At 57.4% G+C, this 121,896-nt stretch overlaps 2 protein-coding genes and 1 long non-coding RNA gene across 11 annotated transcripts; 1 reads left to right on the plus strand and 2 right to left on the minus strand.

The window, feature by feature from the left end:
- Positions 1-28,381: 28,381 nt before the first annotated feature.
- BRD1 (bromodomain containing 1) lies at positions 28,382-71,829 on the minus strand. Of its 8 annotated transcripts, none has more exons than XM_045463869.1 (13): positions 71,702-71,829; positions 67,103-68,483; positions 53,963-54,119; positions 48,227-48,358; positions 47,868-47,996; positions 47,125-47,437; positions 45,174-45,377; positions 38,841-38,945; positions 32,157-32,292; positions 31,714-31,841; positions 31,159-31,268; positions 30,717-30,871; positions 28,382-29,568 (listed from the first exon to the last, which is right to left on the minus strand). In XM_045463869.1, the coding sequence occupies exons 2-13, from the start codon at positions 68,467-68,469 to the stop codon at positions 29,385-29,387; spliced, it is 3,120 nt and encodes a 1,039-aa protein (XP_045319825.1). In that variant the 5' UTR covers positions 68,470-68,483; positions 71,702-71,829; the 3' UTR covers positions 28,382-29,384. The 8 variants fall into 8 exon arrangements, 7 of the variants coding, with proteins under 7 accessions (XP_045319825.1, XP_045319823.1, XP_045319824.1 ...); XM_045463867.1 differs by having other exon boundaries at positions 38,841-39,338; XM_045463868.1 differs by having other exon boundaries at positions 45,117-45,377.
- A 10,104-nt stretch (positions 71,830-81,933) lies between these two features.
- On the minus strand, positions 81,934-101,983 carry LOC123590588. The gene is made up of 3 exons (XR_006708857.1): positions 101,944-101,983; positions 94,623-94,628; positions 81,934-83,653 (listed from the first exon to the last, which is right to left on the minus strand). It is a non-coding gene; the product is annotated as an uncharacterized LOC123590588 (long non-coding RNA).
- ZBED4 (zinc finger BED-type containing 4) lies at positions 86,249-114,997 on the plus strand. 2 transcript variants are annotated; one of them, XM_045463873.1, is made up of 3 exons: positions 86,249-86,437; positions 95,211-95,309; positions 109,843-114,997. In XM_045463873.1, the coding sequence occupies exon 3, from the start codon at positions 110,190-110,192 to the stop codon at positions 113,691-113,693; it is 3,504 nt and encodes a 1,167-aa protein (XP_045319829.1). In that variant the 5' UTR covers positions 86,249-86,437; positions 95,211-95,309; positions 109,843-110,189; the 3' UTR covers positions 113,694-114,997. The 2 variants fall into 2 exon arrangements, with proteins under 2 accessions (XP_045319829.1, XP_045319828.1); XM_045463872.1 differs by lacking the exon at positions 95,211-95,309.
- Positions 114,998-121,896: the final 6,899 nt, after the last annotated feature.

Below are 121,896 nucleotides of genomic sequence, written 5' to 3' on the forward strand. Positions count from 1 at the left end.
ATCTCACACCCCCTGCTCTGCTCTGCTGACCCCGGAGCGGCCGCCCCAGCGGCCATCCTCAAGTGCTCGGCTTGGGGCCCAGGTGGGCATCTGCCCATTTTCCGTGCATCCGAAGCTATGTTTGCGTTTGAAAGACCCGGCCTCATTCCTGAGGAAGGTCAGATGAGGTGTCCCGTGGGGACGAGGGGAGACCAGACCTGTGACAAACGTGAACAGACGCTGACGTGGAGGGAGGGGCGGCCATGGCGGGGTCCGGGGAGGGCGCCGACAGGTGAGGGTTAGGGCGGAGCCACGCCCACGGCAGGCCTGGCTCCCGTCTGGGATGCAGTTTTCCTTCCCCCAGGGAAACTGAGGTCTGGCCGTCCACCCCTGAGCCCCACTGCAGCGAGATTCACTGTCCTGTAGGACTCGACCCCTGCCCGCCCTCGGCTGGTGACCTCATTGCACAGAATAAATCCGGGTGATTTGCTGAGGGAGCCGAGTGTCTGCGCCAGGGACCCAGAGAAGGAGGTGTCCAGCCCTGAGGGCCTCGCGGGAGAGCAGGGCGGACAGAGGCCCCAGCCCGGCATTCTGGCTCCCAGAGCGGGAGGGGCGCTGTCTGAGTCCCCGACCAGCGCCGGGTCCGTCAGCCAAGCACTCGGGGAGAGGGGGTTGCTGCCCGCAGGAAAAAGGGGTTCTTCTGCAAGGACAGAGGTGGGGACGACGGGGCTCCTGCACAGACCCGGGCTCTCAGGGGCCGGAGGGGCCGGAAGGGGTGTAGGAACTGCGGGGGCTGTCCCTGCCCACCGCCACCAACCCCCAGCCAACCCCCCGGGCTCCTGGCTCCTTCTCACCCAGGCTGGGCACCCACGAGGCTCGAGCCAGCCCAAACAGAGCACCAGCCGGGGGAGCGGAAGAACAAGCAGGACGTCCTTGAGCACGGGACGGTGGCCCCGGGGGCAAGGGGAGGAGGAAGCTAAGCATGCTGGGCTTCGGTTCAACGGAAGACAGCGTCTTCCGGAACGCAGAATTGCTCAGAAACGGACCGGTGTTGGCGCGAAGGGGTGAGCGCCCCGAGCGGGCAGATGCAGCCACGTCGGATCACAGAGGAGTGTGGGTTTCTGCCTGCAGAACCACACAGACCTTGCGGGGCCCTGCCGGGCGGCCTCGGAGCCCTGCCCGGCCACCGCGTCCTCAGCCCAAAGTCACGCTATGTCCTGAGCAGGTCCTGCCGCCTGGGGGCTGAGTTCCGGCCGCCGTGGCGAGAGCAGCGAGCAGCTGTGTGTCCTACTGGCCCAGCTGCTTACTCATATCCCTTCCCAGACGGAAATATAAGGAAACGTGTTAGCAATTTTGACTTTATTTCATACAACACAGGATGAGGCTGAATGGGAAGCGGTTTCCGAACGAGTGTGGATTACAGACCTGAAAACCCGAGTTCACGTCCAGCTGCAAATACCATTCAGAGGAAATCTCTTGTTTTGTAAAAAGAAGCTGCATGTTGACAAATTCCTTTGCCTGAGATTCTGGAGGGGGTCTAAAGCCCCCAGAGTCTGTGTTCTGCCTGCAAGGAGGAGGTCGCAGCCACCAGGGACAGCCCCGCCCCCCCCCCCACCAGGCTGCTGAGGCCCCCGCCCCCCCCGGGCCGCGGCTGCAGAGCGCGGAGGTCCCGGGGTCCCCACAGCCGGGCAAGCCGCGCCTCCGCCGCTCCCCCCACGCCACCAGCTCAGCCCCCAGCCCCCCTGTCCGGGTCGCCTTTGGCAGGGGGGTGCGGGGGGACCTGCCTGCAGGTGGGTTGCCCGTCGTCAGGTCGCCCACCTGTTGCCTCCCCCACCCAGAGCCCCTCCTTGCAGACCCGTCGCCTGGTGCCCTTCTCCTGCTCCTCTGCCTCCTCCTTCCCAGTGGTCCCCTCACACGCCGCCTCCTAGGAGCCTTCCCTGGCAGTCCTGGGCACCGCCACACCCGATCGCACCCGTTCACCCGCCAGCCCCAACCAGGCATGCTTCCCGTCCGGGGATTGCTGTTATACGTGTCTGCCTCTCCCTCTGCACACGCAGGACAGGGGCCAGCAGAGCCCCAAGAGGACGCTAACCTGGGAAGGCTTCCCGGAGGTGCAGGCCTCAGCATGGAAGCATAAAGATGACACTCACAGTCTGAACTCGGGCTCACACGAGTCAGGGGGGTCAGACTCAGTGGCCTGCTGGGCCTGTGGGCACACGGGTGGACCGTCCTCCCCACTGGACAGAAGATACTCTGAGGCTCAGTGGGCAATGGGGGCAGTCAGCGGCCAGAACAGATGAGGCGCTGACGCCTGAGAAGAGGAGGGGCTCCCTGCGTCCTGCCTTTCAGCCGACTGAATCAGAGCCCGGGAGCCCCAGGATCTCCCCACTTACACCCTAGCGAACAGCTGACCCGACTCCTGTGTCAGCGGTGCTGTCCTCAGAACACGTCACTGTATGCCCCTAAGTGGAATCGTTTTGAGCATCCCTGTGGAGATCAGGGCTCAGTCACCACTTTCCTGACAACTGAGACAGGAGCACCTTCTCACCAGGAGACCAGACCTCACAGGAGGATGCTCAGCATTGAGGCTTCAGCTACAGCTACCTAGCAGGTGCGGGCTGGAGCTCATCTGCCGTCTCTGAGTTGTCCAAAGACAGGAAAACTCAGTTTCCCCACATTCTAAAGATCAAGGGAACATGAGTTTCCAGTGGAGGATAGGGGGAGGCAGGGCAGGGGGTGGCAGGGCTGGGGGGCAAAGCCAGGGCGTCAGCGCGGGGGAGACAGGGCCAGAGGGCCCAGCTCCCTTCTCCCCACCCCCACCCCAGGGCCTGTAACCACCCTCCCGCCCCCAAACACACTAGACAGGCCTCCACATCCCTGGCTTCTGTCCTCCAAGTCAAGACATCCACCCCTCCCCAACCCCTCCATCAGAGCCAGGCAGGCCTGAATCCCCACCTTGGCCACCTCCAATCCCAGAGGCATCACTGTGGTCAGACACCTGCGGGTCACATCTCTCCTCACTCAGTCCTGGAAGAGTCGCTGGGTAAAACACCACCATGGGAGTGTCATACAGGAGAAAACCACCCAGACAGGGGCCCAAATCCCCCTCTTGCCCCAGTGGCCCTTAGTAATGTGGCATGGATGGATGGATGGATGGATGGATTGGTAGGTGGGTGGATAAATGAATAGATGGATGGATGGATGGATGGATGGACAAATGGATGGATGGGTGGATGGGTGGATGGATGGATGGATGGATGGATGAAGGGATGATGGATGGTCAGATGGATGGATTGGTGGCTGGCTGGGTGGATGGATGGATGGATGCACAGATGGGCAAATGGGTGGATGAATGGATGAGTGGATAGATGGATGGATGGACAGATGGATGGATAGACAGATGGATGGATGGACAGATGGATGGATGAATTGGTGGATGGATGGATGGTCGGTCAGATGGATGGATGGATAGATGGTTGGATGAATGGTTGGGTGGCTGGCTGGGTGGATGGATGGATGGATGGATGCACAGATGGGCAAATGGGTGGATGAATGGATGAGTGGATGGATAGATGGATGGATGGATGGATGGATGAAAGGATGATGGATGGATGGATGGATGGATGGATTGGTGGGTGAGTGGATAAATGAATAGATGGATGGATGATGGATGGATGCACAGATGGGCAAGTGGGTGGATGAATGGATGAGTGGATAGATGGATGGATGGACAGATGGATGGATGAATTGGTGGATGGATGGATGGTCGGTCAGATGGATGGATGGATAGATGGTTGGATGAATGGTTGGGTGGCTGGCTGGGTGGATGGATGGATGGATGGATGGATGCACATATGGGCAAATGGGTGGATGAATGGATGAGTGGATGGATAGATGGATGGATGGATGGATGGATGGATGGATGGATGGTTTGGTGTGTGGGTAGGTGGGTAGGTGGGTGGATGGATGGATGGATGGATTGATGAAAGGATGATGGATGGATGGATGGATGGATGGATTGGTGGGTGGGTGGATAAATGAATGGATGGATGGATGAATGGATGGATAGATGGATGGGTGAATGGATGGATGGATGGATGATGGATGGATGGGTGAATCAAAGAGACAACATTTCACACCAAGGTCTCCTAGGGAATCAGCCACCCTCTTAGTTTCAGGGAACAAGGCCAAAGGAGTTTAGTCCTAACATGTGGCCAGAACTGGACACAGGCAGGCCTGTGCCATGGCCAGGGAAGGGCAGGTGGCAGAAGAACTTGGCAGGGATTCAGCAAACTTGGATCCTCCTCCTACCTCGGCCAATTCTTCATGACATCCCTTGGCCCCATCTGGCACCAGTTTCCCTGGTTCATGGGCTGGACTGAACCCATCCATCCAGTCATAGCACCCTCGAAGGAGATGTCCCCTGGCTGAGAGGCAAGGGGGCGTAGATCGCCTGAAGCCCAGACGCCTCTACAGCAGTGGAAATGCAGACACCTGGATCCTTCTCCAAACAGCCCTGCGTGGCCTGGTGTGGGTCTGATTTTGTCTTAGGCTCTGGGGTAGGAGGTCAGCATCCCTGCCAAGAGAAAAGAGAACATTCAGTTCATGCATATGCATAACCTCATCGCCAGGCTAATGAAAAGTCCATACACATGTGCACGAGTCAGAGAGACGTGCACCAAGTCTCAGCTTGTGCCCTTCTGTCTTTAAAATTATGGTTAGTAATTAGCAGAGAATTTTGACTTAAAAGAAACAAGAGTCATAAGACATTTAATGGTTTCCAAACTAATTACAAATATGGCCATAAGTGGAAAAGCAACTCCATAAAAATGATAAGTTGGCTCGGGCCCCAGAAAGACCACGTGGCATGGACATGGCCTTCATCTTTGGGACCCAAAAGCTGAATGTCTTCGGATTCGTGCCCTCCTGCCCCCGCCTCCCAGTGGGGTGGATGCAGGAGCTCTTACTATGGTTAATGGTTTCAGTCTGTCATGCTATTTAACTGCTTTATTGTGATATAATTCACGTCCCGTACAACTCGCCCATCTAAAGTGCACGATCTTAGTGCATCCGCTGAGCTGTGCACCCGTTACCACAACCGATCGGAGGTGGACATTTTTATCACCCCAAGAAGAAGAAAGAAATCCTGCTCCCTTCGCCCTCACCCCAGCCCTCCACCTGCCCCCAGCCCCGGGCAATCACAAATTCACGCCCATATCCACAGATCTGTCCGTTCTGGCAATTTCCTGTCCATTGAGCCACACACCGCATGGCCCTTTGTGACCGACATCTGTCACTCACGTTTGCAAGGTTCACCAGGCTGTCCTGTGGGTCAGTGCTCCAACCCTTTTTATGGCTGAATAATATTCTATTGTTTGGATACATCATGTTTCTTACACCTGGCAGACATCTGATTTTTGGGCTTTTTTGGCCAGGGTGAATCACACTGCTATGAACATTAATGTGCAAGATTTTGTGTGAGGACATGTTGTCATTTGTCTCCGTAAATACCTAGCAGTGGAATTACCATGCCATCCGATCGGTCTACGTTTAACCAGCGGAACTGCTAGACTTTTTTCCAAAGTGGGTTCCCCACATGCCATTCTGACCAGCAAGGGGGGAGGCTTCTGATGGCTTCACAGCCTTGGCCAGCACTTTTTATCACCTGTCCTTCACACGGCAGTCATCCTGGTGGGTATGAAACGGTACCTCTTTGTGCTTTTTTTTTTTTAAGATTTTTTTTTTTTTTTAATTTTTTTTTATGTTTATCTATTTTGGGGACAGACAGAAACAGAGCGTGATCAGGGGAGGGGCAGAGCGAGACGGAGACACAGAATCCGAAGCAGGCTCCGGGCTCTGAGCCATCAGCACAGAGCCCGACGTGGGGCTCGAACCCACAGACCACAAGATCATGACCTGAGCCGAAGTCGGACGCTCAACTGACTGAGCCCCCCAGGCGCTCACTTCTTTGTGCTTTTGATGTGCGTGTCCCTGATGGCTAATGACGTCGAGTGTCTTTTCCTGCACTTGTTGGCCATTTACGTATCTTCGGTGGAGAAATGTCTGTTCAGATCCTGCGCTCATTTTTAAATTCATTTACCTTTTTATTACTGAGTTGTAATTGCACGCTCTATAATTTATATGTCCTAGATACAAATTGTGATCAGATGTATGATTGGCAAATATTTTTTCTCATTCTCTGGGCTATTTTTTCATTTTTCTTGATAGTTCCTTTGATGCACAAAAGTTTTTACTTTTGACGAAATCTAACTTACCTATTTTTTCCTTTGCTGCTTATGCTTTTGATGTCATGTTTAAGAAACCATTCACCTAATCCAAGGTCACAAAGATTTATACCTACGTTTCCTCTTAAAAGTTTTATAGTTTGGGGACACCCAGCTGGGTCAATAGGGGGAGCATGTGACTCTTGATCTTGGGGTCACGAGTTCAAGCCCCACTTTGGGTGTAGAGATAACTTCCAAATAAAATTTTTAGATAAAACAAAAGTTTTATAGTTTTGGCTCTTACAATTGGGTCCCCAATTCATTTTGACTCACTTTTTGTATTTGGTGTGAGGTTGGGATCCGAACTTATTCCTTTGAATGTGGAGCTCAAACGTGAGGTTTTGGTCCTGGGTCTCTTTACTCTCTCCCCCTGACCAGCCGTCCGTCCTGTGTCAGCACCAGACTGTCTTCACCTTTGCAGCTTCCATAGTAAGTTCTGAGACCAGGAAGTGTGAGTCATCCAACTTTATTCTTCTTTTTCAAGATTGTTTTAGCTATTTAGGGCCCCTTATGTGACCATACAAAGTTTGGGATGCATTTTTCTATGCACACAAAGAGGTCAGCTTAGATTTCCATCACGTTGGATCTGTAGATCACTGCGGGAAGTATTACCACATTTAACAGTATTAAATCTCCGGGCCCATACACATGACTGTCTTTCCATTTATTTAAGATCCAACTCCGGGGCGCCTGGGTGGCGCAGTCGGTTAAGCGTCCGACTTCAGCCAGGTCACGATCTCGCGGTCCGTGAGTTCGAGCCCCGCGTCAGGCTCTGGGCTGATGGCTCAGAGCCTAGAGCCTGTTTCCGATTCTGTGTCTCCCTCTCTCTCTGCCCCTCCCCCGTTCATGCTCTGTCTCTCTCTGTCCCAAAAAAATAAACGTTGAAAAAAAAATTAAAAAAAAAAAAAGATCCAATTTAGGTTGTGTGGATATTTACTTAGATAATTTGGATTATTATTTAGATCTATCTTTAGACTTATTTAGATTCAATTCCTTTCAACAATGTTTTATAGTTTTCAGAGTGTAAGTGTGCACGTCTGTGGTTAAACTTATTCCCAATTCCTTACTTATTTGTTTTGATGCTCTTGTAGATGGGATTGTTGTCCTTATTTTAGTTGGCTCATTGCGACTAAACAGAAAAACGATTTATTTTGCATGCTGATCTTGTAACTGGCAACTTGCTTAACTATTTATTAGCTCCACCAGGGTTGAGGGGATCCCTTGGGTTTCACATACACAAGACCATGTCATCTGCAAACAGAGACAGTCTTACCTCTTCCTTTCCAACACGGATGCCTTGTGTTTCCTTTCCTCACCTAACCCCCCAGGGACCCTCCAGTGCACAGTGGACGTTCTGTCACTCCTGATCTTAGGGGGAGAGCGGTCAGTCTCCAAGCTTTCAGTGCCCTGCACATTTTTCACAGATGCCCTTGGTCGGGTCGAAGGACTTCCCTTTGGTTCCTTGTTTGTTAAGTGCATTTATCACGAAGGGGTTTGAATTTCGTCAACTGTTCTTTCCGCGTCCACAGAGACGATCGTGTGTTTTTTCGTCCCTTATTCTACTGATGGTGCAGATTACATTAATGGATTTTCAGATTGTTTTGTTGTCTGTCTGTCCATTTGTGGTCTTGGCCGGGTAGCTTGGGACGTCCACTTTGGTGTCACACCCAGAGGCTCAGCCTCGGGCTTGGGCAGTCACCCTTGTGAGGATTAGCAGGGCTCCCCTGACCCCTCCGCTCCGCTGCCCGCCTCGCCTCCAGTGCCATCGCCTGCCAGGCTCCGCTCATCAGCAGCCGGCTGCTCCACTGTGCTGGGCGGGAATTGCCCGGGAATAACCCCAGCACACTCAGGCAAGGCTGGGTTTTGAGGACTCGGAGGACTGTTCTAACCCAGGGGGTCTCAGAGGTGTCTCCTGCTTGGGTCCCGGCCAGGGCGCTCGTTGGCCCAGTGCTTAGCAAGTTGCTGTGGGCCAAGAAGGGCAACTTGGGCTTGAACTTCCTCACTCTGTTTCAAATGAAGTCAGTTCCTCTGGAGACATTTTGGTGCGCTGTCTTCCTGCTGACGGCCTCTGCCGGGTCTGCGTTTCTAAGCCGCTCCTCTGGGCACCGGGCGGGACGGTAGCCTCTGGTCTTCACGGTCAGTTCTCCCGGCGTGGACTCTGTCCTATGAAGCAGCTGGGGCAAGAGTGGTCACGGCCCAGGCTGGCCAGCCCACCACAGCGGGTACAGCCTCCATATGACGGAGGGACAGGGGGACGCGCGGGGGCGGGGGGACACCCTCCACTGGAGTTGGGAGGGCGAGGGCGCTGGCGGGCGGCCCCCGCTGACACACCCTGACCTGTGGCTGGGAGCTGAAAGCGAGCGCCCCCCCCCCTCGGCCACATCTGCCCAGAGCAGAACTTCGTCACGCTGGTCGGTGGCCGCGAGGAAGGGAGAGGATCTCGACAAGTTTCAGTGAGTTTTCTTGAGTACATGTTTCCTCATTTGCTGCATATCCTTCGGACGATTTCCGGAGACTGTAAATGGGCCTTTCTTTGTTTTTATAACTTTGGCAAACTTCGCTTGTTTGCTGGCGGGCACGCTGCGACCCTTGCGCTGACAGCCCAGAAGTGGGATTCTTACTTGTCTCATTTCCTAAAATTCCCCTCTCTAGCCCAGACCACCCACCTAGCTGTACATGCGGCGGCCTCCGGGGGGCCCACTGCTGTCCCCGGGAATGAGCCCGTGACAGCCCCTGACGTAACCCTCTGCCCAAGCTCCCTGTCCTTGGGGGCTCCTCCGTCCGCCAACTGACCACCTCCTCGGCCCTCAGGCCCGTCCCCAGCCTCTCCTGTCCACCCTTCCCTGCATCCCCCCTGCCCCATGCCAGACCCTCACCACCTCCCCCCTGCCCTATGGTCACCTCTGCCCAGACCCTCTCCACCTCTCCCCTGCCTTGTGGTCACTTCTGTCCAGACTCTCTCCACCTCCCCCCTGCCCTGCGGTCACCTCTGCCCAGACACTCACCACCTCCCCCCCTGCCTTATGGCCATCTCTGCCCAGACCCTCTCCACCTCCCCCCTGCCCTGCAGTCACCTCTGTCCAGACCCTCACCACCTCCCCCCTGCCCTATGGTCACCTCTGCCCAGACCTTCTCCACCTCTCCCCTGCCCTGTGGTCACTTCTGTCCAGACCCTCTCCACCTCTCCCCTGCCCTGCGGTCACCTCTGCCCAGACACTCACCACCTCCCCCCCTGCCTTATGGTCATCTCTGCCCAGACCCTCTCCACCTCCCCCCTGCCCTGCAGTCACCTCTGTCCAGACCCTCACCACCTCCCCCCTGCCCTATGGTCACCTCTGCCCAGACCTTCTCCACCTCTCCCCTGCCCTGTGGTCACCTCTGCCCAGACGCTCACCACCTCCTCCCCTCCCCTATGGTCATCTCTGCCCAGACCCTCTCCACCTCTCCCCTGCCCTGCAGTCACCTCTGTCCAGACCCTCTCCACCTCCCCCAACCCTGTGGGTCACCTCTGCCCAGACCCTCTCCACCTCCCCCCTGCCCTGAGGTCACCTCTCTCCAACAACCTAACCGTATGCACTCATCGAGGCCACGCTCCCACCCCAGCTGCTCCAAGAGGCCCAGGCAGAGGTGGGGATGCCCGTGCTGATGCCCATGCTGTCCCACGTTGGCCTCTGACCTCTAGGAATGGACCGATCCCATCAAATGGCAGTTAGCACGTCGTACCTCTGCCCCCTTCTCAGAGCCCCTGGAATCTGTGGGTCTGGATGAACAAGTCAGAACCGCTTTCACACTGGAGGGTCAATGGAGGAGTCCCCATGCCGGCAAGAGGGTAGAGGGTGCCCAGAAAATGCCTCGTCCACCTCCAGGCTCGAGTTCCTGGAAACGCTGGATGCGTGTCACACGCCCTGAAGAGCGGAGCCCTGAGGACGAGCCTCCTGGCTCCGTCAGCCAGGGCGGCCGAGACCGGGGCTTTCAGCTCCCCTCAGTAGGTGAGGCGGTGATTCTCATGCCGTAAAATAACACGCTCGTTACCCTGAATGAACACCGAAACAGCATGCTGGGTGGGAAAAAAAAAAGGTGAGAAAGGAATCACGCGGTGTGATCCCACTTATGCAAATTTGTGTATCACACAAACAACGCTGTATCATCGAGGGTCGCCCCACGGAGGACGAGCAGCGTGGGAGGGACTCACCGCTCCAGAAGGTGTTCCCACGAGGAGGCAGAGACCGGCCTCTGACGCCCGACTCCCTGCAGAGAAGCGGCAAACCCGCTCACAGGCGTGGCGGGCATGTGAGTTTCTTTCACATTTTCTCTAATCTGTATAACTGAAATATTTCATTAGCCTTTTTAAGTAAATATAAGATCAGGAGCGCCTGGTGGCTCAGTCGGTTGAGCATCTGACTTCAGCTCAGATCATGATCTCACAGTTCACAAGTTCAAATGCCCCCTCGGGCTGTGTGCTGACAGCTCAGAGCCTGGAGCCTGCTTCGGGTTCTGTGTCTCCCTCTCTTTCTGCCCCTCCCCTGCTCATGCTCTGTCTCTATCATTCTCAAAAATGAAAACTTTTAAACATTAAAAAAGTATATTGAAAAATAAAAGAAGGAAAAAAATGTAAGATTATTAGTGATAAATTCACACTATGGTGTAAATGACTGCCATCTTTTCCTTGCTACTAGAAGCATTTTGGTTGCAGGGAGAGAGAACACATGAAGCATCCAGAACCCCTGGAAGCATCGGGATCTGTGCTCACCCCCCTCCCCAAGGCTCACCCCTCCCTCCCCAGGGCTCACATCCCCTCCCCAGGGCTCACACCCCCTCCCCAGGGTTTACTTCCCCCTCCCCAGGGCTCACCCCTCCCTCCCAAGGGCTCACATCCCCTCCCCAGGGTTTACTTCCCCCTCCCCAGGGCTCACCCCTCCCTCCCCAGGGCTCACACCCCCTCCCCAGGGCTCACTTCCCCCTCCCCAGGGCTCACCCCCCCTCCTCAGGGCTCACATCCCCTCCCCAGGGCTCACACCCCCTCCCCAGGATTCACTTCCCCCTCCCCAGGGCTCACCCCTCTCCTCAGGGCTCACTTCCCCCTCCCCAGGGCTCACCACCCCCAGGACTCACTGTAGTATTTCACAGACATGCCAGACTCCCCTCAACCAAGCTGACATCAGCGGGCACGTGGGCCCCCACCCCACCTCTGAGGGCACCCCGCTGCAGTGGGGAGACACGAGTGGCCTGGGGCTGCTATGTGGATGGCAGGGGTCCTCTGGGGTCGAAGGGAGAAAGCCTTCACTGCGAACGGCCACTCACTAAAGACCCACAGGCTCCCGGCTCCGAGCAGGTGGAACCAGACCGGGTCCAGCCCCCTGGGAGCTCCGAGGCCACAGACAAGGGGGCCACCCCGACGGGCTCCGCGCAGGGAGACCAGTGAGCGGAGCCGGGGTGAACTCTGAGAGGCAGCCTGCGTGGGAAGCAGCTGGCCCCGCAAAGAGCCTGAGGAACCGTCCTGGGGGCGGGAGGCCCCAGCAGGAGCAAACACACGAAGGAGACCAGTGGGGCCCACGTGAAGGACAGCAGCAAGGGGACAGAGAGGTGGCGGGCAGGCCCGAGGGCGGCCTCGGGGGCTCGGACGTCAGGGCCACAGGGTCAGGGCGCTGGCCGCGAAGTCTCATTGGGTCCAAGCGGAGGGGAGGGTTGGCGCGGCCCCTTGGGCGGCCTGCGGAGGTGGCCTGCAGGGACGGGACAAACGCAGAGAGGCGCCACGTGTGCGGGAGAAGGGTGGCCCCGGCGGAGGAGACAGGCAGGAGCCGTGTCTGGACGGTGCAGGCGGGGACGCGTGGGGGTCGGCCAAGAAGACCCCGGGTGTCCGGCCTGAGCAGCTGGACAGGTGGGGCAGGTCGCAGGAGGAAGAGAGCCCCCGACACAACCCAAAGCAAGGTCGGCTGAGGCACGGAGCCCGGGCGAGGGCACGGGGAAGGCGGTGGCAAGAGGAGGCGGGTTTGTGTGCGTGGACCCGCTCGTGGACACGCTCGCATTACCTGTTGTGCGCCGTGGCTACGACCAGGCTCGGGCTGCAGGAGGCTGCCCGGGGTCTGAGCCTGCAGAGGGCACACGCGCCCTGCCCGGAGGGCAGCTCAGGCCCCGGAGGGGAGCGCTGTCCGGTGGAGAGGAGGGGACAGGGGGCCCGCCCTCACCCTGGAGGGGCCCGTGCAAAGCTGGGCCAGAGACCGCCGTGGCCCCCAGGGGGCTCCGAGGTCAGAGGTCAGGTCCTGCCCTTTGCCGGGTGCTCCCCCCCGCAGAGGCGGGACGCAGCCAGGGGGCCCCTAATTCCCAGCAGGCCCTGGACACACCCAAAGTCACACCTCGGCGAGGGACTCCTGTTGGAGGCCTCCCTGATGAGCTCGGCCAATTTCCCCTGGTCTCCGGGCGCGTGAGCAAGGGTGTGTGACTGGTGCTGGGAGCGGCACAGAGGGTTGAGGGCACAGGGTCACGGTGAGCTCACAGCGCGGCCAAGACGCCTTCCCTGTCCCTCATTCACACGCTCGGATTCCTCCATTAACCTGCCGGGAAGCGAGCCCCTCCCAGACCCTGGCCGCACAGAATCCTGACAGCCGAAGGGGCCCAGGGTCGGCGCGGGAGGTCCCCAGGTGGGGCAGCTGCGCAGAACGGGAGCCTCTCTAGCAAACGGCCCCGCCAGCAATGAGTCACCTTCCTGTGTATCCTGAGGAAGCAGGACAAACTGGGGGGCAGGTGTGCGGCATGGGATGGGGACGGAGCAGGGACGGGGCTGGGGGTGGAGGGGGGACCAGAGAGCCTGAGGGTTACCAGTGTGGGGGGGAGAGGACCAGAGGGGGTGGCGGGGGGACCGGAGCGGGGGACCAGAGAGGTGGAGGGGGGACCAGAAGGGGTGGAGAGGGGAACCCGGGCCGGGGTGGTGGGGGGACCGAGGTAGGCTGATTGCAGCCTCCGGGGTCCCCGTGACCCCACCAGGAATTCCTGGGTCGCTCCTGACTCCCAGGCTCGCTCCTCAGCCACGGTCCCCGGACAGAGCTTCTCGGGGGGCCACCGTGTGGGCGTGTCCACAGCACCTGGGAGGCATGGGGACCCCCCCACGCTCTTAGCTGTGTTCACTGCACACATTCTGTGTCCCAGGCCTTGTGCCGGGCGTGCAGAGGGGGCTTCACCGCGCGGCCTCGCCCGGGAGGCCGCAGTCTGGGGGGAACAAAGGACACGAATCAGCCACCCAAATAGTGACGCCCTCCCCTGATGTGGGCCCCAAGGGCGGGCTTCCTGGGGTGAATGAGGATGAGAAGGATCCCGTCCGGTCAGCTCCCCCTCTGGGGACGGGTGCGGGGCAGAGAGGCCGCGAGTGCCCCCAGCCTTGCATCACCCCTCCTCAGGCCCCCCACTCCAGGCTCTGCAGAGACGGGGTCCTCGCCCTCCCAGCCTCACACCCTCCGCAGAAGGAGTTTCCCTGACCCTGTGATTGACCAGGCCGACCCACCCCCTGCGCCCCCCAACCTGGGTCAAGCCCTGTCGCTGGCTGGGGAGTGTCCCCTGGGTCTGCAGCACCCTACTCGCCCTGGGGGCCTAGCACAGAACACCCCCAATGTGGGTGTGAAAAGCCCCCGGGGCCCGTGAGACTCAAAAGAGGCAGGAAGAGCGGGGGGCGCCCCCACACCCCCACCTGCTCCCCCAGGCCAGAGTCCAAGACCCCTCAGGTTTGCTGCCCTGTCCTTCCCCAAACGGTTAGTCAATAATCAGCATCATTTCAAAGTCCAAGGCCACGTTTCAATTCTGCCCAAGTTATTTAGCCTTTTCCTGTTAAACATCTTACACTCCCCACCCCGAACTTGGGATCCGCGGAATCACTTGGTGGGAGGTTTGGGCAAAGCAGCCGAGCAGGGCCGGCGAAGAGCACTCCTGCCACCTGCTGGCCGTGCAGAAGCCGCTGCCGGGCCAGGGGCGCAGCAGACCCTGCAGACCCGGGGGAGGTGGGGGCGTCCCCAGGGCGGGGGCGGGGGGGGGGGGCAAGCTCGAAGAACCCACACCCAGCTTCTCAGACACCGCAGTAAACGCCCACTGCTCGTGACACTCCCCGGGGGCCTGGGGGACCCCAGCCGGCCGCCCACCCCACCCTGGGCCTCTTCCCACGACGCCTGAGCCTGGGGGGCACCGAGCCAATCGGGGAGAGCAGGCCGTCGGGACAGGGTGTGCGAGACAAAGCCCCGGGGAGCCTGGGGGGCGTCAGGCAAAGGGGCCGGAAGGAGAGGGTCTTGGAGCCGCGGCACCTCTGTCCCTGAAGCCGGCCCTGAATGCCTACGGGGGGGGCAGTCTGTGGGCCCCCGAGAGGCCGGGCCCACCCCTGAGGGCCCAAGTGAGGAGGGGATCACGTGATCCCCGCTCGGAGCCACCACGTGAGCAACGCAGGGGGGCCCCCAGCGGTGGGGGGTCTGCCCAGAGCCCAGCCCAGGCACCCGCTCCGGGCCGGAGAGCTGCCCCCCAGCCCCGGAAAACCCAGTCCCTCCCCACAGAACTCACCCTGACTCTCTTCTCTTCTCTGGTTCGTGTTTAGATCAGCTGCTTCACATAAATTCAAGATTCTGAACATCTTCGATATATTTTCGTACTTTTAAGCAAAACGTATTTTTATTAACAAAAATCAGTGCATGTCCACATAGCAATTAAGGAGCTTCTTTAAATAGACTTTAAACAGACCTGAGCAACTTCGCAACTTTTCCCACAAAGCACACATCTGACGATAAACAGCCCAACCGCGTTTGTGACAGTGACATTTTCAGGGTTCAGGGAGGCCTGTGCAGGGAGGCCCTGTCCTGTCCACACAGCACCCAGTGGGCACATGACACGTCCGCAGGTGCAGAAAACGACGCAACACCAGTGACCTCGGAGAGCCTGTCCTCGCGGAGTCCGGGGCTGCCCTGGCGCCCTGGCTGCAGCTGGGGCCACGGGGCCTGCCTGGGGGAGGACATCTGGGAGTGGACAGTTGTCTCGGGGTGGTGGCTTCTGAAGGCCACAAAGACCACACACAGAGCAGGATCCCGTTGTCCCCGAGGGAGGGAGCCCCTGATGCTCCCCAGCTGGCTGCAAACTTTCCAGAGAGCCAGAGGCTCCTCTCGGTTTTGGAGGGCACCGCCCCCCACAGTCCCCCCCCACCGCCCGATGTCCCTCACAGCGCCCTGAGGGATCTGAGGAGGCCCCCGCCCCCACAAGCCCCTGCTGACCAGCGAGCACACACTCAGTGCCTTCTGCCTCCCTGCAGCCACCGCACTCCAACAGGATAACTTGGAAAGCAATAGTATATTTGAAGGTGGCGACTTACGATCCCACAGAGAAGGAGAGCTGGAACATCCTTATTCACCCGTGATCACTGCACGGGGACTGAGAGATTGAAATAACTATTTGTCTACAAGGCTGGAAGCGGACCACTAATTAGGATTTGATTTGTAATCGAGGCAGACACACTGTTTTTAAAATCTCTTCAAAGTGTTTTCTCGGAGACAGCAGCGGGCGGGCTGTAGGGTGGGTGTCCCCGTAGTCCCAGGGCCACCTGCTAAGTCTGCACCTGCTGAGTGTTGAGGCCTGACAGGTGTGAACTTGCAGAGGAGCAAATTTCACCACATCCTCGGAGATCAAGATAAGCAAATTAAGCGAAGATCTGGGAGGAGCCGAGAGCTGGGGTCTTATTAGACTTTCTAAACCGTGAACGTTGCACATTTTGGCGTTTGGCCTGACCCGACAGGCAGCATTTGTTTCCGAAGGGTGACGTTGATGTCAGGTGGTGATCGGAGCTGCAGGAGGAAAGGGTCCAAATGCCGATGCCCCCGGGAGCCAAGCCGGATGTGGCCCCATCTCACACTCCAGGCTGTGTGTGCCCCACGTGTGCTGGGGACAAGCAAACAGACCCTGTGGCCGACTTGGCAGGACTCCCGGAGGAACAGACAGGATTCAAACACCCTCAGCTTGCTCCAAAGCTCACCTGGGTGCATTTCCCACTGAGAACAAGAATCAAGACCAAAGCCTCAGATGAAACTACAGCTTCTAAGCCTGAAAGGGCTCCTGCTGGGGTGAGGAGGGGTGGGGAGGGGTGGGGAGGGGTGGGGAGGGGTGAGAAGGGGTTGGGGAGCAGTAGGGAAGGATGTGGAGGGGGTGAATATGGGATGCGGGTGGGTGGAGAGGGGTGAGGAGGGGTGGGGAGGGGTTGGGGAGGGATGGGAAGGGATGGGGAGGGGTGAATATGGGGTGGAGGTGGGTGGGGAGGGGTCGGGAGGGGTGGGGAGGGCTGAAGAGGGTGGGGAGGGGTGGGGAGGTGGGAATATGGGTGAGGGTGGGTGGGGAGGGATGAGGAGGGGTGGGGAGGGGTTGGGGAAGAGTGGGAAGGGATGGGGAGGGGTGGGGAGGGGTTGGGGAGGGGTGGGAAGGGATGGGGAGGTGGTGAATATGGGGTGGGGGTGGGTGGGGAGGTGTCGGGAGGGGTGGGGAGGGTTTGGGGAAGGGTAGGAAGGGATGGGGAGGGGGTGAATATGGGATGGGGTGGATGGGGAGGGTTGGGGAGGGGTGGGGAGGGGTTGGGGAGGGGTGGGGAGGGGTGGGGAGGGGTTTGGGAATGGTAGGGAGGGATGGGGAGGGGTTGAATAAGGGATGGAGGTGGGTGGAGAGGGGTGAGGAGGGGTGGGGCGGGGTGAGTGGGGAGGGGTGGGGTTGGGGTGAGGAGGGTTGGGGAGGGGGTGAATATGGGTGGGTGTGGGTGGGGAAGGGTGAGGAGGGGTGGAGATGGGTGGGTTGGGGTGAGGAGGGGTGGGGATGTTGTGAAGCCTGTGTGGGGAGGGGTGGGGGTGGGTGGGGAGGGGTGGGGAGGGGTGAGGAGGGGTGGGGAGGTGGGAATATGGGGTGGTGGTGGGTGGGGAGGCGTCGGGAGGGGAGGGGAGGGTTTGGGGAAGGGTAGGAAGGGATGGGGAGGGAGTGAATACGGGATGGGGTGGATGGGGAGTGTTGGGGAGGGGTTGGGGAGGGGTGGGGAGGGGTTGGGGAGGGGTGGGGAGGGGTGGGGAGGGGTGAGGATGGGTGGGAAGGGGTGGGAGGGTTGGGGAGGGGTGAGGAGGGGTGGGGAGGGGTTGGGGAGCGGTAGGGAGGGATGGGGAGGGGTTGAATATGGGATGGGGGTGGGTGGAGAGGGGTGAGGAGGGGTGGGGCGGGGTGAGTGGGGAGGGTTGGGGTGGGGTGAGGAGGGCTGGGGAGGGGTGAATAATGGTGGGTGTGGGTGGGGAAGGGTAGGAGGGGTGGAGATGGGTGGGTTGGGGTGAGGAGGGGTGGGGAGGGGTGAGGAGGGATGGGGATGTTGTGAAGCCCGTGTGGGGAGGGGTGGGGGGGGTGGGGAGGGGCCTCCACCTGATCCCAGGAGGCACAAGCACTGAACTGTGCGGGTGGGCAGGGGGGCGGCTGGGCCTGGAACGAGGTTCGAACCACCAGCCGTCTGGACTCCGGGGGGCAGACGGCTGGATACTCACAAGAGGAGCAGGGTGGACAGCGATGTAACGGGACACAACTGAGAGCCCGCAGCCAGCAAGCCTGGTGTCCCCAACAGGAGGAGACCAAGTTGGGTGCTGTGGGACCTTCCAGTGTCGGGGTGCGGGTCAGGGAACGGACCGTCTCGGGGTCCCTGGCTCCCCCAAGAAAGGTCGTCTTTCTGGTTATCCGGGCTCTGTGTATTGGCGTCCATGCCTCAGGAGGGCGGCCACGGGCCAGTGTCCCCCACAGCCGGACACTGAGACCCAGGTCGGAGCCGCGGCAGCCGCAAAATGAGCAGACAGCCTCGTGGCCACGTTGTGTGTCCTAGAGACGAATTCTTTAGGTCTCATATGTCTACAAAGTCTTTATTTCGCCTGCAATTTTGAGAAATATTTTGACAGGATAGAGTCCTAGGTTGGCAGCATTTGTCTTGCCGCATTTTAATAATGTGGCGCCACTGTCTTCTGGCTTGCGTTGTTTCTGATGACAAATCGCCTGTCGTTTTTACCTGCGTCCCTCTGCCCGCCTCTGGGATTTTCTCTTTAGCATTTGTTTTAAGCAGTGCACCTTGACATGTGCTTTTCTTCATGTGCTTGGAGTTTATTGAGATTTTTAAATGTGTGGTTTTGTAGTTTTCATCAAATTGGGGAAACTTTCCACCATTATTTCTCTAAAAAATTGAAAATACCAAATGCTGGCAAGGAAGCGAAGCTGCTAGAAGTCTCTTCCATCCTTGGCAGGAACGTAAAATGAGGCAGCCAGTTTGGAAAACAGATTGGCGGTTTTTCATGAAGTCAAACATACACTTGCCATATCAGCCACCAGTTCCTGGGTGTTGACCCAAGAGAAAGGAACACACACACCCTCCACGTGATCTGTACGTGCACATGGCAAGTGCCGGAAACAACCCAAAGCTAATGAGAAAATAATCCCAGGTGTCCATACGGTGGAATCCAGCAGAATGAACTTCCGAGGCAAACAGGAAAGTGGATGCGTCTCCGAGGCGTCGTGCTGAAAGAGAGAAGCCAGACTCAAAAGGCAACGCGCTGTATAAATCCCTTTACGCTGCGTTCTGACACCGGTCAATAAACGTCTAAACTTTGCCCCTCACCCAGATTTGGCTCCTCCTTCCAAAAACTCTTTGCCTGGACTGCCCTGCAGAACTGACCTCATTCCTCTGGGGTGGCGTCACCCCTCCTTCAGCACCCATTTGCTGCACAGAGTCCCCCGCCAGGGTCAGGGACGGCGAGCCCACCATCAAAGAGCTCACAGCCTAGAGCAGCAGCAGACATACGGATGACAAGTCGCTGTGGACCCCAGACGAGAGGCCCCTCACTCGAGGGAGAGGGAGAGGGTGTCCACAGCCTTCCTGGAGGTGGTGACTCTGCACTGAGCCCTCAAACACAAGTGGGAAAGCGTCTAGTCTCTCAGCATCACGGATGACGCTCCCTGTGGGTTTTTTGTCCGAGTTGGGGAGGATCGCTCCTATTCCTGTTTTGCTGAGAGCTGTTGTCATAAGTGGGTGTTGGATTCTGTCAAATATTTTTTCTGCATCTACAAGTATGATCGTGTGGTCTTTCTTCTCTAGCCTGACGATGTGATGCCGTACATTTATTGATTATCGAATGTTGGTCTAGCCTCGCATGTCTATGAGTTGGGTTTGATTTGCTCATATTTTGTTAATATTTTGCATCTATGTTGGTAAGAAATATCGGTCTGAGTTTTCTTTTCTTGTAATGACTGTCTTGGTAGTAGGGTAATGTGACCTCATAGAACGTGTTATAAAGTGTTCTCTCTGCTTCTATTTTCTGGAACAGATTGTAGAAAACTGATAAAGTTTCTTCCTTAAATGTTTGCTAGAATCTACCAGTGAAGTCATCTCGAGCTGGTGCTCTCTGTTTTGGAAACTTATAGGTTATTGATTTAATTTCTTTAATAGATATAAGCCTATTCAGATCGTCTCTCTCTCCTGTGTGCCTTTTTGTAGATCCCATCCTTCAAGGGATTAGTTTATTTCATCAAAGTTCTCAAACTTGTGGCATAGAGTTCTTCATTAACATTTCTTTATTATCCTTTTAATGTCTATGGGATCTGTAGTGATGAACCATCTTTCTGATATTAGTAACTTGTGTATTCTCTCTTTTTCTTAGTTGGCCTGCCTAAAGGCTTATCAATTCTATTAATCTTTTCCAAGAACCAACTTTGAGTTTCACTAATCTTCTCTTTATTTTTCTATTTCTAATTTAATTAACTTCTCTGTTTTTTGTTTTTTTTTAAGATTTTATTTTTAAGTAGTCTCTACACCCAACACAGGGCTCAAACTCACAACCCTGAGATCAAGAGTCACATGCTCCACCGACTGAGCCAGCCAGGAGCCCCTCTGCTCTGTTTTTTATTGTTTGTTTTCTTCTACTTACTTTGGATTTAATTTGCTCTCCTGTTTTCTTCTACTTATTTTGGATTTAATTTGCTCTCCTTTTTCTAGGTTCCTGAGGTGAAAGCTTAATTATTGATTTTAGATCTTCTTTCTTATCTAACATGTGCTTTCTTCTATAAAAGTCCCTCTAAATACTGCTTTTGCTGTATCCTACCGATTCTGATAACTTGTATTTCCATTGTCATTTAAATTTTTAAATTTCTCTTGAGACTTTTCCTTGACCTATGTGTTGTTTATTCCCCGACTATTTGGGGACTTTCCAGCTATCTTTCTCTTACTGATTTCTAGTTTAATTTCATGGTGGTCTAAGAACAAGCTTTGTGTGATTTCTAGGCTTTTAAGAATGTTGGTCAATCTTGGTGAATGTTCCATGTGACCTTGAGACAAATGTGTGTTCTGCTGTTGTTGGATGAAGTTGTCTACAGATGTCAACTGTATCCAGTTGATTGATGGTGTTGTTGAGTTCCACCATACCCTTACAACTTTCTGCTCACTGGTTCCGTCCACTTCTGGTAGAGGCTGTGGCCATCTCCAACTCTAACAGCAGACTGGTCCATTTCTCCTTGCAGTGTTGTCAGGGTTTGCTTTATATATTTTGACCCTCTGTTGTTAGGCGCATACATGTCTACATTTGCTGACAGGTAGGGCAGTCAAGGAGGGGAAGGCATTATAGGGAGAGACACCAGGCCCAGAAAGTGAGGCAGGGCAGAAAGTGAAGCAGGGAGAAGGAGCTGGGCAGGGAGCGAGGTGAGGTTCAGGCCAGTTTGGCAAACCTAGCAAGGGGTGCCATGGCCTTTCCATCCCCAGGAGGCATATGGAGCTGTGCAGGGGGCTCCAACCACTGGGTGGTAAGCCTCGCCTGAAGGAGCCTGGCAGACAAGCACCCGACCCTCACATCCTGGTGTCTATGCCTTTGTGTGGCTCCCTCCCCTTGAGTGTGGGTGGGACCCGTGACTTGCTTCTAACCAAGAAAATATGGTAAGAGTGATGGGGGTACACGGATTTGTGCACGTGGTCACATTATGTTGGACTGCAACCCCATCTTCCTGGATTGCTCTCTCCTCGGCTGAGGGAGGCAGCCTCACTGGGAGCACCACATGCTGGGACCAAGGAACAGTCTCTGGCCAACAGCTGGCAAGAAACCAGAGCCACCGCCCTACAACAGAAAGGAACTGAACGGGGCCAGCATCTTGAGTGAGCATGGAGCCCGTCCTCCCCAGCCAAGCTCCCAACAAGATGGCAGCCGCGCGAGTCCTGTGCAGGGGACCCAGCCTGTGTGCCCGGCCGCCCACCCGCAGACACCCTGAGACGGTAAGCGAGCATTGCCCGAGCTGCTGCCTCTGTGGCTGTTTGATTTCATAGCAAAGGACAGTGAGCACCACCACTCATGCAGCTGGTGTCTAGGTCCAAGGCTCCAATGGCCTTTGAGAAACCTCAGTGGAGTCGAGGACAGCCTGGCCAATGCCACGGGGCACCTCGACGCTACTCGACACTCACAGCACCAAGAGCCATCGCGGACTGCGGCTGGGCTGGCTTCTGAGACCTTACGGGAGGGAAGTGGGAGAGATAACGGGTCCGGGCCATCCCCGTGAGTGGAATGACGCACGTGGGGTCAGCAGGGTTGGTGGGGGTCCCACGAGGCCGCGGCGCCTGGCCCCCCATCCCCAGCCACCCGCGGCCCCACCTCCCAGCTCCCAGAACCACGTCCTGGAACAGTCACTGTAAGCATGACAGCAAACGCCACCCCCGACATGACTTAACGAAGGCATAGCGACCATGAGATGGAGAAGTGCGCCGTGTGGGGGTGCCGGGCTCTGGCGGCCAAGGCGTCAGCATCGCTCCACGTTCGCAACACGAAGGCGTCACGTTGCACATCGTTTGGGGAATTACGGTCGCTTTCAAACGCCTTCAAGCGTGTTCTCCACCCACGTCTCTGCATTGGCTCTGGCCCCACTGCTGACCAGCTCCAGTTAAATCTCCTTTTCTCATCAGAAGAAAAGATCGTGCGTTTTGTTTTCAGTTGATTGTGGGAATCTATCAGGAGGACTTCCGGTGCGCCCCAATTTCTCACACTGCCTGGAGTCGAGAAGGGGGGCCCCACCGGGCCTGCCCTTGCACCAGCCGGGCACACACCTGTCTCCAGGCTGGGGGGAGCCATGTGTGTGCGCAGGAGAGCGGGGGAGGGCCCATCACCGCCTCTAACCCCGCCCCCTGCTCTGCCTCCCGGCCCGTCCCCTCTCCAAGGCAACCCGAGGACCCCCTACCCCGCCGCCCCCAGGCGCTCCTGAGCCCCTGCCCTCCGGAGCCATCTCTTCGTGGCCACGAGGCCCCCACGGAACTCAGATGGTGTCACCCTGCTCGGGCCCCGGCAGGTGACTTCCCGGCCTCACCCCACCAGCCCCTCTCCCTCTCCGCCTGCCCCACGGCCCCCTCGCTGAGTGCTCCGAACACAGTCCCGCCTGGGGTCTCTGCACCTGCCTGCCTTCGCCCCAAGACTGGCCACGTGACCTGCAGGTGCAAAATGAAAAGGTCCCTGGCTCAAAAGTTATTAAGAATTTCAAGATGCCTACCCTCACAGCCCCAGCTGGCTGGCTCCTCCCGCCCTCATGTGGTTCCTCTGCTGCGTTGCCCGAGCCCCTCTGCCTCGCGACCCTGTGGGGGCAGGACTGTGCCCACTGCTGTGGCCGGCCTGGTGCCCCACCCGCCTATCTGGGGGCCTGACGGCCTTCTCCGAGGGGCTCCTGCCACCCAGTCTCCCTCTGTCCTCCTCAGACCGGTCCACTTGCCTCAGGCCGTCCGCCCAGGAGCAGCCCTGGCCTGCACGTGCTGTAAGACGCCTCCTCCAGGCAGCCTGCCCTGCACGCTGGCAATTCCTTCATTTCTCAGCTCTTCTCTGGGAGGGGACAGAGGACGCTCACCCTTTGCCCATCTGCTGTCCTGACGCAGAGCCTGGCACACAGTAGGCCACAGGAAACACCTGTGCACCCGCATGGATGCGTGAAAGGAGTCAGCGAGGGAGTCTCGGGATGTAGGAGACTCGAGAAGGAGCCAGAGGTGGAGGTCAAAGGGAGAAGACAAAGGGAGAAGACAGAGACAGAGCCACCCAGGATGTGGGCCTTACACAAAGCCCAGGACAGACAGGCATGGAGGGTGGGCAGGGTCGGGAGGGAGCTGGGGCCGGTGGCCAGCAGGGACAGTGTCGCTCAGCCCCCCAGGAGGAGGAGAGACAAAGCCTGGGACCTGGCCGGCAGGTCTGGGGAACAGTGACTGGTGTCCCTGGTGCCCCCAAGCCAGACGTGGGCTCCCTCCCGGGTGACCAGCGTCCCCCCCCACCCCCCAGCCCTCGTCCCGCCCGTCCACACGGCTCGGCTGAGGCCAGTCCCGGCCCCTCCCGACCGTGAGCTCGCTTGTCGCACACACAAGGGGAGGTCCCCGACAGGGGAGGCCCGCTCAGGACGAGGGCACACTGACCGACCCTCGGGGGGCACGACCTACGGGCGTTGGCCACCGAGAGGTCAAGACGTGAGGGGACGTGGCAGCGGAAGACCGGCCAAAGCGATGGGACAAGAAAAAAAAGCCAAAGAAGTACAGATTTGGAAGAAAAGACAGACCCGTCATCACACACAGCAAGTGGCAGGTTGACACGGAAAACCAACAGGACCAATGAACCGTCAGAACAAAGAGCTTGGGGGCTTCTAAACGCAACACCGACCTGAGAAACGAGCCCGTGCTTCTCTACGTCTGGAAGATGTCACTGAGAGGATGTGGGGAGCGACCCACACGGGCCCGAGGGCTCTCGGGGGCCGCGCTGAGCTCGGCTTAGAAGGCAGGGGTCAAAAAAATAAAAATAAATAAATAAAAAGAAGGCAGGGGTCAGCACGCGCGCGGCCGTGGGAGCCCTCGGGCTCGGGCTCGGGCTCGGCCCCCGCGGGGCCGGGCCTGGAGGCTCGCTTCCTACAAAGAGAATACGGCCAAGTGACGTGATGTCACTCCCACAGTGAGCTCACTGGACACCGAGGTCCCCCCACACCCCTGAGCACGTAACCTCACCCCGCCGGCCCCCCGTTTCTCATTTGGAACACGGGGGTGATAACACCAGGGCCGCGATGGTCAAGGCCTTAGAGGAAATGAAATGACCTGTGTGGCGGGCTCCCGCCCTGGCCCCCGCCCCCAGCCCCTCCCCCACAGCTCAGGCCGGCCTCGTCCGAAAGCAGGCGGAGGCGGGCGGCCTCTGGCACCGGGCTCAGGCAGCGAGGGGCTGAGTCCCCATCGCCGGCGCCCGCCACCGTTCCGGCTCGTACCCCAGCCCTCTGAGCCCCAGGGCCCCCAGACGGCCCAGCCCGCTGCCAGGGCCCGCACGAGCCTCTTCCGGGTGCCCTGCCCAGCGGCCTCGCCGGGCCGGGCAGGCCGTGGCGGGGCTGGTCAGCAGTCTGTCGATGGCCTCCTGCCCGCTTCCCAAGCCCGGCTCCCCTCTGCGGCTCCTAACCTGCACCGCCCCGATGCCCCGGAGCGGGGGGGTGGGCAGTGGGGCCAGGCGGGAGGGGGTGTCCGGGGCAAAGACGCTGAAGGGACCACCCTTGGAGGCAGCGGGAGGCCTGTGGGCGGCCGGGGGCCCCTGGCTTGTGTCTGAGCGGGGCACGGGGTGTGCTGCTGTGTGGGGGCAGGGGCCAGGGGTGGGACCGCGACGGGGGGCAGTAGATGTACCCAAAGGGCCGAGTGGGAGCATCTTCAGAAGCAGAGTCCGTAGGTCCTGGGGACGGTACAGCCCAGGGGGCTGAGGGGCCCCAGGAGGCCAAGGTGAAGCATTTTCTTTGATGTTTGGGGCCATGTTAAATACTTTTCTGTGGAATGAGTCCATAGTTGCCCTTTTTTTTCTATCCTTTGAACACGATTTGTAAACTTCTATACGTTAAGGAAAGCCCTTTTCCAGTGGTTTGAATTGCAAACACTCTTTCTAATTGTCTTTTGACATTGTAAAAGATTTTTGGAGGGCCATGCCTGCACAAATTTTTTGATTTTACCTTGCTAAATATATTTCTATTTTCTTTTACAGTTTCTGGAGGTGCGGTCATATTTTAGAAGATCGTCCCCCCTCCACGGTTACAGACACTGCATGATTTTCTTCTGGAATTTTAATGATTTCATTTTGACCCATTTGAAGTTTACCTGCTGTAAAGAAAAATAATTGCGGCCTTCAAGGGGTATACATGTACGTTTCTATCACAAAAAGGAAAAAAAAAAAGTCTCAGGACCGGTAGGAAAGCTCTGAGTGCCTCCCGAAGACCCAGGCTCTGCCATTCTCCATGGCCCAAAACAGCGGCTCCAGCGCCATCCACCACGTCCACATTCCAGCCAGTAGAAAAGAAAAACCAGTAGGGAGGAGTACTCCTCCTCCTGCAGAGGGCATTTCTCTGAGGTGACGGTGACACTTCCTTGGCCTCACCTGCTACAAGGGAGCCTAGGGGGATCTAGGCATTATTCCAAAAAGCTTCACTAGAGAGAGAATGGGGGGGGGGGGGGGGCGGGGCGGGGAGGATCAGTTGGGATCTGGGCCACAAGCATTGCTGTGGTGTTGTGGGAAGGAGAGCTTGCTCCCACCGAGGGGGAGACCCCAGAAAGGACGGACCGGGGGGTGGGGGGTTCCCAGAGAGGGCACGACCAGGGGGAGAGGAGACACAGGGATCCCCGTCTGCCATGGGGGGCTGGGGAAGGGGCCTGACCAGGGCAGAGGGGACGCGGGAGCCCTAAGCCGCACAGTGAGCATCGCCCACACCACCGCGACACGAGGGGCTGGGCCGTGGTTCTGCTCCTTCGCGCTCGGAGCAGAGCCTCACCACCCGGCGAGGAGAAGCTGAGTGGGTCCAGGCGTGACTCCAGATGCCCCCGTGTTCAGCCAGTGTCCGCTGAGACCGCAGGACCCCGCACCGGGTTAACAGGAGAGCAGGCCAGCAGGGCTCCCAGGGGAGGTTGGTGCCTGCATTTACCCACCCCGGGCTGCCCAGGCCCCTGCCTTCCAGGGCTCCCAACGCGTCTGCTGGGCCCTTGCACACCAACACACCTAGTCGCCCCGGGGGACTCCCCTGCCCGCTCACCCAGAGGTCCTCCAGCTCTGGCCAGGCCCCCAGCAGCAGCTCCCAGCAACCCACCCCCAACCGCCCCTGCCCAGGCGGGGCCTGTCTCCACCGGCCAAGGGTGCAGGGCGGACCCGGGACCCTGGGGCCAGGGAGTGGGCCCGACAGGGGCTTGAATGCCTGGACACCAACCCCCTTGACCCTGAGCCAAAGGAGACCCCGACACGGGTGTCCTTGCCTTAATCACCCTGCAAGAGATAGAAATCCAAGAAATGCCTCAAATCAGCTTGAAAAGTGGGTCAGAGATAAAACACACACACACACACCCTTGTGGAAAAGAGCAAGAACCCATGGAAAGTGCCACTGCCCCCCACCCCCGGGGACGCCTGCAGAGGGACCAAGGAGCCTGACACCCGCACACGGGTGAGCACGATCTCACGGCACCTGCTTTTGCGTTTGTATCATTCCACTTTGGGATTCATGTTTGAAATAGTAACAAGGTAATGAGCAGCTGAAGAGCGGACACCACGATCCCATTTTCATAAACTCCAGGAGGGGGAGAAGGAACAGACACATCGTACCTGTCTTGTAAAACAGCTCAAGAAAGGAAAAGAGAAAAAAAAAGAAGCCACAAGAGCCCAGGGCCCCTTGGTGCTTCACCGAAGCAGGCAGTGGGGTCCCAGAGGTCCCAAACGGTGCCCTCTGCCCTGGGCAGCTGGTCACCACCAGCCCTACCCAGCCCCAGGTTTGGGCCAAGGCACAGCCACACCCCGCTACCGGCCCTCCGGGAGGCTTCCAAGGAGACGCCCCAAAAGGTCAAAAGAGCCCAGGCAGGAGAGTGCTGCCTGCTGGGGGTCCCAGGTGTGGAGGGACCAACCGCCCGAATGACCTGGGACTGAGGAGGCTCCCAGGATGTGGTGCTGATGCCCAAGTCCCGGGCAAGCAGGGCAGATGGTCCCCCTTCCGGTGGGTGCAGAGCAGGCTGCTCCCAGGAGGTGGCCCGGCGGAGCCCCAAGGAGATGGCAGGTGCCAGCTCCAGCAGGGGGCAGGCAGGAGGAGCCTCCTCACCTCCCTCAGCCCTGTCCCTGACCCCTGCCCTGAGCGTGGCCCAGGGAAGGGCCCCGGGGGCCAGGCTGGTTTCTAATGAAACCTTCAGAGCAGCACCCAGGGTGGGGGTGGGGGTGGGGGTGGGGGTGTCTGGGGCACGGCCTCACGGGGGAACCATCTGCCCTCCTCCCTGACACCCCTGCAGCCTGTCCCAGGTGACCGGCCAGGCGCCAGGAGGCAAGAGTCCCTCCAGGTGATGCCACTAACAAAAAGCTCCCTCTGCTCAGACTCAGGGACCTCCAGCATGACTGGGACCAGGACCAGGACCGGAACCAGGACCGGAACCAGGGACTGGAATCAGGACCAGAACCGGAACCGGGACCAGAACCAGGACCAAGATCAGGACTGGAACAAGGACCAGAACCGGGACCGGAACCAGGACCAGGATCGGGACCAGCGGGCCTGGGCGGGGGGGGGGGAAGTAGTACAGAGCAGTCACTCCAGGCCACCAGCCACCATCACCAGCAACCTCGCAGGGCCGCTGCTCCGGGCTCAGGTGGGAGTTCTGGGGGCAAACCCCAGCTCCTAACTCGACAGCAGACCCGGCCCTTCCCTGACCGCAGCCTGGGCCTTGTCCACAGCGACAACCGACCCCCCCCCACCCCCCGACAGGCTCTCCACAAGGGCCGGTGGTCCTGGGGGAGCCGCTGCTGGTAGAAAGCGTCTGTCAGACACAGGACAAGACGATCAAAGGAAGACATTTTATTTTTTTCAAGTTTCTATGGAGATGTTACAAACAATGGAGACTGAAGGGGGGCGAGGCGGAGGGAAGACATTTAAAAATTTTAAACTACCAGTTTAAAATAAAAATATGATTAGATAAAATAATAAATAATGCCATCCATGACAATTTTAAGATGAAGGCATGTCACGTGCCTCAATGAGGTGGCCGGGGACAGGCTGCTGGGACCCTGACCCTCACCTGGCCTCCGGGCTGCAAGCCCGCCCCGACATCCTAGCGATGGAGGAATGAAATGGCCACACCGTCCAAATCTTGACTTTATTTTTTAATATAAAAACCGCATTTTTGGAAACCCACCCTACCTTTTCCCCTAACATAATGCTTTACCTCTTAAAAATAAAAATAAAGTACTAATTCTATATACATCACATGTACCATACAAAAATGTATCCAAAGTTTCTATTGCTACCAAAGTGTTCTAAATTAAAACAAGTTACAGAAAGCCCCTCATTGTAAACAAAAGATTACAAGTTACAAAATCAAAGAACACACGGCCAGAGTCATTTACACAACAACCAACACATCCTGCTCCCAAAGCAAGTCGAGTCTGTATGTGCCTGTATAAAAATGCATATCAATATACTTTTGCAAATTTATTTTTCATTATAAAGCAAATGAATACACTTTCTACAATAAATACCCGCTGGAGGCACACCCGTGGAAAGCTGGGGCAGACGGGCGGAGGAGGCGGACGAGGACGGTGAGGACAGCGACAGGGGGGAGGGGCGGGGGGGGGGTAAGCGCCTGCCCCAGCCCCCACAGGGGGGGCGGAGTGTTTTTGGTGATTTGCAAGTGATGTACACAGCATAAATCTATTCTCCACCTCTTTCCACAAAGTACCATTCAAAATAATGTCATTTTCTTTCTTAAAATACACATTTGTCATTGTAAATTTACATCCCGTCTTATTAAATAGTGGTACTCCGTGTAAAGAGTATGATTTACAAAATTATTAAACATTCAAAAGTCTTTAAAAAAAAGCTACAGATCAAAGAAAGTGACGCAGGTGCAGCCTCCGGCGTGACCCGTGCGGGGCACGGGAGGAGCTCAGCAGACGCGCCCGCGCCATTCACAGAGCGCCCAGACGGGGACGGTTTCACAGAGAACTTGGAAATAAAACCTGCCCTCCCCGGGGAGGGGGAATTAAAGAACCAGGCCTAGAGATCAGAATAAGTTAAGTCTGGAACAATATACACACATATACAGCTTATCCACACTATGGACAAGGCCACGGGAAGGCGGGCAGGTCAGTCGATGTCGCTGAGGTCGCTGGTGGGCTCCCCGTGCACACGGCTCAGGTGGCTCATCGCGCGGTCGAAGGCGACCCTCACGGCCTTCCTGATGCTGGAGTTTCTCCCCTCCATCATTTTCAGTTTGTCTATGGTCTCGTCCATGCCGAGGGGGACCATTTTGGACTTGGGGAGCCATTGCCTTTGGAAAAGAGAAAAGCCGGAGTGGTCGGAGCCGTCCACACAGCTACTCGGACGCACTTGACACGATGCCCTGGCGGCTCTGAGCCCCCAGTGGGGAAGAGCAGCCGACGTCAGGCGCTCAGCGGCCAAGGGAGGGAAGAGAGGCTCGCGCCCTGGAAGCAGCGCCCCGCCCCCCCAGGGCGCGGCCCCATCGGCCAGCCCTCACGGGCCGCAGGACAGGGGCACGGCCCAACCCTCCTGCCAACCCCGGGAGAGTCCGGGGGACTCGGGGAAGGCGTGAAAGTCAAGTCGTCCCCACCTCTCATCCACAACACTCCCCACAGGGCCACTGGATCCTGGAGGCTGGCGGGAGACAGGCGTCACCCAGCAGCCTTCCACGCCTTCCCTGAGTGGCCGAGGGTCACGCGCAGGAACGCTGACGCACGCACACGCTGCAGGTGCACGCACGGAGTGGGGGTGGGCACGGGGCCCGGGCATGGGGCAGCCGACGGGCCTCGGACCAGACAAGGCAGGCACAGGCCTCCACGGGGTCTGATCGGGAGCGCGGCACGGGGCAGAGAGACACGGGGCACGGAGCGCTGGTGGCCACGCGTGGCCGCACACACCCGACCCAGCCATACTCGCCAGCGCCGGGGGTGCCCGGGGCGCTGGGAGGGCCCGCGCCCTGCAGCCGGGCCCCCACGGCCACCCACACCGGGTAGCCCTGCTTCGGGCACAGCAGGGGCCGCGGTCCTGGAGGCAGAGAGCCTACGCCGGGGTCACCGGGGGCCCCTCATCAGCACAGCAAGCTTTCAGACCAAGAAACGGGGACACCGGCCACGCGCACCTCGTGAGCGCTCGGGGGGCAGCACCGGAACCCAGGACCGTCGGGGTCTGAAGCAGGGAGGGCCTCCAGGCAGGGCGCTGGGGTCCAGAGCCCACACCCCAGAGCAGCGTGGGGACCCACACACACAAGAGGCGAAGAGACCGGGCCGGGCCGGTGGCAGAACCCCACGGGCCCGGCTATTCGCACACGGCTCCGTGAGAGGCTCAGAGGCGGAAGGGGACGGGCCCCCCGTGGCCTCCGCATGGATGCCCTCGGCCCACGCACACCACGCGCGCCCCACGGCCTCTGAGCCAGCTCGGCACCCGGGCACCCGCACTCACCAGCTTCTCTTGTTGTCAAAAAAGAGAACGAGGAACAGCCTCTCGTCAGCCTTGGTCTGCATGTGCTCGCCGACCTTCAGCACGTCCAGCGGTGGGGCCGGGATGGTGACCCCGTTGTGGTGGCCAGGCACGCGCGGCATCTTGGGGTCGATGATCTGCCAAGGGAGGACACGTGTGGGTCACGTTTGAGAGCCCCCCACCGTGCCCCCGGAGCTCTCTCCCCAGGCTCCAACTTGAGGTGGGTTCTGAAGCAGCTCTCCCGACACCGACGCCCTGTGCGGGCGGCTCTCGGCGGGCGCTCACGGGACACCTGTCCCACAAGGGCGGCGGGACAGCCCCGGACCTGGGACAGAGGCCACACCGCTCGGTGCCCTGGCTGCCCAGAGGGCGGCCCCACGGACCCCCACGCCCCCACCCCACGCCCCGCAACCCCGAGGCTCACCAGGGCCGGATACGAGGGGTAGCCGCTGCACTTGGCCCACACGACTTTCAGAGGCTCGAGAACAGAGGCCGCGGCGTCGGAGGAAATCCACATGCTCTTCTGACCGACCTCTGGGCAGAGAGAACGGGCGCCGTGAGGGACCAGCCGGCCCGACCACGACCCGGGGCCGCCTCCTGCAGTGAGAGCTCCCCCGCCCACTGACAAGCCAGCACCAGCCTGTCCTTGGTGCTCCTCTAGGTGCTGGAATTGGGGGAGCCCCCCCCCCACCCTCCACGGCCCCACATCCGGCTGCCAATGACAGACGAGCCTCACGTCGGCTGCGGGTGGCCTGCACAGAGGAATGGAGCATTCAGCACAAAAAATGACAAACCGCAGGATAAAACTTTCACTGTCCCCCTGTGACCGCTGTCCCCGTCGGGGGCGGGGGAAGGGGAGACTCGCACAGACACCCCAGGATGGAGGCCCAGGGAGTGGGGAGCCGGAGCCCTCCCGGCAGCACGGCCCACGCCACGGCCACCTCGCGGAGACGCGGACACGGAGGGCAGGCGGGCTCACCTGCGGCGATCCTGGCCGCCTTGGCGTAGTTCCCATTCTCGATGCAGGAGATCAGCTCGCTGCGGTCCTCCAGCGTGTGTCTGCGCACCAGAGCGGGCTTGCCCCGGCCGCACTTGGGTGCGCTAAAGCTTTGGGAAGAAGAGTGGAGCAGGGTCACAAAGCTTTGCCCCTTCCCCTCCCTCCGGCGGTGGCCCCAGAAGCCGGGCCGAGGGCCCCACGGCGACCCACACGGGGCCCCGGTTACAAAGAGGTGTCCACAGGGCAGACGGGCAGGGCCGCCCTTGCTACCCTTCCGCTAAGGGAAGACTTCGGGAGGAAAAGACAGAATACGCGTAACCACAGACGGAAAATCTATCAGTTTCCTCTGTGGTTACACTTCCTATTTCTGGTGAAGTCCCCCAGGGACGGGGCGGGTGGGAGCGGGCCCCCCAAGCCGTGCCCACCTGGAGTCACAGAGAGGGCTGCTGCTGGACGAGATGCTGGACTCCGAGGCGCAGCGTCGTCGGGGCGCAGCTCTCCTCCCCGGGGCGCCCCCCAGCTCCTGCTCGCTCCGTGCGCCCCCAAAGCCATTGGTGAGACCTGCAACACAGGCACGCGGGCCCCTGAGCTCAGCACCCGGGGCCCACGACGCACCACAGCTCTCCCCGTCTGCGGGCCCACGGCGGTTCTTCCCTGACCCCCCAGCCCCGCGGCGCCGACAACACGGGAGGCACACGAGTGCTTCGCAACACATCTCGCTCGGCGCTCAGAGCACCCCGGTCTGAGGGTGGTGCTCTTCCCAGGAAACAAAACGTCCGACAGGCCCCACAAGGCCAAGAGCGTGCGGTGACTCCTCCCCAGGCCCGCAGACTCGCCTGACCAGCCCCCGCCGCGGGGGGACCGGCCCCTCGCGGGGCAGTGACGCCACCACCAAGAGCGGGTTCATTTGCGGGCGCATCGCCAGGAACACAGGAACCTCAAACACCCGAGGCCCTCCAGAGCAGAAATCACGCTCTCTTTAGCCGGGGCCGCTCTCGTCCCAAAGCACCGCAGCTACCAGCATGCAGTGGGGGCGCCACCCGGGGCCGAAGCCACACGTCCGGGCTTCCTTCCCACAGCCCACGGGAGCAAACAGAACCCGTCGACTCACGATCTGGGAAGTGTCCGAAACTCGAGGCACGTCTCAGAATCCAACCACTTCCTCCAAAAAAGCCCCGCCTCACATCGGGCAACAGAAGGCGTCTGTCCACGCGCCCGCCCTCGACGCCGGGACGGGACGGGGTGGTGACGGGGAGCCGGGCCGCCCCCTCCGGGTCCCACAACCAGACAGTCGTGCACATTTCTTTCCCCAAAAAGAATCCCGTTCCCACACTGAAAAAAATTTAAACCCAGTTCTTCAGAAGTTGAGGCCAGATTACGGGATTTTCTCATCTGCCTTATGTGCTTCTCTGCGTTTTCTCAGTGACAAAAACACATGTTAAACGAGGGCAACGAACAAACTCTGACGGTGGCTAAGAAATAAAAACGTGAGCAGTGGCCGAGCGCGGCTGCTCACAGACTGAAGCCACGTCTCCCTGAAGTAAATTCATCAGACGTCTCGCTCCACTTGTCAGACTCAACAGCACCCGCTTTAAAGAAAACTTACTATTTTTCACTTTTAAATCTAATTCACGTTTTTCTAGCAGAAACTGTGGTCGGCTGGGGGTGCTACACTCACTTGTGGAATTTGGACGTTCGTGGGCCCGTAAAATACAGCAGTTGAGCAGAGGGCCCAGGGCCGAGAGCCGGTTCCAGCCACACTCGCCAGCAGGCCGGGGGACCAGAGAGAGGTAGAGCGACCCCCAGGGTCCCCCAAGGCCAAGAGGTCTCAGGAGACGCAGAAGGCGGCAGGTCCCCAAGAGCAGAGAGACCCCAACTCGGAGGCAGGCAAGTCAGAGACAGCCCGCCCAAGCCAGACACACCGACAGGAGGAGGGAGCCCGGGGTGCAGGATCCAGGTCCGAGAGAAGGGGCAGCAGTCCGGAAGGCGCGTGGCCAGCACCCAGAACCAGTGAGGCTATGAGGACGCAGCCTGCGCCCTCAGGGGAAGCCCAAGGACGTCACCCGACTGGCCGGTGCAGACACACCCTGTGGCAACCAGAAGGCACAGCCACAAGGCCACACCTCTCGCAGCATCAACTTGGAGCTGAGGCCTAGTGATTCTCGATGGCCTCACTCCGCGTCTAAACCCCCTCAGCCTTCTAGGGGCAGCTTCGCTTAGGCCGGCAAAGCTGAGCCTTTCCGAGCAGAGCTGGCAGGGGGTTGGGGGTGGGGGTGGGGTGGGGGGGGTGGGGAGCGGGGCCCGGAGGAGAACAGGCGCGCCAGGAAGAGTCCTGCAGGGGGCCTCTTCCTGTCCTGCCGTGATCGCTCAGAAAAAGCGAGAGGACGAGCAGGCGGCACCCAGAGCGTACCTGGCAAAGGTCCGACTGAGGCCAGGAGGGAGCCCGAGCAGCGGCAGCCACGGCCAAGGACGCCCGGCACCCACGGAACCAAACCGCAGAACCTGGCACCTGCACGGCATGCCTGGCGAGAACCAGCTGAAGCCACTCTCCCCACGCGCCGCTAAGGGGGAGAGATGAAAACGCGGCTCAGGGGCGCCTGGGTGGCGCAGTCGGTTAAGCGTCCGACTTCAGCCAGGTCACGATCTCGCGGTCTGTGAGTTCGAGCCCCGCGTCGGGCTGATGGCTCAGAGCCTGGAGCCTGTTTCCGATTCTGTGTCTCCCTCTCTCTCTGCCCCTCCCCCGTTCATGCTCTGTCTCTCTCTGTCCCAAAAATAAATAAACATTGAAAAAAAAAAATTAAAAAAAAAAAAAAAAAAAAAAAAAACGCGGCTCAGTGCTCGGTCTGAGAAACCAGAGAACGACCACGTCTCCCTCGACCTCCCTCAGGATTTAGGAGGACACGCACATCCACGGTGACTAGTTACTACACACGGTTCTTCCCGGTGCCCAGGAAACGTCACTGAACACCCACTAAATGGCAGGCACCACAGACAGGCCCAAAGCAGCAGGCCTCACGGTGGCCGGGGCGCCCCGACGCCTCCCTGCCCCCTCACTGGCCTCGACAGGCCGACAGGCTCCCTGTGCAAACAGACCCCTCCTGCCGGCTGTGGCCCGGGGAGCCCACCGGCCCCGCCCTAGAGACCCCGCAAGGACTTGCAATGACATCAGGTCCTGGGGGTCAGCACAGAGACGGGCCCACGGATCATTTGCAAACAGCAGGCATCCATACGGCGCCTGAGCCCCAGCCTAAAAGCTGCTTTTAGCAAAACTATTTCAACAAGAAGTCATTTTTTCAATGGCGTAAGTCAAACTGGTACACTACAAAAACCAAACTGAAAGACAGGTGGCCATCTGGAGGAGGCCAGTGCCCCCGTAGCACCCGGGCCTCACGAGGACCTCTTAGGAGGCAAAAGACACGCTGACCTTCCCTCTCTGCCCCACAGGCACCACACCCCGAGCCAAGGAGGCCCTGGCCCAGCCGCTCCCCACCCAGTCGAGGCCTTCCCAGAGGACACCTGGGCTGGGCCGCATGGGGAGGGGGGGCCCCAGGGGCCTCCTGAGACAGCCGACCAGCAGTGCCAGAAGCAAAGCCCTACAGAAAGCTTCCTGAGGCCGCGAGCTCTGCTGTGAAAGGCTCACATCAGCCAGGTGGCAAGAAGCCGCTGGCGGCTCCCCTGGCGAGAGGCAGCCGAGACCCACACCTGCCACAGCCTCGCCGCTCCGTAAGGAACCTTCCGGCTGGCACCCGGTGAGAGGCCGAGCGAGCAGGGTGGGCCGCACTCACTGCTGTCCACTACGGGCCACGCAGCGTAGACACCAGTGATCTCCCCGCCACCACCCAGGCTACCACCTGGCTCCCCAAACAGGACGATCGGGGATGCGACACAGGACCGGCCTCAGAGGCCGGGTGGGCACGGTGACCGCACTGGGCCTCCTCAAGCGCTGGGGCCATCCATTAACCTATTTCTACACCTTTATTTTCACTACCGGCGACAGAACTGCATTTCTGTGCATTTGTCAACCTTTCCGCGAAAACACGGCAGATAAGATGCCAACCACCCTGCTTTTGCCTAGACCAACTCCTCGAAGACGCAGCCGTGGCAGGGGAAGCTCCCACAGGACACCTCCAGGCCCCACGGGCAGGACTCCCGCTCGTGCTGCAGCAGCAGTGGGCACGGTGACCAGAGACCGAGCTGCCCAGCTCGCTCAATTCTCCCTGAGGGCCGACCAGCCGGCAGGAAGGGAAAGAGAGAGCAAGGGGACGGGGGAGGCCAGGCAGAAACCCAGAAAAGAAAGATGCTAACGAGTGAAGGAGGCTTCACACATCCTCCAGCAGGGCCGCGTGCCTCGCACAGGGTTCCTTCCTGCGCCCGTGCCCGGCCCGAGACCCCCGGTCCTTTTGGGCCGGTACTGTGCCTGCCGAAGGCGGGATCAGAATCTCTGTCCGTGTAAGTCATCGGCAGGTGCCGCAGGTGAAGTACCCTGCTCCGCGGCCGCCCTTGGCATCGTTCACACCTACCCACGGGGCCGGGACGGGCAGGGAGGCGTCCCTGCCAGCTGCAGCCAGCACCAGGAGGGGCACCGGACGGCTCCTCCCGGGGCGTCCGGCTCGGACTTCCAGGAGGGGGTGGGCAGGGTGGGGCACGTCTCCTCCAGGTGTTGGTGTCTGGGCTTTTGTTTGGAAAAAGGCTGAACAGATGCTTCCAGCTCCTCCACAAGAGTTAAGTGACACACAAGGGCGCAGCGATCTTTCTGCGTTCCAAAATGACCGCTTAGCAGAACTCCGTCCGAGGTGAACAAGAGAAAGTAATTAGGGTCCAAAGAGTGAGCTACCCAGCGTGTTAGGAGTTAGAATGAGAACCTGGAAAACAGCGAAAAGGCCACTTAGTCTGACCGGGGGCGCCGCCCTGAGCAGCCGAGGAGGAACGCGACTCCCTCTCGGTCTCTCTGCGTCTCTGTCTCTGTGCCTCTCTCCCGGACTGTCTGTCTCTCCTTGTCTCTGTCTCTCTCCCTCTGTCTCTGAGTCTGTTTGACTGTTTTTTGTCTCTGTGTCTCTCCCTGTCTCCTCGTCTGTCTCTTCTCGTCTCTGTCTCTCTCCTTGTCCCTCAGTCTCTCTCTCTCCTTGACTCTGTCCCTCTCTCTGTCTCTCCCACGCACACACACACCACGTGCACGCAGCAGGAGTCTCAGGAGCAGAGACCAGAAGCAGGAAAGTGCCGGCCCGGAAGCCCATTCTGGGAATCACGGAAGCGGCGGGGAAGAAGGAAGCGGGGGACGGAGCGCAGGCCCCAGGCGACGTGGCACCGGAGGAGCGGAGTCGGGGGCTCTGACCCCGGCCCGCGGTGCCGCCCACGGCTGGAGAGCAGGGAGCCCCCGGGGGGCCGAGTGTCTCCAAACGAAGGGATCTGTGTTCACTCTAACTCGGAAATCTTGCGGCGTGCTGTGGGACGCCAGAAGAACCCCTACAAGGCAGAGCGCACGGATGAATCTTTGGAAAAGTCACAAGGTTCAGAACAGTTCGAGTCCTCGGATGGCGGAGAGCGCCGCTCGGAGCGAGCGATCCGGGGCGCGCAGAGAGCACGGAGGCGGAGGTGAGGTGGAGCCAGAAATGGGAGCCGATGCGCAGCGTCAGGCCCGCGTGCGGAGCAGGTCCTAGTGCTGCTAAGACTCCCGGGCCGCACGGGAGGGCGACAGGGCTCATCCCGCGTCCGCCGTGCATCTACTGCCAGTCTGGAACAGGAAAGCAAACACCCCCGTGTCAGTCAGGCTCCGGACCGCGGCCAGCTCGCGGACGCTCCTGCGGGAGCCGCGGCAGCGCCAGAAACCTGCGGGGCCCCGCTCAGAGGCCGGCCGGCGGAAGGAGGGGCGCTCCGCGCCGGTGCCCGCGAAGCCCCCGGCAGCGCGGCCGCAGCGGGACCCGCCCCGGCACACGAGGGCGGCCGCGGGGCCCCCACGGACCACTCCCCCCACGGCGCACCCGATCCGGCAGCTCGGCCCCGGGCCCGGCGCGCTCCCGGCTCGCCTCACCGCGCCACGACCGGACCCCGGTGCCCCCTGCGCCGTCCACGAAACCCCCGCGCGGCCGCACGTTGCTCAGAAACACAACAGGCTTTGACAAATTATTTTCAAAGGACCGGCTTGGTATCCACCCATCCAAATACAAGCACGTGAACGCAGAATGTCTATAAAATTAGTTAAAGATGCAATCAAGATAGAATTTATAAACCATCACTCGGGCAACAAAAAGAATTCAACCGTGCACCGCGGAGTAGGAAGCGCGACCCCTCGCCCGCACCGGAAACCACGCTGACGCCAGGGCGGCCAAAGGCACTCCCGCGTCTCGATGTGACGGGTGGACCAGCACGCACCCCAGGCCTCGGGCCGCGGCGAGAGCCCAGAGGACAGGCACGTCCAGTCCCACCTCCGGGAAGAGGCGTCAGAGGCACAGCCAGCGTCCTTGCGCGACGCAAGGGTGACAGCGGTCTAGCGGAACTGGCGGGGCCTCCTCGGCTTTCATCCGGAGGGGACACGGAGGCTGTGCCAGAACAAAGGCCGCCTCTGTCAAACCCAGCACAGGGGAGACCCCGAAAGAGCCACTACCGCAGCACGTGAGTGGGAATCTCCCGGTGAAGTCGACAGATTTAAGTTACAAAAGCTCAGCAGTGACGCGACCCCGCGTCATTTCCGCAGACAGTGGTCCTCTCCCTACACGCGCCCACAGAGCCACAGAACAGTGAGAAACGTCACCACGTGCTTTGAGCAACTGCCCAAAGGGGCGCCTGGAGCCCACGGGCAGGCCCCTCGCAGCCCCGGGCGCGCGCCACCGGCACCCCCCGCGCACGTCCCTCCGGGCGGGCTCCATAAGCCAGACGCCGCCGCGCACACGCCATCAGGTTCCCGGGGTGCACGGGGCGTGCAACGCGACCACGCCGGGCCGCCCCCGCCCCCGGCCAGCCCGTGACGGCGCCACCCTGGAGGACGCTGCGGCGTCTGGCTTCTCGTCTGGGGATAAAGAGGCCCCTGGACGGTCGGCTGCGAACGAGGGCCCAGCCGCTCCGCGACACCCTGGGGGAGAGAAGGTGGCGCCGTGGCGCTCCATGGCATTTACCTGTGTCCAGGCGCTTTCCCGGGGACCCCTCCTCCACCTCGGAGTCGCCGCAGGTGCTCCGCGACCTTTTTCTTGGCTGCAGAAGAGTCTCCAACCTCGGAAGGACTACAGACAAAAAGGTTTTGGTCCCTAGCTGAGGAGAAGTTGGCTGGGTTTCAGTGTTCTTGGCAGACTTTGGGGGGCTTACACTTTTCGATTTGCAGAAGAGAACAGAGGTGCGTCTGTTTACATCGCTTGATGGCTCCGCCACCGCGGAGGCCGCCGCCGCCGGCGCATCGCCACTACTGGCGAGGGTGGGCTCTGGAGGGTGTCCGATTACCAGTGCGCTCTGAGTGCAAGTGCTATGTGATTCATTATCAAATGTGACTCTTTTGAATAGTTTACTCTGCTCTGGGTTCAGTTCTACTGGTTTGAGGGTTGGTGGTTCTGAATTAGTCTCCGAGTTTGAAGGAAGAGGTAATGCATCTGATGGTTCAAGTTTAGGGGGAGATTTATCTCCTGAAAAAATTATAAATAAAGTGATTTTTGAAAACTGATAATTATAAAATCTATTATAAAACTTACTACAAATGTGAAGTCCACCAAAACACTAATTCAATTAGGAAACAAAGCATCACACATACTGTCTGCAAGCAGGGAAGGGCCCGTCGGGTCACACTGTGTGCGCTTCCCTAACACCAAAGACTGAGGTGGCCTGGCGCCCCGGGTCCGGGTGCGCAGGTGTAGAAAGTTCCTCTCTGAAAACAACCGTGAACGACTCCTTCACATATGTCGACAGGAACACATCATTCGAGTTCGTGACAATTTCTGCGACCAACGATTCACTTACCTTGAGGAAGAAAAACAGTTCACTCAACTAGGGAGTCTAACGCGGCATTCCCACACAGTCCTGACCTGGGTCACGCGGTCAGCAAACAGGAGGACACGAGCGTGTCCGTGCGATTTCTGACCAGGGTGTCCTAAGTCGATGATAAACCCATCTGATGAGTGGCGAGTGGCTGTGAACGGCTCAGGGAAGTAGGAAAACCCCCACTCAGCTCTCCAGATCCTTCACTCTCCATGCCACGTTCGGCAATGTTCTACTCTGGGCAGTTTTTCTAGAATCTGACTTTAAAACTAAAAAGTCTTTGGAAGAGGACTATTTTAGCCTCATTTAAAAGGCTTCTTGACGCTACTGACATAAAAACAAGAAGCCTGAAAAGCCCAGGGAACACGACTTCGTCACCTGGCCCTGGGAGGTCGGTCTGCTGGCCACCAGGGCCCAGAGAGGAGGCCCTCCGGCGGCGGCGAAGCAGGCTGGCCAGCAAGGGCACAGCCTCTAGGACCAGCCGCTGCCTGGGGCTACAAGGCACGTGACCTACAACCAAGAATAACAATTCATACGACCTAAGTCGATATATTATCACCAGGTATAGTTTTTATTTCATTGAACCTACAAACTGCCCCAAGGCCACTTGAAAAAATACAAGTCAGTACATCCAATCCAGTCATCCTGAAAACGGGAAGCTACTAAGTTCCGCTTCCGTCTCAGAGCAAACGTTTTGAGAATCCTCCCTTAACAACGTGACAGGTGCCTCAGCTCTGCGGGGCCTCTCGAAGCTTGCCGGGCACGTCACAGGTGACCCAAACACCACGGGAGCATGTCCTCAGCAAAAAGCCGTATAAAGGGTCCGTGGCCGCACCGCTGCCCAGCAAACCGCGAGTCACGCTGGCGTGGAGTGAGAGCCTTCCTGCTCGTCACTTCAAAGTCACCAACAGGTTTAGGCAAACAGCATTTACAAACCCCCCACCCGCAGGGGGCACTGAGCAAACGGGACCCGCAGGGCACAAAGAGCTGCTCCCGGAAAGCTGCTCCCACAACCGGGGGCCGGGGGGGGGGGGGGGGAACTCTCGCGAGGAGCCTCGGCCACCCCTTCCCCATGCACTGCACTGCCTCGGCTCACCCGCCACCTCCCGTCCCCGCCTCCAGCCTCTCCTGGGGCCCACACACCAGGCCCCGTCCTGACCCTGCACCAGAGCGCCTGCCCCCTCCCTGCGGCCGACGGCCTCGGCGACACCAGGCGGTGACCGCTAGAGGCCGAAGGAGCGTCATCCCTCGCCAGGCTCTCCGGGCCCCTCTTCATGAGCCATCTCCCCGCTACCAGTTGGGACTCCCATCCTGGCTCAGGCCCCCAGCCCTCCTGCTCCTGCTTGGGCAGCACCGCCCCAAGTGCCCACGTCCCTGCCACGCACACAGGGGCCCTGGACCTCCGAGGTCACCCACACCTTCTCCAGCCTCTCATGCTAGGCCCATACTGGGTGTTCTCCTGCCCTTGCGTCCCTCGCCAGGAGCAAAGGTCGAGGCCTCATCAAAAGGGCCTCCCTACCCCTCCTTCTACCCAAAGGCAGCCTGGGGCACAGCCATGACCACTCTGCTTGTCCATCGTCCCTGCTCTGCAGTCGGCCTGGGCAGCTCACTGGAAGCATCTCTGGGGTACGAACGGGGCAGGCGGAGGGGGCCAGGGGTCAAGGGCTACTCAGATGACCAGGTACAAACACCGCCACCTCCAGCTGCGAGACCCAGGTGGGTCGCTGAGCCCCTGAGCCTCACTTTCCTCATCTGTACGGTGAGACAGAAGACAGCACCGGTGCCTGGTGAACCCCAGGGCACCCCATCAGCCAACACCCTGCGCTGCCCGGCCCTTCAGAGGCGGCATCCCAGTCTGGACCCTGAGCAGAAACCATACTGGAGTTCGTAACAAATACGAACGTGGGGCACCTGGGGGGGGGTGCTCAGTCAGGTAAGCGTCCGACTCTTGATTTCAGTTCAGGCCATGAGCTCCCGGTTCGTGAATTGGAGCTCTGTGTCAGGCTCTGTGCTGAGATTCTCTCTCTCTCTCTCTCGTGCTCTCTCTCAAAATGAATAAACAAACTTTTGAAAAAATAACAAATACAAACGTTCTCGTGAAAGCTCACGGGCTGCTAAGAATTGTATCATCTTGGGGCGCCTGGGTGGCGCAGTCGGTTAAGCATCCGACTTCAGCCAGGTCACGATTTCGCAGTCCGTGAGTTCGAGCCCCGCGTCAGGCTCTGGGCTGATGGCTCAGAGCCTGGAGCCTGTTTCCGATTCTGTGTCTCCCTCTCTCTCTGCCCCTCCCCCGTTCATGCTCTGACTCTCTCTGTCCCAAAAATAAATAAACGTTGAAAAAAAAATTAAAAAAAAAAAAAAAGGGGCGCCTGGGTGGCGCAGTCGGTTAAGCGTCCGACTTCAGCCAGGTCACGATCTCGCGGTCCGTGAGTTCGAGCCCCGCGTCAGGCTCTGGGCTGAGGGCTCAGAGCCTGGAGCCTGTTTCCGATTCTGTGTCTCCCTCTCTCTCTGCCCCTCCCCCGTTCATGCTCTGTCTCTCTCTGTCCCAAAAATAAATAAAGGTTGAGAAAAAAAAAAAAAAAAAAAAAAAAAAAAGAATTGTATCATCTTACTGCATCTGAGAAATGCTCAATTACCTTCTAGAATGAACTCTATCCACCTCTCCGTTTGTAAACCTAAGCAACCACTCATTCACAACACAACGGCTCCCCGTTCAGGAAGCCTACTTGAAACTAGCTGCTCCGGAAAAATCAGCAAAAACGCAGTTACGTCTGCAAGACCAGCTGTTCCCCGGCAACACCGACCAAAGGCGTCTGCATCGAAGCTACGGGAAGCTCGGGAAGACTCCAGGGTGAAGCATCGGCCGCTTCCAACACACAACTGCGCGCCGTCTGACCAGCACCCCTGCCTCGGGCTTCCTCCGCTCGCGATCCCAGAGGGAGAAAGCGAAAGACACAACACCGCAGACCAAGGGAGACCTCTCGTGAACGTGACGGGCCCTCGCACACTCCAGTGTCACTCGTGTAGGGAAAGCAGGGCCCGGCAAAGCGCAACCCCGCGGCCGAGCGGAACCCCGGCTGCGCCTTCAGAAGAGAGACAGGCACGGCCTTGACCCACGAGGACAGAGCTCAAAGTCCGGCCTAGATCCCAGTGACGGGACACGAGAGCCCCGGTCGGCGGCTCGGTGACAGCGCCCTGAGCCCTGCCAGCCCACAGCTCATCCTCCCAAAGCCACTGTCTTCACTGCTCTGCACCCAGCCAGTCACCTGGAACCAGACTCTGGGTAGAAGCGGGAGTCCACGAGCCCACCGGCGCCTTGACGGGGCCTGCGGCGGTGACGGGGCCCACCCAGCTGCGCCATCGGCACGGAGAGCCAAGGCCGGGGCCCTGGCCCCAAAACGGGGGGGTGGGAGGAAGGGCTACCAGCAGGGCGACGCCCCCGGGGACCACCTTCAGAGGGGGCGCCTCGGCGGGCCCGACCCAGGCACGACCCCCGCCCAGTTACGACGGAGACCGCGTCCTGAGGTGTGCGGATGCCACCGACGTCCCGCACCTGGTCTCTCGGAAGACGCTTGCTTCTGGCCTCACAGGAAGGATGGCGAGCTGCCCTCTACCCCGGCTCACAGTGTCTGCCCTGCCCGTCTTCTCCAACTTCCGCGGGAGGACCCCCCCCACCCCCATCCAGAGGCCCTGCTGCTTCCTCAGGGCCTCCCTGAAGGCGGCCTCGTCCTCCCCAGCACCCGTCCCCCCAGCCACGAGGGAGACACCCTTTCTGCGTGTTTACGCACTTTTAACAAGAGACCTGATGCTCCACACGGATTCCAGGCCGTCTTTTGTTAGACCTCACCGCCGTCTTCCTTCAGAATGACCCCGGCACCACAGAGCAGCAAACGTGGGCTGCAGTGGGGGGCGCCCGCCCGGTGGGGACCCCGAGCCGTGCACCGAGACGGCCGGACGACTGGGGAAGACACCGCATCCAGACCAGCCCTCCCGATGACCGTGAATGACCGGTCAACAAGCTTTCCCCCAACTCACTCTTTTCAGGGCAAGTAGCGTGCAAAGAGTGGTTTTTTCCACGAAGAGCAAAAGAGCAGCTCAGCCAGAGCGCCTGCTCGGGCAGCGGGAGGGGGCCGGACAGAAGGGAGGAAGACACACACCCCACTCCGGGCCTAACGACTGGGGCTGCCCTGACCCCCAAGGGCAATGTGGGTGCCAAAGGGGTGGGGGGGGGGGGGCAGAGCCCCTGCGAGCAAGTGCTCAGACCTGTCCTTCCTTCCCCGGCGAAGAACGCGGCCCCTCCTCTCGTCCCCCACAAGGGAGGACCGAGAGCCTGCATCTGTCACTCGGGGGGCCCAGGCCTAGGCCCTGTGGGCGGAAACAAACCAGGCCTGGTGCGAGGGGAAGCTGCAGAAGTCTCAGCTGTGCGCACAAGCGGCCACTTCCAGGAGAAAGAGGAGCTCGAGGGCTGGAGCCGCCCCGCGGGGCAGCGCCACAGGGGGACCGTGTCAGGTTCCGGGGGACCGAAGGTCCTCACCAACGGCCCCCTCCTGGGACTGGCTGCACGCGGGGCCGCCCCCGCCGACAGACGCCCACGGCCCGCGTAAGCACTTTCCCAACGAGCCAACCAGAACAACTTTGTGCGCCTGTCCCGCTGCTCTTGCGGCCCGAGTTTGGACGCACCGAGAGAAAGCTCGGACTCTGAGCCGAACCGCCAGCAGCGCGTTGTGAGAGTCTCACTGCGCCTTCCCTTCCGGGACACCGAACGGGGCGGACTCTAAGATCAGGAGAGCGCAGAACAGCGAGGAGCTGCTTCTACCAGGTTCCACCAGGTTCCAGGTGCTCAAACCACTGACAGCACGTGTCCCGAGCACAAGGCCCGCCACCTACAGCCACCGGGTGGAGGTTCACGTTAGCACCGGGGGGATGCGTTTCTTCCCAACTACTTCCTATCCACGGACCCGTCCCCAGCTTCCAGCTCCTCTCCCGGACGTACGCCCCAGTTAAGGCCGCCAGCTGTCCCCGCTGTGCGTGTGACACGTCGGAGGCCCACCAGGCAGCTCCAGGTCAGCTCCCCGCTCCCCGGCGACGGCGTGTGCGTCACCTTCCACCCTCTGGACGTCAGAGGGGAGGATTCACGTGACGGTGGCATCACGGCCCTCTCGGGAGCTGCTACGACCAACGAAAACAGCCATCACTCTTGTCACGGAAGCCACGTCTACCCTACAACCATTCTGGGAGGCGTACGAGGCCTAAACCACTGTTTTTAAATAGTTTTTCAGCAACGAGTTGGAAAAAGAGGGCTTATTCTGGGTCTTCAACTTTGTGACCACCTCAAGGCCGAGATGCAGCACGGTGGCACCGACCGTGACAGGACACCAGCCCGGGGGGGACCCCGGGCAGGGAGGGACGGACGCTGAGCGTGTGCTTACCTTCCTCCCCCGTCTCCTGCCCCAGCTGAGCACTTTCCTCTTCAAAGCTTCCAATACCTGATTCCGCGGGCGGGGGCTGGCTGTGCTGCTGGCTCAGCTTGTTCCGAAGGACCGCGATCTCCTTTTTCAGGAGCTTGGCCCGCTTGCTCCGAGAGCCGCTGGACTTCATGGCGCACGTGAGGTCCAGCTTGTCCAGCAGCTCCCTCAGCTGCTCCTCTAGGACCATGTGGGCCCTGTTGGCTGGGTTCAGCAACCTGTCCACTGAAGTCGAAGGACACCCCGTCAGTCACCGGCCACCGGTGCCCCCCGAGACCACCTCGCCAGCACAGGCCCTGCCCGCGGGAGCCCCACAAGCCCCTCCACGCTCACTCCAAACCCGCGACGGGCACTGCCACAGGGAGACCAGCTTTCACCCCGTGGCTGTCCGGACTCCCCCTGGAGGAAAGCTCGTACGCCTGTGGCTGGCCGGCCAGGCACACGGGGACACAGTGCGCGGAAGGAGGGCTAGCGCCTCTCCCGGCGCGCGCCCGAACCACGCTCTCTGGTGAAGACCGGTGGAAGAGGCCCACCGGGGCCGCCCCCGAGGGAGGCGGGCTCTGCTGACCACAAGCCCGGGGCCACCCGTGCAGACGCTGTTTGGCCACCACAGCTCCCGTCTGAGCTCACCTCTGGACCCAGACCGCCGTGTGGCTCTACTAAAACTGGGCCACGCCAGACGCCGGTAGTTTTCCGTTTCGGGCACGTTTACTACAGAAATCCCTAGGGTTCTTGGTTTCAACAAAACGACCAAACTTAGGAAGCACAAAATTACCTTAGATCAGTGAAAGGTGGCCAAGAAAGAAACCACTCTTTAGATCTAAGATAAAACGGGGAGCGAGAGGGAGACAGAAGCCACGGCACAACCACCAGGAGCAAGCGGCACCTTCCTCCACAAACGAGCGTTTGCTAAAACATCTGTGCTTTTCACGAAGTCACGAGACACCGGTACCGTGACATAAATACGTAAGGAAGCCTGAAGCACAACAGGCCGGCTTGCGGCCCTGCTGTCTCCAGCACCACTTCACAAACGACAGAGCCTCAAAACCATTCACGTAACCAAAAATCACGTCCTTTGAAGCCCTAAAGATAGTGGCCTGGCCTGTGGGCGTCGGCACGGCGTGAAATCGGCCGCTGCCCAAGCAGACTGGACGTGACGTGCGTCCCGCTAGCTCGGCCATCTCCCCGCACGAACGCTGAGGAGACACATTAGGACTTCTCAGCCGTGAACTTACCCCCAGTGAAACCTGACTGTCAGACTTTTGCTGAGGAAACACCAGTCACCCACTCGCCCGTCTCCTCAAAGACCCGATCCGCGGCAGCCCGCGAGCCCCTTCTTATTCCAGGGAGGTGGCCTAGCGGCTGCAGCGTGGTGGCCAGGGAAGGCACAGGGACCAGCCCCCGTCCCCAAGGACGGGAACAAGTGAACAGACAGACCACCGTGCCGCACCCGGGGCACACGCCTGCGCTCGGAAGCCCGCACGGCCGGAGTCCAGCGGGCTCGGCACACGGCCACTCCTGAGGCCTTTCCTCAGCCACAGGCATCCGCGGAAGCAGACCGAGGCCCACCCAGGGTGCAAACCCCAGCTGACCTGCTTCCCGGCCTGTAGCAGGCAGACCTAGGCTGTCCCCACTGCCCACACGGGTCCCTCTAGGCTCCTGAAACGTGCCCGCTCGGAACAGAAACGTGCTAGGCGTGCAAAACACACAGCACGTGGTAAAGAAAAAGTAAACGCCCGTGAAAAATATGGTCGGCAATTTTTACGTGGATGGTGTGCCAAAAGCACGGTACTTCAAGAGCGTTGGGTTAAAAACAACGTCTAGGAAGTCAATTCCTTCCCCTCCTCACAAGGCTACTAGCAAACGTGCAGTACGCATGCGGCCCGCGCGCTAGCCCCGCCGGGCCTCGCGGACACAGCCTGCGGGGAAGGACACTCTCCCGCCTGCGCCCGCGCCCGGGGCTGGTGCTTACCGTCTTCCCAGGAGAAAGGCCGCCGAGGGGCCGCAGCAGGCCGCTCAGGCAGGTGCATCCCCGAGGCCTCCTCGAAGCCGATGCTGTCGGCCTGGCGCCTGGCCTGCCTCAGAACAACACCGCCCTGATCGCGCAGCCTCACGGCGGCTCTATAAAACACCGTGTCCTTGGCATTGTACTTCATGCAGTTATCTACAATGAGATTAAAATCCTCCTCAAACTCAGTGAGGTGTCTATACCCTTGAGCTTCTAACCGTTTCCTCATTGTGGCAAAGTCCATGGGATGTTTAATGTGATCCAAATAATCTGGTACCTAATTTCAGGGAGGAAAAATAATCGTTTACAAACAAAGAAGGTCGCTTATTCATCCTACATAAGCAATACACCCGCCACGTCACGCACGAGACACGCGCACGCCCACGCGCACCCCCGGGGGCGGCGCCGACACGCGCCACATATAGACCCCACGTCCCGCCAGGGGGCCCCGCTCACTCCAGCTCCTTAAACCCAACACACGGCAACCGGTGCGCTCATCTGGGCGGACAGCCGCCAACCGACTGCTGCTCGGCTGCTCGCCGAGAGGCAACTTTCACCTCTCGTTTTCACTATCTTAACGAGACAGAACTTAAAGACCGCGTCCAGTAGAAACCGACGCCTCGCAGCTAAGCAGGCTTAGCGCTACCTAGGGAACGGGTACCGGAGAAGCCGCGGGGCGACCCCGACGCCAGCGCGTGAACACCCACCTCCTTCAGGCTCACCGGCTGGGCGAATATCCGAGCCGGGTCCTTCTCCTGCAGCTGGTCCAGCACGGAGCGCAGCAGCACCGTGAGCGGCGTCAGCCGCAGCTCCAGGGCCATCTGCTCCACCTTCACCTGCGAACACGGCCCTTGGTCACGCGGTCGCGCTCCCCGCACCGCCCGCCCGCCCGGGAAGGCCACGCCCCCACCCCCACCCCCCACCGCGGCCTCTCCCCAGGCGCACCCCACGCGGTGCCCCCGCCCCCGGCCCCCTCCAGGCTGGGGGCCGACGTCCCCCCTCGGCCCGCCGCCCGGAAGCCCTCACGCTGCCCCGGGGGGACCCTCCGAGGGGCGCCGGGCCTCACCTGCTCCCGCTTGAGCTTCTCCCGCTTGCGCAGGAGCTCGATCAGCAGCCGCGCGCGCTCCAGGTCGTGCCGCAGCCGCTGCCAGTACTTCAGCTTCTCTTTGGCAGCTTGAATCTCCTCGTCATTTTCTCTCTGAGGAAATTAATTGGAAGTCGGCCTCAGACCCTCCCAGGGGGAGCCACGGACCGCGCCGGCCCCGCGAGCCGGCCGGGGCGCCCACCCTGCGCGGACTCGCCCCGCGGAGCGCCACGGGGTCTCCGCGTGCCAAAGGGGCGTTTGCCGGCCTCGCTGGGCCAGGGGGAGCCCCCGCGCGCGCGCGGACACAGGCATCCCGACCCCGGCACCGGAGCAGGGGTCATGGGAAACCGGGAGTGGCCGGGGCAGCCCGGGGAGCAAAGCCCGCGGCCGAGACTGCTGCAGGGGAGTGGGGGGGCGCCCTGCCCAACGCCCGCGTCACGCACCCACGCCCAACGGCTCTGAAACCGGCGGCCCGTGGTCGCCACTCGGTGCTTCCTTGGAGGGGCACACGTGCCACCGACCTCAGACGACCCTGCCTACTCCGGCGTCTTCAAACACAGAACCGCCACCTCCAAAACGCAAAGAGGTGGAAGGCGGCGGACAGCACACCGACGGCAGCCCTGCCCAGCGCACCTCCGACCGCAGCGCCAGGAAGAAACGCTCGGGCTACGACACCAGACAGGGCCCGTGGCAGCCGAGGACATCCCCATGACGGCCAGAGAGAACTCCCCCACACGGGGGGCGGGGGGACACTCCACCTCCAGAAAGTTACAACCAAGGCCCCCCGTGCTCCCATCCAAGTGTCCCTCACTGCCTGGCCCGGCACCGCGCCCTCCTCCGGGCTCCCACGCAGCCCACCCTTCCCTCCCTGTCCCTCGAGGTCTGCCCAGGCCGAGGGGCCACCGTCTGCTCCTGCGGCGGCCTCCTGTCCTCACCTACAGACCCCACCTTCCACCGCGGCACACGGCTAGCACCACTACATGCCAGGAGCTGAGACCCCTCTCGGTCTGCGCCTCAGCTGAAGGCACCCCTCTGCCCGATCACAGCTCTCGGGCAGGCCCGGCGCAGACGGCGGAGGAAGAGGTGGTCGGGGCGTGGCGAGGGCACCCCTCCACCTGCCCCCAGAACCTCAGCTCCACTAAGACGCTCCCATCCGTCCCCATGCGGGCTTCCAAGAGCTGCCTGGGGCCTCCAGGCCACAGCAGCCCAGGACGCCTACTGCAACCGCATACGTGTGACCTGGGCCGAGAGAAAGTCTCCACCTCGGCTGGCATCACCTCACCATTCCTGCGGACGGACGCACACCCACGGCCTCGGGCAGGGTGCTCACCATCAGATTCCGGAGCGTGTTCCACACTCATCAAACCCCCTTCTCGCTCTCTCTGGACCACTCTGCCCCTGGAGTCCCCCCCACCCAGACAGAGCTAAAGCAGCACACCCACCAGGCAGGGCTCCATCCCCTGGATCCCCCTCCCTCCTTGTCCGAGCACAGAGCACCTGCCTCTGAGGCCACAAGCACGGGGCTGTGACACGGTGCCCCAACCACAGGGCCTGTGGGCAGACGACCACCAACCAGGCTACGAAGACTCTCCCCACTAGCAAGGGGACAAGAAGGCTGGGCCGGAGCCTCCCCTCCAGGCGCTCTCTGGCTCTAGGGGGAGGCTGCCTCACCATCCATCCGCCAGATGCGAATCACAGAACCTCTTTTAATGTTATTGGAGTCTCAGGCGGGGGTGCGTGGCTGGCTCAGTCAGAAGAGCGTGCGACTCTTGATCTCGGGGTCGTGAGTTCAAGCCCCACGTTGGGTGTAGAGATTATAAAGAAACTTTAAATAAAGGTGTCAGGCATGGAACAGGGCACTTAGCTAACTCGGTCGGTAGAAAGAAGAGTCTCTTCTTGAGGATGTGGGTTCCACCAAGCCCTACGTCGGGCCTGGAGCCTACTTTAAGAAAAAAAAATTGTAAAAATCTCAGGCATTAAAGTTAACATTAACAGCAGCTGTATAAACAGCTGGTCAGTAAATAAAAAAGTAGATTTAGAAAACCAAATCCCCCCAAAAGCATCTGAAAATCACCTTGTCCATTAGTCTGAATGAACAGTCTGAAAACATCAACCGAAAGGGTGTTCAGCCTGGTGACCCTACGCAGCAGGAGAGAGCTGGTGGGTGCCACCTGCCGTGTCCCTGCTGCACTCATGCCCCGCACGGGGGACGACAGGGCCGCCGCCGAGGGCCGCTCTCCTCACACGACGGCCTGCAGCACAGGACCTGACCCCAATGCACACGGCTTCACCTACACAAAAGGGCCTGAGTTTCTGGACTCTGCTCTTCAGCAATCTTTGTTTCCTACATAAAAACCTATCCCGGAAGACTCCAAAAAGCAGCAGAAAGGCCAAGTGGTTTCTGGTACCGAAACGCTACCAGGAAAGAGAATGCTAGAAGATCATGTTGGCCACCTTCCACCTGACAAATGGGAGGACGCCTGGAATGGGGGGGGAGGGGGGGCAGGCCAGGCCAGCCCCAAGGGGTGAGGGCCCCGGCACATCTACCCGAGTCCCAGGGTGCTACCAAGGACGTAAGACCCCAAAGAGGCAGGGCTCCCTGCCCCTACGGCAGGGTGCACAGAGGAACCCAGGTCTCAGTGCTGAGCCTCACGCCTGCAGCAGCAGGGTGGGTGGCGAGAAGCCGTGCCCCCAGCACAGGAGGGGGACTGTGCTGTCCTAAAGCCAGCAGAGAGGAACCAGAGACGCACCTGTGACAGCTGGAGGCACTGCTGGCTCCAGGGCCTGAGAACAAGACAGACAGGAGCCTCGCCCTCCCCCTGCCCACCGACCTCACCCAAACCAGGATCTCAGGACGGTGAGAAGAGGCTCTGGAGGGGGTCGCCATGAAGGTCCCCGGGAAGGTGCCCACAGGGACCCTGCGCTCAAGGCCAGCCCAGAAGAGCCCGGCCGGATCCTCGAAGACCGCCGTGCACAGCAGCACCCGGGAGGCCAACCTGACACCCCTCGTCTGCCCGGACGTGAGCGACCTCACCCTCAAACCAGCTCGTCCCGTCCACCCATCTGTCCCCCACCAGGTCAGCCACGGGAGGGAAGGGCTGCCCCTGACCTCCTCCACAGCCCAGCTGAGAGCGGGCGTCCGGAAATACAGACAAAGTTAAACCCTAACATCAAGTATTTCTGAGTTTTCAAAACCACATGAACATCACACCAAGCCCCACATGTTCCGTGCAGAACATTACTGTTCCGGACCCTGCAGAGAAGTCAGCCCCTACAGGGTGACGCAGGAAAGCACCGTCTGGGAGCAGAGGGAGGCAAACGGGGGTGCCTGTGCAAGCCACACGGGGGGGCTTCCGACAACCGTGCCACTAACTCGCCCCCGCAAGAATCCACCCCACAGGCCAAGCCAGGTGCGCTCCAGGGGGTCAACGCTGGAGTCATACAGACTCAAATCTACGCGGTTCCTCGTGCCAAGGACGCGAACACTCCCACATCTCATCTTCCTGTCCCTACACACTGATTTCATACGTGGTAGCCCCAGGCCGGTCGCTTCCACTGGCTCACCCGTCCCATGGGCACAAAGCCCCGAAGGGGAACACCAACTCCATTCCCAAAGGGAGGAGGAACACACAGCATGTGATCGAAGCAGCCATAGCTAACAAAGACCCCCCAGTGTGACGTAAGGTTAACCAGAGATTCTGACCCCCAGACCCAAGCGTGTGTGGGATGCACACGGTCCCCAGGGTGGGCAGCACGCTTAAGACACAAGGGATGTATCCACAGCAGTCCGCGACCCCAGTGCACCTCGGGACATTCGCACAGCCGGGCCTCACGTGCACATGTGCCCAGTGTAGCCAAGACTTCAGATCGAGTGGGCCCCCTGCAGTGCACTGGAATGCTCCACCCGGCACCTCTGCCCCAGCCACGCGGGACCGTCCACGGACGTGACTCGGATGGCACTGCAGGGCCCGGACCACCAAACCCTCAGGAGGGCATCGGGCCCAAGAAGCACACCCTTCCTTCCCCCAGATGGAAGAGGGTCAAGAGCAACCCCACAGAGGCCCAGAATCTTCGATTTAGCTGTGGTTTTCAAAAGTATAAAAAAGATGTTAAGATCCCTAAGTTTTTTGAACCGAGCACTTAAACATGTTCATGTTTCACCTTTTTGTGTCACCACAGGATCAGAAAAAGTCCAGATGACGGGCTCCCTAGGGCTGGCCCCATCCCCCAGGCCAGGGGCAGGGAGGTGGAGAGGGACACGCTCGCCCAGGTCTCCAGCCGTGACCAGAAGGAGGAACGGCAGAGACGGGAGGGCCTCTCCCCAGAGGGGAGAGGGCGAACGAGTTGTCCGCGCGCTCCACGGCCGCACGTTCTCCAGGCCGCGGCTCTACCGCACTGGGAGGGACGGGTTCGCACCTGCCACAGCCAAGCAGCCTCCGGGAAGCTGTGGCCCAAGCCCAGAGCACAGCAGAGGGGCTGACTCCAGCCCGGAAAACCTCACCGACCGGGACCCCTGTGGATCCGGTGTCCAACCGCATCTGTGTCCCCTCCGACACACTCAGCCACCTGGCAACCCAGGATCGAGAGAGACAGAGGGAGAGAGAGAGAGAGAGAACGTGCAGACAGCCTCCGAGGTGACGGCAGCATGGCAGCCGCAGCCATCCGACGTGAACGTGTTGGAAGGACAGTCCCCGCACGTGCCCAGAGGGGCAGACAGGCAACGAGGGGGGCCCGCTCTCTGCTGCGTCCTCCGCGCTTCGCAGCCCGAGGCCAATCGCGGACACAGCTCTTCCCCCCTACAGAGCTGCCCGCTCCCCTCAACATCAAGTGCGCCAACCCAAAATTTTGGGCGATGCGCCGAAAAGCCATTTTTGTATTCAATTTATTTTTGTGACATCTCACAGAGCCAATTTCTTACTTTCTAAATTCCTTCTTTCAGAACTGCTTCACACTATCAGATGGTTCTACAAGCCAAATTTACTAAAATTCAACGGCCTGTTTCACTTTGCTTTTAAAGAGCAACTCCTGGGGCGCCCGGGGGGCCCAGTCCGACTCTTGGTTTCAGTTCAGGTCATGATCTCACGGTTTCCTGAGCCGGGGGCCCGCATGGCGCTCTATGCTGACAGCACGGAGTCCGCTTGGGATTCTTTCTCTCTCCCTCTCTCTGTCCCTCCCCTGCTCGCACGGTCTCACTCCAAAAAATAAATTAAGAAGCTTAGGAAAAAAAGCAAACCCCGTTTCTTCTCACTCACCCCGCTTTCCTCTCCTTCCCCGCCCACTGCGGTCACCGCGAAACAGCCTTCAGAGCAAAGCCCTGAAAACAAACCACTCCTTGCACATATCCAAACCCAAACTCCCAGCCCAGCACACAGGCATGCGTCCAAGGGGCCCAGGCCTCACCTCCTGTGGCTCCCACCCGACGTGGCCAGCACGGTAATGACTTCCCTGGGCGTCCCCAACATGTCCAGAAACATGAGGTGACACAGACAGAGGAGAGTCGTCCGCGCAACCCGCAGCTTAGACAGCCCAGGGCACACACGGGTCCTCCTGCACTTCTAGAAGCGGCCCGGACCGGGGCTCGCGGACGGGGAGTCTGGGGCCCGGGGCCTGACGGGCTGGCAGCACACGCAGCCTCCAGCAGGCGCTGCTCCCGGGAGTCGCAGGGACCGCTCAGCACGTCAGGAGGGCAGGCGACGCTGAGGGCAGAGGACCACGTACCTGCTGCGTGCTCCTCTGGGACTGCAGGCTGGACTGGAGTCGCCGCAGCAGGGGGGCGCCGTTCCTCGACAGCCTTTTGAGCAGCCAGTAGCTGTGGGCTCTCTCCACGAACTGCTTCTTCCGCTGAATGGCCACCTGATTCGCAATCCTATTTAATCTAAAACACGGAAAAACTCAGAGTTTAGCTTCAAAGGAGTGCACGAACGTTTCATCGTAGAAACTAGAAATGACGGGGTCGCTCTTCACAGACCGCCGTCCACGCCCTCGCGGCCACTCTCAGCCACGCACACTGCTGTCTCACGCTGTCCCCAGTCTGCTGGGCGCAGCCCGACCTGCAGCCGCCCACAGCCTCCACCCGCTGCTAACTCACTCGAGGGCCGACCAGACCAGACGCGGAAATACGCTGAGCAAACCTCTCGGGTCCTTACACGCTATGTAGGCCACACGTGCCGACCGCATCCAGTGACCGATTAAAACCGTTGCGAAGGGTGGGGGTGAGGGGGGCACGGGTGTCCCCTCCAGTCACCTCAAGAGGGAAAGAGAGGGGACAGCTGGGGGCCAGGGCTGACGGTGGCATCTGCAGGACCGTTGGGAGACAGGACCCTTGCAGGGGCCGTAAAATGCAAAGGGTGTGTGAAAACACTTGCGTGGAGGGAGTGCTCACTTCAAAACCCCTCAAAGGCCAGCCAAAGCGTTTCCACAGCCCTATTATCCTTCCTGCTGAATCAAAGCAATGATTCATCAATTTGACTCACAAGGACACCGAAAGAGAATATCAATTCGGTCATAAACTAAACACTTAATGAAAATACAAACGAAACAAGATGTTCCTCATTGAACACCAAACATCAAAATGTCAGGACGAAAACGAGAAATTTTAAGGCTGCGTTTTTTAGAGGATGCAAATCTAAGTTTTACAAAATAATCAACGACAAAAAGTCAGAACACCCCCAGCTCTGCTGTGTCCAGACCCACAATGGTCTTTCCCTTAAAAACAATGGCTCTACAGGGCACCCGGGGGGCTCAGTCGGTTAAGGGTCCCACTCTTGGTTTCGGCTCAGGTCATGATCTCACAGTCTGTGGGTTCAAGCCCCACATCGGGCTCTGTGCCGACAGCATGCAGCCTGCTTGGGATTCTCTCTCTCCTCTCTGCCCCTCCCCCACTCTCTCTCTCAAAATAAATAAACTTTAAAATTAAAAAAAACAATAGTTCCAGCTCCTTTCCAAGACCGTTCCAAATCACCCTGTCGGTCGGCCTCTGTGCCGAGGTGGCCAAGGGCACGCCCCCCGCACGGCTGCCCTCCTCCCGGCGTAAGATCCACACGCCGTGCGGAGAACGAGTACCGTGTCGACTGCAAAGCGCGGCTCCGGTGTCTGTCCCACACAGGGACCCGATACCAAGGAACCGGCTTAGGGGACCGGTATCGGGTCCCTGTGTGGGACCCTGTGTCAGACACAGGCCAGGGGCTTTGCCAGAGCGGCCTTGTCAAATCCCAGAGGAAGACACCGAGAGCTTTCTGGGAGCAGATGCAGAACCCAAGCTCGGGTCTGTCCACGGCCTGACCGTGACTACGGGGCCACAGGTCTGCACATCCAAGGATGCTGGGTCTCACAGCCTCAGCAAGAGGCCGGGGGGAGGACACCCGTCGGCAGCAGCCCAGAGCATCTCGGACGTTGCCGAGGGCGCCAGCAGAAGCCTCTGGGGGGCACCTGGAATCTGCTCGAGGCCGGACCCGCAGCGCTTCTCGTCCGCAGGTGGGGTTGTGCAGTCCCCGGCACCCCGTGGGCGCTGTCTTTGGCGGGGCCTTTGTCTGTTTCACCATCCTTAGCTGAGGCATGATCCGACGCAGTGAGGTGCACGGATCGTACGGACACAGTTCAGAGGACCTGTACATATGCAGACAGGTGTTCTGACACAGGCACACGCTGCGTTATTTCAACGGTCAAACGAGGCAACGTAAATAAGAGTATTTCTTAACAGAAAGAAATGCCGTTTAACAACAGCTTACAAAGATTCTGAACCTCACGAAACAAGCCACCAGACTCAGGATTTCTGAGCCACAACCAGCTCACAGACCTGAGCAACAAGGCTTTGAGGAAAACCTATCACAAGGAGTCCCGGGGTATTTGCCGAAGAACCGCCATCCGAGCGGGTTCTGCTTCGCGAGCTCCGAGTCCCAAAGAAGCGGGGCAGGCGTGGGGCACCGAGGCCGCGGCACAGGCACCCAGCACGTGCCCCCCAGGACGCAGCGGGGCCAGCCCTGAGCAGACCCCCCTCAGCCCTGCACCCGGCGAGCCCCCGGCCCAGCGACCGGCGCGCAGCAAGTGGAGGGCGGAGGGGCGCGCTAAACCACACGAGGAACGCTCCCCACGCAAGCCTGTGAGGGACGGGGCCCCCCTCCCTCAACAGTGGAACTCCAAAGGGAAAGAGACCAAAAGGCGCCTTTACGAGAGGAGAGACAGAAAGGACTCGTGATTTTGAAAGCACAGCACAGCCTGGGGTTCAGAAAGAGGGTAAGAGGTTGAGTAGCACACGGGTGAAGACAGAGGTAGACCTGGGGACAGGAAGGGCTGCGGGAAGGGCTGGGGGCTGGTCTGTCTTCTCCAGCACACGGTGGTAACAAGGGCGTCTACCCTGCAATTATGCACTTGTTTTATGTTTCTTTCTTGTTTTGTTTTTGACTCTGAATATCGTTTTAAGAAATACAGTATTTGGCAAGGGTGCATCAAAAGGATCAAAAGTTTGACCTTCTCAAGCCTTTCTGAACGGATCTCATACACAATGTGCCTCCAGATGAAAGATAACCAGGCTTCTGGAAACACTGAGGGAGGACCCAACGAAGGGCAGATGACTAAACGTCAGCTTAAAGTGAGCACCTTGGGGGTGCCTGGGTGGCTCATTCAGTTGAGCATCGACTTCAGCTCAGATCATGATCTCGCAGTCCCTGAGTTCGAGCCCCACGTCGGACTCTGTGCTGACGGCTCGGAGCCTGGAGCCTGCTTCGGATTGTGTCCCCCCACCCTCTGCCCCACCCTTGCTTGTGCTCTGCCTCTCTCCGTCTCTCAAAAATAAATAAATATAATAAAAAAAAAAATTTGTTTTAAATAAATAAATTGAGCACCTCGCTACGATAAAACTGCTCTTACACCATCTACTTACGTATGTGACCAGGAAGCAGACTCCCGTCCACGGTAGCGGGAAGCAGGAACAGAATTAAGGGAGAGCGTGTCTCATCGGAGCAGGAAGGACATCCGCCCACGAAACACCCAGTCACCTCGGCCCATTTCCTCAGAGCTGCGCCCAGCACATACCGCTCACGGAAGAATCCCACTGAAGCGCATGCTGGCAGACGCGACGCCACCCGATCAGGAAGAAACCTCCACACTCGAGGCCCGGCGACAACCACAGGACAGCAGTCACCCTTGGCGGGAAGACACCGACGCACAAGGCCCGACGACCCAGGTTCCACTCAACTCACTTTCAGAAATGACGAGCCTCGTAACCTGTGCCTACGTTGAATATTCCAGGTGACACGTTTCTGCTATTCGCTCTTAGGGTGAAAATGCTGGATTTCAACTCAAAAACGTGGACGGCACTACAATGCTTTTCAGAACTATTTTGGTGGGTGATACGCCTCAGAAAGGAGAAAGGCTGACTCATAAGGCGCGAAGCATCCGGCCGGGGGATGTGCCCGGCGGCCCGGCCAGCACAGGAGGGCCTGGGCACCGCATGAGGGCGCACAGGGCAGGCGAGCCGGGACCCGGTTAAAGTGCCAATTGTGGCAACGGATGTGGGAAATGCACCCGCAGGAAAACACGGCTCCCCAAAACAGAGCGGAAGCACGCAGACGACCTCAGCACGATCACAGTACTGATTTTAGGAAGGAATTTGACAGTTTCACATTTTCCTCCCGCCCCCAAAAGAAAAGGAAAGCAGACAGTTTTTCAGAAGAGCTCGGCCACTGGAGGACCAGGCAACACAGCCCCTGCCGACAGCCGGGGGCGAGGGACGCGGACGTCCCGGCACAGGGACGCAGGGCAAGGCAGAGACTGGCTCACGGGCGAACACACTCACGAAACAGAAACGACGCAGCAAACCGGGTCCGTTTGGGTATAAAATGACACCGCCCACCACGAGCAAGGGGGTCTGTCCCAGGAAGCCAAGTGTGCTCTTGAGATTACAAGTTCCATCAGGACTCACACAGCGACAGACTCGAGGGCGGAACGTGACGATCTCAACAGGTGCGGAAAAGCAGCAGGTCAACCCGCACCCACGACCCAAGACTCACAGTGAGGGGCAGGGGCGAGGGGCGAGGGGCCCGCTGGCAGGGCTGGGAGAGGCTCCTGCCCAGACCCGGAGCGACAGGCTCGCAGGGAGATGCTCCCCAAGATGGGAACCAAGACCAAGAAGCCCACCCTACCGGCTCCCTCGAGAACAGCGGGCACGAGAGGCAAACGAAGGACCGGAAGTGCAAGCCTTCCCGAGGGAAGGAAAGTATAAAGCGCCACTGAGCGGCATCGAGGAAGACTTCCGCGGAGACGCTCAACGATCAGCAGTGATGGCAAGAGAAGGACGAGGCATAAGAGATACACAGATCGCCTCCAAACCGGTCTGCACCCTCCGTGGAATTCCCAAATCCCGAGGGGCTCCGTCAGGAAACCTGACAAGATGCCTCCGAAACGTGCACGAAGGAACCACAGGTGACCAAGAGCCACACGCGCGTCTGAAGAGCCTGCCCTGGAGCCACAGGTGGCGGAGGGAGCAGAGCCGCCCGCCCACCGGAGGAAACTGGCCCGGGGCTGGACGAGCTCACGGACCTCTCGGGAAAGGAGAAATTACTCAACGGCGAGCGAAAACCCAGCTCTCCGCGCTGAGAAATCAAGCCACACACATACCTTGTTAAGAAACGCACCCCCAGGTGACTGAAGACGTGGACTGAGACACAGATCCAACAGGCGGCCCAGGCCTCGACGGACGTGCAGGGACACGTCGGGGAACTGGCCGCCCTGGGCGCTGACCCTCTGCAGGGAGGCCAAGCACAGCCAAGATACAGCCAACAAATCAGGAGCCTGGTCAGCGCTGGGGCCAGAGGAGACAGGAGGGACATGGACAGGGAAGCCGTGCGGAAGCTTTTCGAAGAAAACCCTGAGGTCTCCAGGGAAATGAAGGGTTATTTAAACAAGATATGACGGCACAAACCATAAAATAAAGCAAACACACACCGATGGAAAATAAAAGTCAAACCCTTGTAAAGTGCCAGGACCGAGGCAAGCATGTCCGCTCCAACCCCATCAAATCGACTCCGGGCTGGCGGACCTGGTCTGCACCGAAGTCAGATAAAGACCGGAAAAACCAACAGGTGGCAAAGCCTGCTCACACCATCATCTTCTCAGACGCTGTCCACAAAAATAATCTAATAAACCACAACATAGTCTACTAATCCAAAAGAGTTAAAAAAAACGAAAACAAAAACAAAAACACAAAAACCTGGACCTATACAAACAGCAAAAACACAGCTAATTGGAAAAAACACACTACTGGGGCACCTGGGGGCTCAGTCGGACTCTTTTTCGGCTCAGGTCATGATCTCACAGTTCACGGATTTGAGCCCCACATCGGGCTCTGCGCCGGCAGCAAGGAACCTGCTTGGGATTCTCTCTCTCCCGCTCTCTCTCTCTCTCTCAAAAAATAAACTTAAAAAAAAAAACCACACTACATTTTTTATGTGAACACCATGAACTCCCCCAAGACATTAAAGCAGCCCTGGTGAGGCAGCGAGGCAGGCCTGCTCGTGTCTACGGGAGACCAGTGGCATGGAGTCCAGGCTTCAGCAGGGACGTGGCCATCCCGAGAAGTTAGGCCTGGACCCGCACGTGGGAAGGGTACTGAATAACAAGTGGGCCGGCCCTACGCAGATCAGGGTTCAGCAGGGATATGGTGTCCTTGTCAGGCAGGACGGCCAGAGGTCCAAGGACGGGATGTGGGCGCTGGAAGCCGTCAGAAATGGCCCCGGTGACCAGCCCGGAAGGACTTGTACTTGGGGGAAGACCCAAAACCAGACCCCATCACCCTCAACATTAGGCTGCAGGAGGGCTACGGAGGGTTCCCTGCTGGAGGACGTCCAGGGGTGGGGAGGGAGTCCTCAGACCAGACCCAGGACGAGACGGTAAAAGTAACAAAGTTGAGTTCATCAAGACACCAGCACGTCACGGTCGTGTTCTTAAGAATTCTTACCTGTTCTCTACACGGACGTGTTAATGGATGAAACGAGATGACCGGGGTCTGTCTCCAAACGATGGGAAGGAAGAGACAGGCAAGGGTGGCCGCGAGTACAGTGACTGTTGGGGGCAGGCTCTCCCTGCTCTGCAGATTTCCAAATTTGAAAAGACTTTTTACAGACAAGGGCACCCAGATGGCTCAGTCGGTTTAGCATCCGACTCTGGCTCAGGTCATGATCTCAGGGTTCGAGGTTCGAGACCCACACCAGGCTCTGTGCTGACAACTCAGAGCCTGTCTTGGATCCCCTGTCCCCTCTCTCTCTGCCCCTCCCCTGCTCACACTCTCTCCCTCAAAAATCAGTAAACATTTTTTTAAAGAAACTTTTTACAGACCTAAATAAGAATGAGAAGTCAAGGGAAAGAGAAGTGGAGGTCTGCGATGAGCACAGCCGCCTCGCCACGCAGGCCTCCGCGGCCACACGCACGTGCACAACCCCCGCCGTCCCCGCAGGCTGCAGACGAGAGGGACACACCAGCTCGCACCAGTCCCCAAAAACGCCTGGCTCTGAAGCCAGCCAAGAGAACTCCCACACCAGCAGCGTGGTCGTCCGCGATGCCACCCACCCACCTCCAGACCCAGGGTGACACCAAACTATGAGACGCACGACAGCACTGTGTTCAAAGTCAGCGTGTAAACCAGCAGCAGACCACATATGCACAAGCACACAAAGACCAGAATGCGGACCGGAGGAAGTCACCCCGATTCACAGTAAGTGGCTGCTGTGAGGGGTGGAAGTGGAAGGGCCCAAAGGGACTTGGAAGTGTTCCTTTAACGTCATTTCTTTTTTTTTCAATGCTACATTTGATAAGCACGCGTGTTAGTCTCCACTTTTCTTTTAATTATTTTTAATGTTTATTTCTGAGAGAGAGAAGAGAAGAGAGACAGAGCATGAGCAGGGGAGGGGCAGAGAGGGAGGGAGACACGGAATCCGAGACAGGCTCCAGGCTCTGAGCCGTCAGCACAGAGACTGACGTGGGGCTCGAACCCACGAACCGCCGGATCACGACCTAAGCCGAAGTCAGACGCTTAACTGACTGAGCCACCCAGGTGCCCCTCTCATTTGGTTTTAAAACTTTTTATATAAAAACTGTGGGAAACCAAAAAAATGCAACTAAAAAGCTACTTTCCCTCCACGTGGCAGTCACTGAAAGACGGTGCTCGTGACGCCCTGGGGCCATCCCTGAAGAGTGCGATTTTAGATCCCACCCTCCCAAAGAACGCGGTCTTGAGTCCTTACAAGGGACACAACTCACTTTCGCAACAGCTCAGAGGTCAAATGGAGGTCAAGGTGGCAAGAGTGAAATCCAACCCCTGTGACCTGAAAAGGCCAGAAGTTGCCTTGGGAGGGAAGTGGTTCTGTACCATGTGGCTCCCAGGAGAAGCTCCTGCACGGTTCGACACAGGTCAAGACCCTTCTCAGGACCCCTTCGCAAAGCCCAGAAATGGCTGGGGTGCACGTGTCACCCAAGGTCACAGTGAGGTGGCCGTCTGCAGCTAACTAACCAAGAGCCGAGTTCCCCAAGGGCAGGCTGCCGGTGACAGCCAGCTGGGCCACCCACCAGATGCTCCCCTCCCACCCATCCAGGTCCTGCTGGACAGACCTCTGAAATCACAAGGTCAGGGGAGGGGAAGGAGCCCACTGATGAGAAACTGGAGGGCTGAGCGGGTCGTCTCCGGGCCTCCTGGGGAACAGGACCAACAGGCGGGACCCTGGGCCAGTGTGAAGAGGTACCGGGCAGCTGGCGCCACTTCCAAGGGCCTCCCAGACCTCAGGCCGCGAGCCGGGAGAACACAAAAGCAGAAATTGTCCCGCGGAGGCTCCAGCAACACCTTGGTCACTGAGAAGCAGGGGATGTCACTACCTCTGGGGGGAGGGGGGGCACACGGCACCTCCATGGACACCAGACAAACCCAGAACGACGCTCACTGGCTCTGCGAAGGCAGAAGGGCTGTCTTCTCCAAAAATGGCCAGTCTCAGAACCTTCGAGTGGCTCCGGAAGCATCCAGATCACAGCCGGCCAGCCTGACCGGGACGGGGCCTGAATGGAGGGCAGGGAGGCTACAGCGAGCCTCACCATGTGCTCGCCCGGAGGCCAGCCCTGTCCCGGCACACACGTGCGGACACGCGGGCCACTTCTGTGTACAGGGTGAACCCTGGGATTTGAGTGTCTCTCTCCTTCTTATTTTTGTAACATTTTATAAATTGAGAGCTATTTCCAAATAAAAAACTGAAATGATGACCCCCAACACGATCCGGTCTCCACGTGTGCCTGTGGAGAGCTCGCCATTGTGAGGCCCCATCAGCAGTCCTGACACCATCCGTCCACCTGCTGTGGTGAACGGGTACGGACTCGGCGTGCGCACCATTCACATTTTGCACTTTATCAGCCTAGGTAACACCCAGGCTGGGGCAGTGGTGACACTGGGTGGCATTCGTCCACAGCTAGTATTAAAGAAAACTTCTAATAAGTTTCAATCCTGTTTCTGCCCAAAGTGAGCATACACAAGGCATGTGAACGGAAAGGACCAAAGTCGCTACTCCGGCTGGTTCTTCCCACGGACTGAGCGCCCGCTCTGCAGGCCCGGGACGCTGCGGGAGAGACCCAGGCCCAGAGAGACGGCGAGGACGCACACGCAGAGCACAGCAGCTCCCTGCAGAGACCACCACCGAGCAAGGCACCCAGGACGAGGGCCAGAGAGGCAGGGGCAGCCCAGGGCACAGGCCGAGGTGTCCAGACGCTCGGGTGACCGTGGACCGCGGCCCACAGCGCTGCTCTCGCGAGCACAAGGTGCTGGAGCACCTGCCCACACGCCGCGAAACACCGAGTCCTCACCAGAACTCTTCCCACCCGCCCCGGCAACGTGGTCAGAGCCAGTCTGCACAGCAGCCGCAATCCTGCCTCCCGGGAAGAGCACCCTCCGCAGGCCACGGCGCCCGGAGCCGGGGGGAAGCCGCACCCCAGGGCGGACGTACTCACGGGATGAGACGCCCAGCGCCTCCATCCGAATTCACATCCGAGGAAAGCGGGGAAGTCCACTTCGTGAAGTCACGGCGGGTGGGAACGAGAATATTCGAAGAGCGCGTGGGAAGCCCACCACCGCGGCGCTTTCTCAGCGTGCCAGCTTCCGAGCGGCGGGGGGCAAAGACGACCGCCCTGCTTTTCCACGTAGCGTTCGATTCACAAACCAAACGCTTCACTTTCCGGTCTGGTTTTCGGTGCTTCTTTCCAGAGCAGCTGCTGCTTTAGACACCACGCAGGCCCTTCCCCCCGAGGACCCCGACGCCCCCGATGCCGGCAGGGGCACCGTGACCTGCCTCCGGCACCACGTCCAGGAGGCAAACCCAGGGGCCCGTGCAGCTGTGGGGTGGCCAGAGCAGGGCCTCCACCTGCCCGGAAGGGCCGAGCCACCCCCTCCCTCACTTCCCCAATCCACAGCCCAACAGAACCTTTCTAAATTACAGTCACGCTAAGGGCCAGAAACGTGGGGAAAAAAAGACATACAAAACTCAAGTCCGGACTTTCCACAGTTCTATTCAGCAAACGTAAAATTCCGTAAAATTCCTCGGTCGAATGGCTACTAAGCATTCACTCTCCCATTTCCGTCCCCACCCGGTGTCTGAGGGCGCAGCACCCTCCAGGAAATTGGGCTGTGGACCCGATCCTCCCTCCACCCTTCTCGTTGACTCAGGTAACTCACTAGGTGCGCACGTGCCCCGAGCAACGCACACGTAAACGACCCAAGTGGCCGAGAGGACCAGGCTAACGTCCGGACCAACACAGCACATCAGCCTCTGCTCATTAGAGGCCTCTCTCCTCCACACATAAGAGCGACTCCCACCAAAGGGCAACAAGAGAGAATTACCAGCTCTGGAGCTTTGGGGCAACTCAGTGAGTCCCTGACCGCCCCCACCTGCACCCTCGCCTCACAAGCCTCAACCGGTCCCTCCCTCCCCCACGAAGCAGCGAGGAACGGAGGAGGAACCAGAGAAGGATCTAATCGGAAAAGCGGCTACTCAAGAGCTAGAACAGCACTGGGGCGCCTGGGTGGCGCAGTCGGTTAAGCGTCCGACTTCAGCCAGGTCACGATCTCGCGGTCCGTGAGTTCGAGCCCCGCGTCGGGCTCTGGGCTGATGGCTCAGAGCCTGGAGCCTGTTTCCGATTCTGTGTCTCCCTCTCTCTCTGCCCCTCCCCCATTCATGCTCTGTCTCTCTCTGTCCCAAAAATAAATAAACGTTGAAAAAAAAAATTTTTAAAAAAGAGCTAGAACAGCACAGCCAAGACGTTGATCGTTCTTGGAAGGGAAGGCAAAAAGGAGGGGAGTGGGATTTCCCGCACGCCCCAGGAACGGGGGCCACCAGACCAGCCACACCGTGGGCCACGGCAGGATCAGCGTAGCGGCTGGCAAGCCTGGGCCACCCCACAGCACCTGCCCTGACCACCCACAGGGTGGTCCAACAACAGCTTACCAACCGGCTAAGGGTGACCAGAAGACCTTCCAAGGATGGCGCTGTGGCCCAAAACATCAAGGTCGCCCAGCAGGTCTGGGTGAGCCACACGGCAAGGCCACGAATCTGTCCCCAGTCACATCTTTTATCTCTACTCCAAACCGAAACCAATTTTATTCCTAAATTAAGAAAAGAAAGAAACAAACAGGGGCCAGACTACACTTTTAGTACGTGATTTATTAACTATATCACCCGCTTTCAAAGATTCAGATCCAAAGCCGGCGTTTTGTCCGTCAGGCTGGTCACCCAGGACCTGCGAGCACCCACATTTTCCAACTGGAAATGCCTTCTCCTGCAAGTGGCCCAGCAGCCCCACAGGCCAGCCCCTCTTCAGCACCGCTCATCAGGAGCGGGCAACCACAAGGCGCTGGGCACAGCCAAGGGAGACCAGACACTTCTGGATTCTCGATTTGTTAGGTCACGTGGCTTCCCTTTCATTTACTTGCAGTACAGCAAACGCTAAGACCCGGGGCTCTTCCACAGAAGCTCTGGATGCAAATCTCACACTCTCTGCCCCACAGGTAGAAACGCAAGTGAAATGGTTTTTGAAAAGTCCAGCTGACTGACCTACAAAGACACACCTTGGTTTCAACAATGGTTTCCTCCGGATAAGAAGGACGAGCAGTTTTGGTCACTTCTGTCTGAATCTACTGATTCTACGAGAAGTACGTGCTGCTCTATAAAACTTCACTTGGGAGGGAAAAAAAAAAAAAAAACGCACCTCTAACTCTTCATACCAAGTAAGTGCCCAGAGTCTTGGGATCGAACGGCACTCCAACGTAAGGTCCCACTGCACCTCACAACCGAACCGGTGAGCTCGACGAAACTCAGGACCCGTTAAAACCACATTACGATGTCCAATCGCAACGTGCTGGTGTTCCCACCGCAGACACACAGAAGCACGACACAAAAAGCTATCCTTCAATATGCTGAATGTTCTACTTCTCAACAACTGAAACACCCGCGAGTCTGTCATACGCTCAATTTGTGAGATGCGCAGGTTCGATTCCCACGCGACTCACTCACCAACGATTCGCAGTCCGGCAACGACAGGTACCCCACGAGCTGCTCTCAGGGGCGGACTTCATCACCTCAACGCTTCGCTTCCTTCACCGAAGGGTTTTAAAGCCCTCGTGCCCTATTATCAAGCGTGCTGCAGCCTCAAAGCTCAAGGAGTGTCTGAGTGAGGGGTCTGCTGTCCCACCCTCAGGCTCTGGCATAAGACCAACCCACTTACCTCACATTCCGAACGAAGTAAGAGCGAGTCGGCAGCAGGAGGAGCAAGGAGGAAACAAGGGCAGGGACAAAAGTGGGCACAGCTGGGTGGGGACCGGCCTCTGTGACACGTGTAAGAGCAAGGCCAAGGGCCTGACCCCACTACCACGAACCCCCCAATACCGCAGACACCCCCCCCCCCCCCCGCTGTGATCCTCAACCACTGCAGACTGCTCTGTTGGAGAGCCCTACACGGACCGGGCAACATCCACACCGCGAAGGGAAACGGTCAGGAAACCCAGAAAGGCTGTCACAACAGGAAGGAGACCAGCGCCTCCCTCCGTGAAGCTCCCATCAGCCCCAGTCCGATCTCCACGCCTGTCTGTCTTACCCTCCTTCACTTTACGACAGATTCATTTTAAACGCTACAAGGTTCTAGGGGGCTTTGGGTGGCTCCGCTGGTTGAGCATCCTGAGTCTTCGTTTCGGCTCAGGTCACGAACTCATGGTCCGTAAGACTGAGCCCCGTGTCAGGCTCTGCTCAGACAGTGTGGGGTCTGCTTAGGATTCTCATTCTCTCTCATTCTCTCGGTCTCTCTCTCTCAAAATAAGTAAACATTAAAAAATAATAATAAAGGGTGCCTGAGTGGCTCAGTCGGTGAAGCGTCCAACTTTGGCTCAGGTCATGATCTCGCGGTTCCTGAGTTCGAGCCCCACGTCGGGCTCTGCGCTGATGGCTCAGAGCCTGGAGCCTGCTTTGGATTCTGTGTCTCCCTCTCTGTCTGCCCCTCCCCTGCTCGTGCTCTGTGTCTCTCTCAAAAATAAAAACAAAGGTTAAAAAATATGTAATAATAACAACAAAGCCAAATAAAGCGCCACAAGGTTCTCCAACTCAGTGGGGAAGCGGAGCGAGGACCGGCATCTTATCGCGTCAAAGGTGGTGCCCGCACCCGCAGTTGCTCGGGGCCCCCCGACCCTAATTCCTGAGGTCAGCGTGGCCCTGGGCTCCGCGAGCTCCGCGTGGCAGGCACCAGCGGAGAGCCACGGAAGCAGAAGGCGCGAGATCCTCGGACACAGCCGCGCCGCGCCCTGGCCCCCCCTCGGGGCTCCTCCTCTATCCCACGCCGGCACGCACTTACCTCTGAGGGGGGATATACGGGGCGCACACGGGCGGCAGGACCGCACAGGGCTCACTCAGCGTCTTCTTCGCCTTTTTTGCTTTCTTCCTGACCTTGGACGTGGACCTGACCGTCTTGACGGAGCTCTCTTTTCGACAGACACCGTTTTTCATTTCCACCTCCCCGTAAATGTTCAGAGGCCTCCGCGTACAGCCCGGGGGCGTGTGGGCGTCACAGTAAGCGGTCTTCCTGACAGAGAAGGTCGTGGCGCCGCCCGCGAGTTCTTTCACGGGCTCCATCTTCATGTAGAGGCCGGCCCTCTGGGCGCACGTCACGTGGAACGCCGTGTAGCAGTTTGCCTTGTGGCACTGGATGCAGGCGCCCACGCCCTTCTGCTTGCAGAGGTAGCACGTCAGTTTCCACCGGGCCGGGGGGATGTTCCTCACGCCGTCGATGGGCTCGATGAACACCGTGTTGGCGAAGCCAACCTCCGGGATCCACAGGGCGCACACCACGTGGCCCCAGCGGTCGTCGTCTGTCTTTTTGAAGGCACCTCCCTTGTTCGGGCAGAGCACGCAGTCGGCGGGCCGGGCCCGGGACTGCAGGCAGTGTCGGCAGAGCCACTGGCCCTCGGGGATGTAGGGCACCCCGTAGCACTCCTGGTGCACGGCCAGGTTGCACATGTCGCAGAAGAGGATCACGTTGCTGTTCTGGCACTCGCCGTCCATGCAGATGCAGCACACGGCGTCTTCGTCGATCAGGGACTGCTGCTCCCCCTGCTTCTGGTTCTCGCAGTAGGACTCCTTCTCGAAGCGGTCCATCAAGAACTCGAACACGCTCTGCGACACGGCCGACACGCAGTCGCCCTTGCGCTTCTCGTTGACGATCTCCAGCCAGGCGTAATCCTCCTCGTCCATGTCGTACTCCACCTCGTTGTCCAGCTCCTCGGCCGACTTCTCGATGAACTTGTAGTACACCGGGGGCCTCCTGGGGGCGGACGGCGGGCTGTACTCCACGATCCGCACCTTGGGCTCAGGAAGCGCGCTGGCCGAAGCCAGCGTGCCGTGGGCACTGGGGAGGGCTTCATTTTTCTTTTTGACTCGGTTGTTTTTGTGGCGCTTAGTTCTTAAGCACACCGGTGGCCTCTCGCTATTTTCTTTATTGCTGTTGCACTCGCTCATCTCTTGAGCCGTGAGGTCATCTTCCAGTATGATCTCCAGGGGATCAAAAATACTGATCCGATGGAGGCGCCCCTCGATCTCTATCTCAACCATCCTCTGGGCCTGCGCGTAGGTCAGGGTCTCTCGCGTGGGGGAGTGCTTAGTACTGCACGGGGAGGAAGGGTGTCTCGCTGCAGCGCCGCGATGACATCGTCCTTTCCTCCTCATTTGGTACTGACTCCCTAAAACAGAGGGAAAGGCCAAGTTAGCTCCGTGCAGAAGACACAGGACGAGAAAACCACCAGACGCGCCGGGGGCAGAGCTAACCGACCAACCCAAGCTAAATCAAAACGAAACTCCCAGCTAACACCTCTCTGCGGAGTCCCAGATCACTCGTCCCCGGGACTCACGATCGTGTCCAACAACCTTCCCCACCAGGTCCCTCCCGGACCAGAGGAGAGGACAAGGAGTGAGGAGGGGCCTCTGAGAGGGACAAGAGCCTCTGGGCCGCCCTGTGATTCCCACAGCTCGCCGAGCACCTTCCTGGACCCAGCTGACAGGTCACCACGATGACTGCAACATCCCTCACGAGCAGGGAGCCCCAGCCCTGAGCCCAGAGAAGCCCACACACAGGGCTGGACCCCAGCAGGCGCCAAAGTCAGGACAGCAAGGCAAGCGTGCTCGGCGGCTCCTTCACCCCTGACCAACACTCCCCTTCGCAGGGTCTTCCCCTGCAGCCCAGTGCGATAGCCCTGCTGGGTGCCGGGAGCCTAGGCGGTGAGAGCACAGAGCACAGCCGTCCGTCCTCTCCACGACGCGCCCTCCACACCCACGTGGAGATACAGGGCGACTCGAGCACACCGGGACCAGAGAGAGGAGCCCCGTACTGGTCTGGGGGCCGTCCTCACCCGGGGAGGCCCCCGCCCAGCTTCCAGAGTGACCACCACAGAAACCCCCGCAGCCCGGCCAGCCTGCCCCGCCCCCACAAGGCTGCCGCCCCAACGGTGGCACCGGGCCGTGCCCTCCTCGTCCTCCGGCACACCCAGACGAGACGTGCCATATACCACAAGGGGCATCTCTGCCCTCGCGCCACACTGAGGGCCGCCCCTGAGAACTACACGCTGCCCGGGGAACCCCCACCCCGGGGTGGCCAGCAGGGGCTCAGGTGCCTGAAACCTTGGCCATGGAGCTCTGGGAGAACTTGCTCTTCTCAGAGCTCCACCCTCCGACCCAGTAACCGAGTCTATCTTCAGTCTCCCTCATGTGAAGACTCCGGGGTCCGGACCACCGGTGACCCGCCAAGCCAACTGTCACCTTGGGAAATGATGCCGAGGACCGAGGACTCCTCCCTCCAAACAACTACACTGTACTGACAGGAAGCAAAATGACTTTAAGCGACTGGCTTACAAATGAACATTCCACAGTGGAGCCCCAGGCCCACGCCAAGACTGGGAAAGCCGGCAAGGGGGCGCCCCCAGGACCTGACTGCCTCAAGGCAGCCTAGCTGATCTTCCGGAAAAGTCCTCAAGGAGCGCTTGGTAAGCCCCAAAAGGCAATCCCAGCAAACCCTAAATGCGCTTTTTAAGACAGACCCTTCTGATCTCTGTCAAATACAAACCCACGTTTTACGTTGAAATTTAACAAGAATTCCCTGCAAGGACAAGCCCGGAAAACACTCTGGCCGGCCAAAACCCAACTCACCTGCATGGCAGGGGTCTCCAGGTGCCCACTCAACCCCGGGCCCCCCAGAAATGGGCCACAAAGTCACCGACCAGCCAGTCCTGCACCAGCAGTGCCCTCGGAAGGGGGCTGGGTGCAGCCCCCGGGGTGTCAGCACCACAGCCTACACGGAGGGGACCCTAATGCCCCCGGGGACGGACGACTTTGCACGTCATTACTGAGATGGGGTCACGGGGTCCAAGTGACAACCGGCTACTCACCGGATTAAAAGCAAACTCGTAATTTTCTCCTCGCCGCCAAAGTACCAGGTAGCTCTAAGTGTAACCAGCCTCCACAACCCACGCTCTCCCGATGGGCCCCTCAACCACTCTGCACACCAACTTCACCTAACAACGGTCACGGCAGCTCCAGCGTCTGAGGATGGAACCGTGACGGGGAAGGAGGGCAGTTAGTGGCACAGAGTGACCGACTGCTCACGGCTCCTGGCTTCCCGACACCCTCTGTCACTGCCATGTGGCTCCAAGCACACTTGGCGCTTCTGCAGAGGGGCAAGCAGTCCCACCAGGAGGTGGTCAGCGAGGACAAGAAGCCTTTCCAGCCGTAATTCGGTGAAATACACCCAGAAAAGCCGCGTGGGCCACCAGAGAGGAGGCCTGCACGCTAAGGAGCAGCAAACGTCTTCAAATCAGTTCATTTCCTGCCTGGCTGGGAACAAGTCACTTCAACTGTCCCGGCCCTGCTCCCGCTAAAGCAGGAACAGGATCATAGCCGGCTCCCGCTGGTGTGAGCACTCCCCGACTTCCCACGAGGCGCTCGGGGCAGCGCCTGGCGGAGCAGGTAAGGGCATATACCACCCTAATTCCCCAAGCCCACCCAGGCAGGGGTGAAACTTCGGGGTGAGGAAAACGTTCGGATGGGCGTGGCAGTTTCCTGGGCGGACGTACTTGTGTCAAAACTCAAGTGTGCCCTAACAGGGGCTGTGTCTTCTCCGAATCACACCTCGGTGAGCTCACTTCTCCTACGAGGGTCCAAGGGAGCCGAGCAGGGCTCAGTTCCCCACAGTCAGAGGGACGAAGGGATGACGGGCTGTCCCTGCAGCCGGGTCCGGGGCCACCCACCTCCCAACGGCCAGACCCGCGCGGCTTCCCCGGCTTCTCTGCTGGGAAACGTTTAAAGTCCGGCCCTGTTACAGGGAGTTTCCTGTCTTGGCAAAACAAACCGACTGTATCTGTTACATAATGCGACCCGCTCGGGCACAATGACTCCCGGCCGCGTTAAAACGCCGACTCTGGGGCAGAGGGGCCGCCGCGCCCGACCCACGGCCCACACGCGGGGCCGGCCGCCGGGTCCCGATCTGCCGCCCGCCATCGCGGCGGCCGGCACAGGGCGGCCTCCCGGACACCGGGGCCCCGGCACCCCGGCCCCAGCCGCCCGGCCTCCCCGGCACCCCGGCCTCCTCAACAGCCCGACCTCAACACCCGGACTCTTGGGCCTCCCCCGCCCAGCGTCCCCGACACCCCGGCCTCCCCGATCTCCTCGCCCCGGCCTCCCCGATCTCCCCGCCCCGGCCTCCTCGCCACCTCGGCTCCCTCCTCCCCCCACCCCGCCCGGCCCGGCCTCCAGGCCGCCCTCAGGCCGCCCACCCGCCCGCCCGCCCGCCCGCGGACAATGCGCCGCCCGCCGCGGCCGCCAAACATGGCGTCGGCACAGGCACCCGAGAGGCCGGCGGGCGAGGCGGCGGCGGCGGCGGCGGCGGCGGCCCCGGCCCCCGCCCACTCACCTTCGGGGCCGCGGCCGCGGGAGCCCGGCGGCGGGCGCGGGGGGCCGGCGCGGCCAAGGCGGCGCTAATGGCGCCCGCGGCTCCTCCGCCAACGGCCGCGCAGGCCCGGCCCGCCGCCGCTCTGGGCGCGGGCTCCTGTCGGCGGCGCCCGGCCCGGCTCGGCTCGGCGGCCGCGGGCTCGCGGGCTCTCGGGGTCTCGCGGGCGGGCGGCGGCGGCGGGCGGTGCGGGGCCCGGCGGGGAGGCCCGGCGCGGGGAGGGGGGGGGGGGGGCTCGGCCGGCGGCGACGGCGGAGGCGGCGGCGGCGGCGGCGGCGGGGCGCGGGGCGCGGGCGCGGAGAGGGTCGGACGCCCGGGCCGGCTCGCTCGCTCGCTCGCTCCCCAGCGAAGCAAACAATGCGGCGAGCGCTCCGCCCGGCGCGCTGCGTGCGAGACGCGCCCCGCCCGCCGCCGCCATGACGCGCGCCGCCGGGGGAGGGGCGGGCTGAGGGGCGCCGGCCGGGGAGGGAGGGGCGGCCGGGCGGAGGGGGCGCGGGGACCCTGGGCTGGGGCCTGAGGGGTGACCGGACGGAGGGGCGCGGGGACCCTGGGCTGGGGCCTGAGGGGCGACCGGAGGGAGGGGCACGCGGACCCTGGGCTGGGGCCTGAGGGGACTCTGGGCTGGGGTCTGAGGGGCGGCCGGGCGGAGGGGGCGCGGGGACCCTGGGCTGGGACCTGAGGGGTGACCGGACGGAGGGGCGCGGGACCCTGGGCTGGGGGCCTGAGGAGACCCTGGGCTGGGGCCTGAGGGGTGACCGGACGGAGGGGCGCGGGGACCCTGGGCTGGGGCCTGAGGGGTGACCGGACGGAGGGGCGCGGGGACCCTGGGCTGGGGGCCTGAGGAGACCCTGGGCTGGGGCCTGAGGGGACTCTGGGCTGGGGTCTGAGGGGTGAGCGGACGGAGGGGCGCGGGGACCCTGGGCTGGGGCCTGAGGGGTGACCGGACAGAGGGGCATGGGGACCCTGGGCTGGGGCCTGAGGGGACCCTGAGTTGGGGCGTGAGGGGTGCGGGGACCCTGGGCTGGGGGCCTGCGGGGACCCTGGGCTGGGGCCTGAGGGGCGCGGGGACCCTGGGCTGGGGCCTGAGGGGTGACCGGACGGAGGGGCGCGGGGACCCTGGGCTGGGGGCCTGAGGGGACCCTGAGTTGGGGCGTGAGGGGTGCGGGGACCCTGGGCTGGGGCCTGAGGGGTGACCGGACGGAGGGGCGCGGGGACCCTGGGCTGGGGCCTGAGGGGCAACTGGAGGGAGGGGCACGCGGACCCTGGGCTGGGGCCTGAGGGGACTCTGGGCTGGGGTCTGAGGGGTGACCGGACAGAGGGGCACGGGGACCCTGGGCTGGGGCCTGAGGGGCAACTGGAGGGAGGGGCACGCGGACCCTGGGCTGGGGCCTGAGGGGTGACCGGACGGAGGGGCGCGGGGACCCTGGGCTGGGGCCTGAGGAGACCCTGGGCTGGGGCCTGAGGGGCGACCGGACGGAGGGGCGCGGGGACCCTGGGCTGGGGCCTGAGGAGACCCTGGGCTGGGGCCTGAGGGGCGACCGGAGGGAGGGGCGCGGGGACCCTGGGCTGGGGGCCTGAGGAGACCCTGGGCTGGGGCCTGAGGGGCGACCGGAGGGAGGGGCACGGGGACCCTGGGCTGGGGCCTGAGGGGACTCTGGGCTGGGGTCTGAGGGGTGAGCGGACAGAGGGGCACGGGGACCCTGGGCTGGGGCCTGAGGGGCAACTGGAGGGAGGGGCACGCGGACCCTGGTCTGGGGCCTGAGGGGACCCTGAGCTGGGGCCTGAGGGGACTCTGGGCTGGGGTCTGAGGGGTGAGCGGACGGAGGGGCGCAGGGACCCTGGGCTGGGGCCTGAGGGGTGACCGGACAGAGGGGCATGGGGACCCTGGGCTGGGGCCTGAGGGGCAACTGGAGGGAGGGGCACGCGGACCCTGGTCTGGGGCCTGAGGGGACCCTGAGCTGGGGCCTGAGGGGACTCTGGGCTGGGGTCTGAGGGGTGAGCGGACGGAGGGGCGCAGGGACCCTGGGCTGGGGCCTGAGGGGTGACCGGACAGAGGGGCATGGGGACCCTGGGCTGGGGCCTGAGGGGCAACTGGAGGGAGGGGCACGCGGACCCTGGTCTGGGGCCTGAGGGGACCCTGAGCTGGGGCCTGAGGGGACTCTGGGCTGGGGTCTGAGGGGTGAGCGGACGGAGGGGCGCAGGGACCCTGGGCTGGGGCCTGAGGGGTGACCGGACAGAGGGGCATGGGGACCCTGGGCTGGGGCCTGAGGGGACCCTGAGTTGGGGCGTGAGGGGTGCGGGGACCCTGGGCTGGGGGCCTGCGGGGACCCTGGGCTGGGGCCTGAGGGGTGAGCGGACGGAGGGGTGCGGAGACCCTGGGCTGGGGCCTGAGGGGACCCTGAGCTGGGGCCTGAGGGGCGCGGGGGCCCTGGGCTGGGGGCCTGAGGGGACCCTGGACTGGGGGCCTAAGGGACCCTGGGCTGGGGCCTGAGGGGTGAGCGGACGGAGGGGCGCGGGGACCCTGGGCTGGGAGGGAGAGGATTTTTGAGGTGGAGGTGACTGAGGGGCACTGTCTGGGCAGAGGTGAGCCTGAAGTGTCCAGGGAGAAGCCTAGGCGGTCAGCACAGTGACCATGAAGGAGGGCTGGGGCGCTGGGGGAAAGGACCTGGCAGGGGCCCCCCAGCTTGTGGCTGCAGGGGAGGCCCCCCAGGAAGAGAGGGACACCCCTCCCCCAGGGCAGAGGCTGGGTCCTTGTGAGCTGATACGGTCTTCTCCTTATATGGGCAGACAGGGCAGGGTCCATCAGAGGCCTTACCAAGAGTGGGCGGGCTGGCCCTGACCACCCACAGGTCCTCTTGCTGACTGCTGCTCGAGCTTCACTGCACCCAGCCTGTAGGTTGAGAGGCCACGGCTTGGAGAGTCGCTTAGTGTTGCAGCCAAGGTTCCCCCCTTGAAGCTGGTGCCCCCTCCAGACACACCCTTGGGTGGAGAAGGGGCTGGCCTGCCAGGGGGGCCACAACCACATGTGCACCCAGGCACCACGAACACCTCCTCTGCTCTACAGATGTCTGCTTACCGCAATCCAAACTCACCAGGGCATCCAGTAGTGGAGGACAAGCGAGCTGGGCCTGCATCCCCTGTCCTCAACCTGGGGTGACCCAGATGCAAACGGACAGGCTGGAGTATCTTACAACACGGAGCAAAAGTAAGAGGCTCACGAAGAAGACGATGAGAACCTCACAGAACAGGACACGGAGAATGGTCACAGGAAACTTCTCAAATGACAAGTAATGCCCAGGACACGTGGAGAAAAAACACCCACAGAGGCATGTCAGAGTGACATTCTGGAATTCAAAGGGTAAAGAGATAGCTCAAAAACCTGCAGAGAAGAAGGATCTTCTTTAATCAGACTGAATCTGATTGTCAACTGGCAAGGGAGCACAATTGTCAAAATTGTAAGAGAATTGAACCTAGAACTCCTAGTAGTGAAACTCATTTGTGAAACCGCAAAATAAAGGTGTCTTCACAGTCTAAACATCCAAGTTCACCATACACAAAGTCTATTAAAAAAAAAAATGCTGGAAGATAGATTCTAGCAAAACAAAAAGCGTATCCAAGAGTAAGACATGGATGCCAGCAAAGAAACCAGTTGGAATGGTTGAAAGAAAATCATATAACAGCTGGAGAGAAAATCCCAGATGAGCCCAGCATGACATATGGCAAGGGGAGGTCAGAGCAGGAAGGAAAAAGCATGCTAAAGTTCTTGTATTGTTAGAAGACTTCAGAGTTGGTGGGGAATTGAAATGAAGACTGACAGTATCAACAAAAATCAGAAAAGAGAAAAAGATAAATGCATGATCAGAAAGGAAGATAATATGAGATGACAAGAAGAAATTCAAGCATTCATGTAATCACAAACATGACTACATTAAATTCATGTATTAAAAGATAGAGACTCTCGAAATGGCATACATCGTTAAATACTATTTACAGAAAAATATATCTGAGAAAGTCACACAGATTGAAAATAAAAGGATAGAAAGTATGTATCATACAACTCTTGTTCCTCAAAAGACCATAAGAGAATGGACAAAAACAAAAACTAGAAGATATTTGCAACTTATATACCTTGCAAATTATTCAGTGTCCAGAATATATGAAGAATACTTTCAAATCCATTAGAGAAAAACAAGCCAGGGGTGCCTGGCTGGCCCAGTCAGTGGAGTGTATGACTCTTGATCTCAGGGTTGTGAGTTCAAGCCCCACGTTGGGTGAGGAGCCTACTTGAAATAAAATTTAAAAAAATTAAATTTTTTTTTTTAAAGAAAAAGACAAGCCAATCGAATGACAGGGAAAACCCATAATCAGGGTCCTTGCAGAGAAGAATGTGGAAGGGCCAATAACCTCACCAGTAATTTCAAAAATGCAAACTAAAACCACCAAATGAGCACAAATGTTAAACTAAACCCAGTGATGGCAGGAAGGTAGATCAACTGAAATATGCATACCCTGCTGGCTGGAATGTCAGGTGGTACCATTACCTTAGTGAAAAATAAAGCATTACCCAGTAAAGTTGGACATGTGTATCAGTTATCTATTGCTGCATAATAAAGCACCTGCAAAACTTCATAGCTCAAAACAACAATAGTCGTGCCCTTTACACACAGATCTTCTAGGGTACTAGGGTATCCCTACTGGGGACTGGAGGGCCCATGTCCAAGATGGTGCATGCATGGCCAGTAGGCTGGTTCAGGCTATGGGCTGAGCCGGATGGTGGCCAAGTTCCAAGAGCAAGAATTCTAAGAGAACTAGTAAGGACCTGTTATCACTCTTCATACCAGAGCCCCAGAAGTCACATAGCATCACTTCTGGCCAAGCCTGTCCGGATGCAAGAGATGAGACACCTCTGCTTCCTGTGGATAGAAGTGTCAAAGTCCTATTTTAAGAGGAAGGAATACATGTGCACATGTGCACACCAATTCCCAGCTCGAGGGTTAAGCTGGTATATTCCTAGGTACCTCCGTGCCTGAAAGTATGCCAAAGAAACCTGCACTTGTTCATAGGGAGATGTGCATCAAAGTTCAAAACAGTATTGTTTTTAGTAGCAAAAATACCGGGAGGGAAAATACCTTAAATGTCCCTGGACAATAAGACAAAGTGATGTACGTCCATATAATGGAATAGCACACGATGGCTTCAATGAATGAACTGTACCACTTGGAGCCATGTGGCTGAATCTCAGACACGATGCCGAGTGGGAGTAACTCAGGACTATAATATAGAGTGTGATTCCATTTACAATTAACAGAGTGAGCTAGGAAATATGTGGGTAAGTATGTACCCACAAACCCCGTACCTTTTTTGATCCCTATTAACAAACCTTAGCGTTCACACTGGTAGCTCCACTTCCAATCCAACAGATTTCATTCCATCCTCTCTTTCTATCGAACTCTTTCAACAATGAAAAACCTATGCATTCACTTCATAGCTGTCTCCACTGTGTGTTGAGGCTGTACCAGCCGGAAAGTTGACCCAAGACACACCAACCACCACCCCCCACCCCGCCTCTGTTAGATGCACCTCCGAAAGATCTACAGCTGAAAGCCTGAGCCCCACAAAAGCAAGGAGAGGGCATTGGTGTTATTTTGTCATGTTGTTTTCTGGCAGAAGTCAGATAATACCCTTTTTCTTTGTGCTTGATCTATCTCTATAGTAGATTGTGCTTCCGTAAACAAACACAACATACTCAGAACGTCTCACTTCAGAACTCAGGAAAAATAGTTTCTACTGACTCTTTTAATAAAATTTAGTTACTTGCATAGTTTCAATAAAGATCAGTCCTTTTTACCAAGATATAATTAAACAAACTGCCACCAAGCCTTTATGCGGGTGTCTCATTGGAGAATACATTCAGTATGACCCACCCACCTTAGGCACAAGGTTGTAGCATCTGTGTTGGGTCAATGCCCACAGAATCCTCTGCCCCGCACTGCTCAGGTGCCTGTCCTATGGAGCACCATGTCTTAGTCGTACAAGTAGTAAGGAAAATGGGAGCTATGACAGACACCGTGGTCTTTGAGAAGGTACGAACTTCCCTATTTGCACAGGTATTGCAGGCAAATCAGAGGGAGATTAGTTTGGTTCCATTTCCTAACCTAGGAATAGAAGGGCAAATGAGAGAAAAATCTCAGGCATAATAGAGGCTCAACCTCACATTCCTAATGATGACATCTCCAAACAGAAGTTGATTTTCTGGCCTTGATCTTTGGGTAGCACCATATGACTTAGATGTGCCAGCCCAAAAAGGAGGCTCATACACGTTAGTTACCACATCTTACAGCACCTGTGTAGGTGAATCAAGGCCAAACACAGGAAGACCAGCTTTGTGTGGTCAAGAATAACCCTCGTAGTGGGGCGCCTGGGTGGCGCAGTCGGTTAAGCGTCCGACTTCAGCCAGGTCACGATCTCGCGGTCCGGGAGTTCGAGCCCCGCGTCGGGCTCTGGGCTGATGGCTCAGAGCCTGGAGCCTGTTTCCGATTCTGTGTCTCCCTCTCTCTCTGCCCCTCCCCCGTTCATGCTCTGTCTCTCTCTGTCCCAAAAATAAATAAACGCTGAAGAATAACCCTCGTAGAGAATTCATCATCACAAGTAGGGACTAATAAAACTTTTCCAAAACGTAAGAATGGGTAAGAAGGACGGTGGTGGGTCCCTTGGTGGGAGGCTGAATGTCGTCTGGCAGAACTGCCAAGGGAAATTTGCTTTTATTCTCTAGAATGTGCACCTGTTTAACTTGCTATTTACTATTGATGATGATTTTTTTTTTTTTTTTTTTTTTTTTTACAACTCATTGAGGGTAGACTTTACCTTGTAGAAAACACACAGCTAGGTAAAATGATCCTTGTCTGATAACAATGCAAATAAATTTTGCTCAGTAGTAAGTGATAGAAATTATTTCTGTCTGGTGAAAATGATTACAACTAGAAGAGGTTGCAGTTTTACGGCCCTACAGAGTATTAACCAGTTTTTAATCTAAATTAGCAGGTTTACTCAAGCAAGCTTGTCTTCAGCCACTATCAATACTTCCTTCCGTCTTCAGTATTTGAAACTAGCCTTATCATCGTGCTGGGTTCCTCATTAATGATTTAAATAAATCTTTGACGCATTCTCACTTTAGAGCTGTGGAGTCATATTTTTAGCTTTTTGAAACTAATGCTTTGATGGCTCCTATATCTAGCTTCCCCTCAGTATCCCCCTACAATGTCTAATAGGCATCTCAAACTCAAGACACCTGATACTCAGCTCCTGGCCTTCATCCCCAAACTTCTCCTCTGTTGCCTCCCCCATCTCTCATGGGTTGAATTGGGTCACCCAAAAGATACGGTGACATCCTAACCCCAGTAGCTGTGAATTGGGCCTTGTGGCAATGGGCTCTTTACAGATGATCAAGGGAGGGTGAGGTCACTGGGGTGGGTCCTTATCCAATGACTGGTGTCAAAATGGGAAGAGGGAAGTTTGGACACAGGCCATGAGAAGGCCATGTAGACAGAGGCAGAAACTGGATAGATGGAGCTGTAAGCCCAAGGAATGCCAAGATTCACAGTCACTGGAAGCCGGAAGAGGCCAGGGAGGATCCCGCCCTGCAGGTTTCAGAGGGAGTGCTGGCTTCTAATCTACGAGACCATACATTTCTGTTATTTTAAGTCACCCAGTTTGTGGCACTTTGTTATGGCAGCCACAGGATACTAATCCGCCTTCTCAGTAAATGGTAACCCCATGTTTCCTGCGTGAGAGGCATTGCCTTACTGGGCACATCTGATCCATTAGCAAATCTTGTTGGCCCTCCCTTCAAAATGTGTCTGGAACCAGCCCTGCGTCATGACTTCCTGTTACTATGCCGGGGCCAGTCACTATTATCTCACACCTGGATTATCTCAGTATCTTAACTAGTGTCTGTTTTACCTGTGAAACTGTGTACTTTTTCTCTACACAGCAGCACAAGTGATACTGCCACTTCTGTGCTTAGAACTTTCCAGCGGCTCCACATCTCTCTCAAAATAAAAGCCAAAGTCCTCAACAACCAAAACAACAACAACAACAACAACAAAAAACCAACCAGATTAAAAATGGGTAAAGAACTTGAATAGACACTTCTTCAAAGAAGATACACAAATGACCGATAAGCAAATGAAAAAATGTTCAGCATCATTGGTCTTTTGGGACATGCAAATCAAAACCACAAAGAGAAACCACTTCATACCCACTAGGATGGCTGGAATCAAAAAGTCAGATAATGGGGCGCCTGGATTGCTCCGTTGGTTAGGCATCCAACTCCTGGTTTCAGCTAAGGTCATGATTTCATGGCCGTGGGATAGAGCCCCATGTTGGGCTCCACACTGAGCATGGAGCCTGCTTGGGATTCTCTCTCTCTCCCTCTGCTCCTCTCCCCCGCTCACACATGCTCTCTCTCTCTCCCAAGTAAAAAATTTTAAAAAAGAAAGTCAGATAATAGCAAGTGTTGGTGAGAATATGGGGAAACTAACCATCACATGTTGCTGGAGGAAATGCAAAAAGGTACATCTGCTTTGGAAGACAGTTGGACACAGTTTCTCAAAATGCTAAACTGAGAGTTACCATATGACCCAGAAATGCCACTCCTGGCCATACACGCCAGAGAAATGAGAACACATGTCCACACAGAAACTTGTACAGGGAGATTCACAGCAATGTTATTCACAATAGTCACTAAGTGAAAATAAACCAAATGGCCATCAACTGATGAACAGACAGATAAAATGTTATGTGTCCACAAACAAAGGAACAAAGTACTGAAATTACATGGATGAATCTTGAAAACATTACGCAAAGGAAAGATGCCCACAGGCCACATATTGAATGATTCCATTTATGTGAAATGTCAATGATAGGCAAATCTATAGACACAGAAAGCATATCTGTGGTTGTCGGGCCTCAGGGGAGGAAGAAATGGGGACTGACTTTTAATGGGTATGGGGTTTCTTTGGGGATGATGGTGTTCTAAAATTGAGTGGTGAGGGTTTCACAACCCCACACATACACTACAAACCTTTAAATTGTACATTTTAAATGAGTGAATTGTATGGTATGTGAATTATATCTTAAGAAAGCGGTTGTAAAAATACATTGAAGAAATAGTTACATAAGTAAAACGAAAAAATAACACCAGGGACTTCTGGTTCAAGAGTAGATGATGTGGACTCACCTCTCTCTGTACATCCAACTAAATACAACTTTTAAAACGGGGAAGTAAGAGGTGCCTGGGTGGCTCAGTCGGTTGAGCGTCCAACTTTGGCTCAGGTCATGATCTCACGGTTCATGAGTTCGAGCCCCGCGTCAGGCTCTGTGCTGACAGTTCAGAGCCTGGAGCTGGCTTCAGATTCTGTCTCCCTCTCTCTCTGTCCCTTCCCTGCTCATGCTCTGTCTCACTCTGTCTCTCAGAAATAAATATTAAAAAAAATAAAAATAAACGTATAGAATTTGATGCATACATTAGGACAAGTAAAACTGGGGAAATTGGAACAAAGTCAGTGAACCATATCAGAGTCACTATTCTGGCTGTGATTCTCCCGCTATCCTTTTAAAGAACGCTAGTTACCATTGGGTAGGTCTAGCTCACCTGTACCAGGGGTCCTTCAGCATTATTTCTTGGAATTGCGTAGGAGTCTTTAACTATCTCCATAAAATCTTCAATTAAAAAAATTCCACTGCTAAGAATGTTTTCTGATGAAATAACCGGAGGGACCCACCGTGGTGTCAGAGCAGGCCGGCTTCTCCGAGAACAGTTCCAGACAGGGAGCTGGACACAGCTGGGCTGATTTCACATGGAAATAGGTGTTTCGTTAAGTGAAATCAGATTAGAGAAGAATACATACAGCAAAATCTTTTTTGTTCTTTTGATCTGCAAGCTTGTATGAAAACCCTGGGCAAGGGGCACCTGGGGGGCTCAGTTAGTTAAGTGCCTGCCTTCAGCTCAGGTCATGATCTCACGGTTCGTGGGCTCGGGCCCTGCGTCGGCCTCTGTGCTGACAGCTTGGAGCCTGGAGCCTGCTTCGGATTCTGTCTCCCTCCCTCTTTCTGCCTCTCCCCTGCTCATGCCCTGTCTCTCTCTCTCAAAAATAAACATTGAAAAAAAAAAAAACCTGGGCAAGATACACATCGAATTGCTTTCGAGATTACCCTTTTGGGGTGGGATTATAGAGAGTTCTCACTTTTTATTTTCGTGTTAGCTGGATTATTTATACCCGTTATGGTTACATTTGCTAGAGGAAATACGGTATACCCAGATAAACTTCACATTTCAAATAAGTAATTTTTTAGTGTGAAGATGTCCCATACAACATGTGTACTTTTATTTGCTACATCCGGCAACCCTAGAAATGGCCATAAACTGCAAAGCCATTTCCACCTTGGAAGATAAAACGGAGCCAGCTGCCGCAGGCTGGTGTCCTCCTGAGCGAAGGCCGGGGCCAGCGCGGGCGTCCACCCGAGTCCCTGCACCACTCGGGGTCTGCTCCCACCGGCGCATCCCTTCCGAATTCTTATCTAGGACGCCTCTTGGGTTCCCTCGGCTCCCTCCGGCAGCAGCCACAGCTGCTCCCCCGGGGTTATGTCACCATCCAGTCTGGCTTTACCGCCTCTCCTCCTCCCTGGACCCTTGCCCACTCCAACCTTGGAAGACCCTCAAGCCCCTTCCTGATCTGGCCTCTTCCTGCTCGGCTTACTGGTTCCTGTAAGGAACCACAGGAGCTGGTTCCTGGCCCAGGGCCCTGGTGCTTGACGCCCTGTGTGCTCCCTAGGACCCCATCCCAGCCACAAGGCCCCTCCAGGGAGGCGCTGCTGTAAGCTTCCGGCTTTCACTCCATTTCCCCTGAGGTCATCACTGCTGCTGGTGCCCCATCTGCAGCTCCTGTCTGCCTGGGTCCCTTGCCAATTCTGGCATTTCTCTCCTTAGGCCCCTGCAGGGTCTGCTGGACATGCCACGGTTCACCCCCTGGACCATCACCTCAGCCCCTCCCCGCACCACGAGCGACCTGACACGGTCATCCCCAGTTCTCCTCCACTCCCCTCTTCTACGCCCCAGGAAGGGGCCAAACCCCAATGGAGTCTCCCAGGGCTTATTCCCAGCTGCTTCCTCGTCCTCACTTTCCCAGCCAGCCAGGTGCCTCCCCCTTTGGGCCCCTACCTGAACAGGACCCGTCCACCCTCGGAGCAGAGGGGCAGGTCTGGAGGTGTGGGGGTTCCAGCGGGCACAACTCCCACCCTCCTGCTTCACACCGTCCTCATGCCCCTCACTACATCACCTGAGAGGTGGGGAAAGGGAAGCCCCGAGGTCTCAGCGGCAGGGCTGTGGCTGGGGGCTGGGGGCTGGGCGGTGGCCCCGGGCACACTGGGTCGCCTGTCCTGATGTCAGCTATAGGCAGCCAGTGTTCACGGCACACCTACTCTGTGCCAGGGGCCTCTGCACCTTCCTGTTTCTGGCCGCGTCACTCCCCAGGCTGGCGGCATCATGACATCAACGTCACCAAGGCAAGAACCATCTGGCACAGCTCCGAGGTTTCAGGGCTGCATGGCAGGCTTTCCGGAAGCTCATCTACCCCCAAAAAGGAAGGTCACTCCAGGCCAAGAGTCCCCGGAGGCAAACTGTGGGGACACCCTCACACATCTGCATCAGTAGTCTGGAGTTCTCTTGCCTCTAACAGCGAAGGGAGGATGAAAACACTTCACAGCTGGTGGCCGCAGGGGCGCTTCCTCTTGCTGGTCCCAGGGGCCCTGCAGCCTCCGTTCCAGCCCCCACCCCAGGAGGCCTGAGAGGTCCCGGGGAGAGCAGCAATGGAGACACCTGGATGCGGGTATCGCGGTATCCAGACGGGGAGTACAGAGCTTTGGGGTTCAGCTGCTGTCACTGTCCAACTGCACCCCGGCAGCCGCAGCTCCCCCTCCCAGGCCAGGCTGGGCGTCCACCTGCCGCCACCCCTCACCTCTCGACCCTGCCCCGGCCTTGCACAGGGAGGAAAGTGCTCATCAAAGATTTACTAAATGGATGGACACAGCCGTTCAATGCAGTCACTGTGCATCCCGACTCACCGGGACAGTTCCAGTTTGCGCTGGTGCTGGCTTCGCCACTAGAAGTAGCACTCCACTTCGTGCCCAGAGTGTCCCGTTCAGGCATTAAGCTACACGACCGCCATGTGGACTCAATCATTCCTACGAAGGGTCAGCGCGGGCCACACCCGGCTGACCTGTAGGAGGGACGAAGAGTCGCTGCCGTTCTGCCAGCGAACCTTTCACGTCCTCACCTAGCTTGGTCCCTGGCAGTCGTGGGGACTCGGTCAACCTCTTCTGCCACGACCTAGGACGTGCTTGGTCTTCTCGTGCTGGGTGGCACATGTCAGTGCACACGACAAACAAGGCCCTCCGCTCTCGGAGCATTGATTGTAGTCAGGGAGGCCGGCCACGAAGCTGGGAGAGGGGGTGAGGGGAGGGACGTGCCTCACAGAGTGGTCAGAGAGAGCTTCCCCAGCACAGTGACAGGTGGGCAAAGACCTGAAGAGGTGAGGGGTGAGGCAGCCACAATTGGGGAAAAGCTTTCCGGTTGGAGGGAACAGCCAGAGCCAAGGCCCTGAGGTGGGGCACAGAGGACAGTGTGGCTGGAGTCGGGTCAGCGAGGGAGGGCAGTGCGGGCCTGGTCACCTCGACGGTAAGAACTCTGGCTTTGGGGGAAACAGAGAGCCCCCTGAGGGTGTCAGTAGACAGGTGAGCACAGCAGGGATGAGGCAGGAGGCTGTTCATTCATCCAGAGCAGGAGTCCACAGCTTCTGCAAAGGGCTAGATAGCAGGTATTCCTGGCTGTTGCGCTCACGTGTCTCTTCCGACTTCTGAACTTGGCCTGTGCCTTGGGAAAGCTGCTGTAGGCAGGACGTGAGTGGGCGGGCTTGGTCCCGTTCCAGTACAACTCCATCAGGACACTGACGTTTGAATCTCCTGTCATTTTCACGTCATGGAACATTATTATTTTGATTTTCCCCCAGCCATTGAGAAGTGAGAAAATGTTCTTAGCTCCGAGGCCATAAAAACAAAACAAAACAAACAAACCAGACGGCTGGCTGGATTTGGACGGTGGCCATAATACGTATGATGCCCCCTGAGCTGTATGACAAGGGTCCACCAGGACTCTGTGCCAGGCAGCATTCTAGAAGGTGGGACCCATCAGCGAGAACAGAAGAAAACAGTCGCTGCCATTGGGATTTGGTAGCAGACAAGCGCGTTACAGCGGGTCTGTGAAGGTCCTAGGGCCAGTCGGCCTCGCTCAATCACGGAAGTCAAGCCCCCACCCGCCGAGGCTGGAGAGGAAGGAACGGCCCAAGAGGGCGCAGCCCGGGAGGAGAGGGTCGTGGAGGCGTGCCGGGCGCTGGGCGGGAGCGGGCACAGCCTACTCACCTAATCGTTCAGACTTTGTAAAGTGCACGCTTGTCTCACGTTCGCACAACACAAGGTAAATTCAGTGTGCACCATCTGTGTGGCCCGCACACAAGTCTGTATTCGGCAACTGCACATTACACGTCCAGAGGCGTACACACCCCGAAGCCCGCCCGCGTTCCCGCGCGCTCAGCACCTGCTGGCGCCGGGCCTTCCCCCGAGGGGCTGCTCAGGACGAGGTCGCCGGGGCGCCCGGCGCTGCACAGAGGGTCTTTCCCCGGCCCCCCGCAGGGCTTAAGTTTTAATCCCCGTGCTGCAGTGAGCGAGGCCGCGCATGGAAGCACCTTATCGTCTTAGAATTAAGGGCTTAGACGCACGGCGCACGAAGCCCCGGCAGCCCTCGGAGCACCATGCACGAAGGAGGACACTCGGCGCGGCTTCAGGGTAAGCCGGGCTCCCGGCGCGGCCGTCCCGCGACCGTGGGCCCCGCGGGAAGATCGGCCCCGCGTCCGCCGCAGGTGGGGGGAGGGGGGGTCCCCGCCCCGAGGCTCCGCGGCTCTGCTGCAGGACGGGCTGGGCGCCGGGCCACCGCGAGCGGGCCGCCGCCAAAAGGCGACCCAAGAATGCGGCGCAGGCCGCCAGACCCGCCACCGCCCGCGGACGTTCCAGCCGCCCACCCGCCAGCCGACCCGGGGGCGGGGCCGGGACGCCCAAACTGCGCCTGCGCCGTCGCCCAGTCGGGCCCGGGGACCGGGCCGGCGCGACAGGACTGCGCCTGCGCCGTTGGCTCAGCCGGGCCCGGGCACAAGGCCGGCGTGCGGAATCGGCGCCTCAGAGGCCGGTCCGCAGCAGCCCGGGGGCGGGGCCGGCGCGCGGGGACTGCGCCTGCGTGGCAGGCCCGCTCCGGCCTGGGGGCGGGGCCGCGCCTGCGTGGTCGTTCCGGCCGGGCGCGGGGGCGGAGACCGCGCCTGCGCGGTCGGCTCGGGCTCGCCCCGACAGTCGCGCCTGGGTTCCCTGGTGCCGCCCGCCCGCCCGGCCCCGCCCCCGGCCCCGCCCCGCGCCGCGCGGGGCTCTGGGAGGGGCGCAGCGTCCGGCGGCGTCGCGGGCGGCGGGCGGGCGGCGGCGGCGGCGGCGGGAGGGGCCGGCGGGGGCAGACAAAGCCGCGGCTAATGAATGGGAGCGTCCGCCCGCGCCGGCCGTCGTCCGCAGCAGGGCGGGAGCCGCGCCGCCCCGAGCCCAGCGCCCGCGGTGAGTGCGCGGCGGGCGGCCGAAGCGGGCTGTGCCTCGGCCGCGAGCTCGCGCCCCGGGCCCGGCCGTCCCGGTGCGCCGTCGGAGGTCGGGGTCCGGGACGGGGACGGGGGCAGGGGGCGAGGGTCGAAGTGGGGTCGGGGTCGGGCTGCGGGGCTGGGGGGCCGGGGGCGCCGCGACATTGTCTGCGCCGGGCCGGGGGCGGCTTTGGGGGCGCGGCCTGCGGTGGCCTGGACCCCGCCCGCGCCCCCGACTCGGCCGCGGTGCCCGGAGGGCTGGGGTCGACGCCGACCCCGCCCCCCGCCCCCGGGACCCCGGGCCCCGGCCCCGCGACCCCGGCCCGCGCCCTGCGCCCCCCGGCCCCCCGGCTGACAGCTGGCGTGTGGCGGGCCGCGCCGGTTGCGCCCGAGACGCGTCTTCCGGACGGCAGGATTTTGTTGACAAAATATCTCAAGTGGTAGAAAGTTGGTGCGGCCGGGACGGGGTGCGGAGCCCCGAGGTGCGGGGCCGGGGGCCGGGGGTCCTGGGCGCGTCTTCTCCCAGCGCTTGGCCCCCATCACCACAGCGAGTTGCCCTACAAATCGCATTTGGGGTTTTTTCTCGGTGTAGCTCGTCTTCAGGGGTATTTCCAGGAAGAGACGGCCCGTCGTCCTAGTGTCTTAGGAGGCGCATGCTTGCGGGGCCCTCGGTCGTCGTGCCTCTGGGCACCGCCGTTCAGATTTAATCAGTAAGGTAGGAATCAAATGGCAAAGCGTAATTTCACACGGGTTTCAATTGTGGTTGTTGGTCTGGACCCGGACGCGGGCATTTGTGTCTCTGTCCCGCAGCGCCTGCAGCGCGGGGGCTCCCCCAGCCCAGCCCTGGCGACCCCCTGGCGCCCTCCGCGGGTTTGGGGTGACATTCGGGGACCCCGCACGCCTCTCTGGAAGAGGTCTCCGCCAGGCATCAGGACCAGCTTCTGTTGGCATTCTTCTTTTTGTAAAAAAGGGAAGTTATTTGTTTTGAAGTTGAGTCTGACTAAATCGAGTGCATGGTTTAAAAAAAAAAATGCTTTTCAGGCTTTAACGAGGCCAGTTCGTTAGGGCAAGGGCATCCTGGTGGCTTCCTATTAGAAATATTAATGTTTGTTTTGTCTGTATTGTGGTGATAAAATTGGGAGGCTTGGAAGGAGTTAGTTGGAGTTTTTAAAAAAGTGCTTTGACTAAGTCAGATTTCACTTAGGAATTAATTTTGGTTACTCAACAAAGTTTCCTTTTGAGAGGAAAGTGCTCACGGGAGCTGAACTCTATCTCCTCGGAGGGCTTCCTGTGGGCTGTTGGCGCCCATCCCTGTGCTCACCTCCCTGACCCTTGCTCGGGGCATGTCTGCTTAATGTTTTCTCGCTGAAAGACCTAGCACGGGGTGAGAGAAATTTTGGGCGTCCTCAGAAGTTCCACGGGACCCGGTCAGCCTCCTGTGTCAGAAGGGAGCTTGGACTCAGTCTACCTGACAGGTAGTCTCCTTGACAGCTACCCCTTCCTGATACCGTTCTGGCTATTCCTGGTATTTTGGGTGTGAAAACGCTGTTCTCTAATGTCCCTACGTGCAAGTAAGAAGGTTTGTGCAAAACACAGGCTGCGGAAAGAACGTCCTAACAGCTCGGAGGGAGATTTAAAGTAAGTTATTGGAGCAGTTGATTGAATCCCATTCCGCTGCGGTGCAGCGGCACGCAGGGTTCACGGAGCAGAGGCAGCGCGAGGACCTGCCATCCAGACCCTGTCCCCACGGCGCAGAGTCTGGAGACGGAGCGGCAGGGGGGGCGGGGGTGGCCAGGGCAGGCCTCTCTGCACCTCGTGTCGCGGTTTTCCTCGCCTGGCGCCAGCTCCTGTGGTCTCCAGACTGCGGTCTGACTCCCTCGCGGCGATGATCGCGTGGTGAGGGGAGGGAAGCAGGTGCGTGCCGCCGGGCGTGGCGCGGACCTGGTGCCGGGGGCCTCGGACGGGTGGCGAGCGGCCCCTTGGACTCCTCCTCACCAGCATTCTCTGCACACAACACACCGTTTCGAGGCTGGACTGCCTTTCTTGTAATTACTGTTTGGCGTTGAAGACACTATTTGAATCTCAGGGCTTGAGAACAGAAGCAGTCGGAGTCCGTGGCTCTCACGTACCTTCTGTGTTTTACTGAATTCAGCTGCGCGGAAGTGTCACGGTGCGCCGCCGTCCCCGACCGTCCTGCGGCCTCGGGGTCTGGACTCCACAGGGTTCCGGTCCTCTCCCCTTCCAGGGGCTCCCCCTTGGTACAGCCCTGTCTTTCCTGCCCTTCTCCCTCACCCCAGTTTTCCGTCGCCCGGATTTTTCTTCGTTCTGAAATAGCTCACATCACTTCCTTGCCGGTTATTTGACAACGAGCTGTGGGTAGTTCAAATTCTGGAAGCGTTGCTGGGAGAAAAATAAAACCTTTCCTTCTCGTGCTCCGTGTTTCTGAGGCAGGGGTTCCCGAGAGAGACAGGTGCTTGACTGGGAGGTATGCTGGCCTCTCACGCTGTACCTAGCAGGGTTCTACCTGCAGGGGGCAGTAGTGGTTTTGAAAAGGAGACCTGAGCGGTGGCGCTGGGCGTAGACTTACGCCAGAGAAGAAGGCCCGGCCAAGAAAAGACAGGCAGGTGCAGGCAGAGGTGAGGGCAGTTTCTGCTTGAGAAGTACGTTCCAGGAAGACCCCTTCTTGGACGGAGTCCAAGCCCAGGGGTCTGGGGGCTACAGACGGAGACCCCAAGGAAGAAGGGGCAGTGTGGTGGAGAGGCTGACCCGTCTGCTTGAGCCCAAGTCCCGCGGGTCCCGCCCGGTGTGCGGCAGGCTGCGCCCCTCGTGGGCACCTGCCGTGTGAAGGCCTGTCCGCAGCCGCACCCGGCCCTTCCCCGGCGGTCCGAGGGCCGTGGAAACCGCTGCTCCTGGGCTGGGGAGCAGGGTGAGGGGGCTGTGCCCTGCTGGCCCACCCGAGTGCCCTCCATGCGATGGCTCCTTCGTCTGGGTGGCCCTGCACGCGCTCTGTCCTGCTTCAGCGCCCCCACAGAGGTGAAGCGTGAGGGGCTGCGTTTTATCCACGGCCACCGCAAACTGACCGTCCCCTCAGGGTCTGCTCGCTTGCTCTCCGCTCGGGGGAGCGGCGTTGGGAGCAGGGAGCTCTTCCCGGACGCCTCCGGTCTCCCTGTCGCAGAGGCCGTGTTCCACATCCTGGAGGTAAAGGGACGCTTTCAGGACTCTTAGCAGCTTCCAGCCACAGTAGCAGCTTCAGCCTATCCCTCGCGGGACTGCCCTGGACCCCACGGGAAGGGGGAGGCAGCGAGCGAGGGTGCTGGTGTTGGGTAAAGGGGACCCACGAGACGAGTGAGCGGAACCGACCAAGGAGCCCTGGTCTGCGACCCAGAACGTTTCAGGGACAGCACGGGGACCGGCTGACCTTAGCACAGTCTGTTTGCTTGCTTTGGAATGTGCTTTGTTTCCAAGGTAGCCTTATCGCCGTGTCTGACCGCGTCTCACGGGAAGGGCTCTGGTTCTGGGTTTCGGATGTTAACCCTTAGCAGCTGTCTGTGCTCTCGGATCTGTCCCCCGATCCGTGGAGCTCGTACTGGATTATCCTTTTCCTTTGTGTGAGCACAGCGGCCCTGGTGGCACTTCCGGCTTTGAGGCGCGTGGTGCTGTGTCCAGCCCTAGAACGTGTCGGTTACGGTTACTCCCGCTCGGGGTGTGTAAAGTGACTCGCCCACGTACACCTGGTCCCGGTTTATGACCTTGTGGGAAGACGGTCGTGTCCAGTGTGAACCGGGCGGGCTGCCGCTGTGGCTCATTGATTCCCTGGGCGCTGGACGGCTCACGGAGAGCTGGGTGCAAATATGCTTCAGTGTTTTCAAGGTTACGTGTGGAGTTTCTGACAGCGCTTGGCGGCGTGTCGCCATCACCGCCACCTTCGGCCCGTCTGGCGCTGGCCGCACTCCTGCAAAGGAAATTGCGTGTTTTCCAGAGCTTCACCCCTAAATGCCCTTTTCTCCAAAGAAGAGGCAGAAGGAGACTCTTCTGTGTCACCAGCAGCGCCATCGCTGATCACGTCTAGAACGTGGAACAGTGGTCTCTTCGCACCCGTGGGCCGGCCGCTCTGAAACCAGTAGCTGATTTCTCCAAACCAGAGTCTACTCTGTGTCATTGCATTGGCTGTCACATCTCTTTAGTGTCTGTTCTTCTGGAATAATACCCCCCACACCCCAGTTGTTTTCCGTGACATTGACCCTTTGAAGAGACTAGGACGGTCGTCTTGTGAGTGCCTCGTGTTCAGGATCTGTTTTGCACTGTGTCATTTAACTTGGCTCCCCGTGTGCTGTGATCTGGCGGGAAGAGGGTGGGAGTCGGGCGGCACGTTCTCCCAAGGGGGATGCCGCCTGCCGCGCCGTTCTCGGAGGCCGTCCTGCCACCGAGGCCGGCTTCCTTATGTTGTGTATTTTATCCGTGTCCCTCTCACCCGGGCATCCTGGGAAGAGGGGACAGACGCCGGGCCCTCTCCCTTTATCACCGCTCGTCAGGGGGGCAGACGGTCATACCTTCACCGTGGCACACGCTTTTGTATTTCCTTTTTCTGTTTTGAGTATCAGTGCAGACTGATGGATTTTTATTTACTCATTGCATTAGAGTCTATTAACGTCTTCTGTGTTTCGGCGTTCACGCGGTGATAGCTGAGCAGCTGTGAGCCCCCGCGACGTGGCGCCTGCCCCTCACTCGGCATCTTTGTGAGAGCACCTCTCTGGCCCTTTCCTTCCCTCTCCCGACCTGCCATCAGCCACTGCTCCAAAGTGCTTTGCTCCCCGTTAGTGCAGAAAAGTGTTTAGAAGCCGAGACCTGGGTGTTGGATGTGTTCACTGTGTTTGTGCATGATTGCTGCTCTAAGCATCTGTCTCGTGGACAGAACTATGAAACGTTTTTTAAAACATTGTAAGATCATCCTGAGTTTTTCAGTACAGATTTGAAATTATTTTAAAGTTTTACTTAATTTCTTTGATTTATATACATACATTTTTTTTTTTTAATCAGAGCGTGCGTGCACAGGCTTGTGGGGTGGGGAGGGGCAGATGGAGAGAGAGAGAGAGAGAGAATTTTTAAGATTTTATTTTTAAGTAATCTCTACACCCAATGTGGGGCTCGAACTCACAACCCTGAGATCAACAGTCCCGTGTTCTTCCAGCTGAGCCAGCCAGGCGCCCATAAGGTGCTTTTGTTTTTGAGGGTTTTCCTTTTGTTCTTAGTACGTATTAGTAATAAAATAGTGCGTTTTAAAACAAGCCTCTTGATGGATATTCTTTTGTCTGTCGTCATGTTGCTCGTTTGATACAAAAAATTCGGTGTGTTTGTTTCAGATGAGGAATTTTTAGATTTTATTTTTACGTTCAAAATAATTACACGGCTCAAAAGTCAAAATCCTATGGAAGATACCAGAAATTTCACCCCGTCCCTGTCTCCTCTACTGTTTACAGGCAGTCATCTTTGTGTCTGCTTTATCCCGCAAAGCCAAGCATTTACACGTCTGTGTATAGCTCCCGGCTGGTCTTTCATAAAAGGCAGCAGGTACTCTTACACTGTGTGTGTGCCTCACTGTTTTATTCAGCACCTATGAATGTGTCCGTCCTTCCCGACGGGTGTTTGAGTGGCGGTCCGGCCTCAGTAGGACGCTACAGTCACCAGCCTTGGCAGATGATGTTTTGTATTGGATGAGGGCTGTCTTTGGGGTCTGGTCCTGGTGGTGGGATTGCTGCGTCCAAGGATGTCACTGTAGCGGGGGTTCCCAGATTCCCCTCCAAGCGTGTGGTCCCCTGAAGGCTTGTCACAGCCTCGCAGACGGAGGGTGTGTCCGCACCCAGTCTTTGCCGGCCCGACCCAGTGAGACCTGGTATCTCGGAGTGGTGTTCGTTTAATATGCTTCGATGTGGCTGTGAGAAATGAAAAATACTAAAATGGCTGTTTGGCGCCCAGAGTGTCTGAGATCAGTAAACAGACGGCTGTGTTAGCAAGTGGCCCGGGGTGACAGCCGGGCAGCTCTGCCCCCCGGGCGCTGACTCTGCTCTGGACTTCAGCGCCGTGGAGTTGGAAGGTGGTTTCTTTCGTCCCGTCGATAAAAGAACAGCAACTTCTCTGAGTCCGGGCACGTCCATACGTCTTACTTTTCCTAACCTATGGAAAGGAACCTCTGAAGCTACCTTTTACTTTTTGGTATTTTTGTCTTTGAACCTAAGAAACGTACCGTAAGTTGAAGGAACTTTGGTTTTGGGGTGCATTCTTTCTGTCTCCCCCCGCCCTTCCATTGCTCTGGAAGTTGAGATTGCTGTCGCACCTTCCGAGGGGCCATCACTTCCTTAATTGCTCAATGTTCAGTCAGCATCAGGTAGCCCCAGGGGCTGCAGAGACCTGGGACAGCCTCCTATCCCGGGGGCCTGGGGGCCTGGGGGCCCCGGGCTGCAAGCGGCGGCAGCCAACCGGGGACAGGGTGATGAAGTTTGTTCTAGAAGGATTCTGTGTTTGACACGTTGTCATTGGTCACCCTGTTTCTGTTTGCTGGAGAGTAGGGTCAGAACCATCCAGAGAAATCCTCTCCAGGGGTAGGTGGCAAAAACCTACTGGTCCTTTTTATCTATGCGGACTGATCAAAACTGCCACAGTAGCATAATCCTTTTGTGGTTTGAAAACCAAAGATAACACGCTTCTTTTTTTCCCCTTTAATTTGTACCAAAATAGTAGGAAAAGCTGATTTTCTTTAGTAGTAAGCTGCTAGATCAGATGACAGTGGTTTTCTTAAATTAGCAATATCATTGCTACTTCTGATTATGAAATAATATGCACAAAATTAGTCAAGCAACCGAGGACCGTATAAAATAGAAAGTGAAAGCCTTTCATGATGACTGCAGTTAAGTTGCGTATCCCCTTGTAGACGTGTGTCTGTGTGGGCACCCACTTGCACCCGGCACGGTCCTGGCCGACCTCCCGTGCGCCAGGAAGGCAGCCGTGGTGGGCACTGGGGGGCAGCTGCCGGGGCTGTGTGGGTGATTTCCAGAGTGTAAGTCTTGTGTCGTGAAGCATAAGACACGCGGACAAGTGCTCATCTCTGTGAATCGTCACCAGCTCGAGAGATGGATGCCACCCCCGTGCTCCCCAGTCCCAAAGTCCCTTGTTTTCCTGGCCTGTGCCACTGTCGTTCATATACAGGGGTCATGCGGTGCGTGTTCTGCTCAGTGTCGTGGTTGCTGGATATTATGACAGTTTCTTCGTTGTCGTGGCTGTGGGCTATCCCACGCACAGATCTATCACAACATGTTATCTGCGGTCGGGAGCCACTTACACCTCTGTGATTACTGCCACGAACATTTTTGGATTTGTCCTTTGTTGCAGGTCTCCAGGCATCTTGTGGGCGTGACCCTGTGACTGGTCACACGATAGCGTGGGGGGCTGCAGTGTGTTCCAGGGTGGCTGGGCTTGCGTGTCCTAGTCCGACCCCTGGCACTGTCGGCTCAGCATGTGTGTGTGTGTGTGTGTGTGTGTGTGTGTGTGTGTGTGGCCGCTTTACAGGGTGTATGGTGTTCTGGATTTCATTTGTATTTCCTTGATTTTTAAGTTTCTTAATTTTAATGTGGCCTGGTTTGTCCATCTTCCCTTGGTAGTTCTGTTTTGCTCTAAGTCAAGGTCATAAGAATGTTTTTCCATCTTACGTTCTTTACTGTTTTGCCTTTAGCGTGACCGTCGATTTGGGGGATGGCGTGAACTAGGGTCAGGTGTCATTTTTTCCACGCGGAGATCTAATTGTCGTGGCCCCGTGTATTTAAAAATTTTTTTTTTCAATGTTTATTCATTTTTGGGACAGAGAGAGACAGAGCATGAACGGGGGAGGGGCAGAGAGAGAGGGAGACACAGAATCGGAAACAGGCTCCAGGCTCTGAGCCATCAGCCCAGAGCCCGACGTGGGGCTCGAACTCACGGACCGCGAGATCGTGACCTGGCTGAAGTCGGACGCTTAACCGACTGCGCCACCCAGGCGCCCCTGCCCCATGTATTTAAAAGATCCTCCTTGCTCGCTGCTCTCCAGCGTCAAAAATCTGCTGTGTGCAGACCTTGTGCGTGGGCCTGTCCCCGGGCTCTCCGGTCTCTGCCAGTCTGTTGGCCCCTGGAACCTACACCACAGCACCCTCGTCAACATAGTTTCATACGGTTTGGGTTTTTAAGCCTTTTTAAAGTATAGCGCAGACGCAGAAACCAGGAAGTAAGTGTGTGGTTTGATGGGTTGTTATAAGGTGGACACTTTTGTGACCATCACTTGGGTCAAGAAACGGACTTCTGCTGGCTCTCCAGGCCCCTCATCTGTGTCTCCCCCCCCGCCCCCCGCCGTCCTGACGGAAGTAACTGCCAGCCTGGCCTTTATGGCAAGTCCGTCCTTGCTTTTCTTCGTCGTTTTGTGACCGAATCACGTACCTCCAAGGCCTAGTTAAGTCCTGCCTGTTGACTTAGATGGCATTTCAGTATTATCTGTGGCTCGCCCCCCACCTCCCGTGGAAGTTTTTTGTGGTTGGCTTGTGGTTCTCCCAGTCTGGATTTCGCTGATGGCGGTCCTCCCGTGTAGTGTCATCTCTCCCTGGTTTCCTGGAAAGGGGTAGTTGGATATAGAGGTTGGATCAGATCCGGGTTTGACTCGGCAAGGCTCCTTCACAGGGGTGTTGTGGTCCATCAGGAGACACCTAACGTGCAGTGTCTGTCTTTTTCGATGTTGGCAGCCAACGACGCACGGACGACATGCGTTAATTCCAGACAAGTTACAAAACGGTGATGCTCCTGCTGAGTTACTGCAGCTGCGTGTATGAGCCAGACTTCCAGTAAGAGAAACCTGTCATCGTCATTTGGTTATGTAGGGCTCAGGTTCACATAGGACACCCAAGATGAATGCCTGATTCTTCTCTCTGCCAGGTTTCAAAATAATTAATCTTCTATCTTCCTCCAAAGGTGACCAGTTGAAGATTTTATTGTTGACTTATTTATTTTTTATTTTTGAGAGAGAGAGAGAGAGACAGAGCATGCAAATACAGAGAGAGAGAGAGAGAGAGAGAGAGAGAGAGAATCCCAAGCAGGCTCTGCGCTGTCATTACAGAGCCCGATGTGGAGCTTGAACTCATAAACCATGAGATCATGACCTGAGCTGAAGTCAGATGCTTAACCGACTGAGCCACCCAGGCATCCCATGAACTCAGATTTAAGCATATTAAATGCGTTTTAAAGATTTTATTTTTGGGCGCCTGGGTGGCTCAGTCGGTTAAGCGTCCAACTTCAGCTCAGGTCACGATCTCGCAGTCCGTGAGTTCGAGCCCTGCATCGGGCTCTGGGCTGATGGCTCAGAGCCTGGAGCCTGTTTCCGATTCTGTGTCTCCCTCTCTCTCTGCCCCTCCCCCGTTCATGCTCTCTCTGTCTTAAAAATAAATAAATAAATAAATAAAAATAAAGATTTTTAAGTAATCTCTACACCCAACATGGGGTTGAACCCAGGTGCCCCAATAACAGTTTTTACGTGTCCTTTGCAATTGAAAGTCAGTTTGACTGGGGCATCTGGGTGGCTCAGTCGGTTGAGCGTCCGACTTCGGCTCAGGTCATGATCTCACGGTTCATGAGTTTGAGCCCCACGTTGGGCTCTGTGCTGACAGCTCGGAGCCTGGAGCCTGCTTCGGATTCTGTGTCTCCCTCTTTCTCTGCCCCTCCCCCCCCCACACACACACATACTCTCTCTCTCTCTCTCTCTCTCTCAAAAATAAATATAAACATTAAAAGATTTTTTTAAAAAGTCAGTTTGACTGGATATAAAGTCCTCGGCTCACTTTTTCTTCCTTTGAATATCTTAAATATGTTACTCTCTTCTAGCATAAAACATTGTTGTCAGATGCATGATAATTTTACTTTCTTTCCAATATAAGTGACTCTGTTTTTGGCCGGAATGGAATTCTCTTTTAGTGTTAATTGTTGGGCATGGATTCTCATCCACACGGCTTGCTCTGTCAATATGTAGGCTCACAAGTTTTACTTCAGGAAAGGTTTTTAAGTTTTCAGTGTTCTGTTCCCTTGCTTTGTCCCCTCTGACTTTGCGGGGAGGAGAGGGGCTCTCATTACGTGTGTGTTGTTGGATATTCTCATCAGCCTTTTAGTCCATTACTCTAGTCTTTTTTAGTCCTTCTTTTTTTTTCCGTTAAAAAAAAATTATTTTTCTTTGCTGTTTGTCTTAAGTGATCATTTGTGGAGTTTACTTGTTCTGATGGTGCTTCTAGCTTAGTTTTTATTCTTTTTTTCTTTTTAATGCTTGTTTATTTTTGAGAGAGAAAGTATGTAGGCAATTGGGGGAGGAGCAGAGAGAGAGAGGGAGAGGGAATCCCAAGCAGGTTCCGTGCTGTCAGCATAGCTCGAACCCACGAGCCGTGGGATCGTGACCTGAGCTGAAGTCAAGAGTGGGACACTCAACCGACTGAGCCACCCAGGCACCCCTCTTCTTTTCTAATACAGGTATTTAAAGCTATAAATTTCTCTCTGAGCCCTTCAACATCTAAATTTTGGTGTGTTACTTTCATTTGGATGAAAATACTTTCTAATTTCCCTTGTAATTTCTTCCTGACACTCGGATCATTTAGAAATGTGCTTTTATTTCCAAATATTTATTGATTTCTCAAATTCCCTTCTGTTAGTGTTTTATAACCTAACTGCATTGTGGGTGAAGGACACTTGTATAGTTTTAGCCCTTTGAAGTGTAACCCGTGTTTTCTGGCCACGTGGGCCATGCTGGGCAGGTGTGTCGAGGGCCGTGCTCCCCTGCTGGCTTTCCACATGGCTGTTCTCGCTGACTTGCCTTCAAGTGTGCTGGTTCCTCTAGTGAATGTGTCCGTTGTCCTGCAGTCCGACATCCCGTAATTCCTGCTTAGTTCTCTTTTATGATTTTTCTCTGTGTGTTGACATTTATTTGATGAGATGTTATATGTTTTATACATCGTCTGTGTACATTGTTTCCTTTAATTCAGCTCACACATTTATAATGCCCAATTTAAGGTCTTTGTCTACCGGGGCGCCTAGGTGGCTCAGTCAGTTAAGCATTCGACTTTGGCTCAGGTCAGGATATCGCAGATCGTGAGTTTGAGCCCCATGTTGGAACCTGGAGCCTGCTTCAGATTCTGTGTCTCCCTCCCTCTCTGCCTCTCCTCCCCCCTCGCATTCCGTCTCTCCATATCTCTCAGAAAAAGCATTTTAAAAAAGTCTTTGTCTAGTAAGTCTAACATCTGGGTCCTCTCAGGGACAGTTTCTTTTGACTCTTTTCCTCTGTGTATGGCCCATGCTTTCCTGCTTCTTTGCATGTTTTGTAATACTTTTGATTTTGTTGAAAACGACATCAGATTCTCCTCCCTCTTGTGTTTGTTTTTGTGGCTGGAGTTTTGTTTTGTTTTCATCTATTTCTTCCATGGCTTTCCCGAACTAATTCTAGAAAGTCTGTGTTCTTTGTAGCGTTTGGCCACTGCTGTCTCTGCTTAGTGAGCCTAGTGGTCAGTTGAGGGTTGGTCCGAGACTTCCTCCCCCCGACCCCCCACCTCTGGTCCGAGACCTCCTTAAACGCCTCGAGCTGGTGTGTCTGCCGTCCCTGCCGGGGGCTGTGTGTGTGCGTCTGTCCCGGAGCACTCTGTCGTCACCTTCGCCCTCTGCTTGTGGCCAGAGGGCAGGGGTTGGGGTGGCCGCTCACATCTTTCCTGGGCTCATGCACCGTTCTGCACATGTGTGTCCTCTGCATCCCTGGGAGTTGGCCGGAGTTTTTCAAAGCTCCCTGTAGACCTCTTGGTCCCCGGATCTTCCCTTTACACCTGTGACCAGGCGCTTGCTGGCCCCAGCTGGCCCTGCGGCCTTGGCAGCTGTTTTCAACAGACTCCCTGGGGAAGGGGTTTTTGTCACAAAGCGAGCTCTGAATCGGCTCACGTGACAGCCGTGCCCTGTGAATGGGGCTTTTCGAGGGACCCGTGACGGAGGTCAGGTAGCGGTCGAGCTGCCGAGTGGGACTCTGCAGGGCCCGCGGGGAAGGAGGGTGGCAGTTCCGACGCCGCAAGTTGTGTCCTGAGCCTCCGGTCACGCCCTGGAGCGCTGGCTGGTCTGACGCGGACGACGCGGATTCCAGAGGCCCTCGTCCTGACGCTCTGGAGCAGCGGCTGGCTTTCGGAGGCCCCTTCTCGACCCTTTGCTGCTTTTCTCCCCAAGCTGCTCCATTTAGTCCGTTCCCAGCAGTTTCACGCAGCTCTCTGCCCCGGAAGGAAGTTTTTGGCTGCTTGTTCCGCTCCAGCCTCTTTGGACCTCACCTCGGACCGCCGACACACATCAGCTTTATCGCGGGGCGGGAAACGCCGTCCTCCGGACGGCCGGTGAATACCTGCGGCTGCTTTGGGATTGCCATCGTGTCAGACCCCGGGCGGCTCCGTCCCGTGCAGGTCTGCTACCTCGTACACGTAGGCCTCGTACACGTTTTTGGTTTGTTCTCTGTGCTTCTATTTTGGAGTGGAGGCAATTGCTTGTTGGTTTTGCCTCGTTGGTGATGTCCTCCTCGAGATCTTGGTTTTGCTGTTCTAGTTCTGTGCTCTGTTATCGACAGAAACAAGTGAACCTCATTGTGTTTCAAAGGAATAAAATAACTACGTTTAAGAGGGAAGACCGACCCAAGAAACTCTTGGACCCAGTGCTAAACCCACAAGCCCAGACACAAACGTTTATAAATCACCGTCTCGACTTCAAACGCTTGTTTTTCCTCGGTGGTCCGCGTTGGTATTCTGAAACTACTTTCTGGATGTTGTAGGATTGAGCAAATGGGTAAATCTTTAAGGATAGCGGGAGCCAGAAAAAGAAGGCACAGATGCAGAAAGGGGGAGGCTAGAAGGATCTGTGGCGTTGGGTTGAGGTGGGAGCTATCAGGGTGAACTACGGTTTTTATTCACGATGCACATGCGCATAGGTTTGCGGGTGTCTTGATGGCTTTAGTTAATTCCATTGATCAGTTTCGAGAAGCACGGGTCCCCAGGTGTGAGGGGCGTACCGAGCACCCACCACTATTTTTATTATTCTTGTCATCGTCTCCGTGTCACTGAGCTTCCCTGTGGGGCTGCGTTATTCCTGCCTGAAGGAACCCCGTCCGCCTTTCCTTCGGTACAGGCACATTCGGCGTTTGCCTTGTCTGACGGGGTTTCTATTTTAGATCAGTTTCTGCAGGAATATTTTTGCTGAGTGTTGAATTCTGGTTTGGCCTTTTTTCAGAACTTTGAAGGTACCATTCCTTTGTCTCCTGGTTCACATTGCTTCTCTTGAAAAGTCGGCAGTCCATCTAATTGGGTTTTTTTTTTTTTCCTTCTTAAAATAATTGTTATGGAAGTGAGAGATTAGGACGCGCCGTCACCCAGCTGCAGCAGCTGCTCGCTCGTGGCCATTCGTTTAGCTGTATCCCCCCCTCAGTTATTTTGAAGCAAACACCAGAAATCCTATTTTACCTGGATGTGTTTCAGTAAGTGTCTTGAAAAGATAGCATTCTTTCAAAAGTTGTATTTGCAAAAGCTTTATCACAGCTTTAAAACTAACAGTAATCTCTATATCACATATCTGATATCCAAATTTCCTACATTGTCTAAAAAATATTTTTATATAGATTTGCTAGTTCAGGTCAGGATTCAAGTGGAATTTGTTTGTTAAGGAAACTGGGTTGTTTCCTGAAGAATTTCCTGTAATCTGGGTTTTGCTGATTTCATCACTCTGGTATTTTTGTTTTGTTTTTTAAACTTTTTAAGTTTATTTATTTATTTTGAGAGAGACAGAGACAGCACGAGTGGGGGAGGGTCAGAGAGAGAGGGAGACACAGGGAGAGAGGGAGCCGAAGTAGGCTCCAGGCTCTGAGCTGTCGGCACAGAGCCCAATGCAGGGCTCGAACCTACGAGCCGTGAGATCTTGACCTGAGCCAAAGTCGGATGCTTAATCAACTGAGTCACCCAGGCACCCCACAAATTTAATTTCTTAAAGGCTATTCGGGTCATCTCTCTATTGAGTTTCGGTAATGTGTCTTTCCAGGAGTTTGTCGGTTTCCTAGAAGTTGCTGATTTTATGGTCATACAGTTGCTTGTGTATTCCCTTATCATCCTGACCATCTGCGAGGTCTAAGATGGTACCCCTCTTTCGTTCCTGGTGGTGGTGATGTCTGTCTTTGTCTGTGTAGAAGTTTGTCAATTTTATTGATTTTCCAAAGAACCAGTGTTTGGTTTCATTGATTTCATGTCTTTTCTCTATTGTTTTCTTCTCTCTCTGCTTCCTTTGGGATTAAATTTGCTTTACTGTCCTTGTGATTTTTGTCTTTGACCCTTGGCTTAATATAGAAGGGTTATTGATTTGAACATATTTTGGATTTTTCTAGATATCATTCTGTTGTTGGTTTCTCGTTCAGTCCCCCTCTTATCAGAGACCTTTCACATTTACGGAGGTTTGCTTTATTGTCCTGGAACAGTTGATCTTGATGAATGTTCTGTGTGTACCTGTAAATAACATGTGTTCTGTTTTTGTTGGTTGGACATTCAATAAATGTCACTCGGGGCATGTGATATAGTGTTCGTAAAACTCCTGTTATCTTTACTGACTGCTCGTTGAGCTAACTGTTGCATTAGATGTGTTGAAATCTCTGTAATTGTGACTCACTCTAGTCTCCCTTTAGTTCTGTCCGGTGTGCATGTCTGATGAGCTGGCCCTCTGCCACTTTACGTAGCATCCCTGTTGTCCCTGGCTTGTCCCTCTCAGTCTCCATCGGAGGCTAATGTGGCCACTGCAGCTTTCTGTGGATCAGTATCAGTGTGGTATGCCTTTTCCATCTTTGGCTCCTAACCTGTCTGTGTCTTTATGTTTAAAGTGTGTTTCTTGTTGGGGCGCCTGGGTGGCTCAGTCGGTTAAGCATCCGACTTCAGCCTAGATCACGATCTCATGGTTCGAGCCCCGCATCAGGCTCTGTGCTGACAGCTCAGAGCCTGGAGCCTGCTTTGGGTTCTGTGTCTCCCTCTCTCTCTGCCCCTCCCCCACTCATGCTCTGTCTCTCTCTCTCAAAAGTATAAACATTAAAAAAGAAAAAAAGTGTGTTTCTTGTAGGCAGAGTTAGTCTTGCTTTTTATTCAATCTGGCAGCCCCTGCCTTTTAGAAAGCATCTTTTTATCTGTGTGTCTAGGGAGGCTCTCCGGTTTCTTACTCTTACTCTGAGGTCACAGAATACTTCACTTCTGGCCACCGAATGTGTGGGTGCTTCTCCCCGCAGTGACCAGTTCTCCAGCCCCCACGGGGTGTCCTACAGCTGAACTCCGTTCTGACACCGTCTGCCCGGAGTCAGCGTCCCATCCCCCAGGGAACGGCTCAGTCCCACAAGACCTCCCCCCTCTTCAGACGCCATTCCCAACTGGCAGGTTCCCGGGTTGCCCACAACTTCGGTCCGACTCGGTTCCAGAGGACATTCCCGTGAGCCCCTTCTGGGGTTTGATAACCTGCTCGAGCAGCTCACAGAACTCAGGGGAACGCTTGCGCCATTCGTCCGTCGATCACGTAGGGAAGGGTTAGACGAAGGATACAGACGAACGGCAGACGGAGAGGTGCAGGGTGCGTGCGGGGAGGGTCCCACGCACAGGAGCTTCTGTCCTTGTGGACTTGGGGCGCGTCACCCTCCCGGCACACGGACGTGCTCACCAACCGACAAGTTCCCTGGAGCCCACACTTTGGGGATTTTTATGGAGGTTTTATCACATCGGCGTGATCAGTTATTAACTGGATCCCCCGGCCCATCCCCCTCTCTGGAGAATGGGGAGCAGGGGTGAAAATCCCAGCTTCTAATCATGGCGTGGTCTTTCTGGTGACCAGTGCCCACCCGGGAGCCCACCCAGAGTCGCCTCATTAGAACAGAAGACACTCTGGAGCGCCTGGGTAGCTCGGTCGGTTAAGCGTCCGACTTCAGCCTAGGTCACGATCTCGCGATTCGTGAGTTTGAGCCCCGCGTCAGGCTTGGTGCTGACAGCTCGGAACCTGGAGCCTGCTTTGGATCCTGTGTCTCCCTCTCTCTCTGCCCCTCCCCCACTCATGCTCTGCCTCTCAAAAATAAACAAACATTTAAAAGAATTAAAAATAAATAGACATTTAAAAAAAAGAAAAAACACCCAGCCTAGTAAAAGCTCAGGCAAATACTTCACAAAGACACAAACGGCAGAAAGCCACGTAAGAGACTCAGCATCGTCAGGCTTTGAGGAACATCACTTCAATTTCTGCGCATGTTTGTTAACACTTTTTCTTTATCTCTTTCTTACTGTTATGTTTTAGTGCTAGCCGTCCTGGTGGGTACAAAGTGATCTCTCCCTGTGTGTTTGGTTTGTACTTCCGTAACGATTAATGGTGTGGAGCATCTTTGTGTATCTTCCTTGGAGAAAGTCTAGTCCAGCCCTCTGCCCATTTTTGAATTGGGTCATTGTTGAGTTGTAGGAGTTCTTTGTTTCTCCTGGGTATTAAGTCCTTCTCGAATACATGATTTGCAAATATTTTCTCTCATTCTGCATTTTTTCACCCAGTAATCTCATTTAATACACAAAGTTGTTTGATTTTTTTTTTTTAAGTTTATTTTGTGAGAGAGAGCGTGAGCAGGGGAAGAGCAGAGAGAGAGGGAGAGGGAGAGAATCCCAAGCAGGCTCTGCTCAGCATGGAGCCGGATGTGGGGCTCGATCCCATGACTTCGAGATCACGACCTGAGGTGATACACGAGTTGGATGCTCAACTGACTGAGCCACCCAGGTGCCCCTGATGCACAAATTTTAAATTTCTCAGTTTTTTTCTTTTTGTTTCATCCTGTTTTATTATTTTTTTTAATTTTTTTTTTTTAACATTTATTTTTGAGACAGAGACAGAGCATGAACGGGGGGAGGGTCAGAGAGAGAGGGAGACACAGAATCAGAAGCAGGCTCCAGGTTCTGAGCCGTCAGCACAGAGCCCGACGCAGGGCTTGAACTCACGGAGCACGAGATCACAACCTGAGCCGAAGTCGGACACTTAACCGACTGAGCCACCCAGGCGCCCCCATCCTGTTTCATTTTTATCGCTGTGTCTTCATAATTATTGATCTTTCGTTGTGTTTAAATTGCTGTTAACCCCATCTGGTATATTTTTCACTTCAAATACTGTATTTTCGTCTCCAGAAATTTCATTTATAGTTTCTCCTTATCACACGTATCATTTTGTTTACCTCAAATGATCTATTCATAATACCTGTTTTAACGTTCTTCTAATTTTATCATCTATGTCATAGCTGGGTCTCTGTCTCCTGATGGTTGTCTCCGGTTAGGGGTCACGTTCCACTTTCTCGTGCATCTGGTAATTTTTGTTTGATGTCGGCCATTTTGAACACTCATTTCCTTTATTGGGCGCAGGACGTCATACATTCCTTTCGGTGCCGCTGAGGCTTGTTTTGGGGTACGACTACGTCAGCTGCAGTGTGCCCCTCTTTGGCTTGTTCGGGCGGCCTTTCTTCTCAGCCTCCTGCTGGGTTCCTTGCTGTTTCCTCTTGGGAGCCCAGGCGGTCCTTCCATCAGCTTTTCCCACTGATCCTCCAAGAACGGTTTCTTTAAATTGACACAGATCCATCAGCCTGGGACAACAAGGGAACCCTATACGGATCTCCCGGGCTCTGTGTGCAGGTTCCGGCCAGACTACGCAGGGGGAGCACCGGGGCCGCGTCTGGTCCCGCTTGCTGCACGGTAGGCTGTGCTCAAGGCGGCGAGCTTGACCGTCGCTCTCCGCGTCCTGGATCGCTGTCCCGTGCTTCCACTTTCCCTCTCGTCCCACGTCTGGAAAACATCGTTTTGGGTGTTTTATCTGGTGCGCTAGTTGTCGAATGTGAGCGGGTAAGCCCCCCTCCTTCGTGGCCAGAAGCAGAACTCCCTGTAGGTCCTCCAGTTCCATTCTTCTTCAAAATACATATAACCTGTAAAGTGTGTGTTAATCGGCTGTTTGTGTTACATTTATCATACACCACGTTCTTACAGTAAGGTGAGCTAGAGAAAGGAAAATGTTAAGAAAATCCTAAGGAAGAGAAAATACACTTACAGCGCCGTACTGTGGTTACTGGGAAGCAAATCTGTGTGTAAGTAGTCCTCAAACCCATGTTGTTCAGGGTCACTGTGTTTTTCCGGTCAACTGTAGGCTATTTGTAGTTGTTTTGGGGGAGTCAGAAGTTACATGCAGATTTTTGACTGGGGCTCGGCCCCCTGCACCTGCCTGTGTTATACAAGAGTAAATTATTATTTTATTTATTCCTGGTTCTTTATATTTCCATCTAAATTGTCAGCTCTGCTTATCAGCTATGGCAAAAAAAGAAGAAGTTGGGGGATTTTGATTGGAATTGTACTGAATTTATAGGTCAGTTCGGGAAACACTGATGTCTTACCAATATTGGATTTTCCACATCGTGAACTCCGTCTATTTAGTATTGTTTCAGTGTTCAGCCTACGGTCTTACACACATTTTCATGTTATCTGTACACATTTTATATTTTTGTACGTTAAATGTAGAATTTAAAATTTTTTTTCTTTCAATTATTTCTCTATACAAAAACAATTGCTTTGTATCTCATAATTTTCTAAATGACTTATTATTTTTAGTAGATTCCTTACGATTTTACCCACACAAACACGTTTAATATGAATGAAGACAGTTTTACATCTACGTTTTCAGTTCGTGCGTCTTTTGTTTCTTCTGTTTGACTCCCCACCCTGGCTCCTGCTGCCAGTGTGGTGCCAACTGGACGCAAGGAGAACAAACACCCTTGTCCTGTGCTGATCTTGGGGGGATAGCGCTCCGCCTTTGTCAGTAGCATGCGTGATATTGGCCCTAGGCTGTTTTTGTATGTCCTTTATCGGGTTGATAAAGTTTTCTTTTGGTTTTCATTTGCTGAGAATTTTTATCATGAATGGGTGTTGAATTAAAAAAAGTTTTTTTAACATTTATTCACCTTTGAGAGACAGAGAGTGAACAGGGGAGGGGCAGAGAGAGAGAGAGAGAGAGAGAGAGAGAGACACACACACACACACACACACACACACACAGAATCAGAAGTAGGCTCCAGGCTCCAAGCTGTCAGCACAGAGCCCGACGCGGGGCTTGAACCCACGAACCGTGAGACCATGACCTGAGCTGAAGTCAGACACTTAACTGACTGAGCCACCCAGGCGCCCTTGGGTGTTGAATTATATCCAGTGTTTTTTCTGCACCTACTGAAATGATGGTATGGTTTTTGTTCATTTTCCTTACTGTGGTGAATTGTATTGACTTATTTTCAAATGTTAAATGAACTTTGTAGTCCTGGATTAGCCCTGTTTAGTCCTGGCGTGTGACACGTTTTTACTACTGAATCTGATTTGTTAAAATTTTAAAAGGAATTTTCATTTACTTTTATGAGAGTTGTTGGTCTTTAATTTTAAAATCTTTTGATTTAAGGGGGTGCCTGGGTGGCTTAGTCAGTTAAACATCCAGTTCTTGATCATCCACTCGGGTCATGATCTCGGGGTTCGTGGGTTCAAGCCCCACGTCAGGCTCTGCGCTGACAGCATGGAGCCTGCTTGGGATTCTCTCTCTCTCTCTCTCTCTCTCTCTCTCTGCCCCTCCCCTGCACTTATACTCTCTCTCAAAAATAAACATTACAAAATATCTTTTTCATTATGGAAAATTCGAGCATACCCACAAGTAGAGAGAACCGTAAAGTGCCCCCAGTGACCGCCACCCTGTGCCTGCTCCTTGATCGTCCGTACGCGGTCAGTCTCGTTCCATCTGTAGCTTCTGCCCGCCCCCACCCCAAACTGGATTATTCTGAGGCAAAACCCCAGCAGCATATCGCTTCATCTGTTACTACTTGAACATAAAAGACCAAATACCATTTTCACTCTCCACATGAATACTTTCTTAATAGATTCAGAGGCTCACTTAGTGTTCAGGTTTCTCCAGTTGTCTTCATAATTTTTTAGATTCATGTTTTTTGGATTCCAGCTAGTCTCACCGCATGACGTCTCTCTCCCACCCTCTTTGTTCTTCGCTTTCATTAACGTGTCAGTTTGGATCAAGGTTCAGATAATTGCTCCGCTCGGTCTGTGTGGTGTATGTTATGCTTGCATGTATTTCCACATCTGTCCGTCGTTCTGGACACTGTCAGGAGCCCATCAGATGCCACCTCTCCGTCCCCACCTGCTTCTCAACCGTGTGACTAGCCGGCACGCCGTGTCTCCCGTCTGCTCCCGTGGCAGCGCTGCCTTCTTGGGAACTTCTTTGGATCCGTCTTCAGTTGATTATTTTTTCCTTCAGCTGCTTTTAATCACCCGTTTCCCTTTATTTTGATTCTATAGTTACGCATTTATAATTTCTTTTTGTTGAGATGTCATTCCCACGCCACAGGGTAAACCTTTCTGCAGTATATTGGTAAGGTTGCAACTGATCCCAGAATTTGTAATCACCCCGGAGGAAGCCCCCAGCCCATCAGCAGTATTGCCGTTGTGCTCCCGCACCCCCTGGCCTCCTCTCCCCTCCTCTGTCTCTCTCTGAACATTTCGTATGAATTCGGGCACACGGTGTGCCGTCTTCTATGTCTGGTTCCTGTAGCTCGATGACCTCGAGGTTCGTCGAGGTTCGTCTGTGTCGTGGTGAGCACGGTCTTGCCATTAGAGGAATACGTCACGTTTTTCATCTACTCGTGGGTGTTGGGGGGGGGGTCGTGTCCGCTTTTTGTCTGATGCCGTCCACGTACAGGTTTTTGAGTGAACACACCTCTTCACTTCTCGGTATTTACACAGAAGCGGGATTGCTGGGTCACGGGCGACGTTACGTTTGAGACGCTGCCGGAGTGGTTTTCGAAGAGGCCACACCGTCTTCACCCCCACCGGTGGTGGGCGAGTGTTTTTCCACATCTGTGTCCGTGCTTGTCACTGGCTGTCTTTTTGATTTCAGCCGTCCTGGTGGGTGTCTCATTGATGTTTTGATTGTATACATACTCGTAATTCTAATTCTTAAAAAGCCTCCTCCAAATCTGGGTTTTCGTTTTTATGGCGTCACACTTTTTGCTCATTTTTCTTCATTCTCTGTGTTTTCTGTGTAATTATACGTGTGAACCGTGTAATTACATTCGGTGTCCTGGAAATGCAGTCTGTGTAGTTATCTTGCACTCTTGGCCGACTCCCACCCCCGGTGGCCTGCTCCTGTGTGCTTACTGATACTGATTCACAAGCTTATTTTTTATTCTGACCATTTGGCCGAACTTTGTGGAGTTCGTTCTTTGGGAGGCTTTCTGAAAAACCCGTGTTTGCTTCTGGTGAGAATCGCCGTTTAGAAAAGCATGCACAGTGCCTCGGGGCGACCGTCCACCCTGCTCTGCCCGGCAGGCTCACATGAGCAGGTCTTCGGCATCACCTTCGACCGTCCTTCCTTCTCTCAGAAGCGCGCTGCTCCGGAACGCCTTCTGGGCCGGCGTCGCCGCTGTGGCTCCTGCACTCGGCGATGGCTCGCCTGCTCGGTGTGGCCGCCGGTGGGCACTGCCCGTGCACAGCCTCGGTCTGCACGGCAGGGCCCGGCTCAGCCCCCGCTCAGGCGTCCGTGTCTGTGTGCCCGGCCACACGTTGACGGGTGAGGTGGAGGGGCCGGGCAGCTGGCCGAGGCAGGGGCACGGGCAGGGGTACGGACCGGGTGGCTCTCGGCACTCACATCCCACTAGCACCACCGCCCGTGGCCAGAGGCCCCGGCAGGAGGGCCGTCCGCCCCTGCGGGGAGTGGCCAGCCGGCGCCGGCTCCGGCAGACCCGAGATGGCCAGCTGGCCCTGGCCGGGCCTGAGCCGGAGCCCCAGGGCCCGGGCTGTCCTGCAGCTGCTGTGATGAGGATGAAGTGTTCCTCACCATGTGTTGGGACGCAGGCCCCGCCGGCTGGCACCTCATCAGATGGTCAGCCCTGGGCACCCGGTGCCCTTTGGCAGCCTCATCCAGGCCATGCTGGCCCCGGGTGGGCCGGGTGGGCCCGTGGTGGCCGAGGACGCTGTGTCTGCACAGACGCCGGAGGCCACGGAGTAAGTCTGGGGCCAGACAGTAACCGCGTCCCCTCCCCGGGCCGCTTGGATGCCGAGGCAGCACCTGGGCCAGACCCCAGCCCAGCAGGCCCGGGCAGCCAGCAAGTGACCCCACGGGGCTGGCGCGCGAGCGCTGCTCTGGGCTTGGCACGGCCTCCCAGCCAGGCAGGGCCCCAGCGCCCCGGGCGGCTCGGGTCTGGCCGAGTGTCGCTGAGGGGGCCCGTCCTCCCTGACCCGGGGCTCCGTGGCCACCCCGTGTGACACACACCCCTCTCTTCCCGCAGGTTGTTCGCTTCGCGCTTCCTTGGTTTCTCCTTGTTGGTTTTTATTTGGGGGCTGGCTGAGCCAAAGCGTCAGAAATCTGCCTTTTGTCTTCCCGTGGGCCATTCTGGTTTTGATTTACGTATAGTTTTAAGTTTTCGTGCAGGTTGTATTTATAATAACCCCTGGTTGTTGTAGCAAAAAAAGTAAGCTTCTTGTACTTTGCCGGGGTCCACTCTTCAATGGTAAGCGCGCTGGTGCTGGTATTTGTGCCCCCTTCCTGTACTTTCCCATTGGCTGCTCCCTCCCCCACGTGAGCCCCACGTGAGCCCCACGTGTCCACTTTGTCCCTGTGTGCTGACCCCACCTCCTGTTCCCACCCATCCTGTCCACGCGCCTGCCTTCGCGGTTGCAGACCGGCTCCTGACGTCTGCACAGCGTTCGGGTTCCCAGGGGCCGATCCCACCCCCCGCCTGGTGCCCGGTGCCCAGCCCGGTGCCCGTGCAGCACCGCGGCACTCGGGGTGGACGCTGCTCGGCCCTCGTGGACTTGGCTCCCCTCTTAGGTGCTGGGAGTCCCCACTCTCTCTGTTCTGTTCGGCGTTGAGTCTGTGACCTGATGACCTGACAGGTTAGCAGAGTTCAGTCCCTGCTCTGCGTATTGGCTCATACGGCAGGGTGGGAAGAGGGAGGGTCTCCGGCAGCTCCTTATACCGGGGACCCAGCGGCCTTTTATGCCATCTTAGCGTGTTTTCAGTCCTGCAACCCTTTATGAATAGGCAGTTGGAATTGAAATTCGTGTCTTTATTTTGTGCTTCTCTTGCAGTTTTAGGGTATTTTCCTCGTATAAGTGGATTGTAAAACATCACGGAACAAGTTTTTAATTTTAATTCACCATCATAGAATCTTTTCTTTGCGCGTTGCTGATCTGTTCACAACAATAGCATAGATTTGAAATGTATGATTCAGGTCAGAGCTAACCTTCGTTTCGTCTTCCTTGATAGATCATGCACAAGGGTCATCGTGCTGTCAGGATGACGGCGCTCCGGTCTCCGAGACAGGACGCGGGTCTGCGCTGCGTCAGCTGGTGTCTGTGCCGAGCGGCGGGCCGTGCTGGGGCCCCTGGCAGGCGGTGCTCCGCGCCCTGAGATGAGACGGCACGCTCACCGGTCACAGGTCCTCTCCTCCAGTCGGACTGACGATCGGCCACACTCATGCGCGTCTGGGAAGACGGCATCGTCTTGAAAAAGCTGAAGGCGACGTACGTCTGGGGGTGCGGATGAGCCTTTGGATCAGGTTTTCGCCCACCTAAGGTAACGCGACGAAGCAGCCAGAATAGTTATGGTCAGTCATGGAGAATAACCAGGAGCCTCGTCCCAAAGGGGATGGCCAGTTTGTTTCTGCTAAAAGAAATTTTAAGATAGAAGGGGAAGATGTTCGGCTCCCGAATCACGGTCTGGAAGGAGTGGAGTTTAAAAGCGAGCAGGACAGGAAGCGGGCCGACGGCGGCGGGGAGCGGGCGGAGGCCGGGGAGGCGGGTGGGGGCCGCGAGCCCCCCGGCCAGCGCCTCCCTGCCGACCAGGAGGAGGAGTACGGGTCCCTGTTCTCCCAGTACAGCGGCACGCTGTACGACGTGGCCATGGAGGCCGTGACGCAGAGCCTGCTCTCCGGCCGGGGCGCGAGCTCCCGGAAGAAGTCTCCGGCCTGGAAGCATTTCTTCATCTCCCCCCGGGACAGCACGAAGGCCATCTGCACGTACTGCATGAAGGAGTTCAGCCGCGGGAAGAACGAGAAGGACTTGAGCACCAGCTGCCTCATGAGGCACGTGAGGAGGGCGCACCCCACGGTGCTCGTCCCGGAGAACGGCGGCGTGCCGGCCCCGCCCTCCCTCTCGCCGCCTCCGCTGCGGCTGCCGCCGGCGCCCGCCGACACCGGGGACCCGGGCGCCGTGCTCTCGCCCGCCAAGCTCGCCCCCAGACTGGCGTCCAAGGTCCCTTCCCGCGACGACGTGGCGGAGGAGTCCGCGGTCTCCCCCGAGGAAGTGCCCTCCGACGCGTCCGCCTCCGAGAAGGTGGGCAGGGAGGAGGCCCCGGGGGGGCCGCCGCCCCTCCCCACCCTCCACTGCGAGGAGACCTCGGACAACGGCCCGGAGAGAAACCCCCCGCTCCCGAAGAGCGCGTCCGGGTCCCGGCGGCGGTCTGCCGTGTGGAAGCACTTCTACCTGTCGCCGCTGGACAACTCCAAGGCCGTGTGCATCCACTGCATGAACGAGTTCAGCAGAGGGAAGAACGGGAAGGACCTGGGCACCAGCTGCCTCATCAGGCACATGTGGCGGGCGCACCGCTCCATCGTGCTGCAGGAGAACGGGGGCGGCCCGGGCATCCCGCCCCCGTACGCCGCGCCCCCCACCCTGCTGCCCGCCCTGCCACCCCCAGAGGGGGGCCCGGGCTCCGTGTCGTCCTCGCCCGGGACGCTGGCCCAGGAGTCCCCCTCCGCGTCCCCCGACCGGCCGGCCGAGGACTTGCAGGGGCGTCTGAACCCCGGGGACGCGCTCCCGGAGGACGCGTCGGCCCTGTCCTCTGACGACGTGGGCGAGGCCTTGCTGGCGTCCTCCCCCGAGAAGCCGCAGGGAGACGGGCTGAGCCCCGGCCTGTTGGAGTCTGGCGCCGTGTTCCAGCAGAACAAGAAGGTCATGAAGAGGCTGAAGTCGGAGGTTTGGCATCACTTCTCGCTGGCGCCCACGGACAGCCTCAAGGCGGTGTGCCGACACTGCACCTGTGTCATCAGCCGGGGGAAGAGGGGCGACGTGGGCACCAGCTGTCTGATGAGGCACCTCTACCGACGCCACCCCGAGGTCGTGGGGAGCCAGAAGGGCTTGCTGGGTGCGGGTTTGGCAGATTCTCCGTACGCGACCTTGGCCTCCGCGGAGGGTTCCTCCTCCAAGTTGACGGACCTGCCAGCGACGGTTACCAAACACAATCAAGTTATGTTTCCCATTCACAGCAAAAAGACCTCCAAGCTATGGAATCACTTCTCCGTCTGCTCCGCAGACCCCACGAAAGTCGTGTGCTTGCACTGCGGCCGCACGATAAGCAGGGGGAAGAAGCCCACCAACCTGGGCACCAGCTGCCTTCTGCGGCACCTGCAGAGGTTCCACGGCAGCGCGCTGAAGGCGGACGCGCCCAGGGCCGCGCGGCCCTCCTCACCCGGCCTCCGCGGGCCCCTGGGCGCAGAGCTGTCGGGAGCTTCTTCCCTGGAGGACACCGCCGAGAAGTTCTATGATTCCCACCCAGTTGCCAAAAAAATCACAAGTCTCATAGCCGAAATGATTGCACTTGACCTCCAGCCATATTCTTTTGTAGACAATGTTGGCTTTAACAGGCTGCTCGAATACTTGAAACCTCAGTACTCCCTGCCCTCGCCCTCCTACTTCTCCAGGACCGCCATCCCAGGCATGTACGATAATGTGAAGCAGATAGTTATGTCCCACCTGAAGGAGGCGGAGAGCGGCGTGGTCCACTTCACGTCTGGAATATGGATGAGTAACCAGACCCGCGAGTACCTGACGCTCACCGCGCACTGGGTCACCTTCGCGTCGTCGGCCCGGCCGTACCGTGAGGACCGCCACTGCTCGGCCCTGCTGGACGTGTCGCAGGTCGACTGTGACTACGGCGGCAACGGCATCAGGAAGCAGCTCGAGTGCTGGTGGGAGGCCTGGGTGACGTCCCCCGGCCTTCAGGTCGGGATCACGGTCACCGACAACCCGAGCATAGGGAAGACGCTGAGCGAAGGGGAGCGAGCGAGCGTGCAGTGCTTCAGCCACACGGTCGACCTCGTGGTCGGCGAGGCCATCAAGAGCCAGCGGATGGTCCAGAATCTGCTTAGCATCGCGCGGAAGATATGTGAGCGGGTCCATCGGTCGCCCAAAGCGAAGGAGAAGCTGGCGGAGCTGCAGAAGGAGTACGCGCTGCCCCAGCGCCACCTCATCCAGGACGTCCCGTCTAGGTGGAACACGTCCTTCCACATGCTCGAGCGGCTCATCGAGCAGAAGCGGGCGATCAACGAGATGTCCGTCGAGTGCAACTTCAGAGAGCTGATCAGCTGCGACCAGTGGGAGGTCATGCAGTCCGTGTGCCACGCGCTGAAGCCCTTCGACGCCGCGAGCCGAGAGATGAGCGCGCACGCGTCCACGCTCGGCCAGGTCATCCCCATGATCCACATCCTCAACAGGAAGATCGAGATGCTCTTCGAGGAGACCATGGGCATCGACACCATGCTCAAGTCTCTGAAGGAAGCCATGGTGAGCCGGCTGGCCGCCACGCTCCACGACCCCAGGTACGTCTTTGCCACGCTGCTGGACCCCCGCTACAAGGCCTCCCTGTTCTCGGAAGAGGAGGCCACGCAGTACAAACAGGATCTAATCAGGGAACTGGAGGAGCTCAACTCTACCTCAGAGGATGCGCCCGTCTCCAACGGGTGCCACCCAGGCTCCCCCTCCAGAGACTCGGTTGGGGAGGAAGACCTGTGGTCGCTCGTGGCCAAGATGACCAGGAAGGGCCCCAAGGAGAAGACGAAGGTGCCCGAGGACATGGTGCTTGCGTATCTGGAGGAGGAGGTGCTCGAACACAGCTGTGACCCCCTCACCTACTGGAGCCTGAAGAGGTCGGCCTGGCCGGGCCTCTCCGCTCTGGCCGTCAGGTTTCTGGGCTGCCCCCCGAGCATCGTCCCTTCCGAAAGGCTGTTCGGCACACCCACCGAGAACGGGGGCTTTGGCCAGTCCAGGCTCACGATGGAACACTTCGAAAAACTCATCTTTTTGAAAGTGAATCTTCCCTTAATATACTTTCAGTATTGAAACTCACCGCGGAGCCGCCGAACGGAAAATACTGTTGGTTATTAGGCACCAGCTGTTTGTCCCCGGGTGGTGGCGCGCTCGGGGGGTGGGGGTGGGGGCGCGTGGGACGCCGCGGCCGGCACCCTGAGGTGGCACGAGCCTCACCGTCCAGCTTCACTGTAATGTCTCCGTGTGCCTTACTCCCAGCACCGCAGGCCGGGTGTCACCGCGGGCTCTCGGCCCGCTACAGAGAGCCTGTCTTGCCGATCATGAAATACGATGACTAGGGTTTCATTCATAACTGTAAAGTTTTTTAAAAGTTGGGGGTTAGTAATTTGTTTTATTAGACTGGCAGAGAAGATGTAAACGATTTTATCCTGTAGGCTTTTTATTCAATTATGTAAAAACCACAAATCAGGTACTGTATTTTAGTTAAAAAATTGCTTTAATTCAACAAAACAGCTTTTGTGGCTGTTTAATGAAATCTGTAAATAGGAGGTGGAGTTCAAGCCATCCTGGCTGAGCAGTTTTTAACTGCAGGCTCTATAAAGTATGTCGAGGAGTACAGAGAATATTCTGGAACATACCTGTTTACTGCAACAGAGGTGTGGCATTTGAAGACAAAATTAAGTTTAGATGTGTCCCGCGATGTTGGTTGTGTAGTGATGTGGTAAAGAGAGGGTTCCGGTTCATGCTTTTCATTCAGGTTTTACACGGTCGGCTCGCTCAGAGATGCCCCGACCGCTGATCACGAGCCCCCGGACGCCTGCCGTGGGCCACGCGCAGTGGCCAGTTCACGGCGGTCCTGTCGGGGACGCCCCGAGCCTCGGACCTGGTGTCGCGACACCATGAAGCTATCCTTTGAAATTTGTGCACTGACCCCGCTGACCCCACTTTGATCAAATTATGTATAAAATTCTTTTTAGAAGAGATGGCTTATTAACAGGGAAGAAGATTGTTATATCGCAGTTGTAAGAATAGCCTTAGGTGTTTAGATTTTTTTATATATAATAGGGAAGAGTCAGCCATCACGGGGGCGTTTCAGAATCCCAAGGACATCAGAATGAAGCGTCAGTTGTCAGATTGTTTGAACAATGATACGTCTTCAGAGTTTTTCCTGCAACGTCCAGAAAAGGGTTCATTTTCCTATGTCAAACCAATTAAATGTTCTGGATGAAGCAAGTCACTTGTTTGCCTGTGACCTTTTAGAAAAATTGTTTTGTTAAAAACCTGTACCTGTTATTAATCTGGATTTGCATTGACTATGTTTTAGTGTATTTATAAACGGCGAACTCAGTTTCTGAAATTAAACTTTTTATTTGCAATTTTCTGCTGGAGGACACTGGCTTTTTATTCTTAGGGTGACAGAAGGGTCCTGCTCTGTGGGGAACCACACTCGTGCAGCCTTTGACATCGGTTCCATCCTGGCCCCAGACGGCGGGGGCCATCGGGGGTGGGGGCGGTGGAGACACAGTTCTCACAGTGGCGTTTCTGATAACGGGAACCACCTGGCGAGACCTCCGGGTCTTGTGTCCACAGCGAGCCCTGTTACGCATTTGGCGCGCGGGAGAAGAACCTGGCGGGCAGCACACGGTCGCCTCCGCTGTGTAGCCTGAGCACGCGTGCACGCCCGTCCCACGCGTCTCTGCCGTGTGGCGGTGCACACGTCTCCTGATGGCAGCTTCTGTGCCAATGTCCAAGGAGCGCCAACCGAGGACACAGCAGGGGATCACGCTGCCATGGTTTCCGCAAGAACTCCCACGGGTGTTGAGAGCGATGCCGTATGGAAGGCTTTCACCAGTCTTCCCTGCCCGGGGTCTAACCAAGCTCCACCAAGTGAGTCCCGGAGGCTAGGACGGATGCTACCAAGTTCAGTTGGAGCCCCCGGCTCTCCCCGCAGGAGTTCTCGCGCCCCCCACTTGGGACACGGAGAGCAGCGCGCGGCTGCTAGTGAGTTCTGGGCGCGGGGGCAGGGGGTGGCCGGGGGGGCCGTGTGCTCATCTGCCTGCAGGCAGGCGTCTGGGACAGGTGTTGGCGCACTTTCCTCCTCTGTTCGCGCTTCCAGCATTGACTCCGGTCTCCGCATGTGGGAGGGTCCGCCCAAGGACCATGGACCCCGTCGTCCCCGGCCCCCGCTGGGACAGCCTCCCAGTTTGGTGAGCAGGGCGGCACCCCGGAGGCGCTTGGAGCCCAGCCGTCCTGGCTGCGGGGCTGCCCGAGGGCAGGAGGGGGCGACCCGCTGACCTGCTTTTCTTAAGGTTCTGTCCTGAGAGGGAACATCGTGAGAATCGGGGGACACTGAGCATCGTGGATTGTGCCCCCAAATCAAGGGAGCACAGCATACCTGCAGGATGTAACCGATCCGCTCTGGGACCGAGGAGCCCAGGCGGGCTGCTGGCACGGGGCGGTGCTTAAAGGGGTCGTGGTCCCTGCTCCTCGGAGCCCGCTGGCGGTCTGTGCTGTTTCTCAGGGAGGTTTTCTTGGAGCGCAGCCCGGCCGTCCACCCCGCCCCTGAGCTGCGATGGCAGAGCCGCTGGCCCACAGAGCGCGGCGTCCACGGGACAGACTTGTTCTCCTGCTTCTCAGCGGGTCTGCCTTTCTGTCCAGCCCTTAACTCACGTGGGCCGGGCTGCTGTTGTCCGGTGAGGCCGAGTGACCGTGTGCACGGGGGGCGTTCAGAGGGGCTGCGGACAGGGCGGGCTCATCCCGGGGGACAGAGCTCGGCCCCCCGGGTGCCGGCCGCACGGAGGTTCACCACCTCGTGAGCACGTGTGCTCGTCCTGCGCCAGGGCCGGCAGGTATTTATGGAACTGGGTGCCGCGGGCACTGTGGGAACAGTAGACCGTGTGTGTTCCTGAGCTGCTGACGGTCCTGCAGGAAGGAACGGCCCACGTTGACAGCAGTGAGCGAGGGGGACGTGGCGAGACTTTTCAGGAAAGTGGGTCTGTCCTCCCGTGTTCCCGCCTTTGCTCTCCACGCAAACCCAGATCGTGAGCTGCGTATTTCCGATGCTGCTCGATTTCTCCAGTCACTCGTAAGAGAAAGCCCTTATGAAATGAGCTCGGGATCTCATTTCAGTGAATAAATGTATGTTAAACAAACACCGGGCCTTCTTTAAAGTTAAACTTCCCTTCTCCGCCACTTCTGGCTTTGAGGCAGCGGCTGGTGGCAGACCAGGGCTCCCTGAGAACCAGCCAGGCCGGAGGAAGCAGGGCTTAAAGAGGGCTTTTTGAGAACTGCAGAGGGCGGGCACCCAGGATCTGTGGGAAGAGTCCAGCTCAAACGTGGGTCCTGCAGCCACAGCGTCCCCACGGGAGCTGGGGGGCCAGCGGGAGGCCGGCCTGCACCAAGGTAACCTTTCCGCCCAGAGGAACGTTTCTGTTTCTTTCAGTGAAAAGATCCAGAGCTTCTGTGACTTTACGTAATTCATTCGGACTCTTGCTGAGAAAATAGAAGAGTCACGGGGGATCCAATCCAGTTTTCAGACTCGGACTTTGTGATTAATCCACTTGGGAAAGTGGACGGAAGGGTAGGGATTGTCACCAGCGAGTGACGATCCGTCAACACAGGGACATCTTAAACTGAAACGGGACAGCTCAGGGACCCAGTGGGTGCCGGGGGAAGCGCAGCAGAGGCCGTCGAGGGTGGGGACGCCCGGGGCTGTGCCCGGCTGACCCAGACCTCAGCCGTCCGCGTCAGGTGCCTTGAGCCCCAAGCAGGATAAACTAAAACTAAACATCACAGCCGAGTGCCGGGAACCAAAGACAAAGAGGAAATCTGAAAAGCAGAGAAAAAAGACACCTTCACGTTCAGAGAGACTTCTAACAGAAGCCGCGGGGGCTGTCGCTGTGGAGCGCGTCTGCCCAGGATCCTCAGGAGTAACGGCCAGCCCAGTTCATGCTCCTGGAAAGGGGCCTCAAGATGAGACAGGATTCGGGCGTTGAGACAAAACAAGCCTGAGAGAATCTGTCACCACCAGCCCTTCCCTGAGATGCCCCAAAGGGAGCACTCCAGACAGAGGGCAGAAGGGAGAATGTTTCTGGGTAAAAAGCGGGGAGATCGAAATGACTCCGAAACAGGAACATCTTTCCAGGGATGAAATACAGCCAGACTTAAAAGCTTGTCACACAGGCAGCAGCAGAGAAGGGACCGTGTGGGGCCCTTGCGGCCCCAGAGGCGGTAAAGGTAGGAACCCGAATTCTAAAGACGCAGATGCACGTACTCTCAAGGACAGACACTAAAGGCAATAAAAACGTTTAAGAAACTGACCAGGAGAAAAATGGATTAACAAACACTTCAGGGGCACCTGGGAGGCTCGGTCCATTGAGTGTCCAACTCTTGGTTTTGGCTCAGGTCATGATCCCAGGGTCGTGGGATCGAGCCCCATGTTGGGCTCAGTGCAGAGCCTGCTTGGGATTCTCTTTCTCTCTCAAATAAATAAAGTTAAAAAAAAAAAAAAAAAAAAGATTTAACAATCACTTTAATCCAAAAGAAGGAAAGGAAGGAACAGATGAGATAGCAAGAAGCAAACAGTAAACGGGGGCGGGTTCGGCCTAGAACGGGGGGAGTTTGGCCGCTAGGGAAGAGCCCGTCAGGTCGTGCTGGGCTGTGCACAGCAGTCAGCGGGCTCCAGGCAGGAAGCGCTTCCAGAGAGCTGCACGTTCGGTGGACGACACCGTCCTCGGACCCCCAAACCCCAGAACACGGCCGGCATGAGCCGTGGGCTTCAGTGTGGAAACGGGTCCCGCCGCCTCCCCCCCCTCCAGCTGTGCTGCCTCAGTTTCCACCCCTCACCCGGGCCGGGCACTCGCAGTGCTGCGTGGCCCCCAGGGGACGAGGACGGTGCGGTGGAGGAGTGAGGGGTCGGCCTCCACCCTGCACAGAGGCACTGCTGGGCCCGGCTGGTCAAGGAGAAGCGGAGGTGGGAGAGGTGGAGGGAGAGGTGGGGTGAAGGCCGAGGGCGTTGAGGAGGGAGGCGAGTGTCCACACGCACGAGTGTTGCGGCCCCGTCTTCCTGTCGCTGTCAAAGATCCGGCTCCTCCCGTGGGCCCATCTCTGGGCCGTCGCACCCAGGCTCTGATGGCGCGGCCTCCCGGAGGCACAGCCGTCCCCCCTCTGTGCTTCGGGGCTGACACATCGTGCTGTCGTGGCGCCTCATCCTCGCTTGCATACTTTGTGACGTAGGTTGGGCTTGCACCCGGGAATTTTTCCCGTGACGTTTTCATTTGGCACTGGGGTTTTACAGTTCAGTAAGCGCTCTGTCACGGTCACCAATTCAGAACCGTGAAAGGAGTTTCTTGTATTTATAAACCTACTGAATTTTAACCTCGGGAAATGAGTCGCTGAGCGACAGCTGGGTGGGGCCGGGGCGAGGTGGGTGTGGGGACACAGCCCCCTACCGTCGGCACTGCCGGGCCCCACTGCTGGCGGGCTGGCCCTGGCACCCGTGCCGGCCCCTCCAGGAACATGCTTGTCCCGCACAGGCCACCCCACCACTGTTGGCGGGCCCGGGTCTCGAGCACAGGCTTCTGGGGCCACAGGGCCCCGGGCCTGGACCTCCAGTTGTCCTCCTTCCATTTCCAAACGGCTGCCACAGACCCAGGCATGGTGCCTTCGTGCTCGCGTCCCGAGCGGGGACACCTAGGCTGCCGCTCCCCTGGAGACTCAGACGTGGTCTCCGGGGTTGAAAGCTTCTCCAGAGACTGACTGTCCTGCGCGCCCCAGTCGGCTTCTGTCCACTCTGCCGGTCTCTTCCCATTTGTCCCCCTGCCCCCGGCACCGTGGCCTGATCTCCAGAGTGCCACGCCTCCCCCTCAGCTTTTCAATTTTCCGTGGTACTTTATGCTCTAAAAGTTCTAAATTGATTGCCAAGTTCCACGAAAGATCCCAACAGTATTTTTATTGTTTAATTGAATTTACAGATCAATTTGGGGCACATAATTGTGTCGTAAGTATACTTCAGGCGACGTCTTTTTTGTACTGTTTACTTCTGATCTCTTTAGAAACGGAGTGGGGCCCTTTAGGAAACAAAACAGAGGAACAGAAGGGAAGGCAAGCAAAAGTAATATAAAAACAGGGAGGGGGACAAAACATAAGAGACCCTTAAATACAGAGAACCAACTTAGGGTTGCTGGAGAGGTTGGGAGTGGAGGGATGGGCCAGATGGGCAAGGGACATTAAGGAGGACATGGGTTGGGATGAGCACTGGGTGTTATGTGTAGGGGATGAATCCTTGGATTCTCCTCCTGAAGTCATTTTTACATAAACTACCTTGGATGTAGATGAAAAATAAACAAGTTAATTCATTATTTTTTTTAAAAAAAGAAATGGCTTGGGGCCTCTCCCAGCGTTGCCAGACGGCTCGCGAGGACCAACCCCGCCGTGGGGGCGGCGCGGGCCTTGGCGGCTCCCTCACCCCTCTGTGGCAGGCGGTCTTGCTGGGCCATCCCTAACGGCTTCTGGAGTTTTCAGGAAGGGAAGTGGAAGAGCTGTAGGTTCTGTCCCCACGGCAGCATTTGCCAATAACCATCATAACCGTGGGGTCAAACGCCCCGCCACTGGGCACCAGGGCTTGGCGTCCTCACGCGTGCCTGATGCAGCAGCAACTAAAGTCCACGTGGGAGGTCCTTGCGCCAAAACGATTTAGCCTGAATTTATTCAAACCCTTAGACCTCATCTCCAGCCCACAAGGAGCACAGGGAGTCCAACACCAGGAGGACGCCGTCGACAGGACGTCTGGACACCCGTTTCTGAAGCTGGCGTCGGAGCGAGAGGGGCCCGCGGAGCCAGCGGCGTGGGCGCCAGGACGGCAGCGGCAGAAGCTGTGTGCGGTGGCTCTTCTGGAGCTGAGGAGAGCATCGAAGGTTTGCGCTTCCCAGCGAAGACGTGCACAGTTGTGTTCGTTCTGCTCAGCGTCTGCTCTGAGCACAGGAGCAGCGCCCCACCCCCACCAGGCCCCCGGCAGGCAGCTGCACGCCTGTTCCCGGAGCGGCTCACACACGGCTTGTGGGAAACGGGCCCCGGCCTCCAGGTACCAGAGCCCCGCGCTCTGAAGGCTGGTTACTCCTAATGAGGGAGGTGCAGACAGAGACACAGAGGCAGGTGGCCATGCGGCAGGCCCCTTCTCCTGAAGCGACCCGCAGGGCAGTTAGAGGAGGCAGGCACGAAAGACGTGCAGTTAAAGGCAACCACACGTGCGGGAGAGTTAGAATGTGACCCTGCTGTTCCAGGTAAAGGCTCTGAAAGGACATGAGAAGGCACTAAGTTTACCCCTCAGGCTGTTCCTTGGCCCCGAGACAGCCTACAACCATCAAAACATTTAAAAATAACCAAAAACAGCAAACCCTGGGTAAGGGGAGCTCTGAGTTCAGAGTACAGCACCAGTGGGTTAAAATGTCCCTGCACGAGGCACAGAGACAGGAGAAGATCACTGCCCGAAGGGGAAATAAGTCCACAGCAGCTGTTTGTGAAGACCTGATGGCAGACCTACTGGACGAAGACTTAATGGCCGAAGATCCTCACAGAGATACATGTGGATGTGGAGAAAGCCAGGAAGGTGACACGGGAACAAGATGGAATAAACAATACCAGACCTAAAAAGAAAGCAAAAGGAGATTAGGGGCTGGCAAGCGCCATGACTGCAGCGCCCTGTCAATGGGACAGACTCAGGCAGAAGAAAGAATGTGTGAACTTGAAGACAGGGCAGTGGGGTTTAGCGAGTGTGAGAAACAGAAGGAAATGAGACCGGGGCAGCGAACAAAGCCTGGGGACCCATGGGACACAGTCAAGACAGCCACCGTGCGCATCGTGGGGGTCCTGGAAAGAGAGAGACATTGGAAAACAGAATGGCGGAAAACTTCCCAAATGTGATGGAAAACACGAATATGAACATCCAAGAAGCGTGGTGAACTCCCCATGCAGTGAACTGAAGCAGATGCACGTGGAGACACATTATATGACCGAACTGTCAAAGACACGAGTCCTGGAGCAGCGAGCATCCTCACACATGAGATCCTCCACAGGCTCACCAGCAGACCTCCCGCAGAATCTTTGCGGGACAGAAGGCACCGGGCCGCTGCCATCAAAGTGCTACAAGAAACCACTGCCCATCGAGAATCCTGCATCCGGCAAAGCTGCCCTTCCAGACCGAGGGAGAAATGAAGGTGTTCTCGGCACCCAGACGCCGAGGCAGCACGTGAACAGCACACCTCCTCTGGGGGTCACG

Source organism: Leopardus geoffroyi, chromosome B4 (assembly GCF_018350155.1).
Source record: "Leopardus geoffroyi isolate Oge1 chromosome B4, O.geoffroyi_Oge1_pat1.0, whole genome shotgun sequence".
Taxonomy (NCBI): domain Eukaryota; kingdom Metazoa; phylum Chordata; class Mammalia; order Carnivora; family Felidae; genus Leopardus; species Leopardus geoffroyi.

Excerpts from the sequence above, each read along its gene's own strand:
- BRD1 (XM_045463865.1), bottom strand. The coding sequence starts at position 68,469 with ATGAGGAGGAAAGGACGATGTCATCGCGGCGCTGCAGCGAGACACCCT. Across the intron at positions 45,378-47,124 it reads GCCTTTCTCCTGGGAAGACG|TGGACAGGTTGCTGAACCCA; the intron begins GTAAGCACCAGC and ends CTTCGACTTCAG. Across the intron at positions 39,339-45,116 it reads GCAGGAGACGGGGGAGGAAG|GAGATAAATCTCCCCCTAAA; the intron begins GTAAGCACACGC and ends TAATTTTTTCAG.
- ZBED4 (XM_045463873.1), top strand. The coding sequence starts at position 110,190 with ATGGAGAATAACCAGGAGCCTCGTCCCAAAGGGGATGGCCAGTTTGTT.